This window comes from Pan troglodytes, chromosome 1 (assembly GCF_028858775.2).
Source record: "Pan troglodytes isolate AG18354 chromosome 1, NHGRI_mPanTro3-v2.0_pri, whole genome shotgun sequence".
Taxonomy (NCBI): domain Eukaryota; kingdom Metazoa; phylum Chordata; class Mammalia; order Primates; family Hominidae; genus Pan; species Pan troglodytes.
The window spans coordinates 165,749,491-165,893,669 of NC_072398.2; the positions used below are offsets into that span (position 1 = coordinate 165,749,491).

The 144,179-nt window shown below is 42.7% G+C and overlaps 1 protein-coding gene and 1 pseudogene across 5 annotated transcripts; both read right to left on the minus strand.

Annotated features, from left to right (window-relative positions):
- Window positions 1-15,300: 15,300 nt before the first annotated feature.
- On the minus strand, window positions 15,301-99,986 carry AK4 (adenylate kinase 4). 5 transcript variants are annotated; one of them, XM_513462.9, is made up of 6 exons: window positions 99,659-99,986; window positions 98,753-99,027; window positions 56,899-57,018; window positions 28,499-28,671; window positions 22,569-22,687; window positions 15,301-21,365 (listed from the first exon to the last, which is right to left on the minus strand). In XM_513462.9, the coding sequence occupies exons 2-6, from the start codon at window positions 98,895-98,897 to the stop codon at window positions 21,251-21,253; spliced, it is 672 nt and encodes a 223-aa protein (XP_513462.3). In that variant the 5' UTR covers window positions 98,898-99,027; window positions 99,659-99,986; the 3' UTR covers window positions 15,301-21,250. The 5 variants fall into 5 exon arrangements, with proteins under 5 accessions (XP_513462.3, XP_016775493.1, XP_063657085.1 ...); XM_016920004.4 differs by lacking the exon at window positions 99,659-99,986 and adding an exon at window positions 99,267-99,652; XM_063801015.1 differs by lacking the exon at window positions 99,659-99,986 and adding an exon at window positions 99,174-99,248.
- Window positions 92,595-92,968, minus strand: LOC134809059 (small ribosomal subunit protein uS14-like; annotated as a pseudogene).
- Window positions 99,987-144,179: the final 44,193 nt, after the last annotated feature.

The window sequence follows — 144,179 nt, forward strand, 5'->3', positions numbered from 1 at the left end:
TTAAGAGAGACAGTGACAGACAAAAAGGATGGCTTTTTTTTTTTTTTTTTTTTTTTTTGAGACAAGGTTTCACTCTGTCACCCAGGCTGGAGTACAGTGACATGATCTCAGTTCACTGTAGCCTCAACCTCCCAGGCTCAGACATTCCTCCCACCTCAGCCTCCAGAGTAGCTGGGACTATAGGCACACACCATCACACCCAGCTAATTGTTTTATTTTCTGTAGAGACGGGGTCTCACTCTATTGCCCAGTCTGGTTTGAATTCCTGGGCTCAAGCGATCCTCCCACCTCAGCCTACCAAAGTGCTGGGATTACAGGCATGAGCCACCATACCTGACAGAATGGCTTTTTTTTTTTTTTTTTTGCAATGAATAAATAAATGTGTGGTATATGCATGTGTGTGGCTAAAGAGAGAGAAATAAGAAGGTCTTGGTTTTTGGAGAAGATCACATCCTTGAAACTTCATTATTTAAATGTCTTTCTTTTATTATGCTTGAGGAACCCTGTTGCCCGTCCTCTTTTACAGAAAGTTCCAGAATATAACCTAAACTATATAACCTAATATAAACTTATATTCCAGAATATAAGCTAAACTATATAACCTAACCCAAATGCCTCTGGAGCCACTGGAACCAACAGTGTTGTTTCACATTTCTGTTTCCCCAGTGGCAATGACAATAGGACTGTCATTAGCACAGAAAACAATTAAGGGTAGTCTCCACTTTAAATTTATTTTTTAATCTAAAGCTTACAAGATTAAAGAGTGATACCTACATGTGGCTAGTAGCTATCTATTGTATGTCATAGTCATGAAACATTTCTATCATTCCAGAATATTCTATTGGACAATCACTGCTCTAGAAACATGCTTCATGTACTTTGGGCTTGTTTCAAGATCTATATCCACAAGCAAAGCATTTTATTCCAAAGCCCTTCTTATTTCGCTATGGTTTACTCCTATTCCTTTCTCCTTCGACTAGTGTACACTGAACATCCACAAGTATCAAAACTTACAGTGGATTGTCAAATAGGCTGCACTCTCATTTTGCTAAAAAGTTCACAAGATGAAAGAGTGAGACCTACATGTGGCCAGTGGCTATCTATTGTATGTCACAGTCATGGAACATTTCTATCATTACACAATGTTCTATTGGACAAGGGCTGCTCTAGAAACATGATTCACGTACCTTGGGCTCATTTCAAGATCATTTCAAGATCTGCACAAGCAGAGAATTTTATTCCAAAGTCCTTCTTACTTCACTATGGCTTACTCCTTTTCAGAGATTTTTTTTTTTTTTTTTTGGAGTGGGGGATGGAGTCTTGCTCTGTTGCCCAGGCTGGAGTGCAGTGGCGAGATCTTGGCTTACTGCAACCTCCACCTCCTGGGTTCAAGAGATTCTCCTGCCTCAGCCTCCAGAGTAGCTGGGATTACAAGCACTCACCACCATGCCCGGCTAATTTTTGTATTTTTAGTAGAGACGGGGTTTCACCATGTTGGCCAGGGTGGTCTCGAACTCCTGACCTCAAGCAATCTGCCCACCTCGGCCTCCCAAAGTGCTGGGATTACAGGTGTGAGCCACCACACCTGGCCATAGATTATTGTTTCTCCTTCAACTAATGTACACTGAACATCCCCTGTGTATCAAACCTTACGATGGATTGTCAAATAGGCTGTACCCTCATTTTGCAAAAAGTGCATGAAATATAGACATACTGGACTATCTCCTTTGCAATGGTCTGAATGTTTCTGTCTCCCAAAATGTGTACATTAAAACCTAATCACTAGGGTGATGGTATTAGGAGATGGGGCCTTTGAGAGGTAATTAGGTCATGAGGGCAGAGCCCTTATGAATGGATTAGTGACCTTATAAAAGAGGCCCAGAGAGCTGCCTTTCCCCTTCCACCATGTGAGGACACAGCAAGAAGACATTATCTATGAGCCAGAAAGCATGCCTTCACTAGAGACCACATCTGTCTTTATCTTGGACTTCCCAGCCTCTACAACTATGAGAAAGAAATTTCTGGGCTGGACATGGTGGCTCATGCCTGTAATAACAACACTTTGGGAGGCTGAGGTGGGAGGATCACTTGAGCCTAAGAAGTCAAAGGTGTAAAGAAAGAAAAGAAAAAGAAAGAAAGAGATTTCTGTTCTTTGTAACTACCCAACTCAATTTATAGTATTTTGTTACAGTAGCCCAAACAGACCAACATACCCTCTTTTGTGGGGTTGTGGGTGGACACTCAACCCTTGGGCAAGTTATTTAATCTCTCTGACCTTCATAGCATTGTAGGGAGGATTAAACAAGATAGTGAAAAACACTTAGTAAACACTCACTAAATGGTAAGCATTATTGTTCATAACATCATCATCATCCCAGTTGGCAGGGGACACAAAGGAAAGGAAACTCAGTCTTATCCATAACAGGATAATTTGAGCATTGCAGGCCTTCCTTGAATTGAACACAGAACTGTCTTCTTATGGCATTTTGTTGCTGGTCTTTGTTCTGCCTTGGGCTACTCATTACAGCTGAAGAATACAAACAGTTGTCCCCTCCCCTGTCACACCCTCCTTCTGCTCCTTCTATATCCTTTCCCTGTCCTTTGAATATTTTCTCCTTTCACAATATCTTTCTAAAAAATAGAACCTAGAGCCCTCCTAAGTTCTTCATATATTGCCCAACTTCTATGTTCAATGTCTACCAAGATGCATGGCCATGAGAAAGGATTTAAAGCATTTTAAAAATTTTATGAAGATTATACTTCTGCAACTGAATGTTGAAACCTAAATGTAGAACGTTGTTCATATCTATTCCACACAGACAAGCACATACATACACATACATGATATTATTTACACAAATGGTGTCATAATGTACACATTGTTCATATTTTTTATTTACAATAAATATATCTGGCAATATTTCCAGTGTCGAGTTCAATTATATGACCACTTTCATGAATCTGAATACAATACTACATTTCCATTATAGAAACCAAGATTTTATCAGATGTTTTTGAGGGTGTGGAAGATTTTTTAACATTAGGTTGAGCTAATTTAGAGTCATCTAACATCTTAGAATTTTTTTCATATAAATTGTTATCAAACCAAGTTTCCCCTATCCTATATACTTTTGTAACTGAATTTTAAAACATAAATATAGAACTTAGCATTTAATTGCATTTTGTTGTTTTGATCTAGACTCAAGGTCTTTTGAAATCTTTGCTTTTTATCCAAATAGTGATCTCTCCCAGCTGTAAATCTAATCAGCATGATTTTACTTGCATCTAAGTCACTGAACCATCCAAGGCTAAGAAGGAAGCCTTGTACATGATGAAACAAGTGTGACCTTGCTTTAAATACATGGATCTACTTCCCCTCCCACTGATCTTTGCAGGAGTCTTGCTCTAGGACTACTGGATCCTGTCCCTCTGATTTTCCTCCTCCCCCATTTTAGGTCTCCCTGATGAGACGTGAGATAAAGATAGTCAAGTGTGGTGAAGGAGGGAATGCATAGTCTACTTTCCTTCTCCCTAACAGCTTTGGTGACAAAATCAAAACTCAACATAAGAGGAGTTTGAAACAATAGAGATAAAATAGGATTTGGGGTTCTACCGAAGAGCCTGGTTGGAAGTTAAATAAGATCAGAAACTCATTTGAGGAATCCATTAGTCATGAGTATATCCCCAGTCAGGAGGAAATGAAACACAACCAATCTGTTTGTAAAGTATCAGCAAACAAGAAGGAGAAACCGGGGTATCCCTTGTACATGTCACCTCTTCTTTTGCTGCTGAATCTCTAGTTTGGAGTGTGTTGAGTCATATCAATGGGTCACAAATGTCAGTTCATTGGGTTGGCAGTGCCTCGCCACTAGAGACGGTGCCGGAGTCAGCCCCCAGTTTAAGAGAACTAGACAACCACTTGGGCTGGCCTCAGGATCTGTCACCAGAAGGAAGCTACAGAACCATTGCCAACAAGGGCAATCCCAGACAAGCCCCCAAATTTGTAACTGCCCAACAGGTTCACCTTGCCCACCGCCTAGACAGAACCAATGTATCAAGAGAAGGGAATTGAAATAGAGAAAGAGTAATTCATGCAGAGCCAGCTGTGCAGAAGATCAGAGTTTTATTATTACTCAAATAAGTCTCTAAGAGCATTCAGGGATCAGAGTTTTTAAGAAAAATTTGGTGGGCGGTGGGGGGGCCTTTGAGTGGGGAGTGCTGATTGGTTGGGTCCCAGTGCAACACTTAATGAAACTAATAATTGAACTTTTTCACAGTCCATGACTTAAATGCAGATATGCAGTGAGAGAGGAACATACCTTCTTTTTAAGCACTCATGGAGAGTCACAAAATTTGACCAAAAAAAATCTTCAAAAGTTCCCTAAAGTAGGCATAATACAAAAAAAATTATTTGGTCACAATGCAATAAAGCTAGAAATTAATATCAAAACTAAAAAGCTCTTCTGCCTAGAAATCTAAAAGAAAAACTATTGAGCAACCATTGTGTGAAAGAGAATATACAAAACAACATTGGATAATTTCTGGAAAAATATTATAATGAAAAATGTTACATTTCTGAATTTGTGAGCTATTATGACAAATATCAGAAAAAATCCACAACCTTAAATACATATAAAAAATAACAAATATAAATTAATTAAATTATCAAGGGCTAGAAAACAACAAACTGAACTAAAAGAAAGCACCAGGAAGGGGATTTTAAAAGATAAAAGCATAAATTAAATGGATTGTAACATATACCCATAGTTAAAACTTCAGAAAAAAAATCAATAAAAGGGATGTGGCAAACTTTTAAAACAGGAAGTTTAAGAATTCTTATTTAATGGAGAAACATGAGAGTTGTTTCTTCTAAGGTCAGGAACAAGTCAAAGATGACATTATCTCCATCACTACTTAACAGTGTATTGGAAATATTAACTAGTGTAATTGGACAAGATAAAACAATTAAAATTAAGAAGTGGAAAATACCCTTTACCACTAAAAGAAACCAAGGCTCTTTGGAAAAATAGTTAATTCCAGGTCTTGAAAGGGAAAGTATTGGATGACTGTGAGATCTTATGCCAAAACTCACAGAAGCACTCAAACACTGATGGTGCCACATTAAAAAGAAACAAGAACAATTTGAAGAGGGTCTCACCAAATTCGGGACAATTTGAGTAAGAGAAAAAATAATAATTAGAGCTAATAAAGGAGTTTGACAAGGTGTCAGAATATAAGATCAATATACAAAAATCACTGTATTTCTACATACGAGCAATAAATAATCTCAAAACGAGTGTGAAAATTCCATTCACAACTGCATCAAAAAAATAAAGTACTTAAGAATAAACGTTTTCAAAATAAATTTTAAGACTTGTACACTGAAAATTATAAAACATCATTGAAATAAATCAAAGAGCTAAATAAATGGAAAGACATCACAAATTCATATATTGGAAGACTTAATATTGTTAAGATGGCAATACTCCCCAGATGGATCTACAGATTTAACAAAATCCCTATCAAAATCCTAGCTATTTTTCTGAAATCAACAATCTGATCCCCAAATTCGTATAGAAATGCAAGGGATCCGGAAGAGTCAAAACATGCTTAAAAGAAAACAACGAAGTTAGAGAGCTCACACTTTCTATCTTAAAATGTACTACAAAGCGGCTGGGCGCGACGGCTCACACCTGTAATCCCAGCACTTTGGTAGGCCGAGACCGGCGGATCACGAGGTCAGCAGATTGAGACCATCCTGGCTAACACGGTGAAACCCCGTCTCTACTAAAAATACAAAAAAAATTTAGCCGGGCGTGGTGGCGGGCGCCTGTAGTCCCAGCTACTCGGGAGGCTGAGGCAGGAGAATGGCGTGAACCCGGGAGGCGGAGCTTGCAGTGAGAGGAGATCGCACCACTGCACTCCAGCCTGGGCGACAGAGCAAGACTCCATCTCCAAAAAAAAAAAAAAAAGAAAAAGAAAAAGAAAAAAAAATGTTCTACGAAGCTACAACCATAAAGACTGTGTGGTACTAGCATAAAGATAGACATTAATCAATGGAATAGAATTGAGAGTCCAGAAATAAAATCATACACTTACGGTCAATTTTTTCAATAAGGGTGGGAAGACAATTCAATAAGGAAAGAAAGGCCATTCTAGTAAATGGTGCTGGGACGACTGCACGTTCACATGTAAAAGAATTGTTGGATCTCTACCTCATACCATAAGCAAAAATTAACGCAAAATGGGCCAGGTGCAGTGGCTCATGCCTGTAATCCTAGCACTTTGGGAGGCCAAGGCAGGTGGATCACTTGAGGTCAGGCATTTGAGACCAGCCTGGCCAACATGGTGAAACCCCATCTCTACTAAAAATACAAAAATTAGCTGGGCAGGGTGGCTCACACCTGTAATTCCAGCTACTTGGATTGCTGACGAACGAGAATCACTTGAACCCTGGAGGCGGGGGTTGCAGTGAGCTGAGACTGCACCACTGCACTCCAGCCTGGGCTACAGAGTGAGACTCTGTCTCAAAAAAACAAACAAAAAAAGGATCAAAGACCTAAGTGTAAGAACTATAAAACCTTAGAAGAAAACATAGGGATAAATCTTTGTGACCATGTATTACATAATAGGTACTTAAAAGAAAAAAATAGGTAAATTAGATGACAAATTTAAACTTTTGTGTGTCAAAGGGCACTATCTAAAAGTAAAAAGACAATCCACAGAATAGGGAATCTAAATTAGTTCAGACACCATGGAAAGCAGTGTGGAGATTTCTCAAAGAACTTAAAACAGAACTACCATTTGACCCAGCAATCCCATTACTGGGTCTATATCCAAAAGAAAACAAATTGTTCTACCAAAAAGACACATGCATTTGCATGGTCATTGCAGCACTATTCACAGAGCAAAGACATGGAATCAACCTAGGTGCCCATTAATAGTGGATTGGATAAAGAAAATGTGGCACATATACACCATGGAATACTATGCAGCTATAAAAGAGAACAAAGTCATGTCCTCTGAAGCAAAATGGATGCAGCTGGGGGCCATTGTCCTAAGCAAATAACTCAGGAACAGAAAACAAATACTGCATGTTCTCACTTATAAGTGGCAACTAAACATTGAGTACTCAGGGACATAAGATGGCAACAACAGAAACTGGGGACTACTAGAGGGCAAGGAAGAAAGAGGGACAAGGGTTGAAAAACTGTTGGGTACCACGCTCTGTACCTGGGTGACAAAATCATTCATACCCCAGTCAATCCTCAGCATCACACAATATACCCAGGTAACAAACGTGCACATGTACCCCCGATTCTAAAATAAAAGTTGAAAAAAGAATTGGATAGTGATATCGAATTGGATAGTGATACCAATCCTCCACCCTGCCAAAAAGACAGAGACAAAGAGAGAGAGACAAAGGCAAAAGGGGAAAGCTCTTTTTTTAATAGAATATAATCTAATGAATATAGAATAAATGATACGATTAGAAAATGACCATTTTAGGCCGGGCGCGGTGGCTCACTCCTGTAATCTCAGCACTTTGGGAGACCAAGGCAGGCGGATAACCTGAGGTCAGGAGTTCAAGACCAGCCTGACCAACATGGTGAAACCCCGTCTCTACTAAAAATACAAAATTAGCCAGGCGTGGTGGCACACACCTATAATCCCAGCTACTCGGGAGGCTGAGGTAGGAGAATCACTTGAACCCGGGAGGCGGAGGTTCCAGTGAGCCAAGATCGTGCCAATGTACTCCAGCCTGGGCATTAAGAGTGAAGCTCCATCTCAAATAAAAAAAAAAAAAGGAGAAAGAAAAGAAAAGAAAAATAGAAAATGACCATTTTTTAACTCAAGGTAATAATTTATTCAGGAAAGTATTATCAGTGGATATGAAAACCATTAAATGAAGGCTATTAGAGGAATAGGATATGTATAACTTCTCAGAGCATGACCCCACAGATCACTTACTAATTACAAAGGGAAACCTACTTTTAGGGCAGTCATGTGCGTGTATAAGGGTAACCAGAGAACATATTTTGGGATAATTAGGCAAATATAAATGACTTGATTAGATGAGAATATATAATTATTTTAATGTTCATTTTCTTATGAAAATGGCATTGTGATTGTGTAGGAAATTTTTAAAGAAATGGATACTAAAATATTTAGGGGTAGGTTGGCCAACAGTCTTGGTTTGCCTGGGACTGGGGGATTTCCTTGAACTCAGGGCTTTCATTGCTAAAACTGGGCAGTCTTGGCCAAAACCAAGAGGATAAGTCACCCTAGATGAAGCGTCATGTTGTCTATAACTTTCTTTAGAAAGTTTTGGCAAAAAAGAAAAAAAAGAAAGTGGGAGGGCAGTGGAGAGAGAAAGCAAATGTAAAAAATTTTAGTTGCTGACGCTGGGTAAAGAGCCCAGGTTCAGAATTCCTTTAACTTTACTGTAGATGGGAAAATTCTAAATAAGAAGTTGGGGGAAATGTTTAATAAGTATTGATTGTTTATTTTGAATCTTTGTTACCCTCCTAGGAACTTATTTATAATTTCTGTATCTAGATAAATATAATGCATACATTTGTGTTAAAAAAAAAAAAGCCTATATACTTCTGGGTTTGCCCAGATTTTTCTGGACAGATTTTTGTATTATTTGGTGCATTTCATATCTATTATATCTTCAGTGTGGATTGTGTGAATTGTGTGAAGTGTGCTGCTTTATCTCATTTAGCACTTTGGGGTCTGAATTCTAGTTTCTTTTATATCACAATCACAACTTCTGTTTTCTTACTGTTTGCATTTTCTTTGTACATGCTCTTTCAGAATAATTTTTAGATATGCCCATTGTATACCATAGACTTGGATTTTGTTTTGTGAGCTTCTCTGAGAAAGCTTTTTTTTAAAGTAAATGACTAAACCCATTTACATTTATGGATAGGGCTGACGTGTTTGGTCTTAGCTCATCATATTATTTCGTATTTATTTTAAGCATTAAATTTACCATATTTATGTATTTTTTTCTCTTTGTCCTTTTTCAATTTATTTTGGTATTTAGAAAAGTTTTTATTTGCTATTAATATGCTATATAATGCTGCCACAACTTTTTCTTTACTTAGTTTTCTACTAGTTGGTTTGTCAACTTTAAATGATACTGATATGGTTTGGCTGTGTTCCCACCCAAATCTCATCTTACAGTTCCCATAATCCCCACGTGTCATGGGAAGGACCCTGTGGAAGATAATTTAATCACGGGGGCGGTTACCCTCATGCTGTTCTCTTGATAGTGAGTTCTCGTGTGATCCGATGGTTTTATAGGGGGCTTTTCCCCATTTTTGCTGGGCACTTCTTACTACCGCCATGTGAAGAAGAACATGTTTGCATCCCCTTCTGTCATTATTGTAAGTGTTCTAAGGCCTCCCCAGCCATGCTGAACTTCGAGTCAATTAAACCTCTTCCCTTTATAAATTACCCAGTCCCAAGTATGTCTTTATTAACAGTGTGACAATGGACTAATACAGATACCCTCCAGTTTCTACCTATTACATATATGGCAATCAAGTAGCTTATTCTGCTCTCCTCTGTCTCCCTCTGTTCTTCTATATTTTTATTACTTTAGTTCTGTTATTTCTACTTTTGGACATAGAACATTTACATATTATCCTCACGCCTTTGTCTCTGCCTTCATTTTAGTCTCTTCAATTAAATAAAGGACATGTTCACCACAGTTACCTGCTGTATTTTCTCCAGTTATCTCTTGGTTTAATGAGGCTTGTTATCTAGTGTTAACAGATTCCTAATAAGGGCCAGGCACAGTGGCTCACGCCTGTAATCCCAGCACTTTGGGAAGCTGAGGTGGGCGGATCACTTGAGGTCAGAAGCTCAAGACCAGCCTGGCTAACATGGTGAAACCCCATCTCTACTAAAAAGAAATACAAAATTAGCTGGGTGTGGTGCCGTGCACCTGTAGTCCCAGCTACTCAGGAGACTCTCTTGAACCCAGGAGGTGGAGGTTGCAGTGAACTGAGATCATGCCATTGCACTCCAGCCTGGGCAACAGAGTGAGACCCCGTCTCATAAGAAAAGAAAAGAAAAAAAAGATTCCTAGTAAGGAATATTAAAATATACAGGCATGGTGGCTCATTCTTGTAATCCCAATACTTTGAGATGTCAAGGTGGAAGGATTGCTTGAGGCCAGGAGTTCAAGACCAGCCTGGGCAACATAGTAAGATCCCATCTCTCCAAAAAATTAAAAATTAAAATTAAAATTAAAAATTAGCCAGGTATGGTGCCACACACCTACAGTCCCAGCTACTCTGGAGGCTGAGGCACTTGGGCCCAGGAATTTGAGGCTGTAGTGAGCTATGATCACGCCACTGCACTCCAGCCCGGAGGACAATATGAGACAAAGAAAAGAAAGGAAGGAAGAAAAGAAAAGAAAGGAAAGGAAGAAAGGAAAGAGAGAAGAAAATATAACTTGAATTTGCATTTTAAAACTATTTATCAATCTTGATAACTGAAGATCAGCTTAACTGGATATAAAAATCCATGGTTCACACTTTCTGTCCTCGAGAGCACTGCTCCATTGTTGTTTTGATCTGTGTATTGAATCACGTGGTCTTTTTGCTTGGAGGTTTAGAGGTATTTTCCTGGGCATACAAGAAAATATCTTACACTTGACCACTTGAGGTTAATTTTCACACAAAGCATCCTTTCAGTAAATAGATTCAGGATTTTTCAACTTAATCTTTTGGTAAGCTTTATTGGATCATAGCTTTGAATCTTAGTCTCGATTCACTGCTTTTTCTTCTTTAGAAAATTCAATTATAGGTGTGTTAGATCTTCTTTGTCTTCTATAGCTATTCTTTTCTTTTGGGGCTTTTCATTTTGTTTCAATTCTCTTGGAAATTTTCATTCCAATTTTTCATGTGTCCTTTGTGTACTTTTTTGAATTTGCACCTTCTTGCATACCTTATAATTTAGCTCTAATTTTTAGGATTAGTGTGTTCCTTCATTTTCTTTTCTGTACTCAGTCAACTCTTGTTTCACAAATCCTTGTTTTGTACCCACTTCTATTTTGCATTTGTGAGTTTCTGTTTTGTGTGTTTTCTACATGTCATTGATATTATTTGATTTATGTTGAAGTGTCGTGCTGTGGTTTTCTCCGCCTTGAAGTTGGGTCTTGAATATTTTCATCAGCTGAAGAATTTTGATTCTCATTTTCTTTTCTTTAAAAAATAATTTTGGATGTTCATTTTCAAGACTGCTGGATTTTCTGTTCATTTTCAAAACTGTTGGATTTTCTTGGGCCAGGTATTTCTGCAAATGAGGTTGAAGGATTTGAGTAGTTTACTAGGTTTCTTAGCTCAAGAGTGCCCTCTTCAGTTGATACAGTAAAACGCAATTTCCTTAATGAACAGCATTTTTCTCTTTTCTCTTTTTTTTTTTTTTTTTTCTTCTCTGCATGGAGTGGAGAGTGTTAGGGGGAGTTTAATATGTCATCATTTTTATGAAACTCTTCTTTCTGTAGGATTCTTAATTTCCAACTTTTTCTTCCCTCTTCATCACCAAATTTCCAAGAGATACCTTTTCTTACTTAGTTCCTCTTTTCTCTCCCAGAAGCAGTACCCTCTGAAGACTTAAATGTCTGGGCCCATGCACTTTCAAGCCCCTTCAATTCCCCAGTAGCAAGTGCTGTAATGCAGTGTGGCTATTCTTAGTATTTCTCCACTTAGTGTGAGACTCTCTGGGATCCGACTGCATTATATTTTTCTCAAATAATTCCTGTTTTTCTCTTCTTTCTACCTGAGCTTAATAGCTGGGACTATGATTTACCCTCTTAAATAAAATGAGAGTTTCTATTAAATTTCCTAATATGTAGTAGATATGAGTTGTAATTTTATTTGCTGTCCTTGTTGAGCTGTATGTATGTATGTATGTGTGTGTATATATGTATTTATTTATGAATGACAGGGTCTTGCTCTGCTGCCCAGGCTGGAGTGCAGCAGCATGATCTTGGCTCACTGCAGCCTGGAACTACCGGGCACAAGCAATACTACTGTCTCAGCCTCCCAAAGTGCTGGGATTACAGGCGTGAGCCACCATGCCCAGCCTGTATGGTTTTTTGAAGATGTGTAGAAAGATTCAGATCTAGGCATCTGTCATTATCTTCTAAGAATCCTTACTATCTAGCCTCAACTTATAAATACAATATCTATAAATTTTTGGGTAAGACTTTCATGTGTATCCTAAATAATTCACCTCTTTTAAATTATCTTTATACTGAGGAAACATAACAAAGTTTTTTTTTAACAAAGATAAAATATAAAAGATGGCTCACCCAGGTCTCTAAGCAATTTTAGTCTGCCTCCCTTCTCCTTGACCCTGTTGGACTAATAGAAGTCTTTCATATTGTGGTGGGTGTATATGATCAATGTACCCAGAATAGTCAGGATGTCATGGTGTTCAATATGTCCAGAGTAGCCTGTCTGAGATGGTCAGTGCCCCCAGGATGGTTGACATAGTCAGTGGATCTGGAGGGGTCAGTGTATGTGAGCCACTACTTTGAAGAGAGTGGCTGGTCTGTCCTGACTGATCTAGTTATGGACTATTCATTTTTGTATTTCTGAGTCCTCCTTGTCAGGAAATGGCATCCCTCTCTCAGGTTATATGGCACTAGATTGGCAGGGATGCAAAGTGTCAACTACTAATAGGGTATGAGACATAATTTCTTCATGGGAGGCCTTCTAGACTTTTTAAAGGGACTGACGCCAGGATCCTGGCAGGAGAAAAACTGGCCACAGGAAAGACTCAGCACTGCTCAGCTCCTAGTCACTTTCAAATAGTAGAGCTCCCTGTCTCCAACTCCTTGTGGTCCTGAGCAAGGCAAAAGGTGCCTTGATTGTGGTCCCTCTGGTAGAGAGAGAGAGAGAGAGAGAATCACTGGATATACTTACACATATTCACTGGCTGAAATTAATATGGGAAAACATCACATCAGTTGAATTATGGAGCAGGGGAGAAACTCAAGTGATTTAAATGGGTAGTGCTCTCTTATAAAAACAGAATTCTCGATAACTCTCCATTTTGTTGTTGTTAAGGCTGGAAAGCCCTCCCCTAATTTTTTAAAATTAAAACTGCAAATATTTAAAAATAAAACTTCACATGCAACACAAATTTTTGGCTTCTTTTGACAAATTGAATGATGGTGGCAGCATTGAGCCACCATCCCTAAGATGGTAACAACTGTCCAGAACTGAGCAATGGCTCCCCTCTGATAGGGCAGTGCCCTCCAGTCCTCACAGCCCTGCCACTCCCTGCCTCACATTCACCACCATTTCACTCATTTTTGTTCCCTAGAGTCATTTAAGTTTTTCTCTTCTGCTATTACCCAACCATCCTTTTTTGAACTCTGCTACCACATCTTAGTTCAGACCCTGGTACAGCTACAACGTTATCATGCAAATCTGATGGTGTCATTTTCTGGTAATATACTGCCTACTACCAACCAAATGAAGGCCAGGCCCTTCCCAGTAGAATTCAATCTTATCTTTATCTCCCCGGTCCTGCCTCACACTGCTGTGGCCTCCACCTGCCATGCATGCTCAGACTTTCTTGTGCCTACCATTTCATCTGCTTGGGTTCCCTTTTGCATGCAACACTCAGCTCAAATATTAGCTCTTCCATGGGCTCTACTTGGCCAGCCAAGACAGTTACTACTTCTGTTGTTTCCTTTATAGCGCAGTGATCAACTCCAACAGTCATGTATAGAGTAATCTAATAATATGGCCATCTCCTCCAGTACATTGTGAAGAAGTCTCGGGCAAAAACTGGGTCTGATTCATCTTTGCATCCCGAGACAGTAAAAATGCATAATAGAAGAATTAAAGTTATAACTGGATAACAAGATATATTAGTCTTAGGCCCGGGTTTATCAGTCAGCTTGGGCTAAGTTATGCTGTGAAAATAAACTCTATCCAAATCTCAGTGGCTTATAAAGCAAAGGTTTATTTTTAATGCACACTACTCATCTATGATGGATTGGCTACATCTCTGGTCCACGTCTTCACTTTAGGATCCAGGTTGAAAGAGCTCTGTGAGGTCGCCAGTCTCACTGCAAAGGAAAAGAATGGTGACCATGCCCTAGCTCCTAAAACTTCTGCTCAGAAGTGGCACACGTCATTTCTGCCCACATTTCACTGGTCAAAGCAAACCATATGTCCAAGCATGAAGCCAATGGGGCCAAGGTGTAAAATCCTCCCAAAAGAAGGGAAAGTGGCCAGGCACAGTGGCTCACTCCTGTAATCCAAGCACTTTGGGAGGCCAAGGTGGAAGGACTGCTTGAGCCCAGGAGTTTGAGACCAGCCTGGGCAACATAGTGAGACCCTGTCTCTACAAAAAAAAAATCAGAGAAAAAAAAATTAGCCCATTGTGGCATGCACCTGTAGTCTCAGCTACTAACGAGGCTGAGGCAGGAGGATCACATGAATCCAGGAGGTTGAGGCTGCACAGTGAGCCATGATTGCATCACTGCACTCCAGCCTGGGTGACAAAGCAAGACCCTGTCTCCAAAAAAAAAAAAAAAAAAGGAGGGACTGGACGGATGTCATTAAATTTAATACAATCTACCACATTCCATCCTCTTCAGTTCCCCTTTCCTCTGCCTTTTCAGCGGCATGGACAAGCCTTTAGAACATGTTTCTCAGGCTCCTATGTCAGCTGGCTTCTGGCTGGGTTCAGCTAAGGGAAGCCGCCCCAGAGACAGGAGAGTGTGAGGCTGGGAAATGCCAGAGTATTTTTCCCCATCCCTCACTATCTCAGGGAGCTTCTCCTACAGCAGCTCTATTTTCTTTGTGGTTCTAGCTCCCATGTGATAGGCCTGCTATAGTTTCTGCTTCTGCTGAGTAATCCCAGATGCTACAACCTTAAGAGTCATATAATCTGATCTAGTTTCCTAATGTGTAAAACAGGGAGAGAATCTGCTCACATTATCTATTTCAAGAAAAAGAAAAATCCCTGGCTGTCTAGTGGTTAGGGGGAAAAAAACAAAGAATGTACATTAAAATTGTAAACAATAAAGTGCTGGACAAATAAGGAATTTAAGGGTATACGAATAAGGCAATATGGTGTAGCAGAAAAGAAAACAGGACTGGGGATAATAATTCTTGGTTCAAGATCTTGCTTTTCTGCAAATTGGAGACAACATTGTTGGTAATGTAGTGGTTGCAGAGACGCATCAATGAAAGTATTTGTGAAACTTTATATTATCAAGTATAAAAAGCTATACAAACAAATGAATTCGCTAGCTATAAGCAGAAAAAAACTTTATTTCTATCAAATTGAAAAGTATGAACCTTCAAGCAAGATAATCAACATAATCAATAATACAATTAACAGTTAGGATAGCATATACAGATCAGACTGGAGGTTTAGATACTTGGAAGCACATACACCAAAATTAAGAGGGCCAGCAACTGTCCCACCGAGGAAAAGCACTCTGACTCATCATAAACACACGACTTCTGGGAAACTTGAGCTGACATTTCACAGGACAGTAAACCAAAGAGACAGGTTGTCATTGGGTTATAGAACTGATCTGAGCTTGAGAGGGATCACAGTGAAATGCCATTGTAACTCAACAATTTCCCCAGAGATCTGTTCATCTCAAAAACAGGAATATATAAAAATCAGTAGTACAAATTCTCATAAAACTAGAAAAGCCCTCTAAGCCCTAATATCCTTGGAGCTTACATAAAGACTGAGTTTTCATTTTTCTTCCCTTTAGTCTTCTCTAAATTAAATACAAAATAGTTTGTTATTTAGGACATTTCTGACTATATAGCCAAAGCTTTAAAATGAAGACAAGAATAATTTTTATAAAATGAATTAGACACATATCAACCCTAGGGGGAATCTTCAAGGTGGTCTGCTCCTTTGAAAAGCTTTAAACAGGAAAGCTTTTATTTAAAGAATGACACTGTGCTTCTGGGAATAACCTAATTATTACCAGAGGAAGGAATTCCTATCTATGCCATACGAGAGCTTTCATCCTTTAGAAATGTTTTACTGCAGTATCTCTCTCTCTCTCACACACCACACACACACAAAATGATCAAATTGGGGAACTCCCTGAAGCATACAGATAATGGCATTTATTCTGGCAAGAACTGTGCAAATTGTTACAAGAAAGATAAGGGATGGCAAGTATGAACAACTATATTTCAACAGATGCAGGAAGCAGATTTTTTTCACAGTTGAAATATGGCTTCTCAACCTCTGGGGCCTGCACACTTCTCATTTGGAAACCAGATTGGGTCAGTTACATGTGGAAAGAAATAACTTACTACCAGACCACATTTCCACATTAAAAGAAGTCTCTATTACTAGGTTATTTTTTTAAAGACACCAAATAGACCAAGAGTTACTAAAAATTGAAGGAGATATTGAGAAAGCAAGTCATACTATGAACAGGACCTCACCTTATGAATTGCCTCTCTAGCAAAATCAACTGCAGAAAGGAAAGACACTGTCAAATGAAAGGTAATAAACAGAATTCTCAGGTGGACACAAATACCTCCTGAAATCCTGTAACCCAGCAGAGTACAGATGAGACACGCCCTCTGTAGATACAGTGTGCAACTACCAGTGTGACTCTGAGTGCCCGTTTCCTGTCTCTGCACCAAAGCACCAAAAACAGATTCCAGGCTAAAGCAAATATGTTGTTTTATCTGTTAAAGAGAACAGGGAGCTCAAACTAGGGAAAGGTATTAAAAAGGCCATTTGAATTTCCTAATCCCTACAGGTACATGAAAACCCGTTTAAATAAACAGGATTATTTCCATTTATAATACAAGCAGGCAAGTTTAGATTATTACATAGGTAATTGATGAGGATTTGATTAGCCAATGCATGTAATGTGCCTAACATGGAGTAAACAGACAGTACCTAGTGCCTATACCTGAACACACTTGGAAATATGTGGTATTTATTATGTGAGCAAAGACCTCCAGCAGGCTTCAACTCTTTGGACAAAAAGCTAATGTCAAATACTGAACTCAGGTTCCAGTGAACTAAACTTTATAAAAGCACTATTTATGGGTTTGTGCAGGTATCTTTCTAAAGTTTTCCGGTCTCAACATCTTAAATAGCAGGAAAAACCACAGTGGCTCCTTGCTCCAAGAATCCTTCCTCATTGATGGCTATTCTTACCTTTCTCCTTCCCTACCAAAGAGATGGGCACACCTAGGGTAACAATGGAACTCATCTGAGCTTGGCTGCTAGAGGGCAGCAGGGGGGTGATCCCTGGGGAAGGACAAGACAGGAAGTGAATCTCCCCTGGTTACTGCCTCAACTGTTGCACGACAAGCAGATGGTGGGCAAAGGTTTGGATCTGGCATTCAGAGTCATGTTAATGTGTAATGGAATAGACAATGGTACAAAAGTCAGGAGTTAACCTGTGTTCAATGCTTCATCATTGCTTGTTTACCTACCAGCATTTTAGGAAGGATTAGTTTATCATCAAGGCCTTGTTTGGAGTGGGAGTAAGGGGGTGATTTGTTCTGATCTCAGGAAGGAAAAGTGAGCAGGATCTGGATAGCTCCAAGGAGCTCAAAAGCCTATGTGTGAGCACCATGGCTGGGGACGGCTCAAGGGTAAAGGCCACTTCAGGGGCACAATCCAATGGACACCAAAAGGATAGGTAAGGAACATGAGCTTGCTTCCTTCATAGATTAGCCTGGGCCCAAGCCCAGCCTACTTTGACAGTCTTTTATTCTATTCATAAAGGAGGTCTTATGCAGGAAAACTAAGACTCTCAGCTAGCAGCTTTCTTTTCTTAAGCTAAGAAAAAGGAATGTCATAAAAAGGTGAACATCACTTTGGTGAGCTCTGCTATTTTTTTTTTAAGAGAGAGGGTCTCGCTGTGTCGCCCAGGCTTGGGTGCAGAGGTGCAATCATAGCTCACTGCAGCCTCGAATTCCTAGGATCAAGCAATCCTCCTGCCTAAGTCTCCTAACTAGGACCATAAGTGTACACCACCATGACTGGCTAATTTTTTACTTTTCTGTAGAGATGGAGTCTTGTGATATTGCCCAGCCTGGTCCTGAACTTTTGGCCTCCGACAACCTTCCCATCATGGCTTCCCAAAGCATTGGGACTACAGACATGGACTAGCTCCATTTCTTGATGTGAGGCCATAAGCAGAACCAAGCAGACTCAAGGCCCTTGGTTGCTTGGACACAATTAGCTATTAATAACATCCAGGAAAAAGCTCAGTCTTCTGAGTCAGGAAAACCTGGGCTGGAGTCCTGGCTACACTGGTCACCAGCAGCAGAAGCCTGGGCAAGATGCTTCACATCCCTGGGACCCCTGTCTTCTTTGTTTATCAACGTGAAATCATGGCTGTTTCACAGGATGCTAGAAAGATTAAATGAGATGTTTATGAAGGTCCTAAAACCGCACATTTCACTCAGTAGGTTTTCAATAAACAGTACCTATCTTAAGTCTGCGTTACTGTTGGAGGGTATTAAATACAGCAGCCTTTCCAAGTTCTAAGTAAGAAAGAAGCCTGTTAGGATAATGGAAGCAAATTGAATTAAGAGCTGGGTAGAATGACAGAATGCGAGGTCAGGTTGGCATCTTAGAAACCATCTGAACCACTCTCTTTGCTTAAAGGTGAAGGAACGGTCATGTGTGGCAATAGAAAAAAAAAACAAAACAAGAAAAGATGTCCCTTTAATTTTACTTTTGTCAAAACATTTTCAAGATTACTTTAATTTTTACAATATCATTTAAGGGAAAACTAGTGAGTTTGTTGAAGAAAACAAGAAACAGATTTTTTTAAAGCCATTGACCACGAAATAAGCATTATGTTTCAAAGACCATGAAAAAGTTATTTGTCTCTTTTTGGTCTCAACTAGCGAGGGAGGTGAGACCAAACTGCTCAACTGCTGGACAATCTCAGCAAACACACCCACTGTTGAGACTTATTGAGTGACTCAATGTTGGCTAGAATTGTCCATTTAGCTGGAGGGGAAGAGGGAGGGAAGGATGGATGGAGGAGTGAAGTATGGAAGCAGGGATCAGGCCACTTCCCGTACCTCTCCCCCGCCCCAAACTCCAAAGGCAATGATCACATTGGAGGGTCAGCTAAACACAAAGGGAAGTGAAGAAAGAAGTTTGAAGATTTTCCTGTTTCCAAAAATCACATACTTTCCTCTTTTGAGTATTCTATAGAATAACTCTCTACATTTCCTAGTTTGTGGAAATTTTCTCTATGGCATAACTACTCTAAATTGTGCAATTTTCCTCATATCAGACTTATTTTTCTCTATACCTGGTTCCCTAGCAAACCTGAGCTTTATTTATATATCTGATATGCACCCCATCTCCACAGCTGGCATTCAATTGCAACTCTAAATTCTAAAGTGCTCAGAGTCAATATAATGCACTGACGATTCAGACCTGACTGGTCATTTTCACTGCATAAATCTAAAAAGTAAACAATCTCATTATGTTTGAGAGGATGGATGGGGAGAAGACTGATCTATATTTCCACTAAGGTAGCCAAGAAATATTCACATGAAGGGACAATGGGAGAGGAGCTGGCAAGAGTTTGGGCAGTACTTAGAAGGAAGATGCATTCCTTATCATATAGATTACATATGGCAGTGAATTGACAGAGGATTCACTGGGACATCTTCAGAAAGTAAGTAATGTGTTTCAACACCACTAAAGTGTTAAAATAGGCTTCTTTTCTTCTCGCCAGTATGAAAAGTTAGACAGGAGTCACTCCCAAGAATAGTAAAGGACACTCACTGGGGACAGTCATGATGGGTGAAGAAGGGATACATATTTTTAAGGCAGCAGGAATAAATTTCATCATCCTTCCCAGAAGACAGCAAGAATTATTCAAGGTGGCCACCAAGTCTGGAAACCAGGCAAATCTTTTAACAAATGGTTTATTGATATGTTATAATGAATGACAAAATATTAGTATCTAATTCTAGACTTTATGGCCACCCCATAGGATGAATCTTTGGAACAGAAAGAAAAATAAAGAATTTGTTTTCTCATAATCATAAAGCTGTTATACTCAGTCCAGGCACAGCTAGTACAACATTCTGCTCAACCCCACAGGCTCCATTCCCTTTACCACATATTTATAATATGTTTGGGTCACTCATAGGAGTGAAACACTGTCAGCATCAATAGTTAGCAGCACTTTCAAAATACATTTTATTGTCCCGAATAGAAACCTTAACTATTCAATTAGTCCAGTAATTCCAAATGGTCTTATTACTTCTATACATAAGATATGATCTTACAACATTTATGTAGCTAAATACTTAACTTCCCATGCTTTTTGAGGATTCCCAAAAGACTTTAAAGGGTTCCCAAGACTTTCAGGGGTTTTTTTTTTTTTCACAATAAAAGAAAGGAACAGTGTCAATCCATAGAGTCAGACCAGCAGTTTAATAAGATCCTCTTCATAGCTCAGTTCTCAGTGCATACAGAGATTCAATATAGCCCCATCGCTCTCAGTTATTAGAATCTGAGAGGGATAAGAGCAATAACTATTGTTTAAAAGCCTAAGAGTGAAAACAGATGTCAAAAAAAAAAAAAAAAAAAGCCAAATTCTTTCATCCCAGGATGTCTGAAAAGGAGAGACTCTATGGAGTGTGGATGTAGAAAAGGAGTTATTCCTACCGGAAAAAAATGAACTGTGGACACAGTCACTCAAGACCAGAGAAACAACCACTATGAGTAAGTAGCTTCAATTTCACTGTTACCAGGAGGGCACACACCAGAAAGCCTGGGACAAAGCCTGGGCTAGAGCCCTCAGGATTCATTCTCAGGCTTCCTGGTGCTGTGGTTCAACAGCCTTTGTGGGGATGGGGAGAACCAGAGACTATCACCATCACGTGTAAAAAATATTACCACAGCAACAGCTGTCAAAAACCAGCTGGAGCTGAAGTTACACACCATTTGAAATCCACACTGTACTTGCTTTCTTGTGATGGGCTTGAGACATGTGCAGAGACACCTTAAACATGTGTAGGTGACCACCCTTTTGAAAGGCAGAGGAGGGCTTCTTCATGAACTCTTTCTACTCATTTGTTTTCCTATCAGTTCACCATTTCAACTAGAAAAGATGCTGCAAGCTACCTCAGCTAGCTTCTAATTTGGACACAGCACCAATACTACACACACTATTGAATGAATGACCACATCTTCCTGGTTCTTCCATTGGGCAGGGTCAATATGCTTCTTTGGACTGAATAGGTGTGATCTTGTTTGAGAAAAGTGTGTAAACGTAGGGCCAGATTTTGTTCGTCTCCGTTCCGGAAAATTGGTGGAGCACTCCTCGGCTCCTGAAAAACAAAGTCCAACATACAATGGCTTTTTAGGTTTCTTTTCCACGTATTAGTGCAGAAGATCCTAGATATAAAACAAGCATGATCTCATGGTCTATATCATATACCACACTAAGTGCTAAAACAGCCCCTTTCAAAGGTATCAACACCTCCACTGGGTGTACCTAAATAAGGTCATAGCTTTTGCAATTCTGGTATGCTTGTCATGATGCCACCTTTTTTCTCCCCCTTTAAAACATATCAAAGAATAGCATTATAGGGGCCATTCCAAATGTGCCCCAATATATAATTTTCAAAAGCGAACCACTGAAAAGCTTTACTAAAACCTATATTACTTAGTCAATCAGGGAATACATAATTGATGTATCATAATAATATGATCATAAAACTCTGATCTTAAGGTTTGCTAAATTTTGGGGGGGACTACAAGGCCAGAAAGTGATTGTAACAGAGTATAAACTGCTGTTTTGAATGCACTCAGCATAAAGTTTTGACTTGCATGTTATTTAAAAAATTTAAATATGTTGCCAATATGAAAACTGAGATTCCCCCTCACACACATACACACAGAAAACCAGATTTCTGCTATTCCTGAAAAATGGGAATCATTGGCCTGCGTGCCCTAGAATGATAACTGGCTGGAACAGCCCAAGACCTGTCCAGTTCAACTGTCACTCAACTGTCTAGCTTGACACATCCCCCACCATGTTTGAGACTCATTTCCAATACCTGCCCTAGCCCCTGCAGCCATTTGAATTTTTAATCTCTGGTTTACGGTTTTAGCCTTCTTTTGTTAAACTCTTTACAGACACTTCAAGAAGGGACACACCAAAAGTGTCTTCTAATCTTCTATCAAAACCAGATATTTATATGTGGGAATATCAACATATGTGGGACCACTATCTCAGTCACTTAAATTTTTAAGAAAATGAAAATAAATCTCAATGTTGTTTTACATCCAAAGCAGACAGAGATGATCAGGTTTGGGTCCTTATGTTCTAACAGTTTCAGGATAAAAGTATTGAACCTTATCTTTCATGTACAGCTCCAGCATTTCATCTGACTTCTGGGAAGGTTTTGGGTTGCTAGTGTTTATCTGTCTTAAAGAAACACTACTCTGCCTCAGCCCCGTGTTCTTCCCAGCAGGCTCCACACCTTTCCAGTCTGTCCTTTGTCATGAAAATATTGAAGCACACTCACTTGTATAATTCAATGACTGGCTTTGCCACGTCTTTGTACTGTCTTAGCCTGGCAGCAACTGCTTCGGGTTTATCATCCTCCTGCTGGACTAATGGTTCACCAGTGACGTCATCAATACCCTACAAATACCAAATAAACCAATTAATATAGACAACAGTTGGGCCATTTCATAGGTTAAAAACTTTTCTGTGCAAAACCATGTATTCATCTTTAACTCCTACCACATGATGAATTAGGCCTTGGTGACAGTGGTAATTTTAAGAGTAGTAGAAAAAGAAATAGCACACTTAACAGTATGTTAACCTTATTTCCTGGGAGCTGACATTAAATCTTTATTAACAGTTCAGATCTTTTCAAACATGTTCCAGTGCTGTTGATAAATGGTACTTTCAATTCAGCCTAAAATTCCATGCAACCTCTCCCAACAACAAACCTTGTCATCTTGGTTCTCTAAATATCCCTAAAACTACCTTGTCTTCTAAAATAAAGGCTGAGTTCTTAATGCGGAAAACAAAATCTCAAAAAAACTACTTGGCTTACTTAGGAAAAATACTAATCTAGGAGAATACAGTTCAGTACCATCTCTGCCAGCTTTCCAATTCTATCCTGGAGCTTCTATGAAATTTCTCTTATTCAGGTTATTTTACTAGATCAAATAATGACATACACTGTAGGAACATACAGAGGGGAAAAAAAACTGAAGTGACTGTGTCCTCACCTAAATTATATTACTCAAAAGGGAAGCTGGTGTTGGATTTGTTAAATCCTTTATTTTAGCTTTTCTTATGTGTTGCTTCTTTCTCAATGTAAAACAAAAAATATACCTTAACTGCTAGTTCTGATTAATACAGGTGTTATTTTATTTATTTATTTATTTTAAGACGGAGTCTCACTCTGTTGCCCAGGCTGGAGTGCAATGGCTCGATCTTGGCTCACTGCAACCTCCACCTCCCGGGTTCAAGTGATTCTCCTGCCTCAGTCGAACAGGTGGGATTACAGGTGCCTGCCACCATGCCCAGCTAATTTTTGTATTTTTAGTAGAGACAGTGTGGTTCACCATGTTGGTCAGGCTGGTCTCGAACTCCTGACCTGAGGTGATCCATCTGCCTCGGCCTCCCAAAGTGCTGGTATTACAGGCATAAGCCACTGCGCTGGCTGGTTTTATGTATTTAATTTGAAAATGTATATGATTTTCTGCAGTATGTTTGTCTAATTATTTTGCTAGCTTTCTATTCCCCCCCAAAATCTCATGAAGGACATTATAATAAAGTTATAGCTGATATCATACATAAGGTTAAATATTGAATACACTTACTGTAAGTTTGGGGAAAAAGGCAAGAACCCCCCACTCTCATCATATGTGATAACATTTATCAGTTGGTTGGGGCGCAGTGGCTCATGCCTATAATCTCAGCACTTTGGGAGGCCAAGGCGGGCGGATCACTTAAGGTCAGGAGTTTGAGACCAGCCTGGCCAACATGGCAAAACCCCATCTCTACTAAAAATACAAAAATTAGCCGGGTGTGGTGGCGGGTGCCTGTATTCTCAACTACTCGAGAGTCTGAGGCAGGACAATCACTTGAACCCGGGGGCGGAGGTTGCAGTGAAATCGTGTCACTGCACTCCAGCCTGGGTGACAGAGCGAGACACTGTCTCAAAAAAATTTTTTTAAAGAAAAATAATAAAAAATAAAAAATAACATTTATTTTAGTGAAACTCTTAACCACTAAAATTAAGGAAAAGAGAAACAGAAGGCATGAATTAGAATATTTTTAAAAATGGCATATTTAAAGGTGTATTAAAATAGGTATTATTAAATTACCCATGACAATCAGGGACAAACATTCTGAGAACTGAAAAATTATAATTAAAAAAAAAAACACCTTGATTTTCAATTTGTTTTAATCTCCCCAGGAATCATGCCTCCTTAAAATTGCAAAATGGACACGTTTTGAATTTTGCCTCCCACATCCATGACTATTACTCACCAGGGGAGATAGTCCCAAGAAATAAACCTGTCAAAAGGTAGGCCAGAACAGAACTGAGAGGCACAGGCAACTCAACTGGATAATCAGAAACTGGCTATAAATTTGAAACGCACTAAAATTCCATTACAGCTCAGGGCCTTGGGTATATGACTTATTCTTACGATTTATGAGTGAGCCATGTAATTATCACATGTGTATTCTATGGTTGTTAACCCAACATGACAAGAGAGATGGGGATGGGAGAAGGCTATATATTACCTCTATTGCCACCTTCTTTATTTTACTTACAGCCACAAGGCTCAGAATGTCATTTCCAGAATTTCAGAGCATCAGCAAATACAACCCTGTTTCCAAAAAGCAGAATGATGCTAGAGCAACAGCGTCCCTCCTTCCCAGGGAAGCCAGCCACCACTGACATAGGAGTTAAGAAGAAATCATGGGAATCCTCAGTAAGGCTTTTCTGTTTAATGAAAAGCAGCCCCAAATCATTTTCTAACAAAGAGCAGCCTGTAAAGTCGAGCTGCAGACATAGACAAGCAAGCTGGGAGCTTGCACGGCGGAATGCTGGCAGGAACTAGGGACTAGACATGTTCAAGATGGCGGCTCCATCTTCCCTTCTCTTTGTCAGCCACGTGTACTATCAGAAGCAGGACAGGGAGAGTTCATTTGTATAATAAGGTTAGGGTGGGGCCACCAGCCTTTCCCCAGCACTATGTAAACGTCATGCCTGATCCAAACAATCTGTGAGCCCTATGTAAATCAGACACTGTCTCCTCACCCTGGACTATAAAATCCAGGGCATCCACCACCAGCTGGTCTTTTCCACTTGGAGCCCCTTCTATCTCTATAGAGAGGGCTGTTTCTCTTTCTCTTCTCTTCTGCCTATTAAACCTCCGCTCCTACACTCCTTGCGTCCGTGTCCTAAATTTTCCTGGCATGAGATGACGAACCCCAGGGTATATATCCCAGACAACATAGCCACTTCACCACAGCTAGTAGAGCTGGTCTAGGTTAGCACTTTCACTATGGTCTTCAAAAGCAGCATGGTAATTGCAGATGTTCTTTGAGGGAAACCCAGGCTTTGAAAAGCAACTCAGTGGTTAAGGCTTTTCAAATTTTATGAGAATCTCTGCGTCAGCAGGTCTGGACAAATGCGAAATATAAAGCGTCTGTGTTGGACTTCAGTGTTCCCATCTGTATTGTCAGAACTCCTTTTTTACTCCCACCCATTTTTTCCCCCATCATAGCTTCCTGAGACAGATCAGGAAGGGATCTAATACAAGAATTACAGAATTTTTATGTTTTTTGGAGGTGGGAGGGAGGCCAGGTCTTACTCTGTCGCCCAGGCTGAAGTGCAGTGGCACAATCACAGCTCACTACAGCCTTGACCTCCCAGGCCAACAGGCCTGGCCTGCTTTTACATTTTTAAAAGAAGACTTCAAAAGGAGTGCTTAGTGAAAAAGTCTCACTGGGACTTTACTGACACAATGGCACCCAGGAGTTGGGAAGCCATTCTTAGCCCCTTGAAGAAATTTTCTATAGTAATTACTGACTCCATCTATATCCAAGTGTAATGTTTCCATAAAGACTAACCTAGTAAGGCGTGTATTCCACATTTGAATAACAAGTAATACTATCTACCACCCAAAACTGGAGTTCACTATTATATGATAAAGACAGCTCAATCTGTCTGTATCAGATAGTCTTTATCATAAACCAAATAGTCTTTATCAAAAAAACAATAATTCTTTAAGAAAATTTGTTAAAATATCTTTACACATATACCTTTACACATGTCTAATTTTAGGTAACTGTATCAATGTTATACTTTGAACTGTTTAAGGGTAATCTTTTTATTCCTTTAGCCTTCCCTAGTCACTTAACTACCCACTCTGCACATCAACTATGATTCCTTTCCCTCATCCAGTTCCAGCCCAGGATACAGCCCTCATGACTTTCTCCCTGATCTTATAAAGCTATAGATCACACACTCACACACACAAACAGATATACATAAAGAGGTGCAGTCCCTGTTTTACAAAAATGGGATCATTCTACTGTTTGCACTTCTCATTGAAAAATACTTTCAGGGCCATGCGCAGTGGCTCATACCTGTCATCTCAGCACTTTGGGAGGCCGAGGCAGGTGGATCACTTGAGATCAGGGGTTCGAGACCAGCCTGGCTAGCATAGTGAAACCCTGTCTCTACTAAAAATACAAAAACTAGCCAGGCATGCTGGCACATGCCTGTAATCCCAGCTACTCAGGAGGCTGAGGCAGAAAAGTCACTTGAACCCAGGAGGTGGACGTTGCAGTGAGCTGAGATCACGCCACTGCACTCCAGCCTGGGTGATGGAGCGAGACTCCATCTCAGAAAAGAAAATAAAAAAGAAAAACACTTTCAGAAGATTTCTCCATGTCAAAAAACCATAATGCTCACCTAGCAGAATGGCTGAAATCTAAAACACTTACTACACTAAATACTGGTGATGATATGGAGAAATAGAAACATTTATTGCTGGTGGAAATGCAAAATCAAATAACCAGTTTGGAAGACAATTTGCCAGTTACTCACAAAGCTAAAATATACACTTACAATCCAGCAATTACACTCCTTGGTCTTTACCCAAAGTAGTTGAAAACTTACATTTTGCACAAAACTCTGCACGTGAATATTTGGAGCAGCTTTATTCATAAATGCCAAGACATGGAACCAAGATGTTCTTCGAAACGAATAAACTGTGGTACATCCATATAATGGAACATTATTTGCTTACAAAAATAAATGAGCTACCAAGCCTCCAAAAAACACAGAATGTGTAGTGCATATCACTAAGTGAAAGGAGCCAAGTCTGATAAGTAGATATACTATATGATTCCAACAATATGACATTCTATAGAAGGCAAAATTATAAGGACAGTAAAAAGATCTGTAGTTTTCAGAAGTTTGGGGAAAATCAGGGAGGAATTAATAGGTAGAGCACAGGAAATATAAATTATAAGACCATGAAACTATTCTGTATAATGCAGTAATGATGGAAAAATGTCATGTCATTGCGCATTTGTCAAAATCCATAGACTACAAAAGAGAAAACGAAAACGTCAATGCAAACTATGAATTTCAGTTAATAACTTTTCTATATTAGTTTATTAACTGTAACAAATGTACTACACTAATGCAAAATGCTAATAATGAAGAAGCTAGGGTGAGGGAGGGGATTTTCCATTTAATTTTTATGTAAACCTAAAGCTTATCTAAAAATCAAGTACATTAATTTTTAAGTAGTGCTAATTCATTCTTTTTACTGACTATATTATATTCCAAGATGGTATAAATATTCTCCAATGTATTTAACCATTCCACTACAGATGGACATTCATTTGCTTTTTTGAGATTTTTTTGGTTTTGTTTTTTGCCCACTACAGCAACATTGAAACAAGCATCAACCTATACATGACCTAACCTGCTGATGCTTCCATTTCCACAGCTATTCTCTTAAAAGTAGCCTGAATTAAATTATTTACTTAAAATTCTGAATGTACATTGTTATGTTGCTTTAAAAAGAGGCTAGTAATACTTCAGCTAACAAAAAAAGGGAGTATTATTTTCCCCAGATCCCACCAGCAATAGACTTTTAGTTTTATTTTTTAAATAAAATAAATAATTATATACACTGTATACATATATTTATCAGTAATAAATATAAAATTAAAAATTTTTATATTTTGATTTTGCCAGTCCAATAGATCCAAAGTGATATCCTATTTAAATACTTAAATGTCCCTTCCCTGACAATTAAATTTGAACATTTAAAAAATGTTTTTTGGTCATGTAGATTTGTTCTTTTTTGAATGGTCTACTCATATCCTTTTCTCCACTTTTCAATGGAAATTGTTTGTCTTTTTCTTGTCAGGTTGTGAAAGCACTTTGTATATTCTTACATGTACATGAGGTGGATTGAAGTCCAGGTTATATACCCTTCCGCTAGGAGGGTGAATCCAACGGCGGCTGAGACGATCTTTAAGTGTTTCAAATGGAATATTCAAACTGATCACTAGATCCACTTCACAGATTTTGTTCAGGGCTTCGGCTTGTCCTAATGTCCTAGGAAAACCTAAATGCCAAAAACAAAACAAGTGAAATGCAAGCTATTGCCCAATTCCAATTAGTTCTTGAAACATTTTCAGTGACAGAATTAAATCTGCATATACCATTCTAAAAGGAGCTTTACACTATCTGGGTGATGGGATCATTTGCATCCCAAACCTTAGCACCACATAATAAACCCATGTCACAAACCTGCACATGTATCCTCTGAATCTAAAAGTTGAAATTATTTTTTAAAAATGAGCTTTAACCAAGAATATCTACCTCCATAAATGTAATATTAAAATAAAATATGCTATTCTATAACCTAGCTTCTGCATTTGGAAGACTCAAAGATTAAGGAATCATATGATAAAAATTTAAAATGCGCTAAACTAAAAATCACTAAACCAGTCCTGGCTCTAGTCCTTTCTCTGCTCTTAACTACCTGTGTCACCTCAGGCAAGTTACATCACCTCCATTTCCACTTCTGTTAAAAAAGTGAAGGGAAAGCATTTTATCTTACATCATTTTAACACTAGCCATTTATGAGTAGGTTCTTAGGTTAGCAAAAATAACCATATACATTTATTTTAGAGTCTAAATCAATTAAAGTATGATCCTCCATCCAGACCTTCACCTGAGTCTGCACTTTAACCAAGGTAGGCAATCTGATTAACAGCATGGTGACTATCATAAATACTGTATTGTACACTTGAAATGTGCTCAGAGTTGATTTTCAGGATTCTTGCCACACACATAAGAAATCATACCTATGTGAGATGATGGATATGTTAATTACTAAACCTAACTGTGGTAATCATTTCACACTGTATGTATCAAAGCATCACGCTGTACACCTTAAATATATACACTTACTTGTCAAGTATACCGCGATAAAGCTGGAAAAAATTTGAAATTGTTTTAAGTCTATTTAAAGATTTTAAAAGGAACTAGAGTTTTTAAATCTATTGGGATAATGCAAAACTTATTCTTCCTACTTTTCTAAATGTGTGGAAATAACAAAATTAAAATTTGGGCTCATGGGCATCTCTTCCTTTCCTGATTTAAGTATAAGCCCTGGGTGACCTCAGGAGTTAGGTCATATGACCCCAAATTACACTTTTCTTCAGAGATTGACCTGTTTAAATGTAACTCCAGGTTTGGCTCTGGTGGGGCTACACAGTGGTAACTTTTTCCTAAACAAATCACTCCAGTTTATCTGCTCTGACAAAAATCTTGCTGGATCTACTATCATTTTTTTAAAAAATGTCTTTATATCCTAGTTAAAGAACCAGGTAGATGAACAGCTGAAAGTGTAATAAAAGATGCAACATCCAGAAGAGAAACTTTAAATCCATTCAGATAAGGATACCAGCCCCTCTCTACCCTTTCAAAATTGGAAGTATCAAGATGACAACTTAAAAATGGGTATTCATGGCCCTGTAGCACTTACAATTCAAAGAATTCCTTTCCTTACTGCAGGAAGTTGGTGGCTCAAACATGAATATGCAGCACTGCATTGAAACCCCTAAGTCTGTGTGAATGCCAAGCTGATTTGAGTGCTCACTGAGTTGAATGTGACAAAATCTACCCATGCTACTGCTTCAGATACCTATTGCTTGCTAACTCTCCAATGCTTCCTCCAAAGCCTTCCTTACTGCCTGTGAGCCATCCACATAAAGTCCCCTCTCAATGACTGTCAGGTTCTGCCTTTCCCTGGACAACTCACTCTTCACTAAAATGTCAAGATGGCAATTGGAATAAAAAGTTGCCTGCAAGGCCAGGCACAGTCGCTCACACCTGTAATCTCAACACTTTAGGAGGCCGAGGCAGTGGGATCACTTGAGGCCAGGAATTCAAGGCCAGCCTGGGCAATGTAGAGAGAACCCATCTCTACCAAAAATAAAAATTAAAAAATTGCTTTTACTGGTGATGCATGCCTGTAGTTACAGGTACTTGGGAAGCTGAGGTGGGAGGATTACTTGAGCCCAAGGAGTTCAAGGCTGCAGTGAGCTACAATCACACTACTGCACTCCAGCCTGGGTGACAGAGTGAGATAGTGAGCTCCTGTCTCAAAAAGAAAAAAAAAAAAAAAGAAAAGAAAGAAAAGGAGGACAGAGAGACAGAGAGAAAGAGAAAGAAAGAAAAAAGAAAAAAAAGAAAGGTACCTACAGCCCAAACAACCTCAAGATCATCTATAAACTCTTTCCCCGCAAACCTCTGCCACATCAATGAAAAGCATTTTCTAAAGCAGTGGCTTCCAAAGTTATCTTCATTGAAGTACAGAAAGAAAATATTTGAACTTTGGGGAAGGGGGAGGCAGGGAGGGCTTGGCTCATTCTTTTAAAAGAATGTCGTATTAGTGGCCGGGCATGATGGCTCATGCCTGTAATCCCAGCACTTTGGGAAGCCCAGGCCGGTGGATCACTTGAGGCTAGGAGTTCGAGACCAGCCTGGCAAAACTCCATGTCTACTAAAAATACAAAAATTAGCTGGGCCTGGTGGTGCATGCCTGTAATCCCAGACACTAGGGAGGCTGAGGTACGAGAATTGCTTGAACCTGGGAGGCAGAGGTTACAGTGAGCTGAGATTGTACCACTGCACTCCAGCCTGGGTGACAGAGTAAGACTGTCTAAAAAAAAAAAAAAGCACTGCAATCACATTAGTGAAACTGCATGGGTAAATAAATAATTTATACATAATTGTCCATATATTGAAGATGTAAATTCAACCTTCTCACTGATAAATGTAAACAAAGAATTTTAGAGATCCCTCTTCTAAGACCTGAAAGCTTAGCCACAGTCTCTACCTTGTGTTCTAGCATCACTAACTGTGACCTGGACAAGAAAACGGTCGGATAGAGGTTGAGAGCTGGGAGCGGGGGAAGCACTAGAAAAGAAAAGAACAGGAAGCTCTAAAAGATAACATAACATTAGTTCCTCCAACAAATAAAAGCTCAAATCTTATTGGCTAGTTTCTTTGTCTAATGAGGGTAACAAGCCAGTCTGCTCAGCTGAGCTCTAGAGCCCTCTGGAGGAGTAAAATGCAAAGTGTACAAAATAGGCTGAACTCAGCAAGAAAAATTTCAAAAACATGTTGGATAGCACCTGCTACCTACTGGACTCTCACATTCAGACCTGCTAAAGACCACAGATGATAATTAATTCCAGTGATTTAGACTACAAGCAACAGGTACCTAAAGCTGGTTTAGAAGGAACAACTATAGAAATAAACCATTCCACAACTTCAAGGGTTCTCCATTTGATGAGCACATCAAAATCACCAAGGAAGACTCAAAAGAAAAAATCAGGGTCGGACATGGTGGCTCACGCCTGTAATCCCAGCACTTTGGGAGGCCGAGGCGGGTGAATGACCTGAGATCAACAGATCAAGACCATCCTGGCCAACTTGGTGAAACCCCATCTCTACTAAAAATATAAAAATTAGCCGGGCATGGTGGCAGGCGCCTGTAATCCCAGCTAATCAGGAGGCTAAGGCAGGAGAATCAATGAAACCCGGGAGGCGGAGATTGCAGTGAGCAGAGATCGTGCCACTGCACTCCAGCCTGGTGACAGAGCAAGACTCCGCCTCAAACAAAAAAAAAAAAAAAAGAAAGAAAGAAAGAAAAGAAAAAAAATCAATGATGATGGATGCTCAGTTCCTGTCCCAGACTTTCCTAGAGTAGAACATCTAGGAGTGAGAGCAGGACTTGGGTATTTCTAATATTTACCCCGATTCATGACGAACCACCAAACTTCTCAGTGACAGCAACAGTGCAAGTATGATACTAAACACTTATCTGCCCCATTTTTCTGTCAGGCTTAACTCTACTTCTAAGTAGGTAACAAACCACTTTGAAGAACAAGTCGCCTCTATCTCACTTCATCAGAAGTGAGCTGGGAAGGAAAGTCCCAAACACATGCAAATCTTTCCAGATTTACGAAGTCCCTTAGTCACCTGTTTGTGACATTCTTCTCCAGAGGCTCTCATGTACTTGTGCAGTATCTTACCTCTAAGGAAAGTGGTGGCAGGGGAGGCAAGCATGGTATATTAGTAAGAACAATGGACCAGAAATAAGTCAAAGATCTGGGTGCCACTCACTATTTCAAAAGTGAGGAGAAATAGCCTTAAGGTAGACACACTCAGGACTCAATAACACATTAGGTATAAGCACAAGCTTTGGGAACAGACACACCTGGATTTAATGCCTAGATTTATCTCTACCTGTAATCAGACGCACCTGGATTTAATCCCGGGACTTTACCTAGCCGTAACTGTGAGAACTTTGGCAAGTTTCATATACTCTCAGATCCTTAGTTTCATCAGATATGAAACAAGGGGCTGGGCACAGTGGCTCACGCCTATAATCCTAGCACTCTGGGAGGCCAAGACGGGTGGATCACTTGAGGTCAGGAGTTCAAGACCAGCCTGGCCAACATGGCAAAACCCCATCTCTACTAAAAATACAAAAATAAGCCAGGCATGGTGGCCCACGCCTGTAATCCCAGCTACTCAGGAGGCTGAGGCAGGAGAATCACTTGAACCCGGAGGTGGAAGTTGTAGTGAGCCGAGATCGTGCCACTACACTCCAGCCTGGGCAACAGAGAGGGACTCCATCTCAAAACAAACAAACAAACAACAACAACAACAACAACAAAAATGAGGGCACATTAGTTTGCTAGGGCTGCCACAGACTGGGTGGCTTAAACAATCCTGGAAGCTATAAGTCCAAGACCAAGGTATCAGCAGGGTTTGCTCCTTCAGAGGCCTCTAATTGATTCATAGATGGCTGTCTCTCCTGCTGCCTTCACATGGTCTTCACTCTATGTATCCAAGTCCAAATGTCCTTTTCTTATAAGGACGCCAGTCAGATTGGATTGGGGCCCACCCTAATGACCTCATTTGAAGTTAATCACCTCTTTACAGACCTTCTCTCTAAATATAGTCACAATCTGAGGTACTGGGGGGGCAGTTAGGGCTTCAACACAGGAATTCGGGGTCAGAGGACACACCCACAACTCAGCCCATGACAAAGGGTAATGCCTACTGCACAGGGCAGTTTGAGGATTAAAAGTGACAATCCCTGTCAAATGTATAAGATGCAAAGTGCTGGGCACATGGAGAGTGTGCTGATTAATAAACGGTTGCTGCTGCTCTTGGTAGAGCTCACCTAGGAGCTCAGCTCATTTCCCAATTCAATAAAAACGCAGCAGCAGGAAAGAAAGGCCCTCATCCACCCACATTTAATTCCTTTTCTGGGTTTTTTCTAAGAGCTTGGGGAGTCCCTGGTGCTCTCTGTGGCAGTTACAGCTCAGCACAGGTAGTCATTAGTCACAGGGAGCTCAACCCCAGCACAGCACAGAACCTGGGCACAACACAGCCACTACTTCCATAAGCCTCCTTCCACTGGTTTTCAGTTTGCCCCTTTCATCACCTACCTGACTCTTTAATAGTAAAGCTCCTTAATCTACTTTCCTGATCTGGTTCAATACCTTATCACGGTGAGGTTTCATTTGGGTTACAGATGGATAAATTCAACACAAAGACTCACTCTTAAGCTGTTGATAATACAAGTGTACCTTGAGGCAGCAACATGGTATAACTTCCAAGGAACTAGTGCACGTGCAGGCTGTGTTAACTGTAACTAAGGATCCAAATCAAGAAAAGTGGCAGCTTTGTGGTATTTTCTGTAGTGAGTGCCCTTTTCTAGAAGCATTCACAAAGACAAGACAACTGTGCCTAGGAAGGAGCTGGACTACATGGCTTCCAAGTCTGCAACTCAGCAAACATAGCCTTTATGCTTCACATATACTAAACTGTTCACAAAGCATTTCTATAAATTTACTTACCTCTTACTCTTCTCATTAACCCTATGAGGTGGATAGAGAAGTTATTAGCCTCAGTATAATTAAGCTTGGATTCAGTGAAAGCCAACAGCACAATGCATATGACATCTGGTCCTTAGATTTCTGCTAAAGTGCTCTCTCTTTCTATGCAACGATGCTGCTGTATCGGGCATATAAAAAGTAATTGTTAAAAAGAATCCTCCAGCCTGGGCAACATAGTGAGACCTCATCTCTACAAAAAGTACAAAAATTAGGTGGGCGTGGTAGTGCCCGTCTGTAGTCCCAGCTACTTGGGAGGCTGAGGTAGAAGGATTGCATAAGCCCAGCAGGTTGAGGCTGCAGTGAGCTGTGACTGTGCCACTGCACTACAGCCTAGGTGACAGACCAAGATCCTGTCTCAAAATAAAATAAAATAAAATAAAATAAAATAAAAAGTTGGGTGGGTGAGCATGGGTGGATCCTAGGCTGAGCACAGTGGCTCATCCCAGCACTTTGGGAGATTAAGGTGGGAAGATCACCTGAGCCCAGGACGCAGAGGTTGCAGTGCACTGAGATCGCGCCACTGAATTCCAGCCTGGGAGACACAGGGAAACCCTGTCTCAAAAAAAAAAAAAAAAAAAAAAGATTCCTAAAATGTTACCCTGTCTATCTTTCTTCTACCTACCTAAAAAGCAGAGCATCATGGTGGCATCCTTATATCACAGTTACCATTTGTAGAGCATCCCTTATGTGCCAGATATATTACATGCAGAGGAAAAGCCAAAATTGTACAGGCTTGCAAAGGCCTACCCATCTGGGCCCCTGTCCTGCCACCTCTCTCACCTCATTTCTCTGTCCACGTCTCCGTGCCAGCCATACCGGCATCCTTGCAGCTCTCAAGCAGGCAAGCATGTGCCCACCCTGGACATTCACAGTTCATGTTCCCTCTGCTTTTGCTCCAGATACCCATGTGTATCCTCAGCTCCTCCAAATCTTGGCTCCAGTGGTGCCTTGTTAAGACTTTTCTAACTGTCCTGTTAAACTGCACCTCTACCACACGCCAACACTCCTATTCACCCTTTATTTTCTTTTTGTTTTCCTTCAGAATATTCATCACCATTTGCCATATATGATTTACCTTATTTTTTAAGTGTTTCTATTCCTACCAGAAGTAAACTAAATTAGAGTAGAACATTTTAAGTTCTTGTTTACTGCTATAACCTTAGTGCTGTAAGCGTGCTTTGCACACAGTAAGTGCCAAATGAAAATATTTGTTGAATGAGTAAATATTATCTCAAAAGTAACAATAATTCTGTCAGGTAGGCCTTATCCCCATTTTAAAACTGTAAAAACCAATGCTGGGAAAAGTGAAGTGACTTGCTCAAGATCACATGATAAGTGACGAATCTAGCTTTAAATCAAGTGCTATTTGTCTCTACAATCACACGCCATGTACCACACCATGCTGTCTTCCTCCTGAACAGAAAACTGCAGACTGTGAGAAGCAAATTCTCAGACAGGGAGAAATGCCTGATCCTGATGTCTCTGACAGGCAGCTTACAAAACGACTTGAGAAATCTAAATCTTGTATGGCTTCAGGAACCGCCTGATCCAGTGCTACACGCACAGACCAGATTTTCTCCCCACATACACACAACAAATGTTCTGTACCTTGCTTTTTCTCTTTGGAGATTTTTTTCTGCATATTACATATTACTGTCTCATTCTCTTCTGCAGAGACAGGGTCTTGGTTTGTGCCCTAGGCTGGTCTTGAACTCCTGGCCTCAAACAATCCTGTCACCTCAGCTTCCCAAAGTGCTGGGAATCATTCTCTTTAATAACTGCAGAGTACAGCATGGTTTGGATAGAGCATAATTTAACCAATCCCCTAATGATGGACATCCAAGTTGTTTCCAGTCATACTGCAATGAGCATCTTTGCACATGACCTGAAACACATGACTAAGGAAAAGTTGATTCACAGTTAGGAATATAGATCCAGAGGCAAGCTGCCTATGTTTGAGGTCCAGCTAAGCCACTTACTTGTGACCCTGGTTGCTTAACCTCTCTGTGCCTATGAAAATAGTAATACCTAATTCATAAAGTCATTGTGAGAAATAAGCAAATTACTATATGTAAATTCCAGAATAGTGGCTGGCTCAGGATAAATTGCATGGCAGGGGGCGGATGGTACTGGGAAAAAATGAAGGCAATGTGGGACTGGAGGTAAAAAGACAAACAGCAGGTTTGAGAAGAAGAAAGATATGAAGGATAAAGATAGATTTGAGCTTTTAGAAAAGGATGAAAGACACACTAGGAGACAGAATAATAATACCACCACCACCATCACCCAACATGAGATTTTCACATAGGAGAAAGTCCTCGGTAACAGAAAAGACAAGAAAGAAAGTAGCATCCTAAGGGGAAATCTAGGTTTTCTTTAATACAGAAAGTGGAGACTTCTGCAAATAACATGTGTATGTGGCGAGGAGGGTGGGGGAAACTGTTAAGGAAAAAGGATTCCAGAGGGTACGGTGAGGAGGGGAATCAATAATAAAGAAACCGAAGCAGATATAAAAGAAAGGAGAACAGGAGGATGGCTTACCTTCCTCTCAGAAATGAAAGGCAGAGTTGGAAGTGACTGGCCTCAAAGAGTGCCATTTTCAGGGCGAGTGTGGTGTCCTAGACCCAGCAGTGGTCACAGAGGCCCTGGGGATAGGCTAAGGCTGCCTCCAAAGTTTGGGGTGCTGTGTCACAGGTCCTGAAGAGGGGCTCTCTCTCACTCTGGTTAGACATAAGGGCAAGTGCTCTACCAAGTGAGTAGTAGTATTTATTCATCTACAAGACTTTTAAAATATGGATACTCAGCCGAGAAGAATGGTCAACACCTACAGTCCCAGCATTTTGAGAGGATTTCACTTGAGCCCAGGATTTTGAGACCAGCCTGGGCAACAAAGTGAGATCCTGTCTCTACAAAATAATTTAAAATTAGCCAGGCATGGTGGTATATGCCTTTAGTCCCAGCTACTCAGGAGGCTGAGGCAGGAGGATCGCTTGAGTCCAGGAGGCCAAGGCTGCAGTGAGCCATGTTCATGCCACTGCACTCCATCCTGGGTGACAGAGCAAGACTCTTACCTCAAAAAAAAAAAAAAGAAAAAGAAAAAGAAAAACATACTTTTCAGCCACAGATCCACTTTAAGGCTTCAGGGCATACAATATGAAATGGTGTCTTAAATGATGGATTCTATAAGGTAGCATGGGAGCTTCAGCATTCTTTAAATTGATCTACATCCGTGTCTCAAGTTGGGCTAAACAAATCAAAGCAATTCAGGTGTACTTCTCACACCAATCAGCCGCCAAGAACAGAATGTCAGATAAGGTACAGTCAGACCAGCACATTTTAAAGCATTTTTAGCTGAGGGTCATTATCCAGCCAGTAAGATCCCCTGTGGGCAAGGATCACTGACCAACTGGAGTAGAATGCACCCTCAAATTTTGTCAACAGGTGGCAGCATTTATAATTTTTCCATTTAGAGAGAATTACAAGTTGAAGTATGCTTTTACATTTACTAAAAGTAACACTCCAAGAAAGGCTTTCTAAATGACTGACTAGCGTTATTCTAGGTTCCTTAATTAGCCCATTCCAAATGTGAATATATTCCATTAATTGTTGAAGAAGTAGCAATGCCAAGAGCTAACATAAAATAAAGATCATGTTTAAGCATGGACTGCTTGCTTTCCTCCCTTTAGCTCCTCAGAGGGTCTGTTCCACCGCATGCTTTATCATGCTTCCACACCAGACTATCCCTATCCCTCATCCCCTAACCAAGCCTAGAAAAGCTGCTCACTCTTTTCATTCAAACAGCCAATCCAGATTGAAAGCTGAAATTTTATATTTTTAAATTTCTTCCAGAATCTGTCTTGTTGTATCACTAATTATGACATCTACAGGTTGTTTTTAAGACCCCCCCGCAAAATATTTACTAAGTGCAGTGAGATATCATTAAATTCCTGACTGGTATTGTGTTCCCAGCAGTGCTGGCCACTGGGCCTTGGCACCTGCTCCTCCCAGCCATGCCAAGAACCCAAGGAAGGGCAGCTGAAGCAGGAGGTGCTGCGGCAACAAGCTGAGGCAGTGGTGGGGAATAGAAAGTAGGACACTTCTGTTTTTCTAATTTGGAGCGCATTCACTCTGCAGGAAGGGTGCAGAGCCAGAGTCCACCACCACGTTCCCAGGCAGCAAAGCAAGCCCTCCGCCTGATGGAAATGAAAGGGCAGTTCGGAAGGGCAACTTCCAACATCCGCCTGGGTTTGGCAGCTTGTGAAAAGGCTGTGCGACATCAGCCCCCTTCCTACCTCCATTAAGATCTGGAGCTAACATAGTTGCTTTGGACCGCCCATCTCTTCCCAGTTGTTGAATAAGTAAGAACCAAGTTACAGATGCAAGCCATTGTTCATGACAATCAATCACTGATGATTAGCTTAAAGTTGAAAGCAGGTGGTTGGTTATTCTTCCACAGCCTTCCCTAGCCCAGAAGTTCAAATCACTCACATCACCAACTGGAAGCCTTAGTAGCAAATTAATTACCACCAAAACCTGCTTCATAAAGGCCTTTTCTCTCTCCTATCTTATACTTTCCTTATCTGTTTACACAATGTTTATTTGTACATGTATCAAAGACCTCCATATTCCATGTCATCCAGTTATTATTAAAAGATGGTGAAAAGAAGCAGCAGCTGTCCTACTATGAAAAAGTAAAAAAACAACAAATGCCAGCAAGGTTGCAGAGAAACAGGAACACTTACACACTGCTAGTGGGAATGTAAATTAGTGCAGCCACTGTGGAAAGCACTGTGGAGATTTCCCAAAGAACTTACGACTACCAGCAAAACTATTATTGGGTATATACCCAAAGGAAAATAAATTGTTCTACCAAAAAGACACATGTACTTGTATGTTCATCACAGTACTATTCACCATAGCAAAAACATGGAATCAACCAAGATACCCATCAATGATGGACTGGATAAAGAACTGTGGTATATATTCCATATACCATGGAATACTATGCAGCCATAATAAGAATGAGATCATGTCCCTTGTAGCAACATGGATGCAGCTGGAGGCCATTAGCCTAAGAGAACTAACTCAAGACCAGAAAACCAAATACCATGTGTTCTCACTTATAAAGGGTAGCTAATCATTGAATACACATGGGCACAAAGATGGGCACAACAGACAACAGGGACTGCTTGAACCAGGACCAGGGTGGAGGTTGGAAAGCCACCTATCAGGTGCTATGCTACCTTGGTGACAGGATCATCTGTACACAAAATTTACCTGTGTAACGAACCTGCACATGTATCCCCTAAACCTAAAATGAAAGTAGAAGGAAAAAAAAAACAGCAGCTGTGCTCCAGATGTTGGCAACTGAAGTTTATGCTTCCTCCCACCACTCTGTGAGCCCCACACTCCCCACAGTGCTGAGAGCTCTAGAACCCACTTCCTGCTCATGGCAGCTTCCCGGGACACTAGTTACAGATCCCAGGGTTTAAGAGATTTGAAATAAGAGGGTCCTGCCCTCAGGAAGCTTATAGGTTAATAGAAAAAGACCCCAAAGCTGAGATGGGAGGACTTCTTGTGCCCAAGGGACGGAGGATGCAGTGAGCTGTGATCGTGCCACTGCACTCCAGCGTGGGTGACAGGGCAAGATAGAGGCAGGAAGGGAGGTAGGGAGGAAGGGAGGAGAAAGGAAAAGAAAGAAAAAGACTTTAAAAACCTAGATATGCTACAATCACTACTTGGTGATCCACTGATAAGCAGAAGATAAGTACTCCAGAAAATTTGGTTTTAAACCACAAGTGTGCATCTTCAAAGAGGCTTAGGGAAATAAAAGATGAATTCCTTTCAGGTAGGAATTCTTGGGGAAATTCCCAAATGGCTTCACTGAGATCCTCTGGGATCATCGTGAGGATTTTTCCTGAATAAAGACACAGATAAAACTGTTACCTTATAACCCTTGTTCTTAAGTAAGTTATACTAAAATCACTGAGCCCTTTTCCCATAAGGGAAAATGCATATTCCATTGAGGAAGGAGCTGTCATCTACAAACCCCTTGCTTAAAGGCTCTTCTGTTTAAGAATTCTGCGTGGTTTGTTTCTTTTGTTTTGTTTGAGACAGGGTCTCACTGTCACCCAGGATGGAGGGCAGTGATGCAATCATAGCTCACTGCAATCTCTAACTCCTGGGCTTAAGGGTTCCTCTTGCCTCAGCCACCCCCCACCCAAATAGCTGGACTACAAGCAAACATCACCACACCTGGACATTGGTTTTGTGTGTGTGTGTGTGTGTGTGTGTGTGTACGCGCGCACGTGCACACACGCACATGCAGATGGGGTCTGGCTTTGTTAACCAGGCTGGACTCAAGCGATTCTCCTCTTTGGCCTCTCAAAGTGCTGGGATTATAGGCACAAGCCACCGCGTCCGGCCTGCTTGCTTGTTCTTTGAATATAAGTCCCTATACACAAATTAGGGGAAAACCGGTCCCACTGTATCTCAATTAAGACTAAAGAAATTTGTAAATGATTTCACCATAGGCCCGTATTTTTATCCCCAGAAAAGTAACAGAATTCAAGTATACCTTCTAAAGGCTCAGCTACAGATTGCAGGCATGACCTGTCTACAACTGGACGTACAAGTCTTTACTACATGCCAAGCACTGTTATAGGTACTGGCAATATAGCCATGAACAAAATGGATATAACCTGTGCTTTCTGGGGCCTGCACTGGGGGTGGAGGGATAGGGGAGGAATGGAAAATCAAATATGCTTATAAATACATAATGTCACATTATAATAATTTAAGAAGAGTGACGTAGGTAGACAGAATGGTACAAGACAGACCTTCTGAGGAAGGGTTATCTGTGCAGGGATCTGTATCCAGCGATCCACACGGATATCTGGAGACAGGGCACTGCCGATAGAGGGAACAGTAAGTGCAAGGGCCCACAGCACAGGTGCATGGCAAATACAGGTTGAAAAATAATCAAACAGTTACGGAATATAAACAAAGTTTCATTCTCTCCTGCCCTCAAAATAAAAGATATGAGTGTGCCTGAAAGTAGAAGGAAACACAGAAGCAAGAAAAATTTAAAGTATAAAGACAAAAAATAGTCAATAGAATATCCAATATAACTAGTATTATTGAAATAGAAATCTGGGCCGGGCGCGGTGGCTCACGCCTGTAATCCCAGCACTTTGGGAGGCCGAGGCGGGCGGATCACGAGGTCAGGAGATCGAGACCATCCTGGCTAACACGGTGAAACCCCGTCTCTACTAAAAATACAAAAAATTAGCCGGGCGTGGTAGCGGGCGCCTGTAGTCCCAGCTACTCGGGAGGCTGAGGCAGGAGAATGGCGTGAACCCGGGAGGCGGAGCTTGCAGTGAGCCGAGATCGCGCCACTGCACTCCAGCCTGGGCGACAGAGCGAGACTCCGTCTCAAAAAAAAAAAAAAAAAAGAAATAGAAATCTGAACAAATAACAAAAAGGATATAACACAGGAAAACTTCCCTGAAAGGAAAGAACTGAATTGCAGATCAAGAGGATACACTCTATATAGGACATAAATAAATAAAAACAACATCAAGTTATTCTACTGACTTCAAGTATGAAGAAATAACTCTTTAGAAAGTCTATACGGGGTGAAAAAAAATCACCTTGAAACAGGTGGAAAAGGGCTGTGCATAGTGGCTCACGCCTGTAAATCCAAGTACTTTGGAGAGCTGAGGCAGGAAGATTGCTTGAGCCTAAGAGTTCGAGACCAGCCTGGGCAACACAGCAAGACCCTGCTAAACAAAAAATAAAAAACTAGCTGGGCATGGCAGCATATACCTGTAGTCCTAGCTACTTGGGAGGCTGAGGCGGGAGGATCCAGGAGTTTGAGAGTGCAGCAAGCTATTAACACGACTGCACCATCGCACTCTTGCCTGGGTGCCAGAGCAAGACCTGTCTCTATTTAACAAATAAAAATAAAATAGAATGGGGAACCAGGCCAGAAGAAAATGTAACAATGGTTGCAATGTTTTGAAAGACACAAGAACAACTCAAAAATATCAGTTAGCTAATTGTAGAAAAATTAGACATTCTCAAACCTATTATGAGCTCTTCTGCAGGGAGGGGAGAGGAGGGAGGGACGAAAAAAATATCCAGCAAAATCCAGTCAACCCAGTGTTGAATGAAAAAGCTGTGTTAAACAGCAGTGCACCTTTACTCAGATACAGTTCACGTACCATACAATTAATTCATTTAAAGTGTACATTTCAATGATTTCTAGTATATTCACAGAGATATAACCAAGAGATTAATCAAAATAAAATGAGTAGAGGTGGGTAAAAGAACCAGTGCACAGAATTCACCTAAATTTTTTTAATGTAAGAAACTGAGGAATTACATTTGCAGAAGAAAACTGTAATAAATTTTTAATGACAAAAGCCAACAAAAACTGGGAGAGACGAAGGGTAAGAGGAGGTTAAAGGAAGTGTAAGTTCCCTCAGGGTTCACTGTGAAGACAATGCCTCCTGTCTAAATTTGAAATGTGAATTTAAAACAAAAGAAAACAAATATGTCAGTCTCCTAGTGGCTTTTATAATGTTGAAGAGCTCTCATAGGAATTAATATCCTTGGTGATGAACAAAGATTTATCTGAAGCTCAGTAATAACTCCTTCAGGTTCACTTTAGTTTTGTTACTGTTAAATTTGAGTAAAATTAAGGCTAGGTATGGTGGCTCACGCCTGGAATTCCAGCACTTTGGGAGGCCAAAGCAGGTGGGTCACTTGAGGTCAGTAGTTTGAGACCAGCCTGCCCAATATGGTGAAACCCTGTCTCTATCAAAAATGTAAAAAATTAGCCAGTCACGGTGGTGCGTGCCTGTAATCCCACTACTTGGGAGGCTGAGGCAGGAGAATCGCTTGAACCCAGGAGGTGGAGGTTGCAGTTAGCAGAGATTGTGCCACTGCACTCCAGCCTGGGCGACACAGCTAGACTCCATGTTAAAAAAAAAAAAAAATTCAGTAAGATTAAATACTTTTTTAAAGCATATAAAGTCTGATGCCTTCTTACACATTTCTATCTACATACGTGCACAGGGAGGTATCTAGAATGATGCTTTTCAACTGTTCACCCTGGTTGTTTCTGGCTGGTGGAATTTCAGGTGATTTGTTGCTTTCCGTTGCATTTTTCCATATGGCTTGGATGTTTTATAGTGATCATGTATTACAGAAAAAGATAAAATTAAATTCTCTGCAGTTTTCCACATCTCATTCTCCCTAATCAACCTGTCCATCTCTCCAAAATCTGGGTTCTCTTATTGGTGACAGGACAATCAAGAGTTTTACATTGTTTTGTTTTACATTACTACACAAGGTTTAACGGAGGAGGGGTGATTTTTTTTTTTTTCTTTGAGACAGAGTTTCGCTCTCATTGCCCAGGCTGGAGTGCAATGGCACGGTCTCAGCTCACTGCAACCTCCGCCTCCCAGGTTCAAGCAATTCTCCTGCCTCAGCCCTCCCAAGTAGCTGGGATTACAGGCGCACACCACCACGCCTGGCTAATTTTTGTATTTTTAGTAGAGATGGGGTTTCACCATATTGGTCAGGCTGGTCTTGAACTCCTGACCTCAAGTGATCCACCCACCTCGTCCTCCAAAAGTGCTGGGATTACAGATGTGAGCCATCGCGCTGGGCCAAGAGGGGTGATTTCATGCTTTGCCCAAATGTGCTTTATGAGGGGTGAATATGTTGATCCTTATTCATTAGAATGACAGTATTTTTTGTGAAGTTTCTCAGTAAGTTATTGAAATGTTAAGTCCTAACATCTATGTAAGTATCAAGGTATTTCTATTGGAGCTTAAGATCAATTATAATAAATAATAATATCAAATGTCTAACATTTGATGACCTATTTTCCAGAACTCCACTAAGAGTTTTACATTTGTTAGTCAATCCTCACAAACCTATGCCATGAACGTGCTAATTTTATGGATGAAGAAAAAGAATCCAAGAAAGAAAACTCTGCTTGCTCAAGACTATACAGCTCGGCACAGTGGCTCATGACTGTAATCTCAGCACTCTGAGGGGCTGAGACAGGAGGATTGCTTGAGGATAGGAGTTCAAGACTAGCCTGGGCAACATAGCAAAATCCCATTTCTACAATAAGTTTTAAAATTGGCCAGGCGTGGTGGCCTGCATCTGTAGTCTCAGCTACTCAGGGAGCTGAGATGGGAGGATCAATCACCTGAACCCAGTTTGAGGCTGCAGTGAGCTATGATGGTGCCACTACACTCCAGTCTGGGTGACAGAGCACAACCCCATCTTAAAAAAAAAAAAAAAAAAAAGACTACGCAGCAGCTTGTAAGTTACAGACTGATATTCAGGTCTGATTCATAAACCCATGCTTTTTCTACCATGTTAATGTCTTCTTAGCATCATGGTTTGTGCATTGTAAGTGCACAATAATTATTATTAAATTAGCAATTAGCAAAGTATGCCCTCAAATGCCTTGAATGATGCTTTGTAATGAATTTTCTTAATTCATCCAATTCCCAGGAATTGGATGAATTACCTGTTTCATAAATTAGGGAAGCAGGTTCTCCTAACACCTAAACTTAGGAGTTGAAGTATTTCATCCTGTACCTTACTTTATCAACTGCTAATTAAGCAGCAATGGCAAATGGGCTAGGTGCATCTGAACATGTAAGTCAAGACACACCCAAATACAGAGAAACCACAGTTTAATGTCAAATGTAAATCTAAATTTAAAAGGTTAATAATCCAGTTAATTTTTATTTTATTTTATTTTATTTTTGAGACGGAGTCTCACTCAGTTGCCCAGACTGGAGTGCAGTGACGCGATCTCAGCTCACTGCAAGCTCTGCCTCCTGGGTTTGTGCTATTCTCCTGCCTCAGTCTCCTGAGTAGCTGGAACTACAGGCACCTGCAACCACGCCCGGCTAATTTTTCGTATTTTTAGTAGAGATGGGGTTTCACCATGTTAGCCAGGACGGTCTCAATCTCCTGACCTTGTGATCCGCCCATCTCAGCCTCCTAAATTGCTAGGATTACAAGCGTGAGCCACCACGCCCAGCCAATCCAGTTAATTTTTAAATGTTGGAAGTAGAGTTAAAAAATATGTTGTTCACACTTTTAAACTCAAAGTTTTAAATTTTACTTTTAACTCCCCCTCACTCATTTTTAATATTAACTTTGATGCTTACTCAACTCCCTGTTTCTAAATTTCATGAAAGGTTAACTTTTGCCCCTGTCCACTTGTCCAGCCTCATCTGCTCATATTTTTAGCTCCAGGGTTACCCAACTACTTGTGGTTTCCAGAATACACCATGTTGTTTCATACCTCTAGAGCTTTTCCATGTGATCTTCCCTCCCTCTAAAATGTGCTTCATTCCCACCTTCCAATTATGGTTCTGGGTGTCAGCTTCTCCAGGAAGCCTTCCTAATACCTGCCTCCCTCACCTTCAAAAAAGGGTCAGTTACTTCCCTCTCTGCGCCAGCCGTCACCTTTCACTCTCTCTTCACTGGTGCTCCCAAGACCCTACCTATTCTGCAACCATTTGTGCGGCACTCCTGGACTATGAGGTCAGGAATCATGCTACTCCCTCTTGGGAATGACGGATGCCTAGCTTATCAAGACACAAAAAATGTATACTCAATTTGTTTATTGATCGATGAACCAAGCTTTGCTAGGGTCTAGTCAAATATGTGTATACATATGTTTTCCATATTGTCCCCTTAATGTTCCTTAATGTTAAAATCTAGTCAATCTCTGAGACACACATAAGATAAGCCACCATTGTCTACTATACTGTGGTACAACTGTTCCTCACCCCAAAGCAGCAGTCAGATCAATCAGAAGAAAAACACTGGAAATGGACATGGAGGACACGAACGCAGGACAGAATCTATAACAAATGAGAAAGAGAAGAGAGCCAAGGCTTTATCATGTTTTTCAGTCAGCTACTCTGAGCTCATATTGACAGCAAGGGTGCAGAACGTAGGAAAAGTCACTAAGAGAAAAAGTGAGTTATCAGGGCTTTGATTTAAGTTAAAGAAATTAAAGATAACCCTCACTGCCTAGGGTAGCAAAAAAGCTGAAAACTGGCTGGGTGTGGTGGCTCACACCTGTAATCCCAGCACTTTGGGAGGCCTAGGTGGGCAGATCACAAGGTCAAGAGATGGAGACTATCCTGGCCAACATGGCGAAACCCCGTCTCTACTAAACATACAAAAATTAGCTGGGCGTGGTGGCACTGCCTGTAGTCCCAGCTACTTGGGAGGCTGAGGCAGGAGAATCGCTTGAACCCAAGAGGTGGAGGTTGCAGTGAGCCAAGATCGCGCCATTGCACTCAGCCTGGGACAGGGCGAGACTCCGTCTCAAAAAAAAACAAAAAACAAAACAAAACAAAACCCAGCTGAAAACACCACTGGATTCTGAGTATCAGGAGAGCCAGGCCCCACCTAGTCTCTTTGTTGCTCTACTGTGGTGTCTGGCACACAGCTGCTGATCAATAAATACTTATAGAAAATTATGAATGCTTAGCACCAGAAGAAATGCATGCGATCACCTGGGAGCATTAACAAAGGAGTTGCAATAGCTTCAGTGGAATCAGCAGCTAGATACGAAGTCTGATCAGGCTGTGTACTTTGGATAAAGTGTGTAAGAAGATGGCAGTGTGCTAAAATTTCAGGTCACATGTCACCCAAATGTCTCTTCGTAACTTAACCCCACTGAATAGTGGTATTTCCTGTGTAATTCAACCAGTATTACTCTGTTTAGAAAACTGTTACCTAGACTGGGCACGGTGGCTCACACCTGTAATCACAGCACTTTGGGAGGCTGAGGTGGGCAGATCACCTGAGGTCAGGAGTTTGAGACCAGCCTGGCCAACATAGTGAAACCCCGTCTCTACTAAAAATACAAAAAATTAGCCAGGCATAGTGGCAGGCACCTATAATCCCAGCTACTCAGGAGTCTGAAGCAGGAGAATCACTTGAGCCTGTGACGCAGAGGTTGCAGTGAGCCAAGATCGCACCATTGCACTCCAGCCTGGGCAGCAAAAACAAAATTCCGTCAAAACAAAACAAAACAAAAACCTGTTACCTAGTGTTATGTGAAGTAGATACACTCTTTCTTCTTATTGCCCATCTTCTTCTAGCAAAGTCATTTGGTCTCTCTTAGTGCACTATTTAACTTGAAATTAATTATATGTCTACAAATTATTTTATTTGAGAATATCCAAATACTTATCGTGTTAGAAAGTACGAGTATCCCTAATAGGAAAATCTGAAATCTGAAATGCTCCAAAATCCAAAATTTTGAGTGCCAACATGATCCTCAAAGAAAATGCCTATTGGAGCATCTCAGATTTTGCATTTTTTTGGATTAGAGATACCCAACCAGTTAAGTATAAGGCAGACATTCTAAAATCCAAAAAATCTGAAATCCAAAATACTTCTGGTCCCAAGCATTCTGGATAAGAGATACTCAAGCTATATAATCAAACATAGGTCTTGGGTTTTACAATTCTTTCTTCTAACATGATAAAAATTGTCAAACCTGCTTTACAACACAAACTTAAAGACACAGCATTCAGGGGAACACTGTTACAGTTATCTGGCTACAAATTTTTTTTTTCTTTTTTGAGATGGAGTCACCTGGGCTACTGCACTGTCACCTGGGCTAAAGTACAGTAGCACAATCTCGGCTCACTGCAACCTCCGCCTCCTGGGTTCAAGCGATTCTCCTGCCTTAGCCTCCCGAGTAGCTGGGACTACAGGCACCCACCACCACGCACAGCTAATTTTTTGTATTTTTAATAAAGATGGGGTTTCACCATGTTGGCCAGGCTGGTCTCGAACTCCTGACCTCGTGACTCGCCCACCTCCGCCTCCCAAAGTGCTGGGATTACAGGCGTGAGCCACCGCACCCAGCCCAAAAATAATTTTTTTATGCAAACCAAACTCAACAAATAACTGCTGATCCTTCATGCAAACACACAGTAAAAAAATGCCTTGATCAAACTCTACCTTCAAAGTCCAGGGGGGGAAATGCCAACAAAGAAAATAACATTCATCTAAGGGTCACTGCCCAAATTCTTTTTTTTTTTTTTTTTTTTTTGAGGCAGAGTCTCGCTCTGTCGCCCAGGCTGGAGTGCAGTGGCACGATCTCGGCTCACTGCAGCTTTGACCTCCCCAGGCTCAGGCTCAGGTGATCCTCCCACCTCAGCCTCTGACTAGCTGTGAGTATAGATAGGCATGCACCACCATGCCCAGGTAATTTTTCTATATTTTTGTAGAGAGGGCTTTCATCGTGTTGCCCAGGCTGGTCTCAAACTCCTGGGCTCAAGTGATCCTCCTGCCTCTGTCTCCCAAACTGCTGGGATTACAAGCATAAGCCACCACACCCAATTGTCTCCTCAAATCAGAATTTTGGATGATGGAAAAAAAAAAAAACTGTCAGGCATATTTACATTATCTTGGGGCATGGATAGAGTTTCCAAAAATGTAGCACTAAGACTAATCTAAATACACACCCATCTTTTTTCATGCAATCATTTTGACCAAAAATGCCACTCCTTACTTGCAAAAATCATTCCACTTACCTCTTGGAACACCTCACCTGTACCATGTGTGGCTGAATATATGTCTCTGAACCCTCCTATGTCAGGAGCTCCCTGACAAGCTTAGTCTACCTCTAATCCTTCTTTTCCACACATTCTTCTTCACTGTCACCAGCCTAGTGCAAAGTTAGTCATACTTGCACTTTATTCACTTTAGAAATATTCAGGACCTATTAGATATAATAATGCTTACTGAATGAACAGAGCTACAATGAGAGGGGCAAATCATGGTTATGTCAAGAACAATCCCAGTGAGGAACCCAACATTTTAATTGTGCAATCCACATTTGGCAGGCATAGATGGCCACAGCACCCTAGTAGAGCTCCACAAATTTTACAACTTTAGAAATCACCACAATTGCTTTAAACTTTCCATTCAAGATACCAGAATATACATCACTGCCTTAGTAACAACCTGAGATAGAAGGGTTATGTGGCTATGATTTTTCAGGGCTAAATATTTAAAGATAAATGACTAAGATAAACTACTGCCCTCCTACACATACACACAGGAAAAAAAGCTGTTTTTTTAATTATGAAAGCAGAATTCTTCAGTAACCTTCTAAACAAATCTATTATACACTTTATTCTTGAAAGATACCCTAGACTCACAAGGGCAACAGAAGAAAAAAAATTACCCTTGGCATTTCCTAAAAGATGTGATTCAGAAGATACTGTTGGCTTTTTTCTATAGACATATGTTGCCCAGTGGGATGTGACACTCCTCAGAGGTCTGAATCAGAAGGAAAAATGTGGAGAGGATAAGGTCAGAGTTGTTACGTACCAGCCTCGTATGGTAAAACACATTCGCAAAATCAAGGCAAAATACTCTGGCTCCAGCATCTATAGTTTGGTTTCTGAACATACACCTACACCAAGGGCTCTAAGTGAGTGCATAGCCAGGAACATCTCAAGTCTGAAATCATTTAGCTCTCAGGGAAAATAGACACAAACACTGCACACATTCAACAACTCTGACTTATGCTAAAAACAGAATTACCTTCAGAAAGCACTTGTTAGTGTTCAACACTGCACAGAATGAAACAAACAAACCAGGTTCTAAATACAACCATGGACCAAATGATGACTCTCGTGCTAAAGGTTATCATTATTACCAATGAAAAGGATTAAATTACATTTCATTTACAATTCCAAAATTTAAGGTTGTTTTCTACAAAACCAAACTTTGAAATACCAATTTAAAATATTTTGATAGTTACCCCTAAAATCATATGGCAGATAATTCTACTACATCTTGGTACATAAAGATAAATTAGAACCGATTTGGGGAACTTCTAGATTACTATTTCAAGGCACAGGTAAGCAGGCAAGTTTAGAAATGAAAAAAACAGTTACTAATACATCTCTCTCTATGGCTATACCTCACTGCTGGCCTGATGTGGTTTGGCTGTCCCCACCCAAGTCTTATCTTTGAACTGTAGCTCCCACAATTCCCACATGTCATGGGATGAACCTGGTAGGAGGTAACTGAATTATGGGGGCAGGCCTTTTCCGTGCTGTTCTCATGATACTGAGTAAGTTTCATGAGATCTGATAGTTCTAAAAATGGGAGTTCCCTGCCAAGCTGTCTCTCTTTGCCTGCTGCCATCCAGGTATGATGTGATTTGCTCCTCCTTGCCTTCTGCCACGATTGTGAGGCCTCCCAAGCCACGTGGAACTGTAAGTCCATTAAACCCTTTTTCTTGTATAAATTACCCAGTCTTGGGTATGTCTTTATCAGCAGTGTGAAAACGGTCTAATATGTGACCCTTTTTTAAAAAAGTGAAAAATTAGCCAGGTGCAGTGGCTCACGCCTGTAATCCCAGCACTTTGGGCAGCCGAGGCAGGCAGATCACTTGAGGACAGTAGTTCAAGACAAGCCTGGCAAACATGGTGCAACCCCATCTCTACTAAAAATACAAAAAATTAGCCAGGCATGGTGGTGTGCACCTGTAATCCCAGCTACTCGGGAGGCTGAGGAAGGAGAATCGCTTGAACCCAGGAGGCAGAGGTTGCAGTGAACCAAGATATGCCACTGCACTCCAGCCTGGGTGACAGAGAGAGACTCCATTTCAAAACAAAACAAAACAAAACAAAACAAGAATATTTCTTACCCAACTGGAAAGCACGGTGAAGGGAAGGTAGTGCTGAACATTTTTTTTAGCAAGAGCAAAGCTGACCAAACCACAGAGCACTCACCCTCCCTCCCCTCCCCACATCCCCACTTGGGGTTCCCTTGGCTTGGATCCACTCACTCATTTCCACCCACACTTTGCAGGATGCCTCTCTACAGCCATATGGACCAAGATGATGAGTCATCTGTCATCAGAATGCCTTTTTCGACCTTTCCACATTCAATCACCTTTAGCACGCTCAACAGGCACGTCCTCCGCAGAGCATGTGCCTGTGTAACATAAGGAGTCTAAAGCTGAACATAGGAACCAGGCATCCCTCGCACTCCACACCTTGCCAAATGGATTTATTCCAGAGCTTTAAAGAAAAATCGCAACTGAAAAAGTGACCAGATGGGTTTTCAAGGAGAAAAATACTAACCAAATCACTTGGGAGGCTGACGTACTTTACTAAAACAGGCCTATGATGTCAAAGAACTTCAGTTATTCAACCCTGAGAGGAAGTCATGGCAAAAGCAAGCACTGAAAAGATACAGAAAACATTCCATAACTGAAACTGACTTTTATTCTGCCTGGCTAAATACTTTTAGAGCTATTTTTGAAGTGAACACTTCAAATAGTCACCCCCACCCAAAAAACTTCAGGACCTGTACACTAGTCACAAAATAATGACAAACACTCATACAGCACTTATATAAGGCAAGCACTCTTTTAAGCACTTTACATATATTTGCTCACTTTGCCCCTCTTTGCTAATTTGTGTTTCATGAGCAACCAGAGGCCCAGGGTCACACAGGCTGCCAGAAAGTGGCAGAGCGGGGATTCAAGTCAGGCAGTCTGGCAGCACCCGGGTCCATGCTCTCGATTATCACACTAACTCTCTTTCCAGGGGAGTTTAACACAGATGATCCTTTTTAAACACAGATTTTTAAGTTCCCTAAAACTACACAAATTCATTTTGCAAGATGAGAAGACTCACAATTTAAAAATGTAAACTAGAGAAATTACTGTTACGTGGTGGCAAAGTCAAAGTTTATCAGTCATGATGAATACCCAGACAAAAAGCATTGGGGGGTGCTATAGTTTGAATGTTCTCTCCAAAACTCATGTTGAAATTTAATTGCCAATTTAAAGGTATTGGGAGGTGGGGCCTTTAAGAGATGATCAGGTCATGAGAGCTCTGCCCTCATGGATGAATTAATGGGTTGGTTATCTCAGGAGTGGGCTCCTGATAAAAGCGTAAGTTTAACCCCTTATTCCCTCTCTTGTGTGAGCCTTCTCATCATGTGTTGCCTTCCAACACACAGCAAGAAGGCTCTCAACAAATGTGAGAACCATCGTCTTACTCTTCCCTGCCTCCAGAACTGTGAGAAATAAATTTATTTTCTTTATAAATTACCCAACCTGAGGTATTCTGTTATAGCAGCACAAAACAGGCTAAGACAGAAAATGGATACCAAGGAGTGGGGCTGTTTCCATAACAAATACCTAAAAATGTGGTCATAGCTTTGGAACCAAGTAATGGGTAGAGGCTGAAGAATTTGGAGGAAGCAGCTAGTAACACCCTAGATTGCCATGAATGATGTATCAAGGGCAATTCTGGTGAGGACTCAAAAGAAGAGGGGAGCTGTAGGGAAGGTCTGAATCTTCTTAGAAATTACTCAGTGGGCCAGGCATGGTGTGGCTCACGCCTGTAATCCCAACACTTTGGGAGGCCGAGGTGGGCGGATCACCTGAGGTCATGAGTTCAAGACCAGCCTGGCCACCATGGTGAAACCCTGTCTCTTCTAAAAATACAAAAATTAGCTGGGCATGGTGGCACATGCCTATAGTCCCAGCTACTTGGGAGGCTGAGGCAAGAGAATTGCTTGAACCTGGGAGGTGGAGGTTGCAGTGAGCTGAGATCAGGCCATGGCACTCTGGCCTGGGCGACAGAGACTTCATCTCAAAAAAAAAAAAAAAAAAAAAAGAAATTACTCAAGTGGTCATGACTGGAATATTAGCAGCAATTGGACAGTAAAGTCCATTCTGATGAGATCTCAGACAGAAATGGAAAAGAACGTATTAGAAACTGGAGTAAAGGTTATTCTTGCTATACGGTTGCAAAGACCTTGGCAAATTTTGTCTGTGCCCTAGGGCTTTACGGACTGCAAAACTTAAGAGCAATGAACTAGGATATGTGGTGGAAGAAGTATCTTAAGCAGTAAAGCTTTCAAGCTGCTGTGTGGTTACTTTTAATTGCATAAAATGCGATGTGAGAGCAAAGAGACAATCAAATACAGTTGCCCATTGAAGATACGGGTTTCAACTCTGAGGGCACACTTTATACAAACATTTTTTTCTTTTCTTTTGAAACAGGGTCTCACTCTGTCATCCAGGCTGGAGTGCAATGGTGTGATCATGCCTCACTGCTGCCTCAACCTCTCAGGCTAAAGTGATCCTCTCACCTCAGCTCCCAAGTAGCTGGGATTATAGGCACATGCCACCACACCCGGCTAATTTTTGTAGAGATGAGGTTTTGCAATGTTGCCCAGGCTGGTCTCCTGGCCTGAAGTGATCTGCCCACCTCAGCTTCCCAAAGTGTTGGGATTACAGGTGTGAGCCACAACATGGGCCAAGGATTTTTTCAATAAATACAGTCGGGCTTCCATATCACTGGGTTCCACATTCGCAACCAAATGCATACAGTATTTGCAGGATGCAAAACCCTTGCACATGGAGGACTGACTTTTCGTACCCATGGGTTCCACAGGGCCGACCGTGGGGCTTGAGTAAGCATGGATTTTGGTATGAGGGGGTGGTCCTGGAACCAATCCCTTCCCACACCCCTTACTGTCAGCAGATACTGAGGGATAACCATATAGTTAAAAGAGAAGCAAAACAGAAGAATTTGGAAAATTCTCGGCATGGCCATGTAAAGAGTGGAAAAGCATGTTCCAGAGGGAATATTAAGTGTGTGGTCAAACAACCTATTGCTAAAGAGATTAGCATGGCTAGAAGGAAGCCAGGTGCTATCAATCAAGACAACGGACAACAGACCTAAAAGGCATTTCAGAGATCTTCCAGACTGCCCCTCCCATCACAGACCCAGAGATCTAGGAGGGTAGAATGGTTTCAGAAGATGGATAGCATTCCTTGGCCTCCTCAACCATAACTCAGGCGTGGCTCCACCTGCTCAGAAAGGGATAAGCCTTGGTGGCATCTCACAGAATGCAAGACCTACAGAGCATGGCTTCCTCCACCTAAATTTCAAAGAATGCCCCTGGTAGGCCCAGGCAGAAATCTATTGCAGAACAGAGCCACTGCAGACAGCCCCCATTAGGACAATGCCCAGTGGAACTGTAGGGTCAAGGCTGCCACAGAGTCCCCACTAGGGCAATGCCTAATGGAGCCATGGGGGTGGGCCACTGTCAACACCCCAGAACTGTAAATCCACCAGTATACAACTCCAACCCATGAGAGCTGCTGAGTGGATTGAACCCAGCAAAGCCACAGAGGGTGGGGCTTCTGAGGCCCTGGGAGCCCAACTCCCATCCCAGTGTGCCCAGGAGGCAGAATATGGAGTCCACAGAGATTATTCCCCATCTTTAAGACTTAATGTCTCCCCTGTTGGATTTTGGACTTATCAGTGACCACCTGCCCCTTTCTTCTTGCCTATTTCTTCCTTTGGAATGGGAATGTCCATCATACACCTTCCTACCATAGCATTTTGGAAGTAGATGACTTGCTTTGATTTCACAGGCTCACAGCTGAAGGGAATTTGTCTCAGGATGAATTGTACTTTATAAGTCTCACCTATGTCTGATTTAGCTTGGACTTTTGAGTTGATGCTAAGTTAAGACTTTGGGGGCTAATAGGATAGAATGAATATATTTTGTATGTGAGAAGGACATGAGTTGTTTTGGAGGGGGAGGTGGGTAGGGGCAGAATGCTAAGGTTTGAATGTCCCCTCCAAAACTCATGTTGAAATTTAATTGGCAATGTAATGTTATGGGAGATGGAGCCTTTAAGAGGTAATTAGGTCACAAAGGCTCTGCCCTCATGAATGAGTTAATGCTTTTATCACAGAAGTGGGTTCTAGATAAAACAATAGGCTCCTGATAAAAGGATAAGTTCGGCTCCCATTCCCTCTCAGAGGCATGCACTTCTTCCCCATTTGATGCCTTCTGCCATGGGATGATGCAGCAAGAAGGCCCTCATCAGATGCTGACACCATGCTCCTGGACTTTCCAGCCTCTAGAACCATGAGAAATAAATTTCTTTTCTTTATAAATTGCCCAGTCCAAAGTACTCTGTTGTAGCAGCAGAAAACAGACTAAGAAAAGGGCTAACTTCTGTGAGTTAAAAGTAGAGTCTAGAGAAATTAACATGCCTAGGTAAGTGTAGAGAGGGTGATGAAAGCTGAGAAACTCAAAAAGCCTGAAAGGCAATAAAAGAAAACCCTGGGGCTGTAGTACCTAACATCAGCCACAACTCCTATCAATTCTTTTTCCTCAATCCACTCTCTTATGAATGGTGCCTCCTTTCCATCCCACTGCTATTATTGCTTAAATTCAGGCCTTCGACATCCCTTAGTCCAGTTATTCCAATGATCTCTGGTTTGTAGTCACAACTCTCCTCCATGCCCCAGCACCTAATCTCTCCTGTGCTGCTAACAGAATAGTCTTTCTGAGAGAAATATGATCATATTATACCCCTACTTAACAACTCTTCAGTGCTCCCTAAAGCCAACAAAATCCAGTTCCACCATCTTTATGGCAAATTCAAAGGCTATCCACCCGAGGATTTCCTCTGCCAACCTCTGCTTGCAGGCTCAGAAAAAATACTAAGATAACTCATTCCCCTTTCACCCTGTTCACATTGTCCCTCTGCTGAAAAAAAAAAAAAACCTACCTTCCCTATCCCCACTCATCTATCTGAGGACCATCTATCTATTCATCACTTTCCATACAGTTGTTCCAACCCCTCCTCCTACCAATAGAATAATTTTCTTCTTTGTGTCCTCAGAATACCACATATATAATGATTCTTTTATAGTGTCAGTAACAGTGTCCTCTTATTTACCAATAATGCTGAAATAAACCTCCTTGCATCTTTAGGCAGAAATCCAGAATGGAACTGCTGGATCAGAAAGTATATATAATGCTAACTGCTCTACAAAGGTTGCTCATTTTATACTTTCAACAGTATTTGTTTCCTACATACTCAATAAAGGATTTTCCGATCTTCTATCTCTGTTAATCTGACAGGTGAAAAATAATAACTCATAATTGTATTTTGTGTGCCCTGTGGTGAATGAAAGAACCTCTGATTGAAGAGGAGTTATACTCAGGATGGCTTACAGAAACAAAAGGGCTGAAGCAATAACAGAAATTTAGTGAATATTTGCTTCAAGTCAGTGGTTCTCATGATGGTGATCTGGAGACAGAAGAAATAAGAGGCTTCACCACAATGGGTTCCTATCATGTTGCCAAATTGCAATATTAAATAAATGACAGAAAGTTTAGAAAATAAGGCATTTTCCATTCGGTAAGAAGTTAAGGGAGTGTGCAAGACCTTAACTGACTATTCCCAGAAATTCGGTTTACCCACAGTTTCAACTCACCATCAAGGAGCCAGTGCTGGCCACGCCTATTCTCCAACTCGGACATCATTAGGCGTGTGATCACATGGTCTGGAACCAAAAGACTTTTCTCTATATACTGCTTTGCCATCTCACCAACTTCTATTAAAAAGACAAGAAAAAAAGAGGTATTCAAGAAAATTTCCCAAACACAAAGCTTACCAACTCTTAGTTTTGCCTTCTCTCCATCCTTCCTGATGTGGGAAGAAATTTCTAGGAACTTGTAGACATGTTTTAAGTTTTTAAAATATTCACGTCAATAAGGTGGGACTGTTGCTTATTTAACACATTTATCTCCCAAAAAATTATAAAAGCAGCTCTTTGAGATAGCATAGCACCACCCCCCGCCCTGTCCAAAAAAAAAAAGGAAGAAAGAAACAGTGGCCAGGTGTGTGGCTCATGCCTGTACTTCTGGTACTTTGGGAGGATGAGGTGGGAGGATCACTTAAGCCCAGGAGTTTGCACTTGCAGTGAGCTCAAGCTCATTGGCTGCACTACTGAATGCCAGCCTGGGCAACAGGAGAAGACCCTGTCTCAAAAAAAAAAAAAAAGAAAGAAAGAAACCAAGAAAGCAGGAAAGAAAAAAAGAAAGATAAATTGGGCAAGAGAAAAATAAGAGTAGAAAATAAGGTCAAGAAGCAGGATGGTACATTAAAAAGCTGACAAAGAGAAGCCCTGGATAATTCCTAGAGGTAGGCCACAAATTGGGCACTGAGCCTCTCAACAGTTTATGTTAACAAGGAACGTGTTAACAATGTACAGAAGACTAAAGGAAGATGAGAAGCACAACCATTTCTTACAGAGACCAGAGGAAAAAAGTTCCAGGGATCTAAAAAGAATGCCACATAATACAAACAACAACAGCTTTACTTCTTTTCATCAACCTCAATATAAGCAGATGGCACCTTGCTGACACAGTTGTAAAAGCAGCTGAGTGTTATTAGTGGAATGCCAAGTTCATAAAAGGATGTGAAGTTTTAACAAAACCACATAAATACTTTCAGGAGAAAACTGCTTCTATCTTCATTTAAAACATTAATTTCCTATATGTAGAAATTCTGAGTTAGGTTCAGCAGAACAAACTATCAGTTTAAATCTGTACATTTCTAAGAACTACATGTGTGTTTTGTGTGTGTGTGTGTGTGTGCACGCGTATGTGTTTTACCACAAATGAAATCCTCTGCTCTCTGGGGAACTTATAATGAATGCTAAGAATCACATTCTCAGCTGGGCGCAGTGGCTCACGCCTGTAATCCCAACACTTTGGGAAGCCGAGGCAGGCAGATCACCTGAGGTCGGGAGTATGAGACCAGCCTGACCAACATGGAGAAACCCTGTCTCTACTAAAAATACAAAACTAGCCAGGCATGGTGGTGCATGCCTGTAATCCCAGCTACTCGGGAGGCTGAGGCATGAGAATCACTTGAACCCAGGAGGCGCAGGTTGCGGTGAGCCGAGATTGCGCCATTGCACTCCAGTCTGGGCAACAACTCCATCTCAAAAAAAAAAAAAAAAAAAAAAAGAGAATCACATTCTCAACAGACCAATTCAGTTTTTTTAAAAACACAAAGAGCCAGGTGTGGTGGCTCACGCCTGTAATCCCAGCACTTTGGGAGGTCGAGGCAGGCGGATCACCTGAGGTCAAGAGTTCGAGACCAGCCTGGCTAACATGGTGAAATACCATCTCTACTAAAAAATACAAAAATTAGCTGAGTGTGGTGGTGGGTGCCTCTAATCCCAGCTACTTGGGAGGCTGAGACAGAAGAATCGCTTGAATCCAGTAGGCAGAGGTTGCAGTGAGCCAAGACTGCGCCACTGCACTGGGTGACAGAGCAAGACTCCATCGCAAAAAAAAAAAAAATTAGGTGGCGGGCACCTATAATCCCAGCTACTCAGGAGGCTGAGGCAGGAGAATCACTTGAACCTGGGAGGCGGAGGTTGCAGTGAGCCAAGATCGTGCCACTGCATTTCAGCCCAGGCGACAGCGAGACTCCATCTCAAAAAAATATATAAGTAGGTCGGGCGCGGTGGCTCAAGCCTGTAATCCCAGCACTTTGGGAGGCTGAGGTGGGTGGATCACGAGGTCAGGAGATCAAGACCATCCTGGCTAACACGGTGAAACCCCGTCTCTACTAAAAATACAAAAAATTAGCCAGGTGTGGTGGCAGGCGCCTGTAGTTCCAGCTACTCGGGAGACTGAGGCAGGAGAATGGTGTGAACCCAGGAGGCGGGGCTTGCAGTGAGCCAAGATCACGCCACTGCACTCCAACCTGGGCGACAGAGCAAGACTCCATCTCAAACAAGAAAAAAAAGTAAAAATAAAAACACAAAGCAGAATTATATTACTAGAAAAAGGCTCAAGAATCATTTGACCCCACTGTCTTTTATTTTTATTTTTTTTGCTATGGAGTCTCACTCTGTCACCCAGGCTGGAATGCAGTAGTGTGATCTCTGCTCATCGCAACCTCTGCCTCCCGGGTTCAAGCGATTCTCCTGCCCCAGCCTCCCAAGTAGCTGGGATTATAGATGTGCGCCACCACGCCCAACTAATTTCTGTATTTTTAGTAGAGACAGGGTTTCACCATGTTGGCCAGGCTGGTCACCAATTCCTGACCTCAAGTGATCCGCCCGCATCTGCCTCCCAAAGTGCTGGGATTACAGGCATGAGACACCATGCCTGGCCTCCCCACTTTCACCTTTAATTTAGGTAGAGGCCTTGCCTCCCCAGACTGAGTCTGTACCCCCAACCCCAACTTAAGCACTGAAAGATGGGCTGTGAAGGGCTCCGTATCTCTTGAGTACTACCACTAGACAAGAAGCTCAAAACACAGGCCCAGTTGATGCAGATTCACTAACATGCTGCAAAAGGCGGAACAAGAAAGACAGCCACATTGGTGAATGTGACTGAACATGAATGTGAACAAGCCACATTCATTTGACTAGTATTATATTTATTGGCTACATACTCCATAACAGGTCATATTCTGGAGATGTAGCAGTGAATAAATAAAAGTTCCAGCTTATAGATATTTAAACTGTATGACTTCAAGAGCGACAACCACCACCATTAATTAAGTGCATACTATGTCCCAGGCACTGGGCTTTAAGTGCTTTATGTTATTTCATTTCATTTAATCTTCATAAGATCCTCACCTTCAGATAGAAGGTAATCCCAGCATTTTTTATGACAGCTTTATTGTGATAATTCACACACTATAACATCTGCCATTTTTAAATGTAGGACTCAGCAGCTTTCAGTATATTCTCAATGTTGTACAACCATCACCACTCCCTAATTTCAGAACACTTTCACTACTTCAGAAAGAAACCCTGACCCATTAACAGTCACTCCTTCTTCTCATCACCCTCTCGCCCCCGGCAACTACCAATCTTTCTGTCTGTAGATTTGCCTACCCTGGACACTTCTTATAAATGGAATCATAGTTTTCTGTGACTGTTTTATTTCACTTAGCATAATGTTTTCAATGTACCACGTATCCATATTTCACTCCTATTTATGGCGAAATAACATGTCATTGTATGGTTATACCACATTTTATTCATACATATAATGGATATCTGGGTTGTTTCTACTTTTTGGCTATTATGAATAATGCTGTAGTGAATGTTCATATACATTGTGTGAGTGTATGTTTTCAGTTCTCTTGGGTAATACCTGTGTGGTATCTATGTTTTATGTCTAAACAATCACTATCAGAAAAGATGCATGGAGCAACTGACAACCTGGGTGCTGTCCCACTCTGCAATAGTCACGCCAGGCCCAGAGCCCCATTCTTAGTCTCATCCACCAAACTTTAAGGTAGATAAACAACAAATACACATCTTCCAAGGTGAAAGACCAAAATGTGTATTTTGCATTGTTTTCTAGAACTCCAAATCTAATTATATATTGAGGTATTTGTTCATTCACTTTCTGCCCCCTCTACTAGAAATTATTAGCTCGAAGGAAAAGTTAAAACAGTTTGTTCAATGCCACATCCTCAGTGCTTAAAATATAGTCTGGCATATATTAGATGACCCATAAAAATGTGTTGCATGGGCCAGGCTGATGGTTCGTGCCTGTAATCCCAGTGCTTTGGGAGGCCAAGGTGGGCGGATCACTTATGGCCAGGAGTTTGAGACCAGCCTGGGCAACTCGTTGCCCTACTAAAAATACAAAAAAATTAGCTTGGTATGGTGACGCATGCCTGTAATCCCAGCTACTTGGGAGGCTAAGGCACAAGAATAGTTTGAACCCAAGAGGCAGAGGTTGCAGTGAGCCGAGATTGCACCACTGCACTACAGCCTGGGCGACAGAGCGAGACTCTGTCTCAAAAAATTAAGTTAAATTAAATTAAAATTTAAAAATTTAAAAAATATGTTGCATGAATGAACACCCTGAAGATAAGAGAATTTTCTTTTACCTTGCAAAAATCAATATGATCATCTTGGAGAGTTATCATAGAACCATTATCCCAAAATCAAATATGGCCCAACCTCACCAGATAGCAACCTTTTGAAAAGAGGTATGATACAAGCAAAGTGTGATCATGAGTTAAGATGGTCATATTAGGCCAGACACAGTAGCTCACGCCTGTAATCCCAGCACTTTGGGAGGCCAAGGTGGGCAGATCACCTGAGGTCAGGAGTTTGAGACCAGCCTGACCAACATGGAGAAACCCCGTCTCTACTAAAAATATAAAAATTTACCAGGTGTGGTGGCATGTGCCTATCTGTAATCCCAGCTACTCGGGAGGCTGAGGCAGAAGAGCTTGAGCCCAAGAGGCGGAGGTTACAGTGAGCCAAGATCACGCCAGCCTAGGTGACAGAGCAAGACTCCATCTCAAAAAAAAAAAAAAAAAAAAAGATGGTCATATTCGGTTTCACAGCCCAACCTTATTTCTTCAGCATTTCAAAACATGAATAGAAGTGAACCAGGTTGGGTAGGGGAATGAGAAGAAGGAAACAGCAACAGCAAATGTTGCGGAGATGTGGGGCCATTTGGTATACCTGGAAGAACTTCTTCAAGCACTGACAGTCAAAGAAAAGCCCACCACTAAGAGATGGTGCTAGATGGGCAGGATATGGAGTGTGAACTTTGAGGAATTTTAAATAGATAGTTTTAGAAATGCTATTCCTAGAGCCAAGACCAGCTACTGAAATCGTAGGGACTAGTACAAATTGAAGATGTTCCTCTTGTTGGAAAATGAAGAATTTCAAGATGACAACAGCAGAGCACTAAACTACGCACGGGGCCTTACGTGCCTACATGGGTTGCAGGCCCATGGAAATGTGACATTTGGATGTGGCACGGTGGAAGCAAAGGAGGCTGCGATAATAATCCAAGCACAAGATGAAGGCCTGAACTAAAGCAGAAGCAGTGGAGGAAGACCTTCATGTGCCCCTTGAGAGAGAACCTTGAGTTAATTCAACACAAGCAGTACGACCCCAAGTTTAAAATAACTCTGTGGAAGACGTCCAGAGGCATCTTACTCTAATTTACTAATTGAAAGATCTAAGTGCAGCATACTTTTGCAGCTATTCCTGCCAGCTTTGGCTCTTCTCTGAAGCAGGGCAAGCAACATGTCCTCTAACCTGATACAAGATCAAACTTGTCCCACATATCTCAATCTCTACCATGAAAACCCAGAAAGATCCTCAGACAAAGCAATATATCCTTAACATATCCGCATCCGAATGAAGACCTCATGACAACAGCAAACTACAATAAAACATCCTGTCAGAAGACTGAGGCCCATTTCGGAAAACTGGACCTTCATCTGCCCTTGTCAGTTTGCTTGGAAGAGAAAGCAGCATCATTAAATGCTGATGATAGCATGCATGGACTTACCTGCTCTAATTTCTGAAGTAGTATTCCAAAGAAAGGCTGTGGACACACATACATGGTCCCACACAGCTTCTGAATCCTGAGTGTGTTCACACACACACATCACACACACAAATAATTCAGAAAGCACTAGGAAGGTTTCAAATAAATGTAATAAATATAGGGTGCCCCAAAGAGGCCACTATCTTTGCCTTTTTCTTAAGCTTCACAACAAAACAAACAAATAAATCCATCATGTGTTTATAAGATTAAACAAAACACCAATGATTAAGGCGACATATAAAAAATCTTTCTTCAGAAAAGGAAAGATGAAGTGTCAGATTACAAACATTATATATAACAAAATTATGTGTTCATATAGAGAGAAAGATAGATGGATGGTATCATCCACAATGTTAAGTATATTAGAAGAAAATCAATGTTCTACCTATCTTACAACAATATAAATTTTGTGGCAATTCATCTTAACAACCTATTCCATTCAATCACTACTAAATTCAAATAGATATAATCTTGGTAACCTTGCGAAATATATATTTTCAATTTCTAACTAGATCAGATAATATACAAATTTTCAGGATTTAAGACTATTAAACTGTGCATTAAGATAATACCGCATTTAAAATTATACGATAACACAAAACTTAAGACTATCTATTAAGTTGGTCATCTCTCCAAAATTCATGCTTCCAGGATATGGAAAGATATTTTGTTAGCCTCAATTCCTACACATTAAAGCTGTCCACATTTATATCAACAGACTGAAATAGATCACTGTATTCAGGGCAGCACAAATGCCAAAACACTGTCAACTGCTGAAGGAGTAGGATGTTGGACTTACATTCTGCATCATCTTAAGGCTGGTTAAAAAGAAAAGACCTGTAAGTAGAAGAGCCAATAAGCAGATGACATTTCTTTAGAAAAACCATGAGAACACAGACACATACACACACACACGGATATTTACATAGCACAAAATCCATTCTACAGCAACCCTAAATATGCAGGACAGTCAGCATAAACACTGCAGGGACTGAATGACTCTCAAAAAGAAAGAAATATTGGCCGGGAACAGTGGCTCATGCCTGTAATCCCAGCACTTTGGGAGGCCAAGGTTGGGTGGGTTGCCCGAGCTCAGGAGTTCAAGACCAGACTGGCCAACATGGCAAAACCCCCAAAAATACAAAAAATTAGCTGGGCATGATCGTGTGCACCTGCAGTCCCAGCTACCCTGGAGGCTGAGGCATGAGAATCACTTGAACCCAGGAGGCAGAGGTTGCAATGAGCCAAGATAACGCCACTTCACTCCAGCTTGGGCGATAGAGCAAGACTCTGACTCAAAACAAAACAAAACAAAGGAAAGAAAAAATAAATAAATATGTAAAGACCCAAAATACAAAAGGCTGATTTTGGTCCTGAAATGGGAAGAAAAAAAAAGGTACACTGTTCCCTCTGACAATATAGGGTATGGTTAGTTTTGTGGTTTGAATACTCTTTAAATCCATTAAATACTCATTCAGTTAATATTTATTAAGCATCTATGTGCCAGGCCCTATATCAATCTAGCATGAGGCCTGTTCCAGAGCTCAGAGTCTTAAACACTGGGACTGGGTACTAATCCACCAAAAGCTTTCAATAGCAAAAGTTTATGGAATTTTACTCTGTGTCAGGCAGAAAAATTAAACAGTCAGTAGTTATCACAATTAAGATATAGAGGCTCTTACACTGCCAATAAAGTTCTACACAAATACATTATGAAAGAGGAATAGGCTATAGGTCACAAGCTAAATGAAAGCGTTTAGTCAAACAATGAATCTGCCAGCCAATCCACCTTTCACTATTGAAGAGATTATCTCTAAAATACTAGTCCAGGGTTACAGAAAGCCAACCAGGTTACCTTAGTTTCTTGACACTGGAGACAAAAAGATTTGTTTTAATAAAAGTGGTGATTAACACCTCAAAATAATTGACTTTAGTTAGGTAAAATCCATCAACTGGAATGAAAGTCTCTCAGGATCAAATCTCAACTACTAATACTTTAAGCAAAGGCAAATGAGGTCTTTTTTTTTTTTTATCTGAATGTCTTATTTCTGTCTGTCATATACTTTTTTCAATAAGTAACGCAGGTGGGGCCAGCATAAGGACAATGACAAGTGTGTTTTGTGACACAGGAAAGGAAAAGTACATGCCAGAAGTCAGCTGTGCAGTAACCTATGAGAGCTACTCCTGTTTCACCCCAGATCATCACCTAGATTCCAAAGCCACTCCAATCACTCAGAACCACAGCTGAAAATTCTCTGAACACACCACTTCTGCAACCAAAATTTTCTGCAAGTCTATGCACCAGGTACCACACAAGGCACTAAAGATACAAACATCGTACCCTTGAACTGAGTGTGGTAGCTCACACCAGTAATCCCAACACTTTGAGAGGTCAAGATGGGATGATCCCTTGAGGCCAGGAGTTTGAGACCAACTGGGGCAACATATTAATAACAAGACCCCATCTCTATAAAAAATGTAAAATTAGTCAGGCATGGTGGCACACACCTGTAGTCCCAGCGACTCTGGAGATTGAAGTGGGAGGATCACTTGAGCCCAGGAGTTCCAGGGTGCAGCAAGCTATGGCTGTGCCACTGCACTCCAGCCTGGGCAACAGAGAGAGGCACTCCTGCCTCTAAAAAATAAAAAATTTACTGAGCAACTACTCTGTGCCAGGCTGTGGCACATTTCGCTAAGTGTCAGAGAAACCACAAAGGGAGGGGGCATCAGAAGTCATCTGTGATCTTCTTCAGATTGCTTGGCCAGGTGACATCAAACAGATGACAACTTGGCCTATCAAAACAACGTCAAGTTATAAGAATGGCTTCCTATCATTTACTGGCACAACCCAAAAATAAAAATAATAAAAGCTTAATTCTGGCTGGGCACGGTGGCTCACACTTGTAATCTCAGCACTTTGGGAGGCCAAGACAGGCAGATCACTTGAGGTCAGGAGTTTGAGACCAGCCTGGCCAACAATGGCGAATCCCCGTCTCTGCTAAAAATACCAAAATTAGCCGGGCATGGTGGCACATGCCTGTAGTCCCAGCTACTTGGGAGGCTGAGGCCTTGAACCTGGGAGGCGGAGGTAGCAGTGAGCTGAGATCGCGCCATTGCATTCCAGTCTGGGCAACAGAGCGAGACTCTGTCTCAAAAAAAAAAAAAAAAGGCTTAATTCTACAGCTTTTTGCCTTAGGAGCCTGCTGGTTTATGAAAAAGTCTAACACAGACACAATTATACAACATAATGTTGATGGCTACATGCATATACAAAAGTATATGGTAAAGCAAGAGAATCATTACAAGATGCAGGATAGTGCTGGAGGAGAGAGATGGAAAAAGGAGCTATGGGGGTACTGATAACACTCTGTTTCTTAGGCTGGGTGGGAGATACAAAATTGTTATCCTTTGTAGCACCCACACACCCACACATCTGTATCCTCTTTTTGTTGTGACTGTCTATAAAGTGAAGGCAAACTAGATATACAAGACAGAGCTGAACGAATGTTCACAAAACAGCAAATTCCCAAGATGCCTGGCTAAGTCACCAGAAAGAGATAATTACTCAATGTTCTTTTCATTGTTCTACAGAAAATGCTGAGAATAAGATTCCTGTAAACGAGCTCAATTCCCTTGTAAGACCGCTCTACCCTGAAGTATCAGACTGCATGTATGGGACAGAACTAGGAGAAGCCTTGCTCACCCTGGTATCATCCCTTCGCCAAAACATCACTAATAATGGCAGTGCACACGTGTGTGCGCACCTGCGCACACACATACACGCATCTCAAGGGGCCTGGTCAAAGATGAACTGTAGAGCTTTATAATTCTTCAAGCTGCAAGTTCTTTATCTCCCCACTTGTAAGAATATTTTGGCACTGAAGTAGAAATAACTACTTTGGGGGAAAAAAATACAGTGAAGAAAGACTTCATTCTATAAGTTATCCCTAATATCACTCTGATGAATCTCTTCCAGTAAGAAAATAAGCTTTAAAAAATAAAAAACCTTGGTTAAAAAAATAGATGTCAAAGTCCTTTAGAGGCAGAAATTATGGAAGAAACTCTTAAATTTAAGGCATTTTGGCACTTAAGTGACTCATTTCAGACATCCAGTATCCACCTTTCAATTGGTATTTGTTCAAAGCTTGACTTTCTTTTCCTTCATACCAAAAATACAGTTTTAAATCACTCTCTGACACTTGCTATGGGTAATTATGAAGAAAACACCTCAGCCTCCTAAGTAGCTGGGACCACAGGTGCATGCCACCATGCCCAGCTAATTGTTGCATTTTTAGTAGACACGGGGTTTTACCATGTTGCCCAGGCTGGTCTCAAACTTCTGACCTCAAGTGATCCTCCTTCCTCAGCCTCCCAAAGTGGTGGGATTACAGACATGAGCCCCAGCACCTGGCCCAAAGAAAATTCTGAATCCAGTATAATTGGTCAAGTACATACGCTTTAGAGCCAGACTGCCTGAGTTCAAATCCTCGCACCACTTAAAGGCTATAAGACTTTTGTCACATATGTTTTTGCCTCAGTCAAGTTTGTGCCTCCGTTTCCTCATCAATAAAATGGGAATAATATCACTTAGGGTTGTTTTGAAAGTTGTATGTGATTAACATATGTATAAAGGTCTTGGAATGATGCTGCTTTGCAAATTTCATTCAAGAACATGGAGATACTAAGTATTTGTGTCTATGTGCCAAGGGTTGTTCTAGACCATTTCTTTTTTCTTTTTGTTTTGGAGACAGGGTCTCACTTTGTCACCGAGGCTGAAGTGCAGTGGTGTGATCACAGCTCACTGCAGACTTGACCTCCCAGACTCAAGCGATTCTCCCGCCTCAGCCTCCAGAGTAGCTGAGACTACAGGCACATGCCACCATGCCTGGCTGATTTTTTTTTGTAGAGATGGGGGTCTCATCATGTTACCCAGGTTGGTCTCAAACTCTTGAGTTCAAGGGATCCTCCTGCCCGGGCCTCCCAAAGTGCTGGGATTACAGGCATGAGCCACCACACCGGGCTGATTCTAGAAAGTTTATATACATGAACTCATCAAATGCTCACAAATATCTATGAAGTCTAGGGTATAATATTCCCTATTTCTTAGATAAGGAAATTGAAACACAGAGAGATTAAGTAACTTGCCCAAAGTAACTGAGTTAATAAGTCATACAGCCCAGACTCAACTTCAAGCAAGTTGGCCCCAGTCCATTTTCTTAACCACTACACACTGCCTCTCAATGTTTGTGAGCATTTCCTTGAACAGAAACAACTTTGCATGTTAGCATACATGCTGCTGAAATATGACACTAGCACCTGTATAAAAGGGACAGGTTCTTACTAAAGAACCGAGCTGCTGACTGTAAGGAAATACCTGGTCCTGCTCTGTATAACCAGTGCTTCCTTTAGGTACTGTATCTAACTAACTAAAAACTCAGTTTCTATGTGGCTGTTTCCTACCAAATTATAAGCATCCTTTAATTCCATACCTCCTCACCAGTCAGCTTCCTTTCCCCTCTCCCAGACCTTCTCTCTCCCCCAATCCATCCTAGACACAACTCCGAGATAGACCTTCCAAAAACACAAGGTGGCACAAGTCGCTCCCTTGCTGACACCACAGTGTGTTCCTTGGCTTGTAGGATGGCATGGATGAATACTCCTTAGGATAGCATTCAAGGTCTCTCTGATCTAGCTGGAAACTACTTCTCAACCTCACCTCCCACCCTCATTTCCTTATCATTCATCCTTTGACCCCTTGTCTGTGCCAGGCACAGAGTCAAGTGCGACTGTGGTTCCTACCCTCCCGCAATCTACAGACTCGTGGAGCAAAGACGGAACAGAAGACAGAGGTGGACACCCCAGTCTGACCTCAGGTCCAAAAGAAGCTACCCACACTGGAGTTGGGCTTCTGAAGGGCTAGCAAATGTTGGCTGGAAGAAACACCCTTCAGTTTGTGTGTTCCTCTAAGAAGCTTTCCCTGATCATTTTTCTCCGATCTTACCTTGAGAGTTAATCCCCCCTTCTGTAATCTACCAGCACATGGGCTAAAGTTAGTTCATTCGGTGTCTGTACTACAGAGGTGTTCCCTTTGGGAAGAGGCAGCCCTGTGGGCCCCCAGCTGAGTAAACACATTGTGGCTATGCACACATTTCAAGATGCTCATTTCTCCAGGCAGACTCAGCCGTGTGCCGGAGAACACAGCTCGGTGGGCAGAACCAGGGTTGGACTACAGGCCTCACACACCCCTTAGCCAGGTTCCCCTCAACAGGCCACGATTTGTACAATCATATGCAGTGGCCTTGTACCTTTACCTGACATTTCACTCCTCCAGTGGAACAGACATTGTTTACAAATCCTCCAGAGCAGATTATAATCCCCTTGAGGCCAGAGGCTATCTTAACAGTCAAGCAAGAGCCACTCTACTTGAGATGAAGAATTATCATACCTTTGAACTCTTCCACCTTCCCATCCACAGGACCCTACAAATTATTAGATGAACTTCTCATTACACCCTTTACCATACCTTACTTTTTGTGTCGTTCACCCCTGACAGCCACGGTCATGACTTTCAGGCAATTAAGACTCAGAAAACCCTTCTCAACAAATGAAACATCATGTGCAGCAATTTTTTTTTTTAATGCTATCTTATAGTCTGATTCTTTGGCAAGCCTTGAATAACTGAGGAAAATTACTGAATTAAGCAAAGCATTCTCTTACCTGATTAGACTACATAAGTGGACATTTGGTGCATGTTGCCCTTGGTTCTCACAACCGTTGCTTCAGTCTACACAAGTTGGTGCAGAAAGATCATTACCACAGGTTGTGTTTGGATCCCAAGCCTGATCTCTTAACAAGGAAGGGTCTGTTCCCACAAGTGGATGCTTGCTCCTCCTGAAGCTATCTGACATTCTTAAACACCCACAAAATGCCTGAGTCAACTCTGAAAGATTTCTGAGATTAGGATTCCAAAGTATTCTCTGACAGAAGCAGCAGGAAGTTTAGCATTAAGGAAACAATTTACCGTTTTTAACATATGGGTACGCGGAAGTCACCTCAAGGGAGGTTGTACAAGGCTTCACCAACAAAACTCAACTGCTTCTCTTTGAGCCATCTCTTCTGGGTGTCTGTGTGACACAGATAAATTTTACCCTAAAAGTGTCCTAATAAATCCCAAGCCAGCAGGGATTTGTAAGCTATTCCTAAAGAAGACAACAAAGACAGGTTTATAACTTATTTAATATAATTTTTAAAACTTTGAAACTGTAAAGACTATAATCCTACTCATTTTTGTTCCTTTGGATATTAGACTAATATGCTCGTGGCATCAAGTCACCGATCACTGGTCTCTGAGGGAAAAAGAGACCTCACATGGAATACACCTGTCTTCAATACCTTTCCTTTGCCATTTAGTCTGCAATATTTAGCTCATGATAGCGGCAATTATTGTTGGTCTTCAACCAAAGGAAGTTGTAGCCAACATTACTCAAATCTGTGATCTGCACAATCGATTATCACCTAAGTCAAAAGCAGATTAATAGTAAAATGAAAAATTATTTAACCTAGATTTGAGCTCGAAAGTACAAATGTGCATCTCTTAATCACTAATTGTGAGATTAAAAATAAAAGAATTTGTAATGTGATTTATTTCCTGACATCTGCATTTTATCAAGGGACAATACCTTTTTAAAAACACTGAAATACTGGAATGGCTTCATACTGAGGCAATGGCAAATATGACACCAGGAACTACTACTGCCAGGGTGGGAATCAGGAGTCCCAGCTCTTTGTTCTGCTTTCAGCTCACTGCCCACAGGACTCTGAACACAGCAATGTATTTCACTTATCGTGGCCTCAAGTTTCCTCATCTGCAAGAGAGAGGTAGACCATTCGACCTCTGCTATCTCTGTGGTGGCACTTCAACTCCCTGCATTTGGGGCCTTGTGTGAAGGGTAGAGGACTAGCCTCCCCACACTAGCTTTCCTTAAACCACAGAGGTTCCATCTCTGTGGTGAGGAGGGGACTTTACAGACTAAGGAGAGTCTCCCGGCATTCACGGGCAGCGAAATCAACTGATCATTATGCCCGTTCTAAACGTGAGAGGTGGAGTCGGGATGGGAACTCAGGCCTGAATCATCAGTTAGTGTTCTTTCTACCATACTTTCCCTAGAACGCTTCCTGAGAATAAGGGCCAATGCTTCATGAGGCCTCTTCACTCTTTTCTCTCTAGCCAGACTGGATATTTATATTCACTTAGTCTAATTTTGTACCCAGGGTCCAGAAATGTGTTGGCAGTGGGTATGCTTCTATAATAGCCAAGATAAAAAGATGCATGGACAACAGCCATGACTTTGGGTAGGGGAGGGGCTGGCATTACTGAAAAAGAAGGTGATCCAACCTCTAAGCACAAAGGATATCCAGACAATTCTTCCTCCTTAGGCTTTCTCATTCTGCCAGCAGATCAATTATTATTTCACCCTTCATATTTACTCAAAGAATAAAACAGTACAGTAACCTTCTTTTAAAATTAAATAAGTAGTGAAAGTAAAAGATACTGGAGCTTCATAAGCCAAAAAATTTTGGACGTCCTATGTCAAGTGTATTTTCTTGGCCCGGGATAGGAACACATGCATTCATAAACACACCATGAACATCTGGTGTAATACCACATGCGGCTTTATATAAGCAGCGGAGGAGAAAAGCAGATTGGGATGAATGCAACAGAAGTTGGGCAAGGGAGCAAATAGGAAAACGGCAAGTAATCTGAAAGATTTGCCAAAATCACAGAAGAGTTTTAAACCCAGAATGTTTAACCGTCTCCTCAAGCTCATGTTCTGGAAATCTGCCTTGGTATCCACCATAGCAGGCACTTTCAGCCCTACAGAGTAGGATTACATTGGATATCTCAGGGGCCCTCTGGATTTTCTTACTCTGTAAAAACCATAGAACAGCCTCCCTGTAACCTGAGCACAGCCCAAGTACTAGACACATTCAGAGGATAAGGAGGAATGTCACTTTTAAAGCAACACAAATAGTAATTCCCTGCCATTGCACAAGGCCCAGAGTGTGAATCTATCCGGCTGTGCCATGCACCTTGTTGGCTGCCTCTCTGAACAGGATCTTGGCTGCAGCTCAGCAGAAGCAAGGCTGCTATTCTCCAGTGCCATCTGCTCACACAGGATGGATTGCTACTGCTGCCCATGAGAGTCTTCCCTCTCTCTCTCTGTAGTAACTCTGGCAATGCCCTGTTGGAGAACTACAGCAAGGTCTCCAAAAATGTGTGCTGCTCAGCAACCTCCGGAAGGGAAACGGGAACAGGGAGAGCTGATGTGGACACTCTTCTGACAGGACCTCCTCAGCTCTCAGCAAGGACAAGCAGTCCACTGAGTGGGCCAACACGCAATCATCCTTCAACAGCCAGCAAGAACAACGATACCAGTGGCAACAGTAATGAAACACTTAGGAAGTACTGGACCAGGGGTTGTCAAATGAAGGTCATGACCACTATTTTGGTTGTTTAAAATAAAAAGTGGCACACAAAAAGAGAAAATATTATACATTCTTAAAATGTGTTTCACTTAACTGCAGGATTAAGCTAATTCCTACCATGGAGCACATTAAAAATAGATATCCATAAAAATTTTAAAAAGAAAAAATAAATAAGCAAATATTGGGTCAAGTCTTTTTATATTCCCTTGTACGTATTATCTCAATTAATTCTTACAACAACCGTATGAAGTAGTACCATTATTATTCTTGGTTTGTGGTTGAAGAAATAGAAAGTGTTTGAGTAACTTGCCTGGCTGGCTTCCCAGTCAATGTGGTTCCAAAGCCTGAACTCTTAACACATGCCCTACAGCAAGTAGCTCCCTAGACCCTGTGTCCAAAGCCTTTGCTCACTTCCTCAAGCAATTTCTCTCACACTGTAATTCTTTGTTCAACCATCTGTCCCTTTCCCCTTGTGAACTGAGAACACCTCAAGGGCAGGTCTTGTTGAGCTCAGTGACTTAAACAAAGGCTCAGGGAGCAAAGGATCCCATCAGTATTTTTTAAATTAAGTGAGTAAATGAGGTATGTTAAAAGAAAAAAGAAGGCAAATTGTAGCCAAGAAAAAAATAATAGTAAGTCCTGACACTCGAGGATCTGTCTTTGCCAAAGGGAAATTCAGTCTCTGAATTTAAGAAAGAAAATTAAGAAAACTCAGTCTCTGAATTGAGAAAACGAGTTCCTTGTATTCTTAGAGAGACTTGGGGGAAAATAAACTTCATCTAAAAATTTAATCAGGTTAAAAAAAAAACAACTAGAGTATCAAAACATCTGCCTATGCTTTGCTCTGGGCCCTTCATTCAGGAAAAACTAATGAGTTTTTGGATCAATAAAGGTAAGGCTAGGGTTTATTTGGGGGGGTTGAGGGTGAAGAGGGAAACTATTCTGGATTAGAAAGCCAAATCCTTCTGGTATTGGAGGATTGAAAGCTGAGAAACAGAAAAAGAGCAGAGTCTCCAGAAGGGAAAAGAGCAAGAAATCAGTGAGCTGAACCTAAGCCAGGGGAGGGGCAGGCAGTGGCTGAAGGGGCGTGTGGGGAATGGCTGATAGGTTTTTAGGACACCGGTGTCTAACATGCCATGTCAAGTTCCTTGTGCCAGACTCTAATCCCCATCACCCCAAACCTTAATACAACCACCTCAGCTAAGTAGTCTATTTTTTTTTTTTTTGAGACAGGGTCTCCCTTTGTCACCCAGACTGGAGTACAGTGGCACAATTATGCCTCACTGCATCCTCAACTTCCTGGGTTTAGGGGATCCTGCCACCTCAGTCTCCTAAGTAGCTGTGGCTACAGGCGTGCGCTACCACGCCTGGCTAATTTTTTTTGTATTTTGTAGAGATGAGGTTCCACCATGCCGCCCAGGCTCGAACTCCTGAGCACAAGCGATCTGCCCACCTTGGCCTCCCACAGTGCTGGGATTACAGGTATGAGTAGTGCTTTGGGAGAAGGAAAGGAGGAGGGTCGGGTCCAACATGGGATGAAGTCATACAGAAAGGGCAGCCTTTCCAAGGAAAGACTGAAACGCAGAAGTGAAAAAATTATAGGGAAGTATGCAATCTGAGGAAGAGGTGACCAGAGAAAATACCCAGTATTAGAGATGTGGTGTGGAGTGCCGGGAAGCCACTGAGTAAAGGATGAGGGCCCAAGTCTTTCTAATTCGGTATATAAAGCTGGAGGACAGGGACAGCTGATCTCCTGTATGTTAACTCTGTGGTGCAAGCCAAGTGCCACGGACTGTTACCCAGGGTCACTAATATCCCCCACCATGAGAACACATTTACTCCGACATGGTGCAGCCACTACCATGCCACACACCATAATGATTCAATACTGACGACCAAGACTTGTGGTTCAAAAATCTCTTGCTAGGCCGGGCGCAGTGACTCACGCCTGCAATCCCAGCACTTTGGGAGGCCAAGACAGGTGGATCACTTGAGGTCAGGCATTCGAGACCAGCCTAGCCAATGTGGTGAAACCCTGTCTCCACTAAAAATGCAGAAAATTAGCCAGGCTTGGTGGCACATGCCTGCAATCCCAGCTACCTGAGAGGTTGAGACAGGAGAATCGCTTGAACTCGGAAAGTGGAGGTTGCAGTGAGCACAGATCATGTCATTGCACTCCAGCCTGGGCAACAGAGCGAGAGTTCGTATCAAAAAAAAAAAAAAAATCTCTTGGTGGCCAAGATGGCCCAGAAGTATAAATAGCGAAGAGGAAGAGAAGAAAGCATTGCATTTCATCTTGCAACTCTGGAAGTCTTATTCTACTAATTAATCTAAGAACGAGCTGATAAAATTACCCAATAAGAAACCTCAAACTCTGCCAGATTTTGCTTTCTGGGTAGGACAATCTATTCCCACAGTTGTCTCTATTCCAATATATGAGTTCCTGGATATCTGAGGGTGTTTCCATCATAAATCAAACTGCCTGTAGTGCATCAGGCCCTTGATTTCCATTCGTAAGCTTATTCTATACCCAAGTCTCTGCATCTTATTTGATTCCATACTGCTATTCCAAACAGCACATTCATGAAATTGAATGCTCCACCAGATATACTAATTTTAGAGTCACTTTAAAATTGTCACACTTTCTCCACCGCCAAATAAAAGGAGGAAAACAAAGCAGGCATATATAATTCAGCAGCTGTCACAGCTGCTCTCTAAAAACTGGTACAAAGAAGGTGACATATTCGAGACAAGAATCTCCCCTCCCTTTTTTCTTTTTATTTAACACTAAACCAGAAGATACCTACAGTCTTAAAAGATGATTAACTTTTAACTTGGTGCAGTAGAGCTACTTCACCAAGGCAGCAATGTCTGGCATCAGTCAACAAACAAAAGTTACGTTTTAAAAAACGTAAAGCTTACGTTTTAAACTCATTCCAAATATATATATATTTGGGAAGTGTAATGAGTTTAAATATATATATATATATATATATATATACACTTGAGATGGAGTCTCTCTCTGTTGCTCAGGTTGGAGTGCAGTGGCACGATCTTGGCTTACTTTAACCTCTGCGCCTGGGTTCAAGCAATTCTCAAGCCTCAGCCTCCCGAGTAGCGGGGATTATAGGCATGTGCCACCATGCTAATTTTTTATTTTTACTAGAGATAGGGTTTCACCATACTGGCCAGGCTGGTCTAAAACTCCTGACCTCAAGTGATCCACCCACTTCAGCCTCCCAAAGTGCTGGGATTATAGGCTTGAGCCACCATGCCTGGCCCTAAGTATATAATTAGATTCCACTTCTTTGCGACTTAAAGACATGACAATCTTCAGATAAATTTAAACCTAATAAAATCCAATGATAGCTGCTATGGTGATTATCAGTCTATTCAACCCTATATATTTTAGGCAAACGATCAACAACATTCGTTTTACCTGACCTTTTAAGAGCAACTATTGGCTGGGTGCAGTGGCTCACACCTGTAATCCCATCACTTTGGGAGGCCAAGGTGGGCAGATCAGGAAGTCAGGGGTTTGAGACCAGCCTGGCCAATTTAGTGAAACCCCATCTCTACTGAAAAAACAAAATTAGCCGGGCATGATGGCGGGCGCCTGTAGTCCCAGCTACTAGGGAGGCTGAGGCAGGAGAATCGCTTGACCAGGGAGGTGGAGGTTGCAGTGCGGAGATTGTGCCACTGCACTCACTGCAGCCTAGGCAACAGAGGGAGACTCTGTCTCAAAAAAAAAAAAAAAAATCAACTATTTCTGAAACACAGAATAAGTCTATATCCAAAAAAAAAAAAAAAAAAAAAAGGCCTATAATTACGCCTGTAATCCCAGCACTTTGGGAGGTTGAGGCAAGCAGATTGCTTGAGCCCAGAACTTCCAGACCAGCCTGGGAAATATAGTGAGACCCTATCTGTACCAAAAAAAAAAAAAAATTAGCCAAGCATGGTGGCATGTGCCTGTAGTCCGAGCTACTTGGGAGGCTGAGGTTGGAAGATCTCTTGAGTGACAGGTGGAGGCAGCAGTAAGCCATGATCGTGCCACTGCACTCCAGCCTGGATGGCAAAGCAAGACCCTGTCTCAAAAAAAAAAAAAAAAAAGGAAGAAGACATGACAAACCATAATTACAACAGGAATGACACCCTAACAAGGAGACACCTAGCCTGAAACCCTTAACAGAGGGCTGCTTTGCCTTGCATAACACTTGAACTATCAAGAACAAAGCTTTAACTGCTGATTCTGCAAATTTTTTTGGCCTTTCACTAGTCACTAACCATGTGACAGATTTCCAAGATATAACTAAAGGCAAGGAACAGAACCAGTATTACAGGAAGATCCTATCATCATAATTTAACTTCTAGAAACACCACAGTGAGTTCCTGGCTCCCGTCACTTAGAACATCTCGCGCCGACTAACAGCAGTTCCAGCTAGAGCTCAGCCACCATCTGCGGCTGTCTTTCACAATCTCAGCCATAAAGGAAAAGCAATGTTTCAAACGTGCTGTTTGGTTTGGCTAGGCTCCTCTATGCATAAGCTAAGTGCACACATTTTTCATTTTCTGGGATCTGAGCTCCAGCAGTGTTTGAAACATGACATTCAAAGCACCATTTAACAGAAGACAAGAAAGAACGACATCCTCTAATACCTTAAAACTGATTTGTGTGTGTGTGTGTGTGTGTGTGTGAGACGGAGTCTCGCTCTGTCACCCAGACTGGGGTGCAGTGGCGCGATCTCGGCTCACTGCAAGCTCCGTCTCCCGGGTTCATGCCATTCTCCTGCCTCAGCCTCCCGAGTAGCTGGGACTACAGGCGCCCGCCACGCACCCGGCTAATTTTTTTTTTTTTTGTATTTTTAGTAGACGGGGTTCACCATGGTCTCAATCTCCTGACCTCGTGATCCGCCCGCCTCGGCCTCCCAAAGTGCTGGGATTACAGGCGTGAGCCACCGCGCCTGGCCAAAACTGATCTTAGTTATGAGATTTGGATTGGGACTCTGACACAACCTAACAGAAAATATCCTGGAGGTGGGAGGGACTTTCCATGAGGCACTAAAATTCATTTCCTCTACAAAACTAACCCTAGAGTAATCACTAATAACAAATACCAATACACTGGCCTCACACCACCTAGAGTGAGGGAGTGAGTGAGGGGCCACACACACACACAAAACCGAACAACCAATGACCAAGAAAAAATAATACTTTAATGCAATACTTTTAAACATGCCCAAAAAATCCATGATGATAAAACTGCAGAAAGTTCAAATAACAATAGGACCTGACCCTACATATGCCTGACTTAGTCTTACTTCACCCTCATCCTGACCAGGCCAGATCTGGAATTTATTTGAAATTTTGGTATGTTGTTCATTTTATCACATTAAACTATTATTTATCTTGATTACTGAGTGTTTTTGGTGCCCCCTTAAACTTTTCACTGGGGGACAGTGCCTCAGCTTCACTCCCCTCACCCTGGCCAGGCTGTCAATATATATGAATCTGTGTAATACTAGAAAACCCTGTGTGTTAGCTCTATCATTACTCTCATTTACAAATGAGTAAACACAAAACATTGGCTACTCTGCCCAAAGTCACAGAGCTAGGGTGGTCAAATCAGGATCCAAATCCAGAGCCTACACTCTTAAATACAACCACACTACCTCTCTGAGCTTTGCATCACTAAGTCATTTGGCATAAATCAATACAGTTCTGGAATTTAAAAAATCCAGATATGTGGAAACAATCCAAATAAACTCTAAATAAAGATAATTTGGGGAAATTCAGTCATGAGTTGTTCACCGCTGAACAATATCCTGCAATATTTAGGCTAAGTGTGTTTTTTTCTTTTCTTTTTTTCTTTTTTTTTTTTTTTTCTTTTTGAGACAGGGTCTCATTCTGCCAACCAGTGCAGTGGTGCAATCATAGCTCACTGTATCCTTGAACTCCTAGGTTCAAGCAATCCTCCCATCTCATCCGCCCTAGTAGCTGGGACTACCGGGGTACACCACCACAGCTGGCTAATTGTTTTTATTTTTGTAGACACATGGTCTTGCTACATTGCCCAGGCTGGTCTCAGAAGTCCTGGCCTCTGGTCCTCCCACCTCAGCCTGCCAAAGAGCTGGGATTACAGCCATGGGCCACTACACCTGGCCTAGGCTAAGTGTTATTTCCACCATGCTACCAGCATTTTTGTCTTGCCATTAATTTTAGATAGCCATCTTATTCTTCAGCATAAGCCAAGGGAGAAAATCTCTGGCCCAACTCAAAGGACAGGACTACAGATTTGAGTAACCTGGAGTAGCTGGTAGGTTCTGAAACGGCCCTAGTATGCACCCTCAAATATGGTAGGTAGGCTTTTATGAGGCTGAGCTACAGTGTGCCCTGCAGGACAATGTTCAGAAATACTTTCCAAATAATGTGTTTATTTAGAAAGAGAATAGAATATGGAGAGCAGGCCAGATGTGGTGGCTCATGCCTATAATCCCAGTACTTTGGGAGCCTGACGGGGGAGGATCACCTGAGGCCAGGAGTTCAAGACCCACCTAGATAACATAACAGAGACCCTCATCTTTACAAAAACAAACAAAAAGAATATGCAGGGCCAGGCACAGTGGCTCACACCTGTAATCCCAGCACTTTGGGAGGCCAAGGCGGGTAAATCACCTGAGGTCAGGAGTTCAAGACCAGACTTACCAACATGGTAAAACCTCGTCTCTACTAAAAATACAAAATTAGCTGGGCATGGTGACACATGCTTGCAAGCCCAGCTACTTGGGAGGCTGAGGCAGGAGAATAGCTTGAACCCGGCAGGCAGAGTTGCAATAAGCTGAGGTCGCACCATTGCACTCCAGCCTGGGCAACAAGAGCAAAACTCTGTCTCAAAAAAAAAAAAAAAAAAAGAATGTGCAGAGTAACCTACTAAAGCTACAGTGGTTCTACCACACTTAACCAGTTGTTAGTGGTGGTCATTGCAATTTAAAAGGGTCATGGTGAAAGGCTGAAAAAGAATTAGAAATGATATGGGAAGAATGGTAGAGAGAACTGGGGCTATTTTTCTTGGGGAAAAAAAGACAACTTAAGTCAGAGAAGTGCTGCCTAGCAACTATTTTCAATTATCTGAAGAGCTAGTGGATTTAATTTATGTGACAACAAAAGACTGAAGTTGGACAAATGGATGACAGTTTATGGATGACAGTTTCAAGGAGCTGGCTTTCATCTCAGTATAAGGGAAAAAAAAATCTTCCAACAATTAGACCTGTCCAGCAATGAAAGAGCCTGTTTCCAGAGAAGGCGAGTTAGCTGTCAGCTGCTATAGAATGGATCCAGCACAGAATGGCCACTTGGATAGAATGACTAAAAATCCCTTCCAATTCTAAGACATTAAGAAATGGAACAAATCATTAAAATTAACACATTCATTGTTATGCATAGTGTTTAGTCTCTAAGAACCCTAGAAAACCAAAACAGAACTGAGCTCCACGGAAAGGAGATCTTGCATTTTTTTTTGTGCTCCAAGCTAGATCCTTGGTCTTTTTTTTTTTTTTTAAACTAAGCCACTAAAGTAATACAAGTGTAAAAAAAAAAAAAAAATCTATCTCCCTTTTGGAAAAACTAAATTATGTCCTGAGACAGTATTTATAGTTACCATTTAAGAAAACTGGGAAACTGTACTCATATATGCAATCAATATTTTATAGCTCTCTTGTAGACTACATTGGCTGTTCTACCACAGTTATGCAGAAGAAAAAATATAGAAGCAGCTGAGTTCAAAAAACAAAGCAGACCAGAAGTTGAATCAGATATATCAGCAGCCCAGCATATTAAAAGATCCTGAAAAAAAATCCATCCGATTAGACCTACAGGAAAACTTAGAAAACTGCCCCTCTTAACAATGACATAATTTGTTTCTATTTTTGTTTTTTGAGAGAGTCTTGCTCTGTCACCCAGGCTGGAGGTGCAGTGGTGTGATCTTGGCTCACTACAACTTCCGCCTTTCAGGTTCAAGTGATTTTCCTGCCTCAGCCCCCTAAGTAGCTGAGACTACAGGCACAAGCCACCACACCTAGCTAATTTTTGTATTTTTCGTAGAGACAGGGTTTCACCATGTTGGCCAGGCTGGTCTCAAACTCCTGACCTCAAGTGATCCGCCTGCCTTGGCCTTCCAAAGTGCTGGGATTACAGGAGTGAGCCACTGCACTGGCCAAGATGACACAATTCTTAAAAAGCAAGTATGGCCAGCCCCAGTGGCTCACACCTGTAATCCCAACACTGTGGGAGGCCAAAGTGGGAGAACTGCTTGAGTCCAGGAGTTCAAGACCAGCCTGGGCAACATAGTGAGACCCCCGTCTTCAAAAGAACTTTAAAATTGGTGGTGTGGTGTTGAGCACCTGTAGTCCCGGCTACATGGGAAACGGAGGTGGGAGGATTGCTAGAGTCTGGGAGGTTGAAGCTGCGGTGAGCCTTGATCACACCACTGTACTCCTCCAGCCTGGGAGATAAAGCAAGACTATTTCAAAAAAAATTTAAAAAGCAATTATGGATTCAAGGAGTCTTCCAAATGAGGAACACACATAACTTTAATGCAAATATTTTTGTTTGGACAAGACTGAACACAAGAGAAGTCCAAGGGAAAATAGAAGGACAGCACAACTAATAGGGGGCTTACAAACAGTGAGCAAGTGTAGCCTCTGCTGGGTGGTAAACACACACACACACACACACACAGCTTAAATCCCACTGGATTGTGCTTCCATTCAAAGCACCACATTCACTAAGGAAGATTATAAATGAAATCAAAGCATTAGGACTCCAGAAAAGAAGGGAACAAACAATAGAGAAAAGCCTCCTACTTGCCAGGCATTTTACACAGACGACCCCATCTGACCCTCAGGAATCAAGTTTAATTAACTTCCCCCAAAGTTTACAAAGCCAGTAAAAGGTGGAGGCAGAGTTATGCCTGCCTCTAAAGCCCACCTATATTTTCTCTACAGCATATAGCCAACTCCCTGTGCCTACCACTTGCTGTGCCAAAGGCCACCAGATACCTCCACCTGAAACTTCTCACAGGTATGTTAAGCTCATTATCCTCTTCATCCCTGGACTGCCCTCCTTGTGTTAAATGGGACTACTTTCCTGGCACAGTCATTCAAGTTCACCCCTTCAAAGGGCAGCACTTGGCTCTGCCCCGCCCACCATTCTCCTACAGTCCTATCAGACACTGCCATCACTACCCCCACTCCTCTCACTTCCCCTTTTATCCATTACTGTTACCCTAGACCGCATCTAAACTGTTGTGGCACCATCTTGGCTGTGCTCCAGTTTTCCCCCACTACAATCCACATCATACTCTGCTACGAGAAACAGCCACCAAAAGGAGTTTGAGGAACTCAATCTGGAATTACATGTAAGCTCCAACTCTACATATAATTCCTCCAACTCTAGATTTCAATGAAGGTTCCTTTTTTTTTTTTCCAGACATGGGATCTCCCTGTGTTGCCTAGACTGGAACGCAGTGGCTATTCACAGGCAGGATCATCATGCACTACAGCCTTGAACTCCTGAGCTCAAGTGATCCTCCTGCCTCAGCCTCCCAAGTAGCTGGGACAAAAGGTGTGGTGTGTGTCATCTCACCTCACAAAGTTCCCTTAATTTTAATTGTCTACTCACAGACATGATACCTACATCAAAAATACCCTGCTTTCACATGTTTCCACCTGCTACTCATCCTTCAAGTCTCGGTTCTAATGCCATCTTTCCCAAAGCCCTCTAACTCTTTTGTCCAGAGGTGTAACAAACAACTATTAAGCAAGGTATGTTAGACACTAGAGATTTTTTAAATGAACTTAATAAAAGTTCATACAAGTAACTCTTCTCTCTACTGTTCTTAAAAAAGTGTTTTCATTCCTATTTTTATAGCACTCAATATAATTTGCTTTATAAAATAATTGAGTGTATTTTTATCTTGTAAATTGTTGAAGGTAGAGACCATTTCTTACTCTGATTAACAAAATGCTTTTGGAATAGACTGATTTTACAAGTGCTTAATAAGTTTAAAGTCTACCCATTTGTCTGTCAATACTGACAGCCTCTTAACTGTTCTCCCTAGTTTCACTCTAGAACCTTCAACCCCAGTTTCCAAATAGCCTGAGTGATCTATTCAAAATGTGAGTCAGATGTCAGTCCCATGTTTAAAAACAATGGCTACACTGTGGATTAGGCAATGGTGTTTTAGCTATGACACCAAAAGCATAAGCAACAAAAGAAAAAATAGATCATCTGGACTTCATCAAAATCAAAAACTTGTGCTTCCAAGGGAGCCATCAAGAAAGTGAAACAGGATAGGAGAAAATATTTGTAAATCATATATCTGATAAGTGACTTGTATCCAGAATATATAAAGAATTCAACAAGAAGACAAATGAGCCAATTTTAAAATGGGCAAAGGATTTGAATGGAATTTCTCCAAAGAAGATATATGCAAATGGTCAGTAAGCATATGAAAAGAAGTTCAGCATTATTAGTCCTCAGAGAAATACAAATCAAAGCCACAATGAAACACCACTTTATACTCAATAGGGTAGCTAAAATTGAAAGAGAGAGAAAGGTAGGGAGGGAGGGGTGGTTAAAGCAAACTAAATATGACCCGAGAAGGACTCCATACTTCAGTATTTGAGTCCTTGTGAAACCGCCTTTGCAAAATTATAACTAAGGAAATTATCACAGTGAAAGAAATCAGACCTAACCGACTCCATCTTGCTTCTAACCTTTAAGCTGTCCTTGTTCATTCCTGGGTGTAGGCCAAACTAACTTTGGGAGGGAATTCAGTACATGGGTTTGACTCTGAAACAAAATTGATTAACAGCCCTTTCCCGAAAAGACCCCTTCTTGCCTGGGGACCAGTCTGCCTTTGCAGAACTAACAAATTAGCTACAAGATTAGAAATTACAGTTTAGGGGTCATGCAGCCTCTGGCTCCAAGAGTCCAAACCTCCCCAAATTGCTCCTGGGGATAACATCACTCTGTAAAATCTAAGATCAGTTCTTGAGATATTTTGCAGATCCTGCACTCACTGGATCAGCTGACACCACCCAGACCCATAATCTGGCTCAACAAGTTCTGCCATCCCACCCAAGAACAGAAGACAGCAAGAAAACCTCACTTCGACCCCCTATGATTCCATCTCCAACCTGACTAATCAGCACTCCCCACTTCCCAAGCCCCACCCACCAAATTATCTTTAAAAACTCTGATCCTTGAATGCTCAGGGAGATTGATTTGAGTAATAATAAAACGCCAGTCTCCCCTACAGCCAGCTCTACATGGATTACTCTTTCTCCATTGCAATTCCTGTCTTGATAAATCAGCTCTGTCTAGGCAGCAGGCGAGGTGAGCCCACCGGGAGGTTACACTTGTGGACAAACTGCAACCTGGCTTAGGTAGATAAGACTAAAAACCTAATTTAGGAGTATGCGACTATAACAATAGCTGAGTCTTGGCCAATACCAGTGGCCATACTTCAACCACTCACACACTGCTGAGTGTTCAAACTGTGTTCAAATAAGGCAAATGCCGAGCTGTAACCAATCCAGCCATTCTGTATCTCACTTCCGATTTCTGTAGTCATTTCTCTTTTTTTGTCTATAAATCTTCTTCCACCATGTGGCTGTACTGGAGTCTCTGTGAATCTGCTGTGATTCTGAGGGCTGCCCGATTCATGAATCATTCATTGCTCAATTAAACTTGGCTGAAGTTTTTCTTTTATCAGAAGGTAAAAGTTGACGATGAGAAGAAACGAACCTTCATTCATTGCTGGTGGGAAGGTAAAATGATGCAGCTGCTTTGGATAACAGGCACTTCCACAAACTATTAAACGTCGAGTTACCAAATGAACCTGTATTGCTATCCTTAGGTATATACCCAAGAGAAATGAACATTTACATCCATACAAAAACTTACATACAAATGTCCCATAGCAGGAAACAGCCCAAGTGTCCATTAACGAATGAATGGATAAACAAAATGTGGTATACCCATTCAATAAATTATTTGGCAATAAAAATGAATAAAGTACTGATACACACTACAATATAGATAAACCTTGAAAACATGCTAAGCAGCCAGACACAAAAAGTCACATATATTAACATACAACTATCCAGAATAGGCAAATCCATACAAACAGAACTAGAGTAGTAATTGCCTAGAGCTGGGGCAAGGGGGAAATGGGGAGTGACTGCTAATGGGTATAGGGTTTCTTTCTGGAGAAATGAAAATGTTCTGAAATTAGATAGTGGTGATGGTTTTACAACTCTGTAAAATACAGGAAAACCTCTGATTTTTACACTTTTTTTTTTTTTGTAGAGTCGGTGTTTCACCGTGTTAGCCAGGATGGTCTCAATCTCCTGACCTTGTGATCTGCCCGCCTCAGCCTCCCAAAGTGCTGGGATTACAGGTGTGTGCCACTGCGCCCGGCCCTGAGTTGTACATTTTTAAAGAATAAATTTTACTGTATGCAAATTTTATATTCAGTATAGCTGTTACATATAAAAAATAAAAGTAACAACCTGAAAACCTTCCATGGATTCTCATCCAGTTACAATGAAGCCCAAACTCCTGGCCATGCCTCAAGGCCCTATACCTACCTTTCCAGCCTCCGCTTCTACCATCTCCTCCCCACTTAACAGTGCTCAAGACAGAAGCCTCCTCCCGCATCCTCTCCACTTACTGAGAGTTCACTCCTATATTAGGCTCTTTCCACATACTGCTTCCTCTGCCTCAAATCTTCTTGTTTAAGACACTCTCACTGTATCGCCCAGGCTAGAGTGCGGTGGTGTGACCATAGCTCACTGCAGCCTCCACCTCCTGGGCACAAGTGATCCACCTCAGCCTCCCAGTAGCTGGGACTACAGGCCTGCACCACCACGTCCAGCTAACTTTATTTTTATTTTCTATAGAGACGGGGTCTCACTCTGTTACCCAGGCTGGTCTCAAACTCCTAGCCTCAAGCAATCCTTCTGCCTCGGCCTCTCAAAGTGCTGGGATTACAGGTGTGAACCACTGTGCCCGGCCTGCTACCAAATCCTCACACGCCTGACTCCTACCCTTATTCAGAGCTCAGCTTAAATATTACCTCCTCAAAGAGGCCTCTAACTCCACAATCTCAAGTAGTCTTCCCACTCTTCCTCACTGTACTATCTCATTTTCTTTAGAGTACTTCCAGAAGATATCAGGTACAAGGCATAAGGTATATGAGGTGTCTTATTTTTTCTGTCTCCTCTCCTCTCATTATAGCCTATTAAAACATTAGTTGAACTGAACCGTCATGAAAAAAATTTACTATTCAAATGGCAACAGACAATAACTGAAATTATGAAATAGAACATCTTACAAGAGATAATGAATAACGAATTAAAGGTACCAATGGGTATGAGAGAATTTTAGAGAAGAAAATGACCTGTAGCTGCAACAGGTGTGGAAAGGCTTCATGGAAGCAATGAGAGTAGAAATGGACTTTGAGAGATTAAAGAAGTGTGAAAGGCATTACAGGCAAAAGGTACATGTGAACAAAGCACTCCTTGCTGCCTTGTCTATGACCCCCATGCTTTACCTGCATGCATGCGCACCGCCATGCCTCCTGGGAACGTAATGTAGAACTCAGAGCTCAAACCCTAGACTGTCGGTACCTCAAGGACAGAGAACAAGTTTTACTTTTTTGCACGCCTCCCCATACCTAATGCTGGGACATGTGACAAATGGGACAAATGAATAATAAAATAACACCAAGTTCAGGCATTATTCCTGAACTCTTACCATTATGATGAAAAGCAATTTCTACCTCCTCACAACCAAATGGCTTCTATTTTTGACCTCCTTTGGTCCTTTTGATCATGGGAGGAGGAAGTCAGTGCTTCCTTTTTTAGGTTTTTAAAAAAAAATGTTTTAGGGACAGAACAACAACAACAAAAAGTACATCCCTCTATCCTACCCTTAAAGGGCCTTCTGAGCCTCAGCATACTTGTTCTCTGTTTTCCATGGTGCTATGGTCTGAACGTGCCCCCCAGATTCACGTGCTGAAACTTAATAACCAATGTGATAGTATTAAGAGGTGGGGCCTTTAAGTGGTCATAAGGGCTCCTCCCCTGTAGTGTGGTGGCTCACACCTGTAATTCCAGCATTTTGAGAAGCCAATGCAGGCAGATCACCTGAGGCCAGAAATTCAAGACCAGCCTGGGCAATATAGTGAGACCTTGTCTCTACCAAAAATTTAAAAATTAGCCAGGTGTGGTGGCATGCGCCTGTAGTCCCTACTACTCTGGAGGCTGAGACAGGAGTACTGCTTGAGCCCAGGAGTTCCAGGTTGCAGTGAGCCAATATTGCACCACTCCACTCTAGCCTGGGCAACAGAGCAAGACCTCATCTCCAAAAAAAAAACTTAATTTATTGTTTTTGTGTTTTTGTTTTAAGTCCTGTGTCTTATAAAAGAGGCTTCATCACCTTGGGAGTCTGAGGCAGGAGAACTGCTTGACTATAGGAGCTTAAAACCAGCCTGGCCAATAAAGTGAGACCCTGTCTCTAGTGGAAAATTTTTAAAATTAGAAAAAATAAAATCAAAGAAGCTTAATGTGGCCTTTAGCCCTTTTCCTCCTCCATCCTTTCTGCCATGTGAGAATACAAAGTTCAAGGTGCAACCTTGGAAGCAGTCAACAGGCCTTATTAGACACCAAACCTGCCAGCACCTTCATCTTGGAATTCCCAGCCTCCAGAACAGTGAGAAATACATTTCTGTTGTTTATAAATTACGTGATCTCAGGTATTTTGTTATAGCCACACAAACAGACTAAGACACACTGTCCCTACATGGCATTTATAAGACATGAGTATTTCACTAGTTTCTAGAGTACTCAGATGTCAGCACGACATAATGGGAAGAAGTTTAATCCTAGCTACGGAGCCCCAGGTTTGAATGCTAGTTTCTCTTTAACTAGCTGTTTGACTTAGGACAAGTTACTCAACCTTTCTGAGGCCACATATTTGTCACTCAACTTTTTTTTTTTTTTTTGGAGACATAGTCTCGGCTCTGTCGCCCAGGCTGGAATGCAGTGGCACGATCTTGGCTCACTACAACCTCTGCCTCCTGGGTTCAAGCGATTCTTGTACCTCAGCCTCTCGAGTAGCTGGGACTACAGGCGCACACCACCATGCCCAGCTAATTTTTGTATTTTTAGTAGAGACGGGGTTTCACCATATTGGCCAGGCTGGTCTCGAATTCCTGACCTTGTGATCCACCTGCCTGGGCCTCCCAAAGTGCTGGGATTACAGGCATGAGCCACCATGCCCGGCCAACTTTTTTTTCTTTTTGAGACAGGGTTTCGCTCTGTTGCCCAGACTGGGGTGCAGTGGCTCAAACACAGCTCACTGTAGCCTCACTATAGACTCACTGTAGCCTCCTGGACTCAGGCAATCCTCCCACCTCAGTCTCCCAAGTAGCTGGGATTATAGGCATGCGCCACCACTCTGGCTAACTCTGTTTATTTTTTGTAGAGACAGGGTCTTGCCATGTTGCCCAGGCTGGTCTCTAACTCCTGGGCTCAAGTGATCCATCCGCCTTGGCCTCCCAAAGTGCTGGGTTACAGGCGTGAGCCACTGTACCTGACCAAGTTAGCTACTCAACCTTTCTGAGGCCATTTATTTATTTGTAAAGCAAATGATATAACAAAAACTGCTCTGGAGATCTGTGTGGGAATTAGAGATAATTTGCATTCATTAGTCAGTCCAGGGCCTGGCAGTTGCTTCGCCCCCTGCAAATGTTGGTTATGACCAAGTCACAAGAATTATAAAATGCCAGGGTTACAGGTTACTGCTGCCCAGATAGAAGGTGCTGAAGATCAGAAAATAGTTGATTTCTAGCTTCTTGGAAGCTAGATGATAAACAAGAATGACTCTGCATTATTTCAGTATTATCTGTCTGGCTAAGTAAGGGATGCTTGCTCCTGGATCTGTTGTTTAACTAGTACAAAAACTCTCAGAACTTAGAGGTGAGACTGTTAAAATATAACATCAGCCATTTAAATTCAACTACATGAAGCTGTACAAACAAGACCTTTTGTACTATGTCTTAAAGGCCAACCTGAGAGCTTAAACATCAAGTGGAGGGGGTAAAATACACAGAGTAATCCAAAAGCCTCTATTATCTACTCATGCTTTTTTTAAAAAATCTAGTTTGGGCCGGGTGCAGTGGCTCACACCAGTAATCCCAGCACTTTGGGAGGCCTAGGCAGGTGGATCACCTGAGGTCAGGAGTTCAAGACCAGCCTTGAACATGGTGAACATGGTGAAACCCCGTCTTCCACTAAAAATGCAAAAAAAAACTTAGCAGGTCATGGTGGCAGGAGCCTGTAGTCCCAGCTACTCGGGAGGCTGAGGCACAAGAATCGCTTGAACCCAGGAGGCAGAGGTTGCAGTGAGCCAAGATCACACCACTGCACTTCAGCCTGGGCAACAGACTGAGGCTCCGCCTCAAAGAAAAAAAAAATCTAGTTTGCTAAAGGAAAATACATGGTTGAAATATCTGATTCATTGTCCATTGTGAAAGTACATCATCTAAAAAACTTACAAAATTTCCAACTCCTTAAACCTTCTCACAATATGCACCAATACAGATTGTTAAAGAGCAGACTAGCATAATATAATACCATTTAACAATTTACTCGGTAGATTTTGAAGGGAACAGGTAATTCAACATGCCTTTCAGAATGGGTGAATTTATAGTTAACAGTTTGAAGCCCAATTTACTAGTTTTAGGATTGTTTGCCATCCTTCAGTTCTAGAAGTTAAAAGCCGAAGTTTAAATGCATATACTACAATGCCACTATGTGTATGTATATCTTAAAGGCAAGCACAAGCAATGAGGGCTGGAAAGGTGATACGGGGCAGGCGTGATAACCCTTTCCTTTGACAATATCATTAGAGATGGATGCGGACTAAAATGATAATAGAAAAGGTAAGGCCAAGCCATAAAAGCAAGGACCTCTTGTGGACCATAAACAAACTCTACGAGAGGAGTTTCAGGTATGCTGTGACAATGACCATGCCATCTTTTTGTAGCTGTACTCATTTGTCAAAACTCAGCTCAGGAATCGCCTCCTCTAAAAAGCCTTCCCAAATCTCACCTCCTCCTAAATGCTGGGTTAGCTGCCTCTTCTGTAAGCATGCACATCTTGCAGCCTCAGTTAATTTTTTTTTTCTCAGAGACAGGGTCTTGCTCTGTTGCCCAGGCTGGAGTGCAGTGGCATGATCACAGATCACTTCAACCTCAACCTCTTGGGCTCAAGTGATCCTCCCACCTCAACCTCCCGAGTAGCTGAGACTACAGGTGTGTACAACCACACCCAGCTAATTTTCTTACATTATTTTTAGTAAAGATGAGGTCTCGCTACGTTATCCAAGCTGGTCTTGGACACTTGGTCTCTAGCAATCCTCCAGCCTCAGCCTCCCAAAGTGCTGGGATTACAAACATGAACCACCACACCCAGCCCAACTGTGTTATTTTCTTCTTGTTTGCTTGCCTGTCTGACTGCCTGCCTCCACCAAAAAACAGCAGCTCCTTCAGGAACAGACCTTGTTTCACCTCTTTGCATCCCACAAGCCAAGATTGCCTGGCACTCAAACATTTGTTGAAAGACACATTTACCAGGACATTCAGTGCAGCACGCTCTGTATATCGAATGACTATAAATAACCTGAATTCCAATCAACAGGGGACTGATTTGTGGTCCCAGGACTCCTGTGAGTCCATGAGACCTTTTCAGCGGTCCATGAGTTCCCCTTTAATTACATGTGTATAAAGCCAGATGTTCTTCAAATACTTTAACCAAAACAACATAGCACCAAAGACTGAATGAAGAACCAGATATGAGAATAAAGTTTTCTTCTATTAGGCCAGAAAGATTTGCAAATGTGCAAAAATAACAGTACTTTTCTCATTAGATTTCATTTTGGAAAATAGTTAATTTTCACAGAAATCTGTTAACATACAGTGGATTATTGTTATTTTGATGAAGTAATATTTTTAAATTTTCTCAATTTTCTTTCTTTTTTTTTTTTTTTTGAGACACAGTCTCACCCTGTCGTCCAGGCTGGAGTGCAGTGGGGCAATCTTGGCTCACTGCAACCTCCGCCTCCCGGGTTCAAGCAATTCTCAAGTAAATCTCAGCCTCCAGAGTAGCTGAGATTACAGGCATGTGCCACCAAGCCCGGCTAATTTTTGTATTTTTAGTAGAGACGGGGTTTCACCATGTTGGTCAGGCTGGTCTCAAACTCCTGACCTCATGTATCTGCCCGCCTCAGCCTCCCAAAGTGCTGGGATTACAGGCATGAGCCACCGAGCCCGTCAAATTTTCTAAATTTTAATTTCAAATCCATTTAACATCTATATATGTAACCCACATAAACAAAGCTTCTTTGGTTCTCAATTTTCAAACGTGTTAAAAAGGACCTGAGGCCAAAATGTAAGAGAAAGGCTAAATAAACTATGATATATCTGTACAATAAAAGATAATGCAGATATCTTTTTAAAAGAATAAAGTAAACTGATACATGCTGATGGAAACCACTATCTAAGCTTTACTGCTAAGTTTTTAAGTGCAATACAAAGAACAAATGTGTACATTAAAAAAAAGAGGCACTGCTATACACACATAAATGCTATAGATATATGACAAAATCTTTGGATACACATCCAAAAAAAGTTAAAAGCAGATGCCCCTGTGGAGAGAAACTGGGGAACCAAGAGTCAGGGATAGGCATGAAACTTTCCACTCTATTCCTAGTGTATTATTTGAAAATTTCACCATCTGCATGTACCTTTTTACCTTTTCAAAATTAAAAATGGAATAACAAATTATATTTGAATATTGGAATTATACATGAGTACTTAACTCACATTAAAAAAAGTATTTAACAGAATTGGAAAATACTAGATGACACATTGTTAAAGCAAACAATTTTCAAAACAGTAATACTATAATACAATGCAATAATAATGTAACTCAAAATGTATGTGTGTGTGTGGAAGGTGGCTCATGCCTGTAATCCCAGCACTTTGGGAAGCCAAGGCGGGCAGATCACTTGAGGTCAGGAGTTCGAGACCAGCCTGGCCAATACGGTGAAACCCCGTCTCTACTAAAAATACAAAAAATTAAGCCAAGCATGGTGGCAAGTGCCTATAATCCCAGCTACTTGGGAAGCTGAGGCAGGAGAATCACTTGAACCCGGGAGGTGGAGGTTGCAGTGAGCCAAGAGCCGAGAACACGCCACTGCACTCTAGCCTAGGTGACAGAGCAAGGCTAGACTCCATCTAAAGCAAGACTCCATCTAAAAAAAAAAAAAAAAAGTATTAGCAGTGACTTTTCCTTCCAGTTGGTAAATTACAAGTGATTGTTTTCATCTTTATAAACTTTTGCTAACTTATACATATTATTTCTATAATCAGAAAATCAGTTTATATGTATGCTACATATATCCATACCTAAATAAAATATTTTTCATTTTTTTATTTACTTTCTGACACAGAGTCTTGCTCTGCCGTCCAGGCTGGAGTACAGTGGCGCAATCTCAGCTCACTGCAACCTCTGCCTCCTGGATTCAAGCGATTGTCCTGCCTCAGCCTCTTAAGTAGCTGGGACTATAGGCACACGCCACCAAGCCCAGCTAATTTTTGTATTTTTAGTAGAGCCAGAATTTTGCCATGTTGGCCAGGCTGGTCTCGAACTCCTGGCCTAAATGAAACATTTATTAAGCCAAAAAGTACACAAATAAAGTAGCACCTATAAACTACCAAGAACTTGAGTGAATATTTGTAAGCTACATTTAAAACGCTCCCTATGTCAGCTGGGTGTGGTGGCTCACACCTGTAATCCCAGCACTTTGGGAGGCCGAGGCAGGTGGATCACCTAGGTCAGGAGTTCGAGACCAGCCTGGCCAACATGGTGAAACCCCGTCTCTATTAAAAATACAAAAATTAGCTGGGCACGGTGGTGGGCGCCTGTAATCCCAGCTACTTGGGAAGCTGAGTCAGGAGAATTGCTTGAACCTGGGAGGCGGAGGTTGCAGTGAGCCAAAATAGCACCACTGCACTCCAGCCTGGATGACAAGAGCAAGACTATGTCTTTAAAAAAAAAAAAAAAAAAAAATTCTCCCTATGATTTAAGTTCTATTTTGGCCAGTAGTTTCATTCCTAGAAACCTATCCCAAAGAAAGTATATCTGTCCAGTGATTTGTACACAATGACATTTGTAAGAGCATTCTTTGTTTGTTTAAATGTTTATTTTATGTACAAAGAACTATCGTGGTTTTTTATTGGGTAGATGCCTTGGATAATCCTTTGAAGGAGGATCATTTAGTCCAACTTAATAAAACTGATATCGTTCGCGTACTGACGGAAACACTGGCAGCACGTATTGAGGCCACATTTCTGGATCAGACAGTGCCGGTTTGAACAGATGCGACAAGAGCGAGAACCCTGGCTGAATTTTCAGCAGTGGCTCCAGTACAGCTGCTGGTGACCCATCTTGCTGTCAGGAGTGCAACAAGATAAAAGGAAGGAGCTAGCCCATGCATGTGCTCTTCCAAGGGCATTCTTAATCAGCAAAGTATGCAAATAACCCAAATGTTCCACAAAAGATTGGTTAGACACATTCTAGTTCATTCAACCCTATAGCACATTCACCCAGGCAGGCGCTCAGGGCAAAACCCTAGGATTCATTGTAGACTTCTTTCTCTCCATCACCTCTCACAACCAATTCATTATATCCAGTCAGCTCTGCCTTCATATATATCCCAAATCCCTTTATTTCTCTCCTCCTTTGCCACCAACAAGTTCAAACCACAGGCCACTCTCCTCATCCATACTGGTCTCCCTCTTGCTCACCTGAGTCACCTCTCCACACAGCAGGCAAAAGATCAACTTTTAGAAAGTAAATCTTTTCATGTCATTGTCCTATGTAAAACCCTTCCTTGGCTTTCCAGTGCCCTTGGAATAAAATCCAATCCTTACCAGGATCCCCCAGGCTCTACCTGATCTGGCACCTGCTCGTCTCTCTGACCTGACCTACTTCCACATCCCTTCTACTTGCTAGGCTCCAAACATACTGCCACTTCTTTCTGTTCCTCAGACACGCTATGCTAATTCCCACCTTAGGGCCTTTGCACTTGCTGTTCCTTCTTCCTGGAACAACCTGTTCCTAATCATCACAAGCTCATTGTTTACGGTATGAATGAGGACATTCACCTCCTGGAGAGGCCTTCCCTAATCACACAACCTAAGACAGTCACCTTTAATTTATTTGCTTAAATTACCCTTAAGGAATTAAGGGTAACTTTTACTTGCTGCTTTCATTTCTTCTACCGTTTTATATTTTCTAAATTTTGTACAAGGCATGACTTTGATCAGAAAAAACTACTTCTAAAAAATGATCCTGGCCAGGCATGGTGGCTCACACCTGTAATCTCAGCATTTTGGGAGGCCGAGGCGGGCAGACTGCCTGAACTAAGGGGTTCAAGACCAGCCTGGGCAACACGTAGAAACCCTAACTCTACAAAAAAAATACGAAATTATCCGGGCATGGTGGTGCATGCCTGTAGCCCCAGCTACTTAAGGGGCTGAGGTAAGACAATCACTTGAGCCCGGGAAGTCAAGGCCACAGTAAGCCGTGTTCATGCCACTGCACTCCCGCCTAGGTCACAGAGTGAAACTATGTCTCAAAAAGAAGAAGAAAAAAAATCCCACTGGAAGAATGTGCAAAGATTCAGATGTACATGTGGCTAAGGCAGACTTACTGTCATGGAATGCCTTATTCAAGTCACAAATAGTGTTCTTCAAATATGTGTGAAAATCCTCAAAGAAACCAAAAAAGCAACAATAAGTGGATATGGAGTGGACCTTTGGACTGGAGAGGTCTCAAAACCAGTCAGACCCTTGCTTGACCTGTGCTACATCCTGAGTCTCACCAAGCTAGGGGGGGAAATGGAATAGAACATACTCTAGAAACCCTGTAATAAGCCAAGACTCTGTATGATCTATAAAAAGGATAACTATTGAAACCTGTTTTAGATACATTGTTGAACTCTGGCTCCCAAGTCTCTCTAATACAATGTTTCTATCTTCCAGTTCTCAGAAGTTTTCCCTCTTACATAAGACACACATTTATACTTAATGAGCACCAAAAAGAACCCTGAGCCCTCTGAACTAGGCCATCTTTTCAAAAAGAGGCTGGGCCCATAGACTAACTTGAAATGCTAGTCCCATCAGCAAAACTCCAGCAAGAGCTGCAGTTAATATTGAGAGCAGAGGCCAGGTGCGGTGGCTCACGCCTGTAATCCCAGCACTTTGGGAGGCCGAGGCAGGCAGATCAGGAGGTCAGGAGTTCAAGACCAGCCTGGCCAAATGGTGAAACCCCATCTCCACCAAAAATACAAAAATAGCCACACGTGGTGGTGTGTGCCTGTAGTCCCAGCTACTCCGGAGGCTGAGGCAGAAGAATCACTTGAACCTGGGAGGCGGAGGTTGCGGTGAGCCGAGACTGTGCCACTGCACTCCGGCCTGGGTGACAGAGTGAGATTCCGGCTCAAAAAAAAAAAAAAAAAAAAAAACCAAAAAAAACATATATATAGAGAGAGAGAGAGAGAGAGAGAGAGATAGCAAGTGCAGAAACAGGTTTGTTCCTTAACATCTTTTATCTCAATTAACTCCAAGATGCTTCCAAATGGAGATGTGCCAGTTTTCCTGCACTTGAGATAGTAGATCCAGTATAATGTGGTTTTAAAAAATACCACTATTTCTCCAACCTTTAAAACAGGATTTGCATATCCTTTAGATATGACCCAATAAAAGAATCTATCATTAAATATCAGAATTTGTTCAGAGTTTGTAGTAGGACTCACTCAATAGAGTGCCAGTCCCTGTGTGTGTGTGTATACTCATACATACATGTGCATACCCATACACACACAGAGAAAAGCTAATATTTCTTATAACAGAGGGTAAGACCCAACTCCTGGCAATCTAAGAGAACTCTCCCTTCTATTTACTCTTGCAGTGTGCTAAAGAAAATCTGAGCCAAAGATATGGGGGTGACTCTTCAAATGAGGTATCTGATAAGCCTCAGCCTGTACCACTCTAGGCAGTGTAGGAAGGGCCAATGGGTGACAGCTACCATGAAGCTGATCTCAGATCCATATTAAGCACAAACTTTTACCATAAATCAGAGTTAATTAAACAAAATGGTCTCTATGCTATAGGTTGCTTGACTTCTGGACTAAGATGTACTGTCTAGAATTTGTGACCCAGGCCTTTAATACAGACTCGGTAAGCTCCTTTTATACATTAGGTACTTTGCCTGATCCCTGTCCTCCAAGTTTCAGAGTGGAAATTGTACAATGGTATAGGCAGAAAGAACAAAAGGCCCAAGAATGGGCCAGGTGCAGTGGCTCACACCTGTAATCCCAACATTTTGGGAGACTGAGCCAAGAGTTTGAGACCAGCCTGGGCACTAAAGCAAAACCCCTATCTATAAATAATAATAAAAGAGGCACAAGATTATCTTAATGCTATTGCCCCCAGCACCTAGAACATTGACGCACAGCAGCCACTCAGCAGATATCTTACTGGGTGTGAGACAGGCATTTTTACACTGCATGATATATGACTGCAACATTAGAATCAATAAGACATGTGCAGAGGAGAGGAGGCCAGGTGCGGTGGCTCACATTTGTAATCCCAGCACTTTGGGAGGCCAAGACGGGTGGATCATCTAAGGTCCCGAGTTCGCGACCAGCCTGACCTCGAACCTTCGTAGAGATGGTGAAACCCTATCTCTACGAAAAATACAAAAATTAGCCGGGCGTGGTGGCAGACGCCTGTAATCCCAGCTACTTGGGAGGCTGAAGCAAGAGAATCGCTTGAACCCGGGAGGCAGAGGTTGCAGCGAGCCGAGATAGCGCCACTGCACTCCGGCCTGGGAGACTCGTCTCAAAAAAAAAAAAGTTATGTGCAGAGGAAAGAGATGAATTCTGCCACAGCAGGTGAGGGAAGACTTCCAGAAGCAATGACATCAGAATGGCCCTTTCCTGAAAGAGCAGCTTTTCACCAGGCTGCAGGAGGAGGAAAGCCATGTAGACAAGAGTGTGCCCAAATCCAGGCTGGAGCAGATGGCCGGAGCTACTTTCCAATTCAAATTCCTACACGGTTCTATTTCCTGGGTTTTTGTTGTGCTTCATCGTCTCCTTCAAACCTTCCATTATAAAGGGTACATACAGAAGGGTGGTTGTGTTTCCCACCAGGAAATCAGCTAAAAGCAAACAGCAGGTAACAGACAGAAAAATAAATACCGTGGAAAGGAATGTTTTATTTACCAGGCAGTAAGCCTATAAGATTCTCAGACCTTCTGAGAGGGAAAAATAATCCGATAACCCGAAAGTTCACTAGAAACAAGCCACTTTCAAAACAAATTGCTGTCCTTTATTTTTCTTCTTTCTTTGATAAAGTTTTTTTTTTAATTGGCTCATGCAAAAAGCTGCTTGATTCCCAACAGAAAAAAGAAAATCTAAACATTTCATTGTCACTTCTCACTCCAGGGAGGATCACTGGGGAGGAAATGAAGGCATTTGAAAGAGAATGAAAACTAAAATTTAGAACACAGGAAAGTTGAAATAAAAAAAAGAGAGAGAGAGAGAACAAGGGAAAAGAGCAAATGGAAAATTTTCAAAGCCCCTAAGAAAGTGCAGAAATAAGCTACTTCCCATCACTCTCTTTAAACATGGAAAGGGCTATGAGTCCAGTCCCAGGATGGACAGTGTGAAGCCCTTCATTCCAGAAGGAAACAAGTCACCAAGTAAGGTACAGAGAATTATGGAATGGGCTCATAGAAGGAAACAAATCTCCTAGTCAGGTACAGAGAATTATGGAATGGGCTCATCTCTTCTCACTGTCTTCCTTCACTGACTCCATGCCCCTACCATAAAGAAGCCCAACCTAAACACAAAACCTTTAGGATGAGAGCCAGCCTTCCCCCTCAGGCCGCTCTCCCCTCAAACCGCAGCATTTCAAGAATAAAATGCATTTGAATGTATTAAAATCAAAATAGGCGCACTTGAGGTAACAATACCCACAACAGAAAACTCAAGTGCAATCTGGTACACATAATTCTTCCTTTTGAGACATGGGGGTGGGGGAAGAGTTTCCTGTAAAAGTCCGCTTTTTCAATCTGCTTAAGAGATAAGGAATACAATTCTGGAGATACTTCTTAATTCCTTGCTTTTAAGCTTTCCTTTTGTTTTCTGGTACTGTCCTCCACCTTCCTTTTCAAGCCACTCTGTGCTTCTGAAATGCAGATCTCCGGATAATTAGTCCATGATGGGCAATAACCAGCCCGGACATCCTTGAGAAGTACATCGACAGTAAAGGACCCCTGCTGGGAAGAACAACTTTTCATAAAGGAGTTGCTAATTACCAGCATCTCCATCCCAGAAGGGTTAAGAGCCTCGCAGCAGCACAACGGCTACCTCTCGCCTTTTAACGCCAATTCTTTCGGAACTGGTGTGAACGTGGAGTGGGAGGAGAGGGGGAAAGGGACGCACTCAACCCCGTCAGACTAAGAAATCAGGCGATCTATATATCCCCAAGTTCACCACGCCAGCCAAAGGAGGCATCTCATGCCAAGGGAGGCAGCTCAAGAAGCCATTTCCAGGAAAGCTGCATTACAAAATGTAATTTATCAGAACGAGTCTCCTCCGAGTCTCCTGACGGCCAGGCCCGGCGGCTTCGGGAGGAGGGGGAGTTGCTGGGGAGAGTTTACCTTAGAAGGCGACAGCGAACAGACAGGCCTTTCAAAGCCACCCAGGGCTCTGCCCCGAGGCCCGAGGCTGCGTGGAGGGGCTGGAGAGGCGCGAGGCTGCGAGCCCCCCGGCGCCACAGGTTCCCCGGCGCGCGGCCCCGCCCGACTGCCACAGGTGGGCGGCGCTCCGCCTCTGGGCTCCCGCGGGAGGGGGCGCGCGGCTCTCTAGGGACTCGGGGAAGGGGGCCAGGGCTAAGGGGTACGGGGGCGGCTCTGCCTTAAGGAGGGCAGCGTGAGACGGAAGCTCCGGGTTTTCCCTGCGTAGTTCTCGTTCCCTCGGCCGGGTGGCTCGGGCTATTCCTCGCGGCAGGAGGAGCGGTGGAGAGGAGCCGTGGGCACCTCCCACCGGCCGCCCCTGGAGCCTCGGCCTCCTCCCCGGGCGCGGTTAAGCCGCGCGGCCGCCAGCTGCATGCGCCCCGGCACGTACGAGCCTGCACGACCACACGCGGGCGGGGGAAGGGCGCCGCGATCCGGGAGCCCCAGTCCCTCCAGGGCCTCACCCCAGCCCAACGCGGCTCGCCCCCGGCCCTCGTCCCCGGCCCTCGTCCCCGCAGCCCCTCACCGGTGCTGGCCTTGATGTTCTCCCGCAAGAAGTGGCCGCTGGAGAGATGCTGGAGACCAAAGTTCTGGGCGATCCTCTGGCACACGGTGCCCTTGCCCGAGCCGGGCGGCCCGAGGATGACCGCGCGCAGGAGTTTGGAAGCCATTGCCTTCGCGAGGAGGGGGGCGGTCAAACGCGCAGCCCCGACCGCGGCCCCGGAGGGAGCCCCGGGAACTTTGTTTCTCGGCCCCCTACCTCTGGCACCCTCCGCTCTCACTGGGACTCGCCGGCCGCCCCTACAGGGGGAAGGAGAGACTTTTAAGACAACCCCTCCCCTCAGCCCAGCGCCGGGACCGAGTCGCAGGCGGAATGAGCGCCACGCTACACCTCCCCGCCCTCCTCCACCTCCTCGCCCTCCTCCACCTCCTCGCCCCCCCTCCACCTCCTCGCCCCCACGCAGAGCTGCTGGAGCGCGCCGTGCCCCGCCCTGCCGACTCGGCCTCCAGGGGTCAGAGGTCGGCCCGGCCAGTCCCACCTTCATCCTTTCCTCCAGCTTGCTCCCCACGCCGCGTCCGAGAAGGGGGCCGGGCGGCCAGGCATCCCCAAGCCAGTCTCCGCCGAGCCGGGGAAGCTGGCACAAGCGGGGGTGACTCAAAGCCAGCCCCCGCCGCCCCACGCACCGGGCGGCCTAGGGGCTGAACCCCTGCCCGGTCCTCGCACGTGGGCAACGTGTGGTCTGCGTCTCGCCCCCTCCCCGGCGGCTGTCACATCCCCCGGAGTCTCAGCTGCCGCCGCTGCCCGCCGCCCGCGCGCGCTCGGAGGGGCCCACCTCCGCCCGGGGTTGGCGGATGCGCTCCCCGGCCGTGGGGCGCGCGACGAGCCCGAGCCCCGCGCCTCGCCACCAAAAGCAATCAAATAAACACACACCTTGGCTGGAGGCAGCACTCCGAGAGGCTTCCAGCCCGGATCCTGCAGGGCGGCGCCGCCTCCGCCCGCCCAGTCGCGGAGCCCCGGCCGGCCGCGCGGGACTCGCGCCTTACGTAAGCCCGGGAGACCGGCTCCGCGCGAGCCGCTGGCCGCCGCCCCCTCCCCTCCACTCCACTCCACTCCCACCCAGCCTGCCTGGCCCACGTGCTCCCTGCGACCCAGCAAGGGCTGCGGGGGCGAAGCGAGGTGCAGACCACGCGAGGTAGAGAAACCCCTTTTTTTCTTTCGCGGTCGCCTGGGGACCGCGGTCTACTGCAAGGGAAGGGAAAAATACAACTTGTTGAGCGCCTACTGTGCGCCAAGTTTGCGGCTAGGTGATTTCATTGTGTTTACAGCCGAGGAATGGAGCGTGACCATTCATTCATTGATTCATTCTGCAAATGTTTATTGAGTGCCTACTGTGTGCCAGAAACTATTCTAGGCGCTTAGGATCTAGCCGTGAACAACAGATCGAATCCTGCTCTCAAGAAATTGCGTCCTAGCGGGAGGCTGGAACCCAAGACTGACTGACTCCAAAGTCTAGGCGCCTTGGGGAACAGGGAAGAAGGGGATGTCCCTCACCTGTGTTCAGGACCTTCTTGGTAAATGATTCCAGGACTTCCATGCGCATTATGCTGGTGCTGCACCTATAACTCACCAAGTCCAAATGGAGTCTGTCTTCCCCCACTCCACCCTCCCCTGCATATCCCAATCCACATTCTGTTAGATCTGTGCCCACCTTACACACAGCCTTTAATTTCCCACCCCAACTAATGGGATAACTGCCCATAAGACTCCAGTTACTGTGCCATTCCATTTTCCGTGCAGCTGCCAGGAATACTGATAAAGTGAAAATCAATTTCTATTATTTCCCGGCCTCAGATATTGTCTTCCCTTCAGGATAAAGTGAAAAATCTTCAGCAGGGGCGCAGAGATGCCTTCCGTACACCTTTGCATTCTGCAGGCCCCCTCCTCTACCTTCCTTCCACAGGCCACCTGCCTTTCAGGAAATCTGTTGCAGAGTTCCCAGCACCAATACCCAGGACTCAGAGAAGGTGAGGGACACAAGTAGTGGGATGGTGTGGAGAAGAACCCCCTCTCAGTTCCTGACTGCTCTTTGATTGGGATTGGTGGAGGGCAGGGCCTGGCATAGTTTCCTGACACCCAGCGCCTCTCCCCACTGCTTACTCCACGCACAAAATTGGCCAGACAGCACACCCAGGCCACCAGCCCCAGGCCAGCGTTTGTTCCATAGACTGATCTCCCTCTAAAATGTCTCAGTGTGGCCGGGCGCTGTGGCTCACACCTGTAATCCCAGCACTTTGGGAGGCCAAGGCAGATGGATCACTTGAGGCCAGGAGTATGAGACCAGCCTGTCTAACATGGTGAAACTCCGTCTCTACTAAAAATAGAATGATTAGCCAGGTGTGGTGGTGCACGCCTGTAATCCCAACTACTCCAGAGGCTGAGGCAAGAGAATCACTTGAACCTGGGAGGTGGAGGTTGCAGTGAGCTGAGATCACGCCACTGCACTCCAGCCTGGGCAACAGGGCGAGACTCTGTCTCAAATAAATGATAAATAAATAAATAAATCTCAGTGTGCTGTAGACCTGATACTGAGCCCCTTCAAACCTTTTCTGGGAACAAAGAGGAAGAACTTGGGGGTCTGGGTGTGGGGGCATATGTGTATATTATGTAGCAGACACTTCTTTGGAGTGGCTCTCAGAAGTGAGCATGCATCAGAATCACCTGGAAGGCATGTTGAAACATGTTGCTGAGCTCCCCCTGCATAGTGCCACGCACGTCCGTGTGAAGAGACCACCAAACAGGCTTTGTGTGAGCAATAAGGCTGTTTATTTCACCTGGGTGCAGGCGGGCTGAGTCCAAAAAGAGTCAGGAAAGGGCGGTGGGATTATCATTAGTTCTTATAGATTTTCGGATAGGCGGTGGAGTTAGGAGCAGTGTTTTGCGGGCAGGGGGTGGATCTCACAAAGTACATTCTCAAGGGTAAGGAGAATTACAAAGTACATAGATCAGTTATGGTGGGGCAGAAACAAATCACAGTGGCGGAATGTCATCAGTTAAGGCTATTTTCACTTTTGCGGATCTTCAGTTGCTTCAGGCCATCTGGATGTATACGTGCAGGTCACAGGGGATATGATGGCTTAGCTTGGGCTAGAGGCCTGACACACAGAATCTGATTCAGTGGATTGAAGGTGGGCATTTCCATCAAGTTCCCAGGTGATGCTGAGGTTGCTGATCTGGAGACCACACCTTGAAAACCACTGCCACAGTGAACAGAGCATTGAGACACAAGATGTGCGGTGTCCTGATTCCTCTGCCAATGTATGACCTTTGGCCCTTAACCTCTTTACTTTGTAAAATGAGGAGGTTGGATTTAGTACATCCTGAAAATCCCTTCATATCTATTAAGAATTGACTGTAACTTTCCACAGGAAATATGGCTTTTAGCCCGCACAGACTAGCTGTCCTATAGCCCTACCTTACCCTACCACCTAGTTCTTTTGTCTACTTTTGAAATGTCTTTACCAACATTACCTTATAGTGTCATGGAACAGTGCTAGCCACCCACATGATTCTAGGACTTTATGCTTTTAGGAGTATAAATTATGAAACAAAGAGTTGTGACACACATTAGAGAAACCAAGATTGGAACCTCGCATTTCACAAAAGAGCCCTAAATGGACCATCCCAGTGCACGGCCATCTCAAGGTCCCTCAGCTCAGCTGCTGCTGACTTGAAAGTGAAGCAGAAGATGAAGAAACAGACTTTGGAGTCCAACACACCTGAGATCAAATTGCAGCAGCACCATTCACTAACTGCAAATTTCATGATCTCTGTGAGCCTTAGTTTATCTGTAAAAGGAAAATAATACCTCAAAGTCTTGTGGTGAAGCTTAAATGGAGATCATGTATATAAAGGACTCAGTACAGGGCTGGGCATACAATAAGTATTCAGTCGTAAACATCATCATCACCAGTATTAATCATGGGTCAATTATTTAGCCTCTCTAAACCCAGTTCCTGAATGGTGAGAAATAAATAAGATAATACAACAAAGCACCTAGTCAGTTCCCTGGCACTTTTTTTTTTTTTTTTTTTTTTTTTTGAGATGGAGTCTTGTTCTGTCGCCCAGGCTGGGATACAGTGGCACGATCTCAGCTCACTGCAAGCTCCGCCTCCTGGGTTCACGCCATTCTCCTGCCTCAGCCTGTTGAGTAGCTGGGACTACAGGCACCTGCCACCACGCCTGGCTAATCTTTTGTATTTTTTTAGTAGAGACGGGGTTTCACCGTGTTAGCCAGGATGGTCTCGATCTCCTGACCTTGTGATCCGCCCGCCTCGGCCTCCCAAAGTGCTGGGATTACAGGTGTGAGCCACCGTGCCCAGCCTAATGATAGCCATTCTTATCATATACATACACTCAGGTAATTAACTTCTTCCTATTTCCTTTGTCTAGGGTTTTTAACCCATTTGTAATACTTACCACAGTCTTTGAGTTATTACACAACTATTTATGTTTTTGTCTCCCCTCTAACACTATAAAGTCTGAGGTTTCTGTACTCAAACATATACCCTTTGTAATAATCCGTTAATGTTGGCAACTCTCTATCCCTCATAACACACTCAGTACCATGCAGCATTGCCTGCCTGGGATGATAGTACAAAGGGAGCCGGACCTCAAATCAGATTTCCTCATTCTGAGCACAGTGCTCTTGTTCTTCTAAACTTCAGTTATTTCCACACTATTTTTACAGTTTTGTCATAACATTGTACCACCTTGGCTGTTATTTGCTTATCATGTTTTTTTAATTTTTTTTATATTGACTGAGTTTGTTTAAATAATTGATCTGAGGCTGAGTGCAGTGGCTCATTCCTGTAATCTCAGCGCTTTGAGAGGCCAAGGCGGATGGAGGTCCGGAGTTTAAAACTAGCTTGGCCAACATGGTGAAACCCCATCTCTATTAAAAATACAAAAATTATCTGGGCGTTGTGGCGCAAGCCTGTAATCCCAGCTACTCAGGAGGCTGAGGCAGGAGAATCCCTTGAACCCAAGAGGCGGAGGTTGCAGTGAGCCAAGATCGCACCACTGCACTCTAGCCTGGGTGGCAAAGTGAGACTCTGTCTCAAAAATAAATAAATAAATAAATAAATAAATTTGAAAAAGAAATTTTATATAATAATAACTCACTAACCATAAGTAAAAGGATACACTGAAATAAATACAAGAAAAATCAAATAAGATACCAAATACCAGCTGGAATCTACCAGCTGTTGATTTTCTGAGCTTAATCTTTGTCTAAATAAAACAAAAACAAAAACAAAAAACAAACAAACAAAAAAAAACAGAGCCAAGCAGGGTGGGATGAGGGTTGGAGAGTTTGTTTACCAAGTGTTAAAAGGTGTTTAAGACATACAGCATCTACATGAGACTCTGCTTAACTGAAATCACATGGCTGAAAATAAGACAGGGAGTACTTTCCAATATTCAGTTTAATTTTTTTTTTATATATGGAGTCTTGCTCTGTCACTCAGGCTGGAGTGCAGTGGGGTGATTTTGGCTCACTGCAGCATCTGCCTCCCAGGCTCAAGCAATCCTCCCACCTCAGCCTCTCGAGTACCTGGGACTACAGGCGTGTGCCACCACACCCAGCAATTTTTTTTTTTTTTTGTATTTTTAGTAGAGACGGGGGTCTTGCCATGTTGCCCAGGCTGGCCTGGAACTCCTGAGTGCAAGCTACTCCACCCGCCTGGGACTCCCAAAGGGCTGTGATTAGAGGTGTGAGCCACCATGCTGGGCCTGAGACCACGTACCACTTTGAATAATTTCTAGTACCACATCAAACTATCTCCTCCACTATCGGTAATACATTGCACATAATCTAATGTACCTCGAAGTATACCTTTGAAACTTAATTTAATATGACTCACCAGATTTTTGTAATGCTATGATTAAAAATATCACCCGAACCACAGTTCACAGGCACGACACTGACCTCACCTCTAAATTCAAACCCCCATTGTTCCAGCTACCACATCTCTCCATCATTGTCATGTATCACAATTTCATGTTTATTTCTGTTGTATTTGATGAAGACTGTATGCTCCTTTAACATAGTGGCTTCATCTTTTTTACCATGGTTTCCACGCAGCTTAGTAAAAATGCAGCACATGGAGAATATTAAGCAAACATTGTTAAAAGACGGACTGCTGCATGAATGAGTGGATAGAGTTATGTCTCTCTTTGTCTTCTGTGAAGCATCTCTGGAAAGACAACAGAAAGGCTAGTGGCTTATACGTGCAAAGATTCAGAAGAGAAAATAATGGGAAGGAGTAATAAGATACCTGTCCCAGCATGTGCTGTTCCTTTCTCTCTGTAGGCACTCAATAAATACTCAAAAAGCCAAAAGATTTTGCTGAAAGAAGAATAAATGGTGTATAAAGGACTAACATGGTGTTATGTGTGACCTCATACATTCTTACAAGTGAAAGAATCATCTTAGCCCCAATTTTACCAGCCCACATGGTTATTAACCTGTAACATCTTAACAGGGTTTGAAAAGGCAGCAGCACTTATTTTACAGCCCTGCCCTCTCAGATAAAAAGAAAAGAAAAAAGCTCCCAAGCTGTTAACAAAAGAAAACTAGAAGGAAAGAAATCAACATTCTTCTAAGTTTACTTGGTATGGCCCACTATTCTCCATGAGCAACGGACTACAAATCATTCCTAGAATAACAGTATATGATAGAGGCAGGCTCTCAGGAAGATGTGGAACTCCCACCCTTGGTCTTTTCACCTTGAAACACTAGAAAGCAATTTAACAATCTCTTATGCTCTTCCCTCAAACATAATGATATAATGATGATGTCTTGCTCAAAACTTTGCTCCAATTTGTACGTCTGGTAGTGGGGATGGACAGGACTGTGTCATTCACATTCTTCACTCCACGTTCCCAACCACAATCAATAGGAGAATTCCTTCTAGAAGCTGCCTTGGGATTTGTAGGCATGCCTGGAGATCAGATGTGTTTGGGCGTGTCTTTCCTCTGTGCAAAGTTAACTGCCAGAGGAAGTACAGCTTTCTTCCTGCTCCAGCTGGATGAAGGGGCTGAAACTGAATACTAAGTTTATTCTGTCCAAGCCTAGCTCCTCAAGGCTGGGTAAGGAAAGGGGATCCCACTTAGGAGAGACTTCTAAGTTTGGGCTTCTGTTAAGAGCAGAAGATGATAATTAGTGTGTATTGAGTAATTACTATGTGCCGGGGAAACTCTAAGATATAGGTAGATAAATAGAGATATAATAATTTTAAAGAAAAAAAAAATTTTTTTTGAGATGGAGTCTCACTCTGTTGCCCAGGCTGGAATGCAGTGGCACGATCTCGGCTCACTGCAACCTCTGCCTCCCAGGTTGAAGCAATTCTCCTGTCTCAGTCTCCCAAGTAGCTGGGAATACAGGCGCCTGCCACCACACCTGGCCAATTTTTGTATTTTTATTTTTTATTTTATTTATTTACTTATATTTGAGACACAGCCTTGCTCTGTCGCCCCATCTGGAGTACAGTGGTGCGATCTCAGCTCACTGCAACCTCCGCCTCCTGGATTCAAGCAATTCTCCTGTCTCAGCCTCCCAAGTAGCTGGGATTACAGGCGGCTGCCATCACGCCTGGCTAATTTTTTGTATCTTTTTTAGAGATGGGGTTTCACCATGTTGGCCAGACTGGTCTCGAATTCCTGACCTCAAATGATCCACCTGCCTCTGCCTCCCAAAGTGCAGGGATTACAGGCGTGAGTCACCGTGCCGGGCCTAATTTTTGTATTTTTAGTAGAGATGGGTGAAGGGGTGGGTTGCCCCTCCACACCTGTGGGTGTTTCTCGTTAGGTGGAACGAGAGACTTTGGAAAAGAAAAAGACACAGAGACAAAGTATAGAGAAAGAAATAAGGGGGCCCAGGGGACCAGCGTTCAGCATACAGAGGATCCCGCCAGCCTCTGAGTTCCCTTAGTATTTATTGATCATTCTTGGGTGTTTCTCGGAGAGGGGGATGTGGCAGGGTCATAGGATAATAGTGGAGAGAAGGTCAGCAGATAAACATGTGAACAAGGGTCTCTGCATCATAGACAAGGTAAAGAATTAAGTGCTGTGCTTTAGATATGCATACACATAAACATCTCAATGCCTTACAGAGCAGTGTTGTTGCCCGCATGTCCCACCTCCAGCCCTAAGGTGGTTTTCCCCTATCTCAGTAGATGGAACATACAATCGGGTTTTATACCGAGACATTCCATTGCCCAGGGACGGGCAGGAGACAGATGCCTTCCTCTTGTCTCAACTGCAAAGAGGCATTCCTTCCTCTTTTACTAATCCTCCTCAGCACAGACCCTTTACGGGTGTCGGGCTGGGGGATGGTCAGGTCCTTCCCTTCCCATGAGGCCATATTTCAGACTATCACATGGGGAGAAACCTTGGACAATACCTGGCTTTCCTAGGCAGAGGTCCCTGCGGCCTTCTGCAGTGTTTATGTCCCTGGGTACTTGAGATTAGGGAATGGTGATGACTCTTAAGGAGCATGCTGCCTTCAAGCATCTGTTTAACAAAGCACATCCCACACAGCCCTCAATCCATTTAACCCTGAGTTGACACAGCACATGTTTCAGAGAGCACGGGGTTGGGGGTAAGGTTATAGATTAACAGCATCTCAAGGCAGAAGAATTTTTCTTAGTACAGAACAAAATGGAGTCTCCTATGTCTACTTCTTTCTACACAGACACAGTAACAATCTGATCTCTCTTCCTTTTCCCCACAGACGGGGTTTCACCATATTGGTCAGGCTGGTCCCGAATTCCTGACCTCAGGTGATCCACCCACCTTGGCCTCCCAAAGTGTTGGGATTACAGGTGTGAGCCACTGCACCCCGCTTAATTATGAGATTATTTAGAGATTATTATTTAGAGATTATTTTTAATCTCTAAATATTTAGAGATTATTTTTAAATGTTATTCTAGGGGCCAAGGGAAATACTTCTTTGCTCTCCTAAGATTCCCTGAAAAATCAATTTGCAAAAGACAAATTAATTGGAGAAAAGGCATACATATTTTATTAACGTGTACAGGGGAGGATCACACAGTGATTACATACCCTCCCAGTAGGGTTCAGAAAGTTATATATCATCTTAGCAAAACAGGTTATGGTGGAAAAATAGATTTTTGGAGGGGAGAAGAGGAAAAATGAATAGATAAGTGAATGTGAACAGAGATTAAGTTGTAAATCATTCTCTTTGGAATTTGAATGAGACAGGCGAACACGTTACTTCGTGAAAGGGTCTATTCAGCTGTGGTTACATTTTTGGTCTTAAAAGGAGGATAATTAAAAACAATTGTTCTTGGTAGGTCTAGATCTTAGGCAGATAAAGGAACTTCAACTTCATCCTGTGCTTTGGGAGAGACGGTGGAGGTGGGAGGTCAGAGAGATCTTGAGACTTCTTCAATTCAGCAAGTCAAAGCCCCATATTTTGGGGTATTAATTTCTGAGCTCCAACGATCACTTACAAGCTGGGTGATTTAGACCTATTGTTTAACCTTAATTCTCCTATATCCCCAAAGGGGAATAATTACCACTAATAATACCAATATCTATTTTCATAAGGTTTTTGAGGATTAAATTATCTCTGAAAAATCACATCAAACACATCATAAGCACTCAATAAATATTAGCTATTGCTACTATTCATTCAACACTATATTTCAAGCACTGTTCTAGATGTTGGCAACACATCAATGAATAAAACAAATATCTCTGTCCTTGTGCAGCTTACATTACTATTAATATTTCCATGCAATGTGGTAAAGTATGAACACTCATCATTTTGAGGCAGGAGAATAGGGCCTGGAGGCAGGGAACCTAAGGACTTCCTAGAACTAAATAAAATGGAAACACTTCAGCTGTGACAGGTAATATCCCTTCCACTTACATAGGGTGTACACCAAGTAAATGACTTTGTAATTTTACATCATCCTCTTCATTTACATAGGGCGTACACCAAGTAATCAATGGAAACCTCTAGAGGGTATTTAAACCAAAAAAAATTCTGTAATGGGGCTCTTGAGCCCCTATGCTTGGGCCCGCTCCTACCCTGTGGAGCATACTTTCATTTTCAATAAATTTCTGCTTTTGTTGCTTCATTCTTTCCTTGCTTTTCTTGGGCGTGATGTCCAATTCTTTGTTCAAGATGCCAAGAACCTGGACAACCTCCACTGGTAACAATTTTATCCCCAGAGTCTAGTTGTCTTGGCTTGGGATTGCCCCAGTTCCTGAGAAAATGAATTGGGTCTAGTCACTTCTTTGAGAGGTGGTCCTAGATAGCACAGTAAAGGACAGAAAAAGTCAAACAGGAAAGGGAGAAAGGCCAACACAGTATACTGAATTAGTGAGTTACCTCTATGTGCGAATGGAACTCAACCTCACAGAGACCCTCTGAATGGCTGTGTAGGACACACTTCAGAAGTGTTCTGGGATATCTGTCCCCCAACTTGTTTTTCATTGGTAGAAGGTCGCTCCTGAGGCATCCCTCAAGCAGAAAGACCCAGAAAGTCATTCCTATGCACAAGAATTTTCTGCAGAAGATCTGATGAGAGGGCTGAAGGGATATGGGTAAGGAACCAACAGCTCTGCTGTGCTCGCTGAGTGACAGGCATGTGATAGGCTCTGAATAAATACGTAAAATAAAGAACAAGGCCGGGCATGGTGGCTCACACCTGTAATCCCAGCACTTTGGGAGGCTAAGGTGGGCAGATCACGACGTCAGGAGTTCGAGACCAGCCTGGCCAACATGGTGAAACCCTCGTCTCTACTAAAAATACAAAAATTAGCCGGGCGTGACTGGGGGGAACCTGTAATCCCAGCTACTCGGAAAACTGAGTGTCTCACATGTCCATATGAAGAGACCACCAAACAGGGCTTGTGTGAGCACATGGCTGTTTATTTCACCTGCGTGCGGACAGGCTGAGTCTGAAAAGAGAGTCAGCGAAGTGTGGTGGATTATCATTAGTTCTTACAGGTTTTGGGATAGGCAGTGGAGTTTGGAGCAATGTTTTGCGGGCAGGGAGTGGATCTCACAAAGTACATTCTTCAGGGTGGGGAGAATTATAAAGAACCTTCTTAAGGGTGGGGAAGATTACAAAGTACATTGATCAGTTAGGGTGGGGCAGAAACAAATCACAATGACGGAATGTCATCAGTTAAGGCTATTTTCACTTCTTTTGTGGATTTTCAGTTTTGTTTTATTTGTAAGAGATGGAGTTCTCATTCTGTTGCCCAAGCTGGAGTGCAGTGATGCGATCAGGGCTCACTGCAGCCTCAAACTCCTGGGATCAAGTGACCACCCCCGGCCCCCACCCTCTGGAGTAGGTGGAACTGCAGGCACACACCACCATGCCCAATTTTTTTTTTTTGAGATGGAGTCTTGCTCTGTAGCCCAGGCTGGAGTGCAGTGATGCAGTCTTGACTCACTGTAACCTCCAACTCCAGCGTTCAAGTGATTCTCATGCCTTGGCCTCCTGAGTAGCTGGGATTACAGGTGTGCACCACCACACCTGGCTAATTTTTGTATTTTTTGATAGAAACGGGGTTTCACCATGTTGGCCGGGATGGTCTCAAATTCCTGACCTCAAGTGGTTCAACTGCCTTGGCCTCTCAAAGTGCTGGGATTACAGGCATCACCATGCCCAGCCCATCCTAACCATTTAGATTTTATTTTAAAGGAATGGAGAATCACTGAGTTATACAAGTACAAGAGTGATATGACTGACTTGATATTTTAGAAAGATAAATCCGGAGCTGGCCCACTGGTGCACTCCCATATTCCCAGCTACTTGGGAGGTTGGGGCATGAGGATAGCTAGAGGCCATGAATTTGAGACCACCCTTGACAATGTAGCAAGATGCCATCTCCAAGAAAAAAAAGCAAAAACAAAAGAAGAAAGATAAATTTCTTTTCCTTATAGATACCTCAGTAGAAGGAGTTGAATCTGATGTCAGACAAACTAATTAAGAAGATGTTAACAATATTCTAGGAGAAAGATCATAGGATCTTCAAATAAGACAGTGGCAGGGGAAATGGAAAAGAAGAGATGAACACAAGCTTTGCCTAGATATAGCATAAATTGGTTAGATGCAGAGGAATCGAGAGAAGCATGGATGGTGCTCAAGATTCTGGCTTTTAAGGGAAAATGGCCCCTCACACTGAGCTGGAATACACAAGAAGGAGAGAAATAGGTGAGGGGATGTTTTTTTCACATATACTGTATCAGGAGCCTTTGAACTTTTGTATCCTAGTACTTCCCAAAATTATTTTGAAACATGTAACGCACACACATTTTGACATTGACTGTTAAAATTGTACGTCATAAATGTGAAATGTTGGAACGGGTGAAATTTCCAGCCATCCTATAAATACTGACTTTTTTTTTTTTTTTTTGAGACGGAGTCTCGCTCTGTCACCCAGGCTGGAGTGCAATGGCGCGATCTCAGGTCACTGCAAGCTCCGCCTCCCGGGTTCACGCCATTCTCCTGCCTCAGCCTCCCGAGTAGCTGGGACTACAGGCACCCGCCACCACGCCCAGCTAATTTTTTGTATTTTTAGTAGAGACGGGGTTTCACCGTGTTAGCCGGGATGGTCTCCATCTCCTGACCTCGTGATCCACCCGTCTCGGCCTCCCAAAGTGCTGGGATTACAAGCGTGAGCCACTGCGCCCGGCCAAATACTGACATTTTAAAATGAAACTTATATCACTCCTTTTACAAAAAATTTATTTATTTGTTTTTATTTGAGAGACAGGATCTCACTCTGTCCCCCAGGCTGGAGTGCAGTGACACAGTTTCAGCTCACTGAAGCCTCAACCTCCCAGGCTCAAGCCATTCTCCCACCTAGGCCTCCTGAATCACTGAGACTACAGGCACGTGCCACCACGCCTGGCTAATTTTCCTTACTTTTTGTAGAAAGGAGGTCTCACTCTGTTGCCCAGGCTAGTCTTGAACTCCTGCCTTGGCCTCCCAAAGTATTGGGATTACAGGTCTAAACCACTGTGCCCAGCCACATCACTCCTTTAATGTGTGTAATGAAATCTAAATACCATAGCAAATTGATAGCCATTAGCATCCTCTTGAAAATTACGAAGCCAGGCATGGTGGCTTATGCCTGGAATCCCAGCACTTTGGGAGACCAAGGCAGGAGGATTGCTTGAGGCCAGGAGTTTGAGACCAGCCAGGGCAACATAGCAAGGCTCTATCTGTACAAAAAAAAAATATATTAAAAAATCAGCCAGGCATAGTGGCATGTGCCTGTAGTCCCAGCTACCTGGGAGGCTAAGGTGGGAGGATGGCTTGATCCCAGGAGTTCAATGCTGCAGTGACCTATGATCGTGCCACTGCCACTGCTCTTCAGCCTGGTAGACAGAGTGAGACTTTCTCTAAAAAGAAAAAAAGGAAATTACATGAACAAGCTCTTTTATGAAAGCCAAATTTTTACATGAATTCTTTTTCACCTTGAACCAAAATTTCCACTCCACTTTCCCTCCATTTTACTGTGATCTGACATATTTTTATTCTTAGAAGACTTTTCTTCATCACCCTATTGTACTCAGCAAGAAAAATATGCATATAGATGGAAATTAATTTTGCTAATCTCCTGTGATCCTAAGTTCTTCTTTTTTAAGAACTCAAGTCTTCAGAATTAAGTTATCATTATAATTATTAGTAGTACACTAATGATCAAAATGACCAATGCATTACTAATTTTGATCAAAATCATTAAATAAAAATTATAATAAATGCCTCTAAGATAAATTATAATTTTAAGAAATTAGTTCATATGCATATTACATGTGAATATGATTGCTCAACTGAGATAGTATTCAACATTAATTCCACTCTATGTCCCATTTTCATAGATAAAAGTGTTGAGAAATCTCATTCATGTAAGGCAGAGGATGCGAATAGAAGATTTCTTACAGTAATGTCATTCAACTCTTTGAAGTCCTTCCAAATTGTATTCCAAAAATCGCAGAGTGATCTATCATTAAAATGCATTGTTTAGGCCAGCTGCAGTGGTTCACGCCCATAATCCCAGCACTTTGGGAGGCTGAAGAGTGCGAATCACATGAGGCTGGGAGTTCGAGACCAGCCTGACCAACATGGAGAAACCCTCTCTCTACTAAAAATACAAAATTAGCCAGGCATGGTGGTGCACGCCTGTAGTCCCAGCTATTCGGGAGGCTGAGGCAGGAGAATTGCTTGAACCAGAGAGGCAGAGGTTGTGGTGAACTGAGATTGCACCATTGTACTCCAGCCTGGGCAACAAGAGTGAAACTCCATCTCTAAATAAATAAATAAATGCATTGTTTAGTGATCTATTGGCTAAAACTTGATTCTTCCCAAAAACATCTGACTTAGAAAAGGGTTTGCTGTCCAGTCATGAGAGTCATTCACTTTCTCAGTTTCTGAAACATTTGCCAAAAAGACTCTCTCCAGAATTATCAAATGATTATTAAATTACACCTATTATTTTTCTACCTAGAAACATTTTGATTAACCTGATATATTCAGAAAGGGTTAGAAAATGAAAATATTAATTTCTTTCTTTCTTTTTTTTTTCTTTTTGAGACCGAGTTTCGCTCATGTTGCCCAGGCTGGAGTGCAGTGGCGCAATCTCGCCTCACTGCAACCTCCGCCTTCCAGATTCAAGCGATTCTCCTGCCTCAGCCTTCCTGAGTAACTGGGATTACAGGCATGTGCCACCATGCCTGGCTAATTTTTTGTATTTTTAGTAGAGACGGGGTTTCTCCATGTTGGTCAGGCTGGTCTTGAACTCCCGACCTCAGATGATCCGCCTGCCTCGGCCTCCCAAAGTGCTGGGATTACAGGCATGAGCCACCGCGCCTGGCCGAAAATATTAATTTCAAAATAACTTGTGTAATAAAAATTTTGACGAAGCATTTCTCTCTCATCATGTGATTTAAATATATTTTATTCAAAATCTCAGTGCTATATTTTTAGCTCATTTGATTTATGAAAAATGTCCACCTATTACCTAACTAGCAAAGTCAGCCTTCACTGTCAAACCAAGGGGCCAAGTAAAACTTTTTTTTGGTCAGTAAAAATGTGACTACATTTTTCTATTCAAATAAACAGATTAAGACACATCTCCCTTTGGGAGGCCAAGGTGGGCGGATCACCAGGTCAGCAGATCGAGACCATCCTGGCTAACACAGTGAAACCCCATCTCTACTAAAAAAATACAAAAAATTAGCCGGGCATGGTGGTGGGCACCTGTAGTCCCAGCTACTCGGGAGGCTAAAGAGGAGAATGGCGTGAACCCGGGAGGTGGAGCTTGCAGTGAGCCAAGATCGCACCACTGCACTCCAGGCTGGGCGACAGAGCGAGACTCCATCTCAAAAATAAAATAAAATAAAATAAAGACACATCTCCACTGAGGAACACAGTGACTCACACCTGTAATTCTAGTACTTTGGGAGGCTGAGGCAGGCGGATCATGTGAGATCAGGAGTTCGAGACGAACTGGCCAACATGGTGAAGCCCTGTCTCTACTAAAAATACAAAAATTAGCTGGAAATCACTTGAACCCAGGAGGTGGAGGTTGCAGTGAGCTGAGATTGCACCACGGCACTCCAGCCTGGGCAACAGAGCGAGACTCTGTGTCAAAAAAAAAAAAAGACACATCCCCATGACAACCATTTCATTTCTGAATTCAGAGAGAGAGAGAGAGAGAGATAGGAGAGAGAGAGAGAGCCCTGCTAAGAATTTGCTCCTAAATGAAATTGTTATTCTCTTCAATATTTTTTACCTATCTTTCCCACCCCCGACACCTTTTTTTTTTTTTTTTTGGCTGTCAAAAAGCCCCCTATCAGAAGTGATAGGTTCTTTGACAACAGTCAGGGGATAGAAAGGCTGAGTTTGTCAAAGAAAAATTGTCATCCTATCCCTAGTCCACTCTACAGTGTAACTGAATTTAGAACATTCCAACAGGGGCCAAAATAGTCCATTCCAGAGGCCATACTTCTTCCTTCACAGGGCATGTGTTAAATCAGAAAAAAAATGCCAGCCCTGCTTTGAGTGCATGTTGCCCACATTCAAAGAGCTTTCACCTCCTCTAGTATCTTGAATAATCTCTTTGGAACCCTGGAAGTTTTTTTTGTGTTTGTTTGTTTTTTTGAGATGGAGTTTGACTCTTGTTGCCCAGGCTGGAGTGCAATGCCGCGATCTTGGCTCACTGCAACCTCTGCCTCCCAGGTTCAAGCATTTCTCCTGCCTCAGCCTCCTGAGTAGCTGGGATTACAAGCGTGCACCACCATGCCTGGCTAATTTTGTATTTTTAGTAGAGACAGGGTTTCTCCATGTTGGTCAGGCTGGTCTCAAACTCCCGACCTCAGGTGATCCACCCTCCTTGGCCTCCCAAAGTGCTGGGATTACAGGTGTGAGCCACTGCGCCCAGCCTGGAAGTTTTTACACCTAATGCAAGGTACCATAACAAGATAGGGACAAGTATGCCTTTTTATTTTACCAAACGGGGTTTGAGTGATTAGGAAAGGTGAGCTGAAAAGGACAACTGGCATAACACCTCAACACTCAGCATTTTCTCAGATTAATTCTTTCTAGCAGAATTACATATGGAAATGGAAATCCAGAAACTGACTCCCTTCAAATCATTTGTGTCATCATATCTCTTGGAAAATCCCTCCATCTGTCTTCGAAAACTATTTGATATATCATTTGATCCTCACAACAGCTCTTTGAGTTTGGTACTTACAATGACTGTTAATGTGACTCCTATTTAAGAGATGAAGAAACTAAGGTGCAGAGACATCAGTCCAATTATCCAAGGTCACTTGAACCCAGCTGAATCAGTATCTTGGCCTCTGTCAGCAAAGTCCCCCATTTCTGCTCTAGCTAAGCAGACCAATACACAGCTCCCAGCACCACTGGCCTTTCTACCTGGAAAGGCTCTCCTCCTTCTGTCTGCCTCCTTGTAGAATGGTGGTCTAAATGACACTCAGGTTTCTATCAATTTCTCATTTAGACTCAGTTAGTGTGTTTTATCCTTGGCTCAAGCTAATTTTTTTTCCCATTTTATTAAGAAAAATTTCTGCCAGGCGTGATAGTTGATACCTATAATCCCAATGCTTTGGGAGGCAGAGGTGGGAGGATTGCTTGAGGGCAGGATTTCAAGACCAGCCTGGGCAATATAGCAAGACCCCATTTCTATAAAAAATTTAAAAAATTAGCCAAGAGTGGTGGCAGGCTCCTGTAGTCCCAGCTACTTGGGAGGCTGAAGTAGGAGGAGGGCTTGAGCCCAGGAGTTCAACGGTACCATTGCACTCCAGCCTGGGCTACAGAGTGTGACCCTGTTTCAAAAACAAAAAGAAAAAGAAAAAATTTAAAAATATATCTCAGTTGAAAAATATTTATATACTCAACTGTATACCCATTAGCTAGATTCTACCATTAATATTTTAACTATACTTGCAAGATTTTTTTTTTCGAGACAGGGTCTTGCTCTGTTGCCCAGGCTGGAGGGCAGTAGCATGATCATTGTTTACTGCAGCCTCATCCTCCCAGGTTCAAGCAGATCCTCCCACCTCAGCCTCCCAAGTAGCTGGGACCACAGGCATGCACCATTATACCTGGCTAATTTTTTTTTGGTAGAGATGGAGGTCTCTTCATGTTGCCCAGGCTGGTCTCAAACTGCTTGCCTCAGGCGAGCCTCCTGCCTTGGCCTCCCAAAATGCTGGGATTAAAGGCAAGAGCAAACAAATCCTTGGCAGTTTACATTCCCACCCCAAAGCTCCATAAAATAGGAAAATACCACATACCATCATCTGAGGTCTTTTCAAGAAGAAGGGCTTCTGACCCACAGAAAACTATAAAGAAAATTTCTTGGCCGGGCATGGTGGCTGTCACCTATAATCACAGCACTTTGGGAGGCTAAGTCAGGCAGATTGCTTGAGCCCAGGAGTTTGAGACCATCCTGGGCAACATGGTGAAACCCCATCAAAAAAAAAAAATACAAAAATTAGCCAAGTATGGTGGCACATGCCTGTTATCTCAGCTATTCAGGGGGCTAAGACAGGAGAATCACTTGAGACCTGAGGCCAAGGTTGCAGTGAGCTGAGATTGTACCATTGCACTCAGCCTGGGTGACAGAGCAAAACCCTGTCTCAAAAAAACATTTTTTTTTCTCATCTCCACGGGTTCAGGTCATTCATTTAGTCCAGTCGTACCAAACCTGGAAGTACATCAGAATAACCCGGAGAGCTTTTAAAACATACCATTGCCACAGTCCTATCCCAGACCAACTGAGACAGAATCTCTGGGGGAAGAGGTAGGATTTTACCATTCAATTAGCCAACAACAACAACCCGGGCACCATTTTAGGCATCCGGGTGAGTAAGGATCCCTGCCTTCATGGAGCTTCACCCTCTTGCCTCACCACAGTGTTCCCTCCCGCCCAGAGTATCTCAGCCCCTCCTGCCTCTCTTTCCTTCTTAGACCTCCAGATATTTGTTCAGGCCCAGGATCCTCTTCTTCCTCTTCTCTGGTGATATGGTTTGGTTGTGTTCCTACCCAAATATCATCCTTTCTGGACAGAGCTTTGCTCCTTTGCCCAGGATGGAGTGAAGTGGCGTGATCTTGGCTCTCTGCAACCTCCATCCGGAGTGAAGTGGCGTGATCTTGGCTCTCTGCAACCTCCATCCCCCGGGATTAAGCAATTCTCTTGCCTCAGCCTCCCGAGTAGCTGGGATTACAGGCACCTGCCATCATACCCAGCTAATTTTTGTATTTTTAGTAAAGATGAGATTTCACAATGTTGGCCAGGCTGGTTTTGAACTCCTGACCTCAGGTGATCCACCCGCCTTGGCCTCCCAAAGTGTTAGGATTACAGGTGTGAGCCACCACGCCCAGCCTCAGATCTCATCTTGATTGGAGTTCCCATAATCCCCAAGTGTCACGGAAGGGACCCAGTGGGAGGTAATTGAATCATGGGGGTAGCTGCCCCCATGCTGCTGTTCTTGTGATAGTGAATGTGTTCTCACAAGATCTGATGGTTTTATAAGGGGCTTTCCTCCTGACTTCGCTCTGCAATTCTCCTTGCTGCCACCATATGAAGAAGGAGGTGTTTGCTTCTCCTTCTGCCATGATTGTAAGTTTCCTGAGGCCTCCCTAGCCATGCTGAACTATGAGTCAATTAAACCTCTTTCCTTTATAAATTACCCAGTCTCTGGTATGTCTTTATTAGCAGCATGAGAACGGACTAATACATCAGGCTAAAGAGGGCCTGCTCATCCCTCATGGTCCAGCTTACAGGTCACTCCTTGGAGGTCCCACCTGGCTTACAGCTAAGTTAATGACTTCCTTCTCAGGATTCCTCCTGCTGGTTTCTCATCTTGTCACTGTCTAGGATTATGCTGAGGTTTCTTGTCTCCTGTGTGGAACTCCGCACTAACTGTAAAAAGGCAGAGACTGTTGTATTTGACCTGATAACCTCATCACTTAGGAAAGTGTCTGGAGCATAGCATAGCCTCAAAACTTAAAGCAAAGACCAGTTTATATTATATTGAATGTAAGGCAATCACCACCTCCATGCATTACATGTTTCCTGGGTCTAATTCTGAAATTCTGAATTCTTCCAGATGACTTGTGACAGTCTGACAGATGCTCTGTTTTACCCAAAAGGAAAGAAACTAGACTTTTCAGTGTACAGATCTGAGATCATGAAGAGCTCTGGGGGCTTATAAATTGTGTTTTTGGATTTTTGTAAGTCCTCCATTGAAAACTTTTTTTTTTGAGATGAGTCTTGCTCTTTCACCCAGGCCGGACTGCAGTGGCGCTATCTGGGCTCACTGCAAGCTCCGCCTCCCGGGTTCACGCCATTCTCCTGCCTCAGCCTCCCGAGTAGCTGGGACTACAGGTGCCCGCTACTGCGCCCGGCTAATTTTTTGTATTTTTAGTAGAGACGGGGTTTCACCGTATTAGCCAGGATGGTCTCGATCTCCTGACCTTGTGATCTGCCCGCCTCGGCCTCACAAAGTGCTGGGATTACAAGCGTGAGCCACCGCGCCTGGCCGAAAACCTTTTTATAAAAAAACTCCTTCTCCTACCAATAGAATGTTGCAACAGGAAATGTCCTACAGAATAACTGTTGGCCGGGTGTGGTGGCTTACACATGTAATCCCAGCACTTTGGGAGGCCGAGGCAGGCAGTTCACCTGAGGTCAGGAGTTCAAGAACAGCCTGGCCAATGTGGCAAAACCCCGTCTCTACTAAAAATACAAAAAAAATTAGCTGGGTGTGGTGGTGGGCGCCTGTAATCCCAGTTACTTGGGAGGCTGAGTCACAAGAATTGTTTGAACCCAAGCGGCAGAGATTGCAGTTAGCCGAGATCGTGCCACTGCACTCCAGCCTGGGCGACAGAGCGAGACCCCATCTCAATTTGAAAAAAAAAAAAAAGAGAGAAGAACTGTCATGAAATAGCCTGCTCAGCATGGCAGAAGTAGTGCAGGCCTTGAAGTCCGTTGGGACAGAGGACAAAGTGTCACCTCCACCCTTCCTATTTATTTGACTTGGGAGGCAGTTTACTTAACCTCTCTAAACCTCAGTTTAGATGCAGTTTACTTAACCTCTCTAAACCTCAGGTAAGATGCATACAAATATTCTCACGCCCTTCTCCACACCTCAGATGTAAGCTTCGTGAAGAATAACATGAATAGTTCACATGTGCCGGGTGCATACCATGTGCCAGACACGGTGCTGACTCCTTAGCAACTCAACACACAAACTCTTCAAGGTGCTATTATTATCCCTGTCATACAGACCACAACATTGAGACATGTTGAGTGAGTTGTCAATGATTATACAGCTAGTAAAGAGGGGATTCCAGCCAGGCAATCTGGTTCCATGTGCCCACTCTTTTTTTTTTTTTTTGAGACAGAGTCTCACTCTGTCGCCCTGGCTGGAGTGCAGTGGCACTATCTTGGTTCACTGCAACCTCCACCTCCCAGGTTCAGGCAATTCTCTGCCTCAGCCTCCCAAGCAGCTGGGATTACAGGCGCCCACCACCATGCCCGGCTAATTTTTATATTTTTAGTTGAGATGGGGTTTCACCATCTTGGCCAGGCTGGTCTTGAACTCCTGACCTCGTGATCCACCCGACTCAGCCTCCCAAAGTGCTGGGATTACAGGCGTGAGCCACCTTGCCCAGCCCCATGTGCCCACTCTTATCCATCTTCCAGGGACCCTGCTTGCTTCATTCACCTTGGATCCCTAGCTCCTAGAACAGTGACTGACACATGGGTGCTAAAAATTACTGTTGGGTGGATGAATCAATACCTTCTTACTGCATTATAAGGAGGAAGGAAGAAATATTTATTATCTACCATATTTCAGCCTCTTTTATGTGTATTATTTGGCTTAATTGGCAAAATTGATAGACCCCTAACAATTCCTACTATTAAATCCATTTTAATAATAGCACAGAGGCTGAAACTGAAGAGGCAGAGTAACTTGCCTTAGGACACACAGCTAGGAAACAGCCTCTAAGCCTCCAAACTCCAAAGCCTATGTTCTTTTCTCTATGACTGTAGTCTTCATGTGTTTTTATTCACATACCCTTAAAATAATGTTGTATAATATACACCTCCTTGCACCTTTTTATGTTGATATCTTGCATTTTAATCATTATTTTAAGTAATTACAAAGGCTGTAGTTTCCAGAGTATTATAAATATTGACCTTTTAAAACCATTGCATCAATTTTTTTTTTTGTTTTGTTTTTTTGTTTTTTTGAGACAGAGTCTCGATCTGTCGCTCAGGTTGGAGTGCACTGGTGCGATCTCCGCTCACTGCAAGCTCTGGCTCCCAGGTTCACGCCATCCTCCTGCCTCAGCCTCCCGAGTAGCTGGGACTACAGGCACCTGCCACCGCAACCGGCTAATTTTTTTTTTTGTATTTTTAGTAGAGACGGGGTTTCACCGTGTTAGCCAGGATGGTCTCGATCTCCTGACCTCGTGATCCACCCGCCTCAGCCTCCCAAATTGCTGGGATTACAGGCGTGAGCCACCGCGTCTGGCCAAGTTTTTTTTTTTTTTTTTTTAAGTTTTAAATTCCTTGCTCTTTTTAGAGACAGGGTCTCGCTTGCTGCCCAGGACAAAGTGCAGTGGCTACTCACAGGTGTGACTCCACTACTGATCAGCATGAGAATTTTGACCTGCTCTGTTTCCAACCTGGGCCAGTCTACCCCTCCTCAGACAACTCGGCAGTCCTCTGCTCCCAATAAAATTACTTAATTTTTTATTCCTGCTATCACTACCACAATTTACAGGGTAATATGCCTGATGCAATAAAAAGGGGGAAAAATCTACAACAGATAAAGGACCTCAGCAATGTACATCTAACTGATGCTAGATTGCATTAATTTTTTTTTTTTTTTTAAACAGAGTCTCGTTCTGTCACCCGGGCTGAAGTGCAATCACACAATCTCAGCTTACCGCAACCTCTGCCTCCTGGGTTCAAGCGATTCTCCTGCCTCAGCCTCCTGAGTAGCTGGGATTACAGGCATGCGCCACCACACCTGTTAATTTTTGAACTCAGCTCTACACCAAGTGGACCTAATAGACATCTACAGAACTCTCCACCCCAAATCAACAGAATATACATTATTCTCAGCACCACATTGCATTTATTCCAAAATTGACCACATAGTTGGAAGGAAAGCACTCCTCAGCAAATGTAAAAGAACAGAAATTATAACAAACTGTCTCTCAGACCACAGTGCAATCAAACTAGAACTCAGGATTAAGAAACTCACTCAAAACAGAACAACTACATGGAAACTGAACAACCTGCTCCTGAATGACTACTGGATAAATAACGAAATGAAGGCAGAAATAAAGATGTTCTTTGAAACCAATGAGAACAAAGACACAACATACCAGAATCTCTGGGACACATTTAAAGCAGTGTGTAGAGGGAAATTTATACCACTAAATGCCCAAAAGAGAAAGCAAGAAAGATTTCAAATCGACACACCCTAACATCACCCTAGAGAAGCAAGAGCAAACAAATTTAAAAGCTAGCAGGAGGCAAGAAATAACTAAGATCAGAGCAGAACTGAAGGAGATAGAGACACAAAAAACCCTTCAAAAAAATCAATGAATCCAGGAGCTGGTTTTTTGAAAAGATCAACAAAATTTATAGACCACTAGCAAGACTAATAAAGAAGAAAAGAGAGAAGAATCAGACAGACACAATAAAAAATGATAAAGGGGATCACCACTGATCCCACAGATATACAAACTACCATCAGAGAATACTATGAACACCTCTACACAAATAAATTAGAAAATCTAGAAGAAATGGATAAATTCCTGGACACATACACTCTCCCAAGACTAAACCAGGAAGAAGTTGAATTGCTGAATAGACCAATAACAGGCTCTGAAATTGAGGCAATAATTAATAGCTTACCAACCAAAAAAAGTCTATGACCAGACGGATTCACAGCCAAATTCTACCAGAGATACAAAAAGGAGCTGGTACCGTTCCTTCGGAAACTATTCCAATCAATAGAAAAAGAGGGAATCCTCCCTAACTCATTTTATGAGGCCAGCAGCATCCTGATACCAAAGCCTGGCAGAGACACAACAAAAAAAGAGAATTTTAGACCAATATCCCTGATGAACATCGATGCAAAAATCCCCCATAAAATACTGGCAAACTGAATCCAACAGTACATCAAAAAGCTTATCCACCAAAATCAAGTCGGCTTCATCCCTGGGATGCAAGGCTGGTTCAACATATGCAAATCAATAAACATAATCCATCACATAAACAGAACCAAAGACAAAAACCACATGATTGTCTCAATAGATGCAGAAAAGGCCCTAGACAAAATTCAACAGCCATTCATGCTAAAAACTCTCAATAAACTAGGTATTCATGGAATGTATCTCAAAATAATAAGAGCTATTTATGACAAACCCACAGCCAATATCATACTGAATGGACAAAAACTGGAAGCATTCCCTTTGAAAACTGGCACAAGACAGGGATGCCCTCTCTCACCACTCCTATTCAACTTAGTGTTGGAAGTTCTGGCCAGGGCAATCAGGCAGGAGAAAGAAATAAAGGATGTTCAATTAGGAAAAGAAGAAGTCAAATTGTCCCTGTTTGAAGATGACATGATTGTATATTTAGAAAACCCCATCATCTCAGCCCAAAATCTCCTTAAGTTGATAAGCAACTTCAGCAAAGTCTCAGGATACAAAATCAATGTGCAAAAATCACAAGCATTCCTATACACCAATAACAGACAAACAGAGAGCCAAATAATGAGTGAACTCCCATTCACAATTGCTTCAAAGAGAATAAAATACCTAGGAATAAAACTTACAAGGGATGTGAGAGACCTCTTCAAGGAGAACTACAAATCACTGCTCAATGAAATAAAAGAGGACACAAACAAATGGAAGAACATTCCATACTCATGGATAGGAAGAATCAATATCATGAAAATGGCCATACTGCCCAAACTAATTTATAGATTCAATGCCATCCCCATTAAGCTACCAATGACTTTCTTCACAGAATTGGAAAAAACTACTTTAAAGTTCATATGGAACCAAAAAAGAGCCCACATTGCCAAGACAATCCTAAGCAAAAAGAACAAAGCTGGAGGCATCACGCTACCTGACTTCAAACTATACTACAAGGCTACAGTAACAAAAACAGCATGGTACTGGTACCAAAACAGAGATATAGATCAATGGAACAGAACAGAGGCCTCAGAAATAACACCACACATCTACAACCATCTGATTTTTGACAAACCTGACAAAAACAAGAAATGGGGAAAGGATTCCCTATTTAATAAATGGTGCTGGGAAAACTGGCTAGCTATATGCAGAAAGCTGAAACTGGGTCCCTTCCTTACACCTTATAAAAAAATTAATTCAAGATGGATTAAAGACTTAAATGTTAGACCGAAAACCATAAAAACCCTAGAAGAAAACCTAGGCAATACCATTCAGGACATAGGCATGGGCAAAGACTTCATGACTAAAACACCAAAAACAATGGCAACAAAAGCCAAAATTGACAAATGGGATCTAATTAAACTAAAGAGCTTCTGCACAGCAAAAGAAACCACCATCAGAGTGGACAGGCAACCTACAGAATGGGAGAAAATTTTTGCAATCTACCCATCTGACAAAGGGCTAATACCCAGAATCTACAAAGAACTTAAACAAATATACAAGAAAAAATCAAACAACCCCATCAAAAAGTGGCAAAGGATATGAACAGACACTTCTCAAAAGAAGACATTTATGCAGCCAACAGACACATGAAAAAATGCTCTTCATCATTGGTCATCAGAGAAATGCAAATCAAAACCACAATGAGATACCATCTCATACCAGTTAGAATGGTGATCATTAAAAAGGAAACAACAGGTGCTGGAGAGGATGTGGAGAAATGGGAATGCTTTTACACTGTTGGTGGGACTGTAAACTAGTTCAACCATTGTGGAAGACAATGTGGCGATTCCTCAGGGATCTAGAACTAGAATTACCATTCGACCCAGCAATCCCATTACTGGGTATATACCCAGAGGATTATAAATCATGCTACTATAAAGACACATGCACTCATATGTTTATTGTGGCACTATTCACAATAGCAAAGACTTGGAACCAACCCAAATGTCCATCAATGATAGACTGGATTAAGAAAATGTGGCACATATACACCATGGAATACTATGCAGCCATAAAAAAGGATGAGTTCATGTCCTTTGCAGGGACATGGATGAAGCTGGAAACCATCATTCTGTGCAAACTATCGCAAGGACAGAAAACCAAACACTGCATGTTCTCACTCATAGGTGGGAACTGAACAATGAGAACACTTGGACACAGGGCAGGGAACATCACACACCAGGGCCTGTTGTGGGGTGGGGGATTGGGGGAGGGATAGCATTAGGAGAAATACCTAATGTAAATGACGACTTAATGGGTACAGCAAACCAACATGGCACATGTATACATATGTAACGAACCTGCACGTTGTGCACATGTACCCTGGAACTTAAAGTATAATAATAATTAAAGAAAGAAAGAAAGAAAAGAATCACATAGTTGGCCGGGGAACAGTGGCTCACGCGGGTAATCCCAGCACTTTGGGAGGCCGAGGTATGGCGGATCACAAGGTCAAGAGATGGAGACCATTCTGGCCAACATGGTGAAATCCCATCTCTACTAAAAATACAAAAATTAGCTGGCGTGGTGGTATGTGCCTGTAGTCCCAGCTACTTGGGAGGCTGAGGCAGAAGAATCGCTTGAACCCTGAAGGTGGAGACTGCAGTGAGTCGAGATCACGCCACTACACTCCAGCCTGGTGACAGAGTGAGACTCCGTCTCAAAAAAAAAAAAAAAAAAAAGCCGCGCGCGGTGGCTCATGCCTGTAATCCCAGCACTTTGGGAGGCCGAGGCAGGCAGATCACGAGGTCAGGGGATGGAGACCATCCTGGCTAACACGGTGAAACCCCGTCTCTACTAAAAAGACAAAAAAATTAGCTGGGCGTGGAGGCGGGCGTCTGTAGTCCCAGCTACTCAGAGAGGCTGAGGCAGGAGAATGGCGTGAACCTGGGAGGCGGAGCTTGCAGTGAGCCAAGTTCGCGCCACTACACTCCAGCCTGGGCGACAGAGCGAGACTCCGTCTCAAAAAACAAAAACAAAACAAACAAAAAACAAAAAACAAAACAAAAGAATCACATAGTTATATGTCATCAAAAAAATTTTAATGATCTATCTAGTGTCAACCTTAATTAAGATTTCCTTCAGTTATGTTGAAAACAAAATATTAGAAACCACCTGACTTACAAAAAGGCATTGATATCCAGTTATTAGAGTTACTCAGTTCTCAACGCCATCATCAATATTTCTAATTGCCTCTTTGTTTGGATATTTTTACCCCAGAGCAATGCACCAAAGTAAGCTTGAGATGGATGGAGTGCACATCTTTCTTTGCTTGAAATAGTAGGTGGGTAGGAAGGTAGGAACAAAGGACCTGCATCTCCCTCAGTCCACTTTCTTAGGCAGATCAATTTAGGACCAGCACATATGGAAGCTCAGGATCTGAAAATTTTTATTTCTTTAAAACTATTTGTCTTAGTCCATTAGGGCTGCTATAACAAAATACTGTAGACTGTGTGGCTTATACATAACAGAAATGTATTTCTCAGAGTTCTGAAGTCTTGGAAGTCCAAGATCACAGCCCCAGCAGAATTGGTGTCTGTGAATGCCAGTTTCCTGGTTCATAGATAGCACCTTCTAGCTGTGTCTTCCTGTGGTAGAAGATGTGAACGAGCTTCCTCAGGCATCTTTTATAAGGGCACTAATCCCACTCGAAAGGGCTCTGCCCTCATAACCTAATCGCCTCCCAAAGGGTCCCATCTCTTAATACTATCATCTTGGAAGTTAAGATTTCAATATATCCTTTAAGGGGGCATGAACATTCAGACCATAGTATTATCCTCACCTGCATCCCTCTTGGAAGTCTTCCTGACTCAGAGGAGGGTGTACACATATCCCCGTTAGAAGGCTGTTGTCTCTTTATATTTTATCTGGAGTTGTCAGGACTAGAAATAATAGATGTTGGCCGGGCACGGTGGCACACGCCTGTAATCCCAGAACTTTGGGAGGCCGAGGTGGGTGGATCACCTGAAGTCAAGAGTTCGAGACCGGTCTGGCCAACATGGTGAGATTCTGTCTCTACTAAAAACACAAAAATTAGCCAGGTGTGGTGGCAGACGCCTGTAATCCCAGCTACTTGGGAGGCTGAGGCACGAGAATTGCTTGAACCCAGGAGGAAGAAGTTGCAGTGAGCCAAAATCGCACCATTGCACTCCAGCCTAGGTGACAGAGCGAGACTCCGTCCCCCACCCACCAAAAAAAAAAAAAAAAGAAAAAAAGAGAAATAATAGATGTTTAGTGCATAAAGCGCACACATTATAACATCTAGTTATCATGACTTTTAATTTTCTACTAACCTAGTTACTTAGAGTAGTAAGGAATCGGGAGCTGGGACTAGATCCATCCAGCAGGGATGACCAAGCCTTGTGGAATGACACAAATGCACATTCAGATAGAAGGAACTTGGTCTGGCCATCAAAACAGTGTCCTCAAGGACTGAAAAAAAAAGGACTGAGACAAAATAGAATCAGGCAAAAGATCTCAGGACTGAGGCAGACGTCCTACCCACCAGGTAAGAAGATAATAAAGAACAGGACTCAAGAGTGGTGGTAACCAACTATGGAGAGGTCTACCAAAGCGCACAAGGGAAGTTACATAACTTCTGAATCAGAAGAATGCAGTTTGAGCCTCACCTCTGCAATCTACTTATTGACTGCATGAATTGTCGAATTGTCTCCTCAGCTCAGTTTTGTTTGTTTGTTTGTTTTTGTGAGACGGAGTCTTCCTCTGTCGCCCAGGCAGGAGTACAGGGGTGCGATCTTGGATCACTGCAACCTTCGCCTCCCAGGTTCAGGTGATTCTTCTGCCTCAGCCTCCTGAGTAGCTGGGATTACAGGCGCCCGCCACCACGCCCAGCTAATTTTTGTATTTTTAGAAGAGACGAGGTTTCACCATGTTGGCCAGGCTGGTCTTGAACTCCTGACCTCAGGTGATCTTCCTGCCTCGGCATCCCAAAGTGCTGGGATTACAGGAGTGAGCCACTGCGCCCGGCCAGCCCAGTTTTCTTGAAGGTCAAATGGTAGTCTTGCATAGTTATAGTTTGGATTAAATACGATGGTGACATAGTGCCTGGCATGTAATAAGTACTCAGTAAGTGGTAGCCACTTAAATAGGAAACTACTGAACTACCCACATCTCGCAAACTTACCTACATCACAGTCCCTCTTATGCCATTCTTCTTCCTCTTGCTGGAAGAGAAGTCCCTGGTGGAAGGGAAGAATGGATCCACCACTGCTTTGAATCCTCGCCTCTCAGTTATGTCCTCCTTTGTTTCTTCCACTTCTTCCTCTCTACTGCTTTCCCATTCTGATTATACATGACAGCTTGATTCTCTCACGTCTTGAGCTCTCTTGTCTTCTCTAGCTCTTTCTCCTTCCATTCCAGAAAGAATTTTATTCACCCAGTGTCTCCTCTCCCTTATCTGCCATTCATGCCTTGGCCTTGTGCAATATGACTTCTGTCCTAACCATTCCATTGAAATTATTCTTACCAAGATGACAATTCAGTCACTATTCTTTTAACCATATTTATTGAAGGCCTACTCTGTGTCAGGCTCTGGGAATACAGCCATAAGCAAAACAAATCCCTGCTGTTATGGGCTTTCCATTCTAGTAGGGATTACAAACAATTAACTAATAAATAATTATTGTAATATCAAGTAGAGATAGGTATTGTGATAAGAAGTTCATCTGGATAAGGGGCTGGCAAGAAAATAGAGTGTTATTTTATATAAAATAGTCAAAGAAGGCCTCTTTGCAAAGGTGACATTTAAGCAGAGATCTCACCAAAGTTATGGTGTAAGACATGCAGATATCTAGAGAGTTGGGATGAAGAGGAGTTTATAAAGGGAGAACAGAAAGCACAAGGATCTTGAGGCAAATAGTCACTTGAGAAGGGAGAATGGCCTTCTGTTTCTTAAATCCAGTAACAAGACCTTTGTCAATATTAACCTTGTTAGACTCTCTGCGACACTTACCGACTCTGAACTTCTCTCCCTCCACCTTAAAAGTCCTTTCTCTATTGTATTCTACCATACTATTCTCTAGTTTTCCTGCTTTTTCTCTGTCCATCCCATCTCACTTTTATTCTTGAGCTTCTCATCCTCAACCCTATTCTTTTTTTTGTTTTTTTTTTTTAAGACAGTCTCCCACTGTCGCCTAGGCTGGAGTCGCAATTCGGCTCACTGCAACCTCCAACCTCCGCCTCCCAGGTTCAAGCGATTCTCCTGCCTCAGCCTCTCGCAGTGGTTCTGGCTTCAACTACCACTCACATGTTGATGAAGCCAAAGTTTATATTTCAAACCCACACTTCTCTTCTGAACTCCACACTCACATATCCAATCATTTTGCACACCTCTTCTTGGATATATCCTGAAAACTTCCAAGTCAATATGTCTAAAGATAAGCTCATCATCTTTCCTCCTAAATCATCTTCTTGTATAATAGTCCATATTTAAATTGGTGGGACCACCTAGCTGCCTAAGCTAGAAACCTAAATGTCCGTAAGATTCTTACCACTTTCTTTCCCTCCCTGTTGGAAGAGTCACAGGACTAGTTTTTTATCTAGTATCTCAATCTCTGTCCATTGCCACTGCCTCATGCAGATCCTTTCCCACCATTTCTTGCCAGTTTGCCAGCTTCCCAACTGGTTTTCCTGCTTCCGGTCTCTTACCCCTGACCTTACCTTCTGCACTAACCCTAGAATGACTTTTATGAAATGTATATCTGATTGTGTCACTTCTATTTCTTTTCCTTTCTTTTTCTTTTTTTTTTTTTTTTTACAGATGGGGTCTCACTATGTTGCCCAGGCTGTTCTTGAATTCCTGGGCTCAAGCAATTCACCTGCCTCAGCCTCCCAAAGTGCTGGGATTACAGGCAAGAGCCACTGCAGCTGGCCAGAAATTGAGATAATTTTAAGTATAAAGTGATGGCCAGTTGTGACAGCTCACGCCTGTAATCATGGCAAAACCCTGTCTCTACTAAAAAATTAGGTGTGCATGGTGGCATGTGCTTGTAATACCAGCTACTCAGGAGACTGAGGTACGAGAATCGCTTGAACCAGGGAGGCGGAGGTTGGGGTGAACGAAGATTGTGGCACTGCACTACAGCCTGGGCGACAGAGTGAGACTCCGTCTCAAAAAAAAAAAAGTCTCAATTTCCATTAGGATAAAATCCAAACTTCTTAGCAAGGAACATATGGTCTTTTAAGATCTGGCCACTGCTGACTTCTCCATCTTCATATTTCATTACTCCACACAGGCACCCTATATTTCTGCTGCTCCAAATACATTTAAAATTTTTTAAAATTTATTTTTAATTTTTTGTAGGGATGAGGTCTTGCTATGTTGCCCAGGCTGGAGTGCAGTGGCATGATCACTTGACTTGGGGTCAAATGATCCTCCAGCCTTGGCCTCCGAAGGTACTGGGATTACCAGCGTCCAAATTAATTTCAGTCAAAACTTTATTATGTCATATCCTTACTGATCTCCATGCCTTTGTATGTGCCGTACCTTCTGAAAATTCAGGGCTAGCAAAATTCTCTTCAATCTTAAAGTCACAGCTTAATCTTTCTAGTCTTGTCTCAGTGCCCATATACCTAGGCTGTGGCTATGTTAGAGGCATCTCCTCTGTGGTCTGTTGCCTTAGGAGTGGTATACGTTCCTGTCATTTCCTTATACATGTTAAGTCTACTTATTTTTCTTCCTCTTTATTTATAATTTTTTTTTCCCCTGAGACGGAGTCTAACTCTATTACCCAGGCTGGAGTGCGATGGTGTGGTCTTGACTCACTGCAACCTTCACCTCCCAGGTTCAAGAGATTCTCCTGTCTCAGCCTCCCAAGTATCTGGGACTACAGGCGTGTGCCACCACACCTGGCTAATTTTTGTATTTTTAGTAGAGATGGGATTTCACCATGTTGGCCAGGATGGTCTTGAACTCGTGACCTCATGATCCGCCCTCTTCGGCCTCCCAAAGTGCTGGGATTACAGGTGTGAGCCACCACATCCAGCTTATTTATAAATTCTTTGAAGCCAGTGTCTGCTTCTTTCCTCCTTGTCCCAGGGCCTAGCTTAGTGTACAGCACATAGGAAGCATTCAATAAATGTTCTTTTGAAGGATGGAAGGAAAGAAATAATCCAACACAACTATGTTAAGGAGGTATGTAGAATCCAGGAATAAGATAAGAGCAGACATAATGGGGAGACAGTCCAGATGACATCTGACCCCTTCCAACCTTCAGCTTTGATGAGTTCCTGGGGCAGGAAAACTCAAAATGAATAATGAAGGGAGACTTTTATTGTGATCTCATCTCTCATTCATCTGACTTCCTCTCTTCTCTGGTCTGCAGAGAAAAATATATTTGTACCCTAAATGTGGGATAAGCTGATGACTTTGCAGATGCCATCATTTAACTATTTGCCTATTAAAACCCAGCAATGTGCAACCCATCCTTTTTGCCTCCTCTTCCTTATTTTCTAGCTTTTCATGAAGGAAAAAATACAGCAACAAAAGACTTACTGGAGGAATATGTGGCTGTTTAATGTGGACTTCTCTTGTATCCTCTAACAACCAAGCAAACTGGTAATTCTTATTCTTTGCTGAATTACAAAGGATATATTATCCCTGCCCATTCTACTGCAGGAGAATAATGGTGTGCGGAAGGAAGAGAAAGGGACATTATAGAAAGGGACATTATTTTTCCAGGCCTCCTTCCCAACAAAGAGGAAAAAGCTGTCGCCAAAGACCTATGTGTTTTGCTAAGGCACTGAATCTTTCCCTCTGGTAAAATCTAAAATCCTCAGGTGAACCCAGTTCTAGTTTTGGAAATCTCATCTACTAAACTAAAAGTATGAGTAAATAACATAGATACGTGAATATTTTATGCAATATTATTTCAAGCGGCAAAAGACAACATCGGAAACCACTTGAATATTTATTATAGAGGAATATAAAAATAAAATATGGGATATCCAAACTATAGATATTATGCAATTATTAAAAATAGTAAGGCCGTTGTGAGGTGGCTTACACCTATAATCTCAGTGCTTTGGGAGGCTGATGGGGGAGGACTGCTTGAGGCCTGGAGCTCAAGACCAGCCTGGGCAATGTAGCAAGACCCTGTCTCTACAGATAATTTAAAAATAAAGTAAAAATTAGCCGGGTGTGATGGTGCACGCCAGTAGTCCTAACCAATCAGGAGGCTGAGGTGGGAGGATCCCTTGAGCCCAGGAGTTGGAGGGTACAGTGAGTTAAGATCACACTACTGCATTCTAGCCAGGGCAACAGAACAATGACCCTATCTCTAACGAAAGAAATAATAATAGCAAGTTAGATCTATGTGTATTAACCTGGAGGAATTTGAATGAAATATAGATTAAAAAAGCAAATTATTTTTAGAGGTTTATATAGTCCCATTTGAAAAAGATTATGACAAAAATCTCTAGACATCTGAATGTATACATATGTGTGTGTGTGTTTATATATATACACACACAGATATACGTAGGTATGAAAAGATACATATCAAAAGTTCACATTGGTTGCGGGGAGGAGGGAATTGAGCAGAAAGGGATATTGTTGACTGTTTTACACAATAGTATTGTTTAGTTTGTTCCCTCAAGCTGGCATTGCGTTTGCACTTTGAAAGGAAAACCCAAATTTAAAAAAATATCCCCCCAACACACACTTTCTGAAGATAAAAGCCCTCAACTAGTGCTTTAAGTCTAAAAATCATTCTAACAAGCAGGATTCCTTTGACTCCTCCTAAAGGATCCCCTGCTTAGCTTGTTATAATAGTACATCTGGAGAAAAATGGGGGGAAAAAGGAAGCAAAAACTCTCTGGCTGGGCTGCAGAAATCTTTTCTGAAACTGACTAGCCTGCTGAGTGATAGCAGTGGGGCCATGGAAGCCCACGCTCTAAAATGGCCCATTGGACCTCTGTGTTCTCAGGAAGGAGAAAAGTAGAAAAAGGCAGCCTGATTGCCTCTTGGCTCTTAGCCAAAGTTGCTGCGAGTGGTGGGAGTGGAATTTTTCCATGGCAGAGGAAGAGGAAAAATCAGATCACATTTCCCACTGCCAGGGCCTATTTATTCAGGAAGATCTTGGGGCCCTTGCTGTTCATAACAGAAGTGTATTTACTGGGTCGTGCCTTAATTTTCACCATTAGAAATCTCTTTTTCTTTTCGTTTCTTTTCTTTTTTTTTTTTTTTTTTTTTGAGACAGAGTCCTCGCTCTGTTGCCCAGGCTGGAGTATAGTGGTGTGATCTCAGCTCACTGCAACCTCCACTTGCTGGGCTCAAACAATCCTTCCCACCTCAGCCTCCTGTGTAGCTGGGACTGCAGGTGTGTGCCACCACACTTGGCGAATTTTTTTTTCTTTTTGAGATGGAGCCTAGCTCTGTTGCCCTGGCTGGAGTGCAGTGGCATGATCTTGGCTCACTGCAACCTCCGCCTCCCGGGTTCAAGTGATTCTCCTGCCTCAGCCTCCTGAGTAGCTGGGATTACAGGTGCGCCCCACCACGCCCAGCTAATTTTTGTATTTTTAGTAGAGACGGGGTTTCACCATGTTGGTCAGGCTGGTCTTAAACTCCTGACCTCGTGACCCCCCCACCTTGGCCTCCAAAAGTGTTGAGATTACAGGTGTGAGCCACTGCGCCCAGCCTCACTTGGCAAATGTTTAAAATTTTTTGTAGAGACGAAATTTTACTTTGTTGCCCAGGCTGGTCTTGAACTCCTGGGCTCAAGTGATCCTTTTGTCTCATCCTACCAAACTGCTGAAATTACAGGCGTTAGTCACCACACCCGGCCCTTTTTTTTTTCTTTTTCCTTCTTTTTTGCCTTCATATTTGGATGTGTTTCTCCCTAAAATGCAAACACCCTAGAGAAGTGCCATGCCATGCATGGCCATTATTAGATTAACTGCAAAAGGAAGTCAGGGCAAAACAAACGTGAAGAACTGTTGGTTTGGCAAGGAAAACCACATTTTCCAGAAGAATCAGACATTTCTCTCTTTTATCTTACAAAAACAATGACATCAGCAACTTTTGGGAAGACTTGAGAGCCCACAAGAGGAATCTTCTCTTCTTTACTCCTTCTTCTGCCCTTAGATAGTAGTCATGGATATTCAGAAAGCATTTTTGTAAAAATTTCACTTGGGAGTGAAGAGGTTAAGTACAGAACTACCGAATCATGTAGTTGGAAGAGACTTAATGGCCATCTGCTCCCACCTGTACCTATATACTAATAATACTTGACACCATTTTCTGAAGGCTATGGGCTTTGTCACTGTGTGCCAAAGTCACACAAATAATATTTATAGCGTCCAGGCAATTAATCCCCAGATTCCATGCTTTTTGCCTCAGGTACACTACCTTTCTTTATGACGTCACTGAAAAGTTACCAGTCTCTGCTTGGACACTTCCAGTAATGAGGAGCTTACTATTTTTAGAGGCAGCCTTTTCGTTACTTATGAGGAAACTTTTTTTTGACGCTGGCTGTACAGAAAACAGCCAGCATAACCATTCGTCATGTTTAGACCTTTAAGTGCCAAAGATATCTCATCCCTCAGTCACCTCTGTTGTCTGCTCTTAGTTCTTTCAACTGTTCCCTCCTCTGTTTTCACCATCCTGGTCCTACTTCTCAATACACTCTCTAGTTTGTCCAGTAACATCCAAACTTAATTGTCATGTCCAGGACTGAAAATAACAATTACCCAAAAGTAAATTCCACAATGGCAGAGAATGTATCTGTCTTCTTTATCTAGTTCTTAGCAGTTGCCCTGGCATAAAGTAGGCACTCAATATATTTGCTGAATGAATGAATGACGCTTCTAGATGTGGAAGCTTCAGTACAGAATAGAGCAGGACTCTCCCCTCCTCATTCTGGATGCTTCCTGGGTTGATGAAAGTAGTCTAGCTCACTGCTTGCCTAATTGGCAGCCCACACTCACCCTGGCCAATACTGACAACTTACCCAGTTTGTTGTCACTCAAATTGCTAAGACTTTGTAAAAACTACCAGCACATAGCCAGGCAGGACTTTCCCATCCTATTTGATGGTTGTTGTTGTTGTTGTTATTTTAACTTTGGGCCATACTTCATAGCAGTGTGCTCTAGTGGAAAGAGCATACTCTTTGGCCATTGATATGGTTTGGATGTTTGTCCCCTGAGGTGGGGCCTGGTAGGAGGTGATTGGATCCTGGGGACAGATCCCTCATGAATGATTTAACACCATCCCCTTGGCAATGAGTGAGTTCTCACTCAGTTAGTTCACATGAGATCTGGTTGTTTAAGAGTCTGAGACCTCCCCCACCCCCTTGTTCCTGCTCTCACCATGTGACACACTTGCTCTTCCTTCACCTTCTGCCATGATTGGAAGCTTCCTGAGGCCCTCACCAGGAGCAGATACTGAAGCCATGCTTATACAGCCTGCAGAACCATAAGCCAATTACACCTCTTCTTTATAAATCACCCAGCCTCAGGTACGACTTTAGAGCACTGAAAGAATGAACTAACACAGAAAACTGGGAATGAGAAGTGGGGCATTGCCTTAAAGATAACCAAAGATGTGGAAGCAGCTTTGGAATTGCGTAAAGGGCACAGGTTGGAAGAGTTTGGGAGTTCAGAAGAAGACAGGAAGATGAGGGAAAGTTTGGAACTTCTTAGAGACTGGTTAAATGGTTGTGTAGCCCTGCTCAGCCTCAGGACGCTGCTCCCCACATCCCAGCTGCTCCAGCTACAGCCAAGGCTCAAAGGGCCCCAGGTACAGCTTGGGCCGTGGCTCTGGAGGGCACAAGTCATAAGCCTTGGTGGCTTCCATGTGGTGTTAAGCTTGCAGGTGCACAGAATGCAAGAATGAAGGAGGCTTGGCAGCCTCTACCTAGATGTCAGAAGATGTGTGGAAAATCTGAGTGCCCAGGCAGAAGCCTGCTGCAGGGGTGGAGCCCCCACAGAGATACTAGATAATGCCAAGGGGAAATGTGAAGTTGGAGCCCGCACACAGTTCCCACTGGGGCACTGCTCAGTGGAGCTATGGGAAGGGGGCCACTGCCCTCCAGACCCCTGAATGGTAGAACCACTGACAGCTTGCATCCTGAGCCTGGAAAAGCCACAAGCACTCAATTCCCACCTGTGACAGCAGACAGGTAAGCCATGGAGGTGGGGCTGCCCAAAGCCTTGGGAGCCCACCTCTCACACCAGTGCACCCAGGATGTGGGACATGGAGTCAAGGCTTGTGTTGGAGCTTTAAGATTTAATGCCTGCCCTGCTGGATTTCAGACTTGCATGGGGTCTATTACTCCTTTCTTTTGGCCAATTTCTCTTTTTTGGAACAAGAATGTTATCCAACACCTATACTGCCATTGTATCTTGGAAGTAAATTATTTTTTATCCTACATGCTCATTGATGGAAGGAACTCATTTCCAGATGAGACATGGGACTTGGGACTTTTGAGTTAGTGTAGGAATGAGTTCAGACTCTGGGGGATTATTGCAAAGGCATGATTGCATTTTGAAATGTGAGAAGGACATGAGATTTGGGGGCCAAGGGCAGGATGATATGATTTGGATGTTTGTCCCCTCCAAATCTCATGTTGAAATATGATTCTCAATGTTGGAGGTGGGGCCTGTGGGAGGTGATTGGATCATAGGGGCAGATTCCTCATGAATGGTTTAGGCCCATCTCCTTGGTGATAAGTGAATTCTTGGTCAGTTAGTTCACATGAGATCTGGTTGTTTAACAGTCTGGCACCTTCCCCCACCACCACCTCCTTGCTTCTTCTCTCGCCATGTGACATACCTGCTCCGCCTTCACCTTCCACCATGATTGGAAGCATTCTGAGCCCTTCATCAGGAGCAGATGCTGGAGCCATGCTTGCACAGCCTGCAGACCCTGAGCCAATTAAGCCTCTTTTCTTTTCTTTCTTTCCTTCTTTATTTTTTTTTTTGTTTCCTTCTGATTCAGTCCTCATAAACTGCTTTTCTTTATAAATTAGTCAGCCTCAGGTATTTCTTTATAGCAACACAAAAGTGGCCTAACACAGCCACATATACACCTGGGTAAGAATCTTGGCTTCACCTTCAATGGCTGCATAACCTTGAATCAATCACTTAGCCTCTCTGAGCCTTCATTTTCAGCATCATAAAATGGGGTACTGGGCCAGGTGCAGTGGCTCACACCTGTAATCCCAGCACTTTGGGAGGCCGAGGCGAGCGGATCACGAGGTCAGGAGATCGAGACCATCCTGGCTAACACTGTGAAACCCCATCTCTACTAAAAATACAAAAAATTAGCCCAGCATGATGGTGGGCACCTGCAGTCCCAGCTACTTGGGAGGCTGAGGCAGGAGAATCGTTTGAACCCAGGATGCGGAGGTTGCAGTGAGCCGAGACTGCATCACTGCACTCCAGCCTGGGTGACAGAGCAAGACTCTGTCTCAAAAAAAAAAAAAAAAAAGGCTGTCGGGAGTGGGGCGGGTACTATACAAAATGTCTCACAGGGATATTTTGAGGATTAAAAGAGATAATGAATGTAAGGTACCTAACACATAAGAAATGCTGAACAAATTGTTAATTTACCTAAATAAAAAGTTACTATTATCCTAAGTTCTTAGACTACGTGTGCAGCTTAAGCGCTGAAGAACACTGTATACAGTCTGACAAGCATAGACAAAAAAGAATATATGAAACTCCCTGGTGCGTATATGAAGAAAACAAAATCTACAAGAACTAAAACAACTGGAAAAATAGAAGATCAAGGCTACTTTGCAAAAGACCACTCAGTCAGACATCTCTCTGGCATAGTGCCAAGCTCAGAACAAGCAACACACAGCCTGCAGTTATGAAACATTCATGGCACAGAAAGCCATCGGGTAACCCAGGTGCCATCCTATGCCTCAAGGCCAGGCTTCATTGGCGTCAGAAGTCAGGAAAGAATCAAGAGTTTAATCCATTCAATTATTCAATAAACAGCTGGGCTCAGTGGCTCACGCCTGTAATCCCAGCTCTTTGGGAGGCCAAGGAGGGTAGATTGCTTGAGCCCAGGAGTTCAAGACCAGCCTGGGCAACATGGCAAAACCCTGTCTCTACAAAAATTACAAAAAAGCCTGGCATGTTGGCAGGTTCTTGTAGTCCCAGCTACTCAGAGGGCTGAGGTCAAAGGATCGCATGAGCCCAGGAGGTTGAGGCTGCAGTGAGCTGTGATCGCACCACTGTATTCCAGCCTGGATGACAGAGTGAGATGCTGTCTCCAAAAAAAAAAAAAAATGAAAATAAAAAACACCCAAACTTCAATAAGCATATGGAGCACCTAGTATATTCCAGGTACTATGCTTAGCTGCTGCCCATACAGAAAAGAAAAAGACACACAGTCGCTGCCCTCAAGCAGCTCACAGTCTAGTAGGGAAGGAAAGAACACAAATATTCACAAGGCAGTGGTATAAGTACACAAATGGTATGTGCGGAGTATAGTGAAGGCACAAAGGACTGGAGAATATATCAAAGAAATGATGCTCTTGTTTCTAAAATCTTACATTTTAGCTTAAAAAGCAAGACTTGAGACTCTGGAGATGGGAATTCTCATCTCTTCTTGCTTCTCTTTGGTTTTACACAAATATTTTAACCTGTTTGAGCATTGGTGTCCCCATTGAACTATATGTTTCTTAAGGTTTGGGCAGCGACTTAAGCTCTCTGTGCCTGAGATTCCTTCTCTGTATAATGAGGATAGTAGTAAAACCTACCTCACAGGATTAAGTGGCTTCATGTTTGTAAAAGTATTCAGAATAACGCATGAATAATAACAATCTGCCTGCTAAGTAAGATAAATGTAACTATCCTATTGTTTCTGTCACCAGGCTCCCATCATAAAACCTGTGATTTGTTTATCCACAGAGGTGATTCTTCCAGTATCCTGCTTTCTTTATTGTTCTCTGCCACACCTGGGAAATGCATGTGCATGGGTCATACTCTAAGCCTTGTCATTTTCACCTGTTCTTTTTAGAGACAGTCTGTCACCCAGGCTGGAGTGCAGTAGCACAATCATAGCTCACTTCCGCCTAGAAGTCACCCTCCAGCCTCAGCCTTCTGAGTAGCTGGGACTACAGGCATGTGCCACCATACACAGCTAACATTTTGACTTTTAACAGAAGGTAATTTATTTTTATGTTTACTTAGGGAGTGCCCACCAATTCCTAGTTTGTACAAAGCTATTTGTAAAATATAGACTTGTAAATATGTCTTCAGTTTTTCTGATAAAGGAACTAAATGAGTCATAAAGTAGTGGGTTGGAATAACATGGCTAATGAGAAATTAAGTGAATCGATTTCATTCCTAAAACAAACATATTTTATTTAGATGTTCCTTAGTTAAAGTAGCAGTCCTTGGATGTTAAACAGGTAGTCTCTATTTAACATTAAATAAATGGGTGGAGGTAGGGAAAGCCTTTGCATTGAGTAGCTTAAGAAAGTATCTGTGAGGCTGGGCACAGTGGCTCATGCCTGCAGTCTCAGTTCAGGAGGCTGAGGTGGGAGGATCCCTTAAGCCCAGGAGTTGGAGACCAGCCTGGGCAACATAACGATACCCCATCTCTACAAAAAAATTTTTTAAATTAGCCAGGCATGGTGGTACACGCCTGTAGTCCCAGCTACTCAGGAGGCTGAGGCAGGAGGATTGCTTGAGCCCAGGAGGTCAAGGCTGCAGTGAGCCATGATGGCACCACTGCACCCCAGCCTCAGCAACAGAATGAGACCCTGTCTCTAAATGAATAAATAAATAAATAAATAGGACTGTATATGTTTCAAGAAGGTTATGATTCTATTATGGCAGGAGAGAAAATCTGTTAAAATGTAAATAAGGCTTTGTCTTCATTTCTAGATTCTCCCATCCTTGTGTCTACCCAGTGAATAAAATATTCCTCTGCACTCTCTTCCTGACTGCAACAGCCCTTCCATTTACCATCGTGGAATTCTTCTCCAGGGTTTCACCATGGAGTCATCTAGCCATGTTGACAGGGAAAGCCCCTCTAGCTTCAGCTTGAGTTTTGCTGGAGGTTGGGAGTCTGGGATTGGGCTGCTCCCTGAATCTGTCAGGAGCCCTAGTCTTTTGCCATAGCCACCCTCAGATTCCAGCCTTCCAAAATCCTGATCTACTGACCCAGGCACTGCAAGTATACCAGGGCTCCAAGTTTCCATTTATATTTGAATTGCCCACTGGACTAAAAGCTCTTCTCTGAATCTTCATCTTATTTGAGTCCTGACACCCTACTTAGTTCTTTTGTTCTTTTTTTGGTAAGAAACAGGGTCTCACTCTGCCTCCCAGGCTGGAGTGCAGTAGCATGAGCACCGCTTACTGTATCTTTGAACTCCCAGGCTTAAGCAATTCTCCCGCCTTAGCCTCTGGAGTAGCTGAGACTACAGGCACACACCATCATGCCTGGTTAATTTAAAAACAAATTTTCTTTCTTTTTTTTTTTTTTTTTTTTGTTTTTTAGAGATAGGGTTTCCTTATGTTGCCAAGGCTGATCTCGAACTCCTGGCCTCAAGAAATCCTCTCTTCTTAGCCTCCCAAAGTGCTGAGATTATAGGCCCATTGAGCCCAGCTCCTACTTAGTTCTTGCTGGAATCCACCTCTTTCTAGTTGTGTGACTTGCAGCAACTAACCTAATCTTTCTGAATCTCCATTTTCTACTTCTTAGGCTGTTGCAAGGACAAAATGAAGTGCCAAAGACAGACAGACATTGGTATAGATACAGATAAGGATATGGATAGAGGTACGCAGATATTCAAGAAACATTAGTTTTTCATCCCTATATTTACAAATCTCAGCTTCTGGTGCTATGTCCATTACTTCAGGCCTCCTTCATTTGCCATGAAAGCCTGAGTCTGCCATTCTTTCACAGACATTCTATGTGTCCACCGTTCCCATGCCATCCTTTCTCCTTTTCATTCCTAGCCTGCACCGCTGAGGTCCCTGCAGGCACTATGGCTGAGCCAACACAGCTCACAGCAGACTCATCTGCTTGGATCGTCTTTCTTTCTCCCCTTCTTCATCCCTATCCCCATACTTCCCAAGCATCCTTGATACTCAAAGTTTGGTGCAGCAGCAGTATCACCTGGGTGCGTGTTAGAAATGCAGTATGTGATGCCCCACTCCAGACCTGGAATTCTGCATTTTGACAGGGTTAACATTCCTCCTCCAGGAATCTTTCTCTGATGTCCCTGTAGTAAGTTAAGGGCTCCTATGCTATGCTCCATCCCACAGGAATCAGCCTGCCATAGAACCAAGGAAACTCATTCCTGGCCTTGGGACCCACATGTGCAAAAGTCTACAGGCTAAAAATATCCTACAGCATGTGGTGTATGGATTAATTTATCCCCTCCATTGCAATGATTTTTTTTTTTTTTTTTTTGAGACGGAGTCTCACTCTCTCACTCAGGCTGGAGTGCAGTGGCGTGATCTCAGCTCACTGCAATCTCTGCCTCCCAGGTTCAAATGATTCTCCTGCCTCAGCCTCCCGAGTAGCTGCAATTACAGGCATGCACCAGCTGTGTCTAGCTAATTTTTGTATTTTTAGTAGAGATGGAGTTTCACCATGTTGGCCAGGCTAATCTCGAACTCTTGACCTCAGGCGATCCGCCTGCCTCAGCCTCCCAAAGTGCTGGGGTTACCGGTGTGAGGCACCACACCCAGCCTCCACTGCAATGATTTATGTACGTATCTGTCTCCCTTAGTCATCCATGAGTTCCTTAAGAGCAGGAACTGAGTCCTGTTGATCTATTTCTAATATCTGGCATAGTGTCAGGCATAGAAGTACACAGATAGGACAGCAACAAGAAGATAGGTTTGGAGAGGGATTTCTTCTGGGCTTAGTTCATTGTCCATCAAACTGGTATCCTGAGTATCTTGAGCTTTCTTCTAGAGCAGTAGGATAAGACCACTAAGAAAAAAACAAGTTTTTTCAATTAAAGGAAGAAATTACAAATGATGGGTAGGTTTATGGGTGCTCTGTAAGCTATCCTTTTAAAAAATCCCTTAAAAATATATTTCATTGGTAACAGTAAAAAAGGTGAGGAGGAAGAAGTTCAGAGGTGGCTGAATAGTGAAGAGTGAGCATATGTTTTTGGTTTTACTGCTGCTCCAGTTTCAACTCCAAAGGCATGCATGTATTTCCCTGGAGACAGTTACAGGCCTTGTGCTACATTTCTTTTGTCTATAGCACAAGGGTGAGTGCCTCTTATGCTCATTTCTGAGAAAGGACCCCAAGTTCAGCTGGTTTGTCCTGGTTACATGAGCTGAAGTTGAGAGAGCCTTAACTCCCACCTCCTTTACAAGAATTCTATTGGGATTATGAAATTTAGAGTCAAACAGAGATTAAAAGTCCTCTAGTCTGCCAGTCTCCAACTTGCACCCCTTGGCTCCATTAGCATTATTGCAAAAAGTCCACAAGTCTATGTAGGCATTTAGCATTGGGTTCAGGCTGAATAAAGGTTATGTCTTGCACAAATAGGTTCTATTTTTCAAGCCACAAGTGGCTTAGAACACTGACTCTAGAGCCATGCAGCCTGAGTGGAATCTCAGCTCCACCAGTACTAGTTGTGTGCCTTTAAGAAAGGCACTTTCTGTGCCTGTTTTCTCATCTGTAAAACAGGGATAACTAAACTTATTTCACAGGATTACATGAGCTAATACTTGTATACTTTTTACCATAGCATCTGGACTATAATAGGCACTATATAAATGCTAGCTAAAGAAAACAAATAAAAAGTAAGCCAGGCATGGTGGTGCATACTTGTAGTCCTAGCTACTTGGGAGGCTGAGGTGGGAGAATCACTTGAGTCCAGGAATTTGAGGCCAGCCTGGGTGACACAATGAGACCCCATCTCTAAAATAAATAAATAGAGTTCAACTAGATGATCTAAGAGAGAATACGGAGATTCAACAGAGAAGTGATGAGAAGCACTGAAAGCAAGTAAGGAGATGGAAGCAAGACAGTTTGTTTGGCTGGGATCAGCTGGGAGCCAGGAAAAGCCCCTTGATATGGGAAAAGGGTAAGAAAGAGCCCCAAGGCTCCACATTCCCACCACAGCCTTTTATAGTCTTAGCTATAGGGGAACCAACCCACATGGGCCTTGAGACTATCATAGGGAGCTGCCTAAAGACTGCACAGAGGCCGGGCATGGTGGCTCACACCTGTAATCCTAACACTTTGGGAGGTCAAGGTGGGTGGATCACCTGAGGTCAGGAGTTCAAGACCAGCCTGGCCAACATGGTGAAACCCCGTCTCTACTAAAAATACAAAAATTAGCCAGGCACGGTGGTGGGTGCCTGTAATCCCAGCTACTTGGGAGGCTGAGACAGGAGAATTGCTTGAACCTGGGAGGCAGAGGTTGCAGTGAGCTGAGATTATGCCACTGCATTCCAGCCTGGGCAAAAGAGCAAAACTCTGACTCAAAAAAAAAAAAAAAAAAAAAAAGGCACAGAGGCATTGCTCCAGAGAGGGAACACACACAAAGTCCCACAGGCATCCATGTCCTAAGCAGCTGCAGCTTGGTGCTATTCTGAGAACCAAGCTCTCAAAGGTCTGCATCCTGCCCTAGGGTCTGGGCTGTCACTGTCATCACTGGGCTAAGGCGGGAGAGGGGAGGCTGGGCGGTCCCATGTACCCCAAGGAAAATTCCCACTGCTGCTGCGGCAGAATGCTGTGGGACCAAGGCATGAGCAAATTACACTGCCCACAGTTACCTGCCTTGGCTGCTCCAGCAGAGACAGGCTCCACCTTCAATGGTGGCAGGCCCACAGTGTGGTCACCATTGCCCACATCTGAGCCACGCTGCCCCTTCCTATTGCAGCCAGCACCTGAATGCACTACCAAGGGGGACTGAGGACATGTCTACCAGCCTGGTCTCCTTCCACCAGTACTCAAGTGTGCTATCCAGAGGTTGGGTCAACCCAACCTGCCAATACCACCACAGCTATCACCCAACTGGATGTATCACCAGGGACCAGATATCACAGCTATCACCCAACAGCATGTACCACCACAGCTATTACCCAACTGCACGTATCACCAGAGGGACTAGCCTGCACAACCTGTCACAGCCACTACCAACACCACCATGGACCTCCTGGACTCCAGTGGGTTTGTTCTACCACTGCTACTGCCATGGCCCACATCACACCAGCTGCCAAGGGGCCTGAGAACTTGCACATACGCCCAACACACTGTTGCCACAACCAGCATTTAAGCAAGCCATCTAGAAGGCTAAGAATCAGCACTCCAGGACCCACTAACGTTGGTGCCAACATAGGTCCCCTGAGGCCCACAAACAGGCATGCTCGGCCCACCACTACCGCCACTGGGGCTCAAACACTGGCCCACCCACTTGGCACCCTAGTTCCAACAAAACCTAACCACAGACTCCAGTAATAACCAAACCTGAAGCCACCAAAAAAGCATGGATGCCACTGATGCCATTTACAGCTGAAGAAACACAGCCAGGCTGGGTGCGGTGGCTCACACCTGTAATCCCAGCACTTTGGGAGGCCAAGGTGGGTGGATCACCTGAGGTCAGGAGTTCGAGACCAGTCCAACCCATATGGTGAAACCTCGTCTCTACTAAAAATACAAAAATTAGCTGGGCAGAGTGGCATGCGCCTGT

Excerpts from the sequence above, each read along its gene's own strand:
- AK4 (XM_513462.9), bottom strand. The coding sequence starts at position 98,897 with ATGGCTTCCAAACTCCTGCGCGCGGTCATCCTCGGGCCGCCCGGCTCG. Across the intron at positions 28,672-56,898 it reads CCAGCACTGGCTCCTTGATG|GTTTTCCTAGGACATTAGGA; the intron begins GTGAGTTGAAAC and ends TTTGGCATTTAG. Across the intron at positions 22,688-28,498 it reads TCAATCCACCTCATGTACAT|GGTATTGATGACGTCACTGG; the intron begins GTAAGAATATAC and ends TGGTATTTGTAG.